Source organism: Mesocricetus auratus, unplaced genomic scaffold, assembly GCF_017639785.1.
Source record: "Mesocricetus auratus isolate SY011 unplaced genomic scaffold, BCM_Maur_2.0 Super-Scaffold_100006, whole genome shotgun sequence".
NCBI lineage: Eukaryota > Metazoa > Chordata > Mammalia > Rodentia > Cricetidae > Mesocricetus > Mesocricetus auratus.
The window spans coordinates 104,511,523-104,633,418 of record NW_024429190.1 but is presented as its reverse complement, the minus strand read 5'-3'; the positions used below and the strand labels follow the sequence as shown (position 1 = coordinate 104,633,418).

The window sequence follows — 121,896 nt, the reverse complement described above, 5'->3', positions numbered from 1 at the left end:
TTTGTAATCTAAATGGTTGCTTCAATCCACCCACTTTCACTTCATAGAGAATACAGTTGAGTTTAAATGAAGAGTTCATTGCACAGGTCCCCGCCTTGTTCACTTATGAGGTATAACTACAAACTGAATTTTTGTTGTTTGAGATAGGGTCTGGAACTTGTTATGTAGATCAGGATCTGTCCTGCCTCTGCCTCAAGGCACATGTCATCACATACACCCAGCCTGATTTCATTTTATAAAAAATGCTAAAGGTGGGTATTTGCTGATCTCCAATATACCAGTGTGCTGACAGAGTGCATTTAACTCTTACTACACCAGCTCCTAGACTGCTCTGGTGTCTCTCTGACTCACGCCTGTTGGTGCCCCAGAGCCCTGACTTTCCTGCTGCTTGTCAATGGACATGTGTGTGGTACAGGTTCAAGTGACACTGAGCTCCATTTGTTGAACAAGTAATATCTCAAAAGAAATTTCCCCACAAAGTTCTTTTTTTTTTTTTTTTTGGTTTTTCGAGACAGGGTTTCTCTGTGGCTTTGGAGGCTGTCCTGGAACTCACTTTGTAGACCAGGCTGGCCTGGAACTCACAGAGATCCGCCTGCCTCTGCCTCCCCGGTGCTGGGATTAAAGGCGTGCACCACCAACGCCCGGCCCCCATGAAGTTCTAATTATCAAAGAGGGATAAATGCTATCCAAAGTTTTCCTGGTTAGCAGGAATATTAATTCTGTAATTCTGGAAAAAGTGCTCTTCTGCAGCCTCTCACAATCTACTCATATGGCATTCTAATTGTGTGGGTGCTGCTCCCTACCCCTTCCTGCCCAACAAGCTGCTGCACAAGCTTCCAGCCCGCCTGACCTGCCCCCCACTGTGCTCGTAGGCTGCTCTGCCCACCCATGAGGTTCAAACTGTTAGATCACACAGTCACCTCCTACCTCTGAGTATGAGCTTCCGGAAGACAGAACTAGTCTTGATTCACTCTTGAATCCAATAGATCTAGCACACTACAAATGTAAATTTAACTACATTTTAACTTATAAATCTGAAAATGCTCCATAAATTTACTGGCCATGGGGGAAATATTAATAAATGGATAAGGCAAACTTAAAATTGCATTATTCCCTTTAAGTACGAGAAGGATCTTATATAAAAAACACTAAACAGTTACCACAGTTCATGTTCAGGGAGGACCAAAGAGGTGTCTTAAAGCAGAAGAGACTGTGACTGAGCATACGATTATTAGTTACAGCGGGGGGGTGGGGGGGTTGGGGGGTGTATGCCACTCATGGATCTCTGAGTTTGAGGCCAGCATGATCTACAGAGTGAGTTTCAGGACAGACAGGGCTAGAGAGAGAAACCTTGTCTTGAAAAACAAAAAAACAAAACAAAAAAGGACGCCGGGCGTTGGTGGCGCACGCCTTTAATCCCAGCACTCGGGAGGCAGAGGCAGGTGGATCTCTGTGAGTTCGAGGCCAGGCTGGACCGACAGCCTCCAAAACAGAGAAACCCTGTCTCATAAAACCAAAAAAAAAAAAAAAAGATTATGATACTTGAAGACACAGTTAAAAAAAAATTGCACACAGAGCTAGCTGAAAAATGAAGTTTTAGGACAAACACTGCTTTGCACCTTTAGGTGTGGATGGTTCTAAGGTCCACAGAGAACAAAAGACAAGATGCTGCTTATCCTATGTCTTCTTAGTAAATTAAAAAAAAAAAAGTATCTAAATCCAGGAGGGACAGGAAAAGACAGAGGCTTCTAGAATTTTATTTAAGTAGGAAGGGCCTCTCTTACTCATTTCAGAAGTGACTCTCTGAGGCCCCACTAGAAAGAGTTTGAAAGAATGTATGCTAGTCAAAAGCTTTTCTTACTATAAAGTTGCACAAAAGTTAAATACAGAGTAATACCTGTTTAATTTTCTCACAACCACTTAAAACTGTCATATCACAAATTTACTATAAATTTGTTTGCCAAAAAGAAAGAAAAGCACACATATATTGATTCAAAATAGTTTTGTTTTGTTTTTAATCGTTTAAAATTATAACCATCAAACTTGATGGGAGTTATTTTAATTGGTATTCTAGTGCATACTTCTCCTAAAGTGTACTTGGTCTTCAATGCATACTTTTTTAAATTAAGAGGAAAAACAGCAAGCAGGAAGGATACAATGCCAAAAGCATCTCAATTTGTTCCAAACAAGCAACTTGTTTTTGTTTTGTTTTTAAAGCAAAATACATAAAACAAAGTGCATTCCTTCCAGGGGCTGGAAGCAGCCTGGAGTCCCTCCCATCCTGGCAGACCTCTGATTGTCACTAGAGAAAACTCAACTAGAAGAGGAGGGGTGAGAGAAAAACAAGTAAGCACTAAAGTCTCAAGAGAAACATCCAAACTGTCTTCCCCAGAGTCTTGCAAAGGGACTAGAGACCACCTGCTTCACCCTGGCCTACACTCTATAAACTTCTGTATCCTCCACTAATCGTCTGCTTTGAGATCTGAGTTGCCCTTAAAGTCTGTAACCGTCAGCATTCTGTGACCGTGTCTATTCTGCCAAGCCAGACACAGTTGGACAGAATAAAGCATACAGGAGCCCTTGGGCCTGAGCCTCCACACCGTCCCTCTCAGGCTCATCAGCAATGGTGACGTGACACGGTCTTACTGTTGGCAGGGTCCTCCCTCCTCCCCACGGCTCGGCTCGGTGCTGCGCTTCACTGCTGGTGGTGACAACTGTCTGGTGGATCTGCTGCCTGTCGCCCTTTCTCAACACCTCATTGTGCTGTAATGCCAGATGGGTCACAAAGAGCAGGAAGGGAGTTGTAGACCCACTATCCCCTGCCTCCCTACAGACTTTCAGCTCTGTGTTTGCAGGCTCCTGTGAAATTCTGACTTCTTAAACACAGTAGCAAGAAAATCAACATGCACTGCATTTAGTACCCACTACACCTTTACGTTCATTCTCAGGGCGGCTCCCAGAGCAAAGGTGCCCGTGTGGCTAAGACAAGCACTGAGGAAAACAGCCCCCGAGTGAGCACCTGGAGCCAGATCCATTTGGACTAGACTTTGGGTTTAGAATTCTTGCAACCAAACTCCAGGTTAATAGGTAGATTATTAGGATAAATTCAGATTCCCCAAGTATATACATTCTCATACAAAGCAATCATCAAAATTCATGAGTAAAACATTTAAAATGGATAAAGCCAATGCTAAGAAAGTGGCTGTTACTTCTTGGTTGCACAGGAGACTCTGTTCTTACGGAGTTTCTAAGCCAACACCATGGCCACAAGACACAGCAACTTACAAAGGTCCTAAGACTAGAAACATCCGAATTTACAAAAGGAGTATCTTGTTAGCCCAAGTTTTCTAGTTCACTTCTTAGTGATTTGCCTTCTTCACTTCACAAGGTCAACATACGTCCTATTGATAAAAGAGACTACTTAGGGATTTGTATGAGTTTGCACACATGGAGTATATCCAGGAGGTAGACAGTTCAAACTCAATGTGTGTTTCCACAGTCAAGACTCTCTCAGCACTTCTGGCAATCAATGAAACTGGAACAGAATCTCTTCATTGCAAGTTTTTGATAAGATGTACCAAGTAAGAATAAGCATCAGTGACAGTTTCTACAACGATTTTATATTTAGATCCAGTCCCTGATGTTGTGTGCCTCTTGGAAACAATGTTGGCTTGATAGGGGGGGTGTGTTTTGAGTCCCACCTGCCTTAAGCTGCTGTATTTAGGCATCACATTAATAACTACAGCGGTTCTAGAGAGCATGTAAAATGTACTTTAGTCTTCAAGTCGTCAGGAAGCTTTGGTCTAATGCCCTTTCCCTCAGAGTGAAAATAATTTTACTTCTAGGAGAAAAGATTTACAAAGGTCAAACTCTGAAGTGGTTTTCTATGCCTGCCTCTATCATAATTCAATAAATATTTACCATGATCATCATTTCCAGAGGTTGGCTAGCACCCTTCCTGGACCCATATTATAAACACAGGGAGCCAAGTACATTGCTAAAGAAAGGCTAAAGATAGAATCCAAAGGCTCCATTAATACATCCCTGTATTTGAAAAGGATCAAGATAGCGCACAAAGGGAAACAGAAGTCACAAGAAACCCACGAAATATAATCAAAACATCGGGGCCCATCCCACCGGTCAAGATCTCCCTAGAAGACCAACATAGCTGTAAAGTCCAGCTTAAGTCAGGTAACTTTTCATGTCTACAAGGGTAACAGAACAGAGTCCATTCATGTGTTTCTAAGTTTTCCAATTCAGGTTAAAGATGGATCACAAAAAACTTGACTGTAGACGAGCTTTGAGAACAGCTGCAGGGGAACTCCAGACAACATACCTCTAATAAATTTATGAGGCTGGCTTTCTCAGAAACAGACCACACACACATGTGAAACATATAAACCTCTTACCCCAATAATGCAAACAAAGCAAAACAAAACAGGACCTCATATAGCCCAGGCTAGCCCAGAACTCACTATGTAGCTTAGGATGGCCTCAAACTTCTGATCCTCATTTCCACCCCCAAGTGCTGGGATTGGAGGTGTGCATCACCATACTCAATTTGATATTAGAATTGTATACTTGAAGTCCTCTACAAAATTCTCACACAATTGTCCTCTTATGTGTGACACCGGGGAGGAGGGGTGGGGGTGTATAATTCTTCTTTAATGTGTCTCCCAATCAGGGTGCAAGGAATTTTTAGGGACACCCTCCTCACTTGTCTAATTTATGACTAGCCTTTCTACAGGAAAAGAGAGACTGAATAATTGTGTGCAGTCAGACAAGACTATTGTGTTCCAACCCTCCCCACCTCAGGACTACGTAAGGTCATGTGCTCCCCCTTTCAGGTCCAATACCTATCATCTCTGATAGTTCTACATTCTGTGATCTCTGAGGTCAAGAAGAGAGACATAATCAAATAGGCGTTGCTGTCACCCTTCCTTTTACTAAGACAACAATGTGAGATCCTATGGACTAGGTATTATGCCCTCATGAGACCCCTTTTGCATGGTCTCGGGAAATTCTATGAAGACAGCCATTCCAAATGAGCCTGTCAATACTAGGTGTTTCCTAGTGTCAAGTATGCTTCTCTCCCAAGGGTATGACACACTCAAGCTTTTAAAAACTGATCTCTAAGTTAGCTCACAGATAATGAGCTGTCACTTAGATGATGCTCCTTCCAGACACACGTGTTGGTGACTTTTAAGACTTGGTTGGAGGGCTTGAGTTAAGGTGGTTCAAGAGTTATTCAAATGAAGAACAGGATCCAGACTACAGACTTTCCCAGTGTCCATAAAAACAAGCTGGGGTTGAGATGAGAAAAGAAAAAAATCACAATTTAAATTTGTAGTAATATTGCCTTATATTTGTATAGTTGTTCAGAATGTACTCAGCTTGCAGTTTTAAAACACTTTCAATTATTGAGGAAAAATGCTTATCGTATAAATCTGTAGGGATTAGGGCAACCCAAAAATAAATAAATAAACAAACAAACAAATAAATAAATAATCAACAAGGAAACCATTTAAAGGAGGCAACCTGTGTATGTATGTCTTTCCTTACCCATGGCTACAGTATAGCAAGTGCTATTCTTCTATAATAGCTAACAATGTCATTATAAGTGAAAATTCACCTGTAGTTTCATGTCAACTTGAGTTTAATTGGAAAAAAAGCCAAAAGAATGAGCTACTGAATGGGAATCTTCAGGCTGTAAATTACATTCAGTTTAAATTGGTTTAACTGAAGACAAGCATAAACATGGCTAGACTAAGGTTTCCAAACTCCTTAACCACCTCTCTCATTAAAATGCCAACCAGCTCTGACTGGCTTTCCAGATGAGACAAAATCTGGGACATTTGGGGAGGCATGGTCATACACTCCATAGCTACTTGTCAATACTTATCACCGAGGACACCACTAAGAAACTCCACACTTTGTGCCATCCCCAAATCCACATTTTCTCTGCTGTGCCGAATTCTACCTGGACACATCTAGAAAACTGGGCTTCACAGAGGATCCAAAGGACACCTACTGATTTTCACTGAGAGCAGAGACTCCAGAAATGAAACAGAGGTAGTCAAACAACTCTAGAGAAAAACAAACAGAATAAAAGCCAATGACACATCTTTCAAAACAAATAGGGAGAGAGAGTAATTAAACTGGAATACCAAACATTGGTCTTTGAGAGGCCACTTAGAAACGGTGACCCAAATTGGGTCAAGATGAAGGACGTAACAGTAGAATTCTTAGGACAAACTGGTTAAGGACTGGTGCGAGTGCCAACATGACATCTTTAAGAAAGCAGGCAGGGCCTTCTAACTTCTGTTATAGTTTTAGCATTCAGTTTAAAAATGGCATCATACAAAAAATGTCACTCATGGCTATAAGCGCAGTCATCAACAGAGGTAGTAAACAAAGAAACTCCTAAGGATAGATTTTTTAAAATGGATCTATACATTCAAAACCCCAGAGCCACATAATTATCCCCAAAATTAACTGCTTTAATTTAAAAAAGAAAACGCTTGAAGACACAACGACAACGAAGCACTGATGCCCAAAACCAGTGCTGACTTAAAGCTGCGCTCTCTCCAGGAAGAGCAGAGAACAAGGTCCAACTACCGTGGAAGGGACAGAGTGAGGGCAACCACCCGTGCTGTCCCGCTGTCCACATCATTCTTCCTTTGCCCATCGATGGGAACTCCTATTTGTAAGGTTTTCCTCCTGACAATTTTTAACTGAAATCTCCTGAATACAAGTCCACATTTCCACTATAGGAGAGCCATTTTTGTGCTGTTTTTGCTTCCTCAGTGAGGGTCCTCCTTCCTGAAAGTGCAAAGAAAGCGAGCCAACATTTGCAGGGCTGACAGCCCCAGGACCACAGCAGCCACCTGTAGAGCAGGGCAAAGGGTCTGCTGAGCTGTGCTCCACAGACCCAGCTCACTCTGCTTGTCCTTCTCAGTTGGCAAACTGCTCATAAAAAGCAAACTTGATCCTCTCTATGTGATGGCAAAGCTTGATAGCAGGGCCCAGCTTTAAGTCCATGCACTCTTGAACAGTGGGAAGGGTTAGGAGCAAGAGGGCCTGCCCATCGATTTCCTGTTGAGGTAAAGAACAAAGTGTCTGTGATATGCACACAAACGCAGCCCTCACGACAGCCCCTGCTTGCACTATCACAACTACAGTTCGCTGCCTCCCTGTTTAATGCCCCCCCCCCCTTCTTTTCCTTTTTGTGAGACAGGGTTTCTCTGTGGCTTTGGAGGCTGTCCTGGAACTCACTCTTGTAGACCAGGCTGGTCTCGAACTCACAGAGATCGTCTGCCTCTGCCTCCCAAGTGCTGGGATCAAAGGCGTGCACCACCAGTGCCCGGCTAAAACATGCCAGAGTCGGTCACCCTGAGAAGCTTTCAGAGTTAGTAATAACATTTTACCAACCTTGAGACTCTAATCTACAGATTCTGTGCAACAGAAATTCAGTATCTGTAAAGCCCTGTAAAATAACTAATTGTAAAAAAGAAACATACTTTTAAAGGACTTTTTCTTTCTTACATTTAAAAAAAAAAAGATTTATTGGTTTATTATGTATACAGCATTTGCCTGCATGTATTCCTGCACACCAGAAGAGAGGGCACCAGATCTCATTATAGATGGTTGGAAACCACCATGTGGTTGCTGTGAGTTGAACTCAGGACCCTCTCTGAGCCATTCTCCAGCCCCATTTTTTTTTTTCCATTTTTCAAGACAGGGTTTCTCTGTGTAACAGCCCTGGCCATGCTGGAACTCTTTTATAGACCAGGTTGGCCTCGAACTCAAGAGATCCACCTGGCTCTGTCTCCTGAGTGCTAGGATTTTGTGTACCATCACTCTTGGCTAAAGGACGCTTTCTAAATCTAAAACTACCTGAAAATACTAACTATAACTAATGTTCTCCTACCTTGTAAAATTCATAAAACCTCCAAAGATGATAAGGCCTTTGTTTGATTTTTGAGACATGGTCTCACTGTATAGCCTAGACTGGCCTCAAACTCACTATGTAGCCCAGACTGGCGTCCAACTTGTGACCCTCCCACCCTAACTACCCAAACACTGAGATAACAGTCAGAGACGTTGTTTTCAATATGGCTACATAACTAGTTGTGTTTCACCATACCTGCATTTAAACTGGTTACCATTCTAGAGCCTGGCATATTAGAAATGCTAACTTAGGAAAAAAAAAAAAAAGGCATTGCCGGGCAGTGGTGGCGCACGCCTTTAATCCCAGCACTCGGGAGGCAGAGGCAGGCAGATCTCTGCGAGTTTGAGGCCGGGCTGGACCGACAGCCTCCAAAACAATACAGAGAAACCCTGTCTCATAAAACAAACAAAAAAAAAAACAACAAAAAAAGGCATCAAATTGTTATTTTTAAGAAGATGAGGTTAATTAAGACATGCCTGATTTTATTTAAATATTAAATTTCAAGGGAAGACAAAGCAACCATCTGCTGCAACTGTGGTACAAGTCCCTCAAGTAAGGAACAGGACTACAACAATCTTTTGTACCAAACCCTGCCTTCCACATCTTGTAAGTTTTGCCCAGACAGTTCTTTGCCACACACATTATTGCTGCTGCCTTATGCTATCCTGATTACCTGATCCAGGAATATTCTTGCCAGCGGCGCACAGTCAGTGGATCTGATGAACCGCACGACGTCCGCCACAGTCCACTTCAGCGGGTTACTGTCCAGGTGGAGTCTCTCGCCAACCTCAATCCTTATTTCCTTCATTCCCAACAACAAGACAAACCAAGTGGTATAAATAATGACCTATTTTTAAAACGTCTCCCCAAAGAAAGTCAATAACCCTTCAAGGCAGGATCTAAAGTAGGCTTGGGACGAACATCCCCACTCCCCTTATCCTCACTCTCTCAGACTGATTTCTTCCAGTACAGATGACAAGAGGCTCCCATGCATTAGTTATTTGAGAAACTCATAATATGAATTTTATCATATTTATTTACATTTCCAGTGTGTTTCTGGACTGTTTTAGCTGCTTTCTGGTACGATGCTAGAGCAAATGGTATTTCAAATGAGAGCAAGAAGAAGAAATCATTTGTTGCTCCTGTTAATGGGACATTTAAAAAGTCCAGTTTAAAATGGTAATTTTGTTTTAGAGGGTTTCATGCCGTCCAGGCTGGCTCTGAACTGGGATTACAGGAGAATGTCACCACACCTAGTTTTACACTGTGCTGGGGACTGACCTAGGACTTCATGCATGCTAGGCAAGCACTCTACCAGCTCCAAAATCTAAGTTAATTGTAGCCTTTAGTATAATATAGGTCATGTAATGTGTATTTATGTACATAGCAAGTGTGCTACACAAGACAGTGGAATGAGAATTAAATGAGTAAGTAATTTGTTTCTAGAAAACTGTACATATTATAAAAAAAATTATTTAAACTTTCCCTTAAACCAAATGGCAGGTTACAAATAAGCGAACAATGAGACCTTTTCTTCTTCTTCTTTTTTTTTTTTTTTTTTTTTTTGGCTTTTTACAAGACAGGGTTTCTCTGTATTGTTTTGGAGGCTATCAGTCCAGCCCAGCCTCGAACTCACAGGGATCCGCCTGCCTCTGCCTCCCGAGTGCTGGGATTAAAGGCGTGCGCCACCACCGCCCGGCCCTTTTCTTCTTATTTAAAACCAGCAACTTCTCTGAGAATGTCCCTTCACAAGTGATCTCCATACAATCCTTGAAGCACATGAAAACCACAGCTTTGAGGATCACTTAAATATTCTTTTTAAAGATTTCTTTGCATTTGTATTTGTGTGCATGCATACAATACCCAAAGGGGCCAGAAGAGGGCATCAGAACTGGGATTCCAGGCAACTCTGTGGGACACACTGCCATGGGTGCCAGGATCCCACCTTGAGTCTTCCAGAACAGCAGGATGTGCCCTCAACTGCGGAACCATCTCTCCAACCCCGGGGATCAATGTAAAGTGACCCTAGAAATCCTTCCTCAGTTTATATGGGAAGAAGTGGAATGCTGGCATCTTAGAAATCAAAGACAGATTTTTTTCCCACAGGTACCTTTGGTGAAGGCGGCTTATTTTCACCATCTGAGACTGAAGCAGCGCTGGGTTCTTCTTTACTCTTCTGTGTGTCAGGGGGCAGAGGGGTGGACACCTCGCTCTGGGTGGGAGAAGAGGAGCCTGACTTTTTCTCTGACACTTCAGATTCTTCCTGTACCTCGTCCTGCTGCTCAGATGTGCTGCCTTCACTTAAGGAATCATCATCTCCATCTTCTGCATCTCCCTCATCTTCCCCCCCACTTACCTAGAGGAGAAGGAGAGAAATCTCACTGAGACTCAAGTCAAACCAGTACTCACTGCACCACAAAAGTATTCACTAGCCAGAGACTGGAATTACAAACATGTGTGGTGCTGTGTGCACAGACTGTGAGCAGGGGTCGTCTGGCCCTGCAGAAGACAGGTGTGTCACAGATTTCATACCTGGGGTGAGCCCACTGGGGTGTTGTCAACAGATGCGGAAGCACGTTTCTTCTTATGAACAAAAATGTTTTTCCGCCGTTTTCTCTTCTTACTGGCTTTTTTCAGGGCACAAGATAAATTACTGTGACCACCAGGTGGCCTCCCAATTCTTTTATTTTTCTTCTTTCCATAATAATGTGCTAAATATAAATGACCAAAAAGAAGAAGAAAAAGAAAAAAAAGTAGCTTCATTATTGTTGTGTACCTCAAAACCACAGGATTCCATTAGCATGGCAGAAAATGGGTATGCGACATTTGTAGTTTAAATTCTGTAACTGGAATAGGCAGAGGAATACATAACTTGATCTGTACTGATGTGTAAAAATCTCATCCTCACTTTATCAAGGCAGAGAGTTCTCAGCCCATCACTCGCTCACAGGGCAACCGCTGTCTGACTCCCTTCGCTGCAGATGAACCTGCTCTGGGCAGCGCCATGCAGCGGGCACTGCCCCGTCTACTGCTTGTCTCGCCCAGTGGGGTTCGTCTTCATGTCATCTGTGCTGTATAGAAAACATTTCCGTAGCTCAGGCTTCACGCTGGTGAGTAGGGTTCCATTGCATACATGCACCCACTCATCGGTTTTATTGTTCATGTGCACTCGGGCCACACCCAGGGTTTGAGCATAATTAATAAAGGTGTAATAACAGCCTAGGTTCTTTTCAGGAACAGTGAGTACTCTTAGCCACAGACCTTTTCATTAGCCCCTCGAGCAAGACTCAAACAGGTGCGTTTTCATTGCTTTACACACATGCCTAATATCCTGCTGACCTTAGGACAGATGTTTTAAACAACTTAGTGTGTACACACAGAAATTCAGAATTGTAGATTTAAAAAACAGTTACACAGATTTATGGGGTACATCATGACATTCCAATATATGTATAATATGTAACTATAAGATAAACAACATACATGTCACTTTAAACATTTATATATTTTTTGTATTAGGATCATTTGGAGTCCTCTCTACTAAGTATTTTAAACATATAATTAAATGTTGCCAAAGGTTAGCCTTCCATATGATTAGTCTAAGAGCTATCTCCAATAGTAACAAGAGCCTTTGTCTTAAAGAGGCAGATGGCATCACCGAGCACGGTCAGGCCTGTCCTGGGCCTCGCACAGGTGTACACACAACGGTGCACACGAACATAAAACGTCATCCCTCCAATCTTCCTGATTATTGTACCCAAACAACCACTCTCCACCCCACCTCCTGCATACTTTCCCCAGGCTCTGGTAGGTGAGAACTATTCTATCATTAGCCCTAGCTTCCACATAGAAATGGGAATATTTAGTATTTTTCTTTGTGTGTGTGTGACGTTTCTCTTATAACACCCCTAAGTTCTATCCATATTACTACAAATCTCAAACTTCCATTTCCCAAGTAACAAGTTATACTGAGCCATTTTCATGTGTTTACTACACATTTCTATAATACCTTCTTCCGTGGCGTTTGTGCAAGCCTTTTATCATTTAAAATTGTTTTCTATGTTACTTAAAAAAAGTAACACTGTAGATTGCACTCAAGATGACACAAGTTCCCCACCGCAGAGTTGTAACTCGCTTTTTGTTTTTGGAATTAAAAAAAATTACTGAGATAAATTCATATATAAAACTCACCTGGTGATCTACTGTTAACTGGCTTCAGTGCCGTAAGTGCTATGTGAAATCATCAACACTAATTCTAGACATGTTTCTGTATTTTTTAATTTTAATTAACTAAAACTCATGTAGCATACAATTAACTATTTTAAGTATACAACTCAACATTCGTATATTCAAAATAGCGTGCAGCTATTATCTCTACATGATCTCATAACTTCCCTTTTTATTGCTGAGTTGTGGAAATTCATGAAGTTTTCTGGAAAAAAATTTTTGGCTGGACACACATATTAAAAATATTTCCCCAGCCAGGCGGTGGTAGCGCACGCCTTTAATCCCAGCACTTGGGAGGCAGAGGCAGGCGGATCTCTGTGAGTTCGAGGCTGGGCTGGACCGACAGCCTCCAAAACAATACAGAGAAACCCTGTCTTGTAAAAACCAAAAAAAAAAAAAAAAAAAAAAGAATATTTCCCCAATATAAGTATTTGGCTTTCTCTTTTTTAAATGGTATTATTCAGAAAACAAATTTTTCCATTTTGGTGTTTCCTTTATGTCATCAGCATTTCTGGGTTCTCACTAAGAAATCTTTGCTTGCCCTAAGGTTTTGAGACTACTGCTGCTTTTTTCTAGAAGCTTTGTAGTTTTAATTTTTACATAAGGCATCTATAATAGGTGTGACGTTGATTTTTGCATACAAAATGAGAGAAGCGCCAGAGAGTCTGGTTTTGTTTCTCTGTTTGGATAGCACTGTTACTGGTGCCATGTTAAACTTAGTTCTTTCTTCACTGTTGGTCACCCTTGTTAAAATCGTTTGATCATGCCAATTTCACTTCATTTCTAGATCCTCTATTTCAAAACTCACTATTTTATTCTACTATTCTTTAATACTTCTATGTCTGAATAACTACAATTGTCTTTTATGGTTAAAAAAGAAGAGTAAGTCCTTCAACTTTATTTCTGTTCTTTTTCCCAGGATGAAAAGTTTGGGTATTCTAAAATACTTCTTATTCTTTCTCAAAGTTTAGAATATAGAGACAAAAACATGCAGCATCTGGCATGGTGGCACACGCCTATAATCTCAGTTACTGGGAGGCTGAGTTTGAGGGAACCAAATCTACACAGTGAGTTCTCGGTCAATCAGGGCTACACAGAAAGAATGTTTCAAGACAACAGCTGGGCATGGCACTGCAAACCTGGGCTACATAATAAGACCTTGTCCAAAAAACCAAACTAAGCCAACAAAGCCCCTACACACACACAAAGAAAAGGGGGGCTTGGGATGGAGCTTAGACACAGGGCACTCGCCTACAATGCATGAAGTTTTGGGTTCAATACCTAATACCACACATGGGGGGGAGGGAAGGAGGAAGCAAGGAAACAAGTGGGGAAATAATTTTGATTATGTAGTAAAGTAATGTAAAAATCCAATATAATTTTCTCAAAAATGAATTCCTCCTTGGTTCTTCCATTTTTTAAAGATTAAAAAAACACAGCAAAACAACAAAAACAGAATAAATGAGATCCCTTGACCCCTGGTAAATATATCATTCTGGTCCTTTACAGAAGCTTATGTTTCTGATAACATGAATATCTCTACAAGATGGCAAATGTTATGGCTAACACATCTGAAAGCTGTACTCACTGTATTTAGTCTTTGTAAGAACAGAGCAATTCTCAGAACATGTATCCAGAACCATCCGTGGACCAAAGAGGTTAGGGCAACATTCCAGTTTGATACATGTTTGCCGGCAGAATTCAGTCACTCGATCTGCTGTCTTCACTATCTCAACAGTAGCTCGATAACTCTTTCCTTTATATCTACAATTAGAAAACATCAGGAGCCAAATTTATTCGACCAGTGATTACCCTAAGAAAAATGTAACGAAGTGTTCTGAAAACACTTTTACTTATCTTTCATAGTTGAAAGTTCTTTTTTTTCATGGTTTATTTTCATTCTATGTGCATTTATGTTCTGCCTGCAGGTGTATCTCTGTGAAGGTTTTGCAGATACCCTGGAACTCTACTCACAGACAGCTGTGAGCAGCAGTGTGGGTGCTGGGAATTGAACCTGGGTCCTTTGAAAGAGCAGCCAGTGCTCTTAATCACTGAGACATCCCTCTAGTCCCCATAATTTGAGAATGCTTAAAATAAAAAAGAAGTTCTACAGTCTGTACTCAAGTGTGGTACACTACAATTTGAAAATTAGGTTGCTTAAACACGAAAGACAAAGTCTTTGCTTTCTGTTCTTAGGTGAAAATATGTATTATGTATGTATGTGTGCATGCATTCATTTATTTATTAATTCATTTGAAGGATCAAACCAAGAGGCCTCAAACATGCTCTGTTCCCCAGCCTTGAAGAATTTTAAATACTACTTACACTAACTACTAAAAGAGCGCCTTTTATTAAATCCCCCTTTATCCTCAGAGTGTGGCTCAAGGATAATATGACATGCCAGCTGCCATCCAGCCACAAAAAAAGCTCAGGTCAGAAAGCAACAGTATATGTTTACAAATTTTCACATAAGTTTTAAATAATTATTTTCTATATTGTCACTCTAATAAAAAACGTTCTAGTGTTTATGTCTCTTAGAGTTTGTATGTCTTCTAAATCATTGTTTTCATAGGGTCCTTTACTAGGAACAGCTGGAGCAGCTTGGCTCTGCCAGCGTCAGGGAAGAGGAAAGGGTGAGGGCTCCACTCACTTGGCCTTTAGGACCTCCCCACATCCGTGCCACACAGACTCTTTGTCCAGCTGGAGCTCACGAAGGACGCGGCTGGGCTTGTAGGCTGCATTGATGAGTAAAGTGAGGACCTGAGATGGGTGAAGGCAGAAAGAAATGTAGGGTCAGGCGGAAGGAGAAAACTCAGACCATTAGAGTTTTAACACACTTGCTAGCTGTAAGACTTTTAAGAGCATTCTGGAGATTATTTCCAGTTAATATAAGAATGTTGCCGGGCGTTGGTGGCGCACGCCTTTAATCCCAGCACTCGGGAGGCAGAGGCAGGCGGATCTCTGTGAGTTCGAGGCCGGGCTGGACCGATAGCCTCCGAAACAATACAGAGAAACCTTGTCTCGAAAAAAACCAAAAAAAAAAAAAAAAAAAAAAAAAAAGAATGTTGACAAAATAATAAAATGCTAACTGGCTTGTTCTCAAGATTGCACAGCCTGCCAGGATCACGTGCCCAGAGGCAGCACTGCCCAGAGTACACTAGGCCCTCCCTTATCCATCATTAATCAATAAAATGCCCTAGAGACTTGCTGGTGGAAGCATTTTCTCAACTGAAGCTCTTCTTCCCAGATTACTCTAGCTTATGTCAAGTTGACAGAAAAACCAACTAGGACACTGTGCAGACATCAGCCTTCTGATGGCTAGAAGAGTCTGGTCTAGAAACTAGCCTCCTCAGGCTCTGCCTTGCCCTTCTGAAGACTGACAGGTTCAAGTTCTCAAATTTGTTACTGGAAGCCTGAGAAACAGCGTAATCATGAACTCTAGTTAATGCCACACAATCTCTTAAATTGAAAAACAGTCTCGCCTCAGCCTCCCAAGTGTTAGGATTACAGGCACGTGCCCCTATCACTCCCTTCAGTCATCCCATCACTGAGCTGACCCGGGACTGCTTTAAGTCTGAGCGTGAGTTCCAAGCACAACTCCCAGCAAGGCACCCTGCAGCCAGCCTGCTTGCTCCCGCATAGACAGTCTCGTCTCCTGCTGGCGCTTGGGCCATGTGAAGATGAGCCCTGATGCAACTTCACAGACTCCTGCTCCTACCTCATCCACGTGGGGTGGTGTCACAGAGCTTCCCAGCCCAAACCCTCCCAAGTCTAGTCTCCATGCAGCTGCTAGCCAGGGACCCCTCTAGTCAGTCGTGTGGTATAAAGACAAAAGTAACTTACTTATAACCTCTGGCACAGACCGTTCTAACTCTGCAGCTACTTGTGACAGATGTGTCAGCCAGGCCCACACATCCTGCCCTGTGGCTCAGTCTGGTGGGTCCACCTGACCCTATCTCTGCCTGATTCCTCCCCCAATCACAGACAACACATGAAACCACAATTTCTGAAACACAAAATACAAACAGAACACAAATAGCAAAATGAAATCCCCAAAATTACCCTTTCAATAATAACTTTAAATATTAATGGACTCAACTCTCAAAAGACACAAGCTGACGAATGGGTTATGAAACAGAGATCCAGATTGGGCACCACATTAAAGTAAAGACAGAAAAAGTATTCTAAGCATTGGGAGCAGGAAGCAAGCAGGCATTGCTATCCTAATATCTGACAAAATAGATTTTAAACTAAAACTAGTAAAAGAGAAAGACATTACTGCTGATCAAGAGTCAAGAGGGCAATCAACTCAAACACATATGTGCCAAAGTCTATGGAGTGCTCAATTTCATAAAATGCCTATTACTAGAATTAAAGACACCAATGAACACCAATCCAGTAATAGCAGGTGTTTTTCATACCTCACTGTCTCTGTGAGTCAGAACATATGGACAAAATATTAACAAAGAAACATCAGAACTAAATGACATCATACATCAAATTTGACCTAACTACTCTCTACAGAATATTACACCCAAACACTAAATAGGACACATTTTACTCAGCAGCCTACATCGTGAGACACAAAATAAATCTTAACAAAAATCAGAAGAACTGAAATACTTGTATGTCCTATCTGACCATAATGCAATAAAACTTAAACTTGACAACAAAGAAATATCTCCTAAGTAGATAAGCTCTCAAAGATTAAACTACTCATTACTAAATGATGAATGGATCAAAGAAGAAATGAAAAATTCCTGGAACTAAGTAACAAAATCCGTGGGACACATAAAAAGCAGCCCTATGAAGAAAACTTATAGATCTAAATGCCTACATTTAAAAAAAAATCATAAAAGGCACAAACAAGTTAGTTAGTGATGCAATTCAAGGATTTGTAAAAACAAGAAAAACAGTAGATGACAAGAAATAATAAAAAAAAATCTGAGCAGAAATGAATGAAACTGAAAGAGCACAAAGAATCAATGACTCCAAGAGCTGGTTCAAAGGTAAACAAGACTGATGGCCCTGCAGAGTCACGGGCACACATCACAATACCTAGCTATGCCAGCCTCCTCTACAGTCTTTAGAAAGAGGTGAACCCATCTGAAGACTTGCTTGGGTGAATGCTCCCTGAGGAGCAGAGACAATCATGTTACAATTTACCATGTAGGACAGTAGTGCCCAGCCTCAACTGTGATTTTGTGTTCTGAGTTGCAGCCACATATGATCCACAGTAGTCCAAAACCTATGTTAAGCTGCACACCATTTTGAGTGTGCTGATGAAGTATTGTACCATCCTACTCATGTATGGGAATTATCTCCGCCTACTGTGTCAATGCTATGCACATCATCTACAGCCTCTTAGTAGCTATGCCAATTAGCAGATTAGCCTTGAGATTTCACAGTGCATGTCATGGCTCAACAATCCTTAACATAGTCTAATGTCACAGCACCCATCGTGTGACACTGATCTGATCTTACTATAACAAGTACAAGGTACATCTCAGTAAGAGCATATGAAAGACGACTTTCATACAACATTTAAATTATTAAATTTGTTATTGTTGTTAATCACTTACCATGTCTAACTTACTAAATAAATTTTATCATAAGTGTGATGGTTTGGACACAGCTTGAATATGCCGCCCCCCCCAAAAGCTCATGTCCACAGTATGATGGATATAAAAAGTGACAGAATTCTTATGAGGTGAGCATGTCTGTGAGGGAATATTGTGATTATGTTGACCAGCCTAAAAGTGAGTAGCACCACTCCCTGGGGTTGGGTCCTGGGTGTGCAAGGAGGAGGAAGCCAGCCGAGCACAAGCATGTACACATCCATCCATTCGCCTGCTCTTGACTGTGGCGCATGGGAGCAACTGTCCCAAGTTGCTGCTGCCTTGACTTCCTCTCAGTGATGACTTGCAATCTACATTGTGTGTTTTGTCCCATTTTTTTCTTTTTTTTTCCCTGGGGGGATTACAGCAAGAGCAAATGAAATTAGAGGTCCTCAGAAAAATTGGAGACAAGACCTCAGAGGGGACAGTAGGTCTCCAGTCTCTCTCAAGCTGCTGCTGCTTCTTCTGCCTTTTTTTTTGTTTTGTTTTGTTTTTTCGAGACAGGGTTTCTCTGTATTGTTTTGGAGGCTGTCCCGGAACTCACTCTGTAGACCAGGCTGGTCTCGAACTCACAGAGATCCGCCTGCCTCTGCCTCCAGAGTGCTGGTATTTAAGGTGTGCGCCACCTCTCAAGCCTATCTGTCAACATGATTCTTCCTCTCATATATAGTTCTCATTAGGATTTGAGAGGCGAGAGGAACTTCACCATAAGCCAAACTGATAGGGGAACTTGGTCTTAAACTTTTTAGCCTCTAAAACTATGTATTAAATAAACCTCTTTTTCTTTATAACTAACCTCCCTCAGGTATCCTGTTACAAGAACAAAAAAGTATTAGTACATATAGGAAGAAAAACACAGAATCTATAGTGTTTGGTAGTTTTCACATTTCTAGGTACTACCTGAAGTCTTAGAATACATGAGAAATTAGCTATATTTGATTAAGCCTATAGCTGTTATATCAATGGCACATGGTTCTCTGCATATATGAACCTAGGAGACTACTCTTCAATTTCCAAGCTCTGCCCTAGGTCATGACCTTACCTCTCTAAGTACCAGAACACAGTTCCCAGGTCCTACACATCGAGGCAGCTCAGCAATTCTTCCCTTGTTAAGATATGGCCCTGAGAAGCAACGGTGGTTGAAGTATATCTTTGGACAGCAATATTTCCCATTGATCATCACTGGAAATGAAGAAATAAGGACTCAAGGTAGTCATTCTCACTCTATTCCATGGGGTAGCAACCAGCATACACAGCATCATATTCATGTGTGTGTATACATGCTATGCAGGTTTGAGTGACATTCCCAACCATGGAAATACATCTTTTGAAGCTCAACATACTGTCTGACAATTCTCTTAAATATCTTACTTTATACTAGATTACAGAGCTTATCATTACCCTGAACTACATATGTTGTTTAACTCCTGGGTTATGTGACACAAATCTAGAGCCCCACACTTCGGGTAAAGGAAGTGGAGGACCAACTCCATGAACCCACTAGTCTTGATGGTCAGTCCTTCCTTTTCTAGTCCTTCAAATATCAACTATTCAGTAATCTGTTCTATAGTATTCCTAGATATAAATGTTGATCATTACCCAGACTTGCAGCTTGTCTTCCAAGCCCTACCTTAATTAATACTACAAATGTACAGGGGCTTTTGGTTTATTTTATTTCAAGATAAGAGTTTCACTATGTAGCTCTAGTTGGCCTAGAGTCTTATGTATAGACCATTCTGACCTTGAATTTGAGGTTATCCTCCTGAGTTTTATCTCCCAAATGGTGGGAACACAGACATGTGCTACCAACACTTGGCTCAAATGCATTCTTTATTTCCAAGTACAGGCCATTAAAAGGTAACCAAGGATCTCTTTTCCACAATGTCATAAATACTGTACCTGAGTGTGTGGAGTTCAGCTGATTCTTCAGGCCCCCATGGACAGTTCTTGAAGACAGTATTCTGGGTCAAGAAAAACAAAGGGAAAAATTAGTGAAATTACCTTTAATACCAGGAAAGTCTACAGGTTAGTTTCCTTCAAAAAAGCAAATGGGGCAAGCTGTAAATCTAAAATAGAAGAATGCTCTTAACTCATAAACTCATAAACATTATTTTTAAAGTAGAAATTGTTTTTAAAACCATGGAGAGGACACATGAGCCAACAATCTATAGACATGATATTAAATGTTCAGAAATTATAAAAATATATTAGAGAATCTGTAATTTCATGGGGGGTTTTGATTGTTCTTTGAGACAGGTGCTGGCATATATCTCTAGCTGATCTGGTACTCAAACTCATGGCAACCATTGTACCTCAGCCTCTGGTTTCCTGAACTGCAAGCATGCCCCACTATGCCTGCTTTTGTTGTCTTTAAAGCATTGTGCCCAATCTTTCAGCTGTGTAACTGCAAGCAGTTGACATTAGTGCTTTGAGGACAGGATGTGTCTGACTCGATATAGTTAAGACTGCAAAACTGCTCAAGTCTATGACTAGAATAAGGCTGTGTACAGGGTGGGAGGGTGGATTTGGGGAAGTATAAAGGGGACCAGTGGGGGCTTTCATAATGATCACAATGCATTCATTAAATTGTGATGTATTTCTTAAAGTCAAAATCAGAAACCAGTAATGAGGCTGCTCATGTAATCCTGGTAAGAAAAACTCTGTTTAAGTATAAATAAAGATGGCTTGAGCTATTTTGGGGCCACTTGAGTGAGATCTACTTGGTGGTCAGAAATTTTCCTTGTACCAACCCCCCTTCCCACTCTTAGGACCTGAACGAGAGCCGAGGCTGGACCCTGGGTACTCAAGTAAATTATTCAGTTTTTCAGTCACATAACAAAAATGTTTCCTGTGTATGTTTATGTATATTGATGTATTCATGGGTAAAGAGGCCAGAGGTCCACTCAGGGACCACATTTTTTGAGACAGGGTCCCTTACTAGAGCCTGGGATGACCAATTCAGCTAGACTGACTGGGTAGCAAGCTCTAGAGTCTGCTGCTTGTCTCTGCCTCCCTATCAGTGGCATTCCAAGGGCACCATCATGCTCAGTTTTTATTTGGGTCTGAGGATCAAACTCAGGTCTTCATGATTGGCCAGCCAAGCACTTTACAAAGTAAGCCATCTCCTCAACCACCCAGAAACATTTCTCATATAGTGTCTGTCTGTCTGTCTGTCTGTCTGTCTGTCTGTCTGTCTGTCTCTCTCTCTCTCGTATGCGTGCGTGCGTGCGTGCATGCATGCGTGCGTATGTGTGTGTGTGTGTAAATTTAAAACACCAGAGATGCATTCTACTTGAAGAAATCCTGAAAATATTTTCGAGCCTTTTAAAATGCTTCAGGACTGACACTTTGACTTGACCTTATCAAAATCCAAGGCTTTTTTTTTTTTTTTTGTTACTGCTATCTCACTTATGTACCAGGGATAAAATTCTATGGCCTCTCTCTTTACTTCTATTGTCAGTTTTATTACCTACATAGGTACAAAGGTATAGATTATTTACTAGGTCATTACAAAAGTTGCTAGAGATGGAACTGTGCCCCTCAAAATTCATTTATTCAAACCCTAACCAACAATGTAACTAATTGCCTATGAAGGCCAAGCTTTTAGGAGATAATGAAGAGTTCCTTAGAACTTATTAGATCCTACAGTGGGATCATGAATAGCCTTATAAGAAAGGGTAAGACAAGGAGCGATCTTCACTGTGGGAAGTCCTACATACAAGGTGTCCGTCAGTATGCCAGGAAGCAAGGCCCTGAATGGAATCAAATCAACTGCCATTTTGATCTGATGATTACCTAGCTTCTAGAATATGAGAAAATTAGCTTCTGTGGTTCAATTCACCCAGTCTATGGTAATTTTGTATGGCAGCTTATTAGATGGGTTCAAAGGAGGAATGTAGCTTTTCTTTTCCAGTTGCTGTTTTGTACATCAAGATACTATGACTTACAATTCTTGTTCTTCTCTTACAAATATCTCCCTTCTTTTATTCAAATGGGGAACATCTTGAGGATATAGTTGCCCTTTTGTATATAGTAAGAATTTGGTTTTGAGACAGGGTTTTATTCATAACCCTTGCTAGCCTGGTACTCACTATATAACCCAGGCCTACCTTAAATGATCCTGCTGAGTCAGCCTTTAAAGTAGCTAAGATGACAGACATACACCACCATGATTCATTTTATAATTCAATTTTAGGAAAGGAGTACACTGAGAGAAATATATAAGCTATCAAATTTGACTTACAAGTTTATGCTTTCATGTGAGAAAATAACACAAAGGACATATGTTCTCCTCTATCAGTTATTCCCCAAGATATTCTAAGTTTAAAACCTGAACTGTTTAGACAGCTATTACATTACTTACTGTTTTTCTGGTTGAACCACTGCGATTTTCCTCTGTTTATGCACTGTATTAGGGGAAAAAATGCCAAAAAATTTAAAGACAAAGGCAAAGACTTAAGCTTGTAATCATCTTATTTGATACCTGGTCGTATATAAATAATGAGCAAGTACTTTTAAATTAGTCTTTAAGTGTCAAATTCTTTGGGTTTTTTGTTGTTGTTGTTGTTGTTGTTGTTTGAGACAGAATTTCTCTGTACTGGCTGCCCTAGAACTCAAACTCACTCTGTAGACTAGGCTGGCCTCAAACTCACTAAGATCTACCTGCCACTGCTGGGATTAAAGGCGTGAACCACCACTGCCTGGCTAAATATCAACATTCTTTTTTTTGGGGGGCGGTTCTGAGACAGGGTTTCTCTGTGGCTTCAGAGGCTGTCCTGGAACTCGCTCTGTACACCAGGCTGGTCTCGAACTCACAGAGATCTGCCTGCCTCTGCCTCCCGAGTGCTGGGATTAAAGGCGTGTGCCACCACTGCCTGGCTTTAAATATCAACATTCTAACTAAGGAACATTTTTCTTGGTTGGAATCTTCTTAGAAAAAAACAAAAAGAATACTTTCAAGTATCACTAGGCTAATCAACACCTACAAATACTTCAACAGAATAAACATACTGACCGAAAAGAAAGGCTCGTCTGATGAGGACCCTAGGACCAGTTAATGGTACAAAGCTAGACTCTTACTTACATCATATATAAAAATGAAAGCAAATTACTAAACACAGAGATAAAACTTCAAAACTCTCACATATGACAAAAAGTTCACAGTACTGAATTTGTAGAACCATTCTTGAATATGACAGTTAAGAGCAGAGGTGATAAAGGAGTCAATGAATTACACTGGAACACATTAAAACTAAAAACGCGTGTGTAAAAAGAGAAATAAAGGGTGGATAAGATGGCACTGTGGAGCCGGGCGTTGGTGGCGCACCCCTGTAATCCCAGCACTCAGGAGGCAGAGGCAGGCGGATCACTGTGAGTTCGAGACCAGCCTGGTCTACCGAGCGAGTTCCAGGACAGCCTCCAAAGCCACAGAGAAACCCTGTCTCGAAAAACCAAAAAAAAAAAAAAAAAAAAAAAAAAAAAAGATGGCACTGTGGTAAGGGCCTTGCCACGAAGTCTGACAACCTGAGTTTGATTCCAGCAGTCACTTGGAGGAAAAAGAGAATCAATTCCCAGAAGTTACCCTCTGACTTCCATGTTTATGCAGTGCATGCACACATAATTGTTGGGGAAGTCTTATGCTAATAAAGCACTGTCTGGCCAATAGGAATCTAGATAGGTGGGGCTAGGAGTCCAGGAGGACTCTGGGTAGGAGAAACACGAGGGGTTCGAGATGTAACCGCCATTGGGGTAGGAAGCCTGGAACTATTCTCCAGTAAGAGACATACTTAGATTAACAATTATGGGGTAATTACTTAAGTCAGAGCTAGCCAGTTAGAAACAAGGAAGGCCAACAGCTTCATAATTAATATAGCCTCCTGTGTGTTTATTTGGGACTCATGCGGATCTAGAACCAGGCTGGCGCGGCAGAGCCCAGGCGACTGGCGGGGGATAAACCAAAGCGGCTAGCAAAAGAAAAAGCTTCCCGTAACACATAATAAATGTAGAAAAAAACAACCTCCACATAACCAAGAGAGTGACGGGGCTGGAGAGATGGCTCAGCAACTAAGAACACTTGTTCTTACATAAAACTTGGTAGGCAGAGATAGGCAAATCTGAATTCAGGGTCACCTTGGTCTACATCATGAGTTCTAGCCAAGTAAGAGTCATCTACATAGTGAGTCCTTGTCTCCAATTTAAAAAAAAAAAGGGGGGGGGGGGCTACCTCATTCCAATAAAAGCCAAATGCCAGTTTCTGAGCTGTTCTATGAAGAGATCCATTTGGCAAAGAATTTTAGCCAATGGTCAGCAAAGAACTAAGTTCCTTGGCTCAAAAGCCTATGGAAATGAATTCCTGCTGCTGCTGTCTGACTGTACTCTCAAATTTATTCTGACACCTGCTCACCACATTGGTGAGGCATTCGATAGGTGACTAGATGGTAAAGACAGACCTTTCATGAGTGGGATTAGTACACCCACAGAGGATGCCCCAGGGAGTAGCAGTCTGTTTCAGCAATGTGTAGACACAGCAAGAACATCTCTGAGCTGGAGACAAGGCTCAGAGGTTACGAGTACTTGCTGCTCTTGCACAAGACCCTGGTTTATTCCCAGCCCCAACATGGTAGTTCACAACCATCAAGAACTCCAGTTCCAGGGACTCTGATATGTTCTTTTGAACCCAGAGGACAACAGGTACCCACATGATACACATACATGCAGGAAAAACACTCATTTATGTATGATAAAAATTTTTAAATCTAAAACAGATTTTTAAAAAGAGGCCTCATCTAGGAAACAGAAAACAAATCCTAGTATCTGCTAACAGCCTCTCGCTTGAGTTTCCTAGCCCAGTGACAATAGGTGTGTTACTTTACAGAATTTTGCTATCGAACCCAGATGGAGTAAGACACTTGCCAATAATCATCTAAATAACCATGGGGAGAGGCTCTCCAGTTCAAGCCCTAAGACAATACCTGCCCTGGTAGAAACCTCTATTACAGTTTGTGAGAAATCAAAATTACCTAATAAAAGGCTGTTGCAATAAATAACTGCCTACACAAAAAGATAGTATCTTTTGATTTTTCCCTCAAATGTCTACATTCATCCTAATTGTTGCACCTGTGCAAGAGATCGTTTCTGGATTAGATCACCCGCTAATCCAGAAATAGACAAATACCTCGTGCCCGGCGAGGAGTACTGAGAGGATGGCCGTTGGATTCACACCAGCCCAAAGGAAATATATCCATTGACTCCACACTTACAATAAATTCGGGTATAGGTTTCTTAGAACCTGTTAGATTAAGAAAACAAAATTTGAACTATTAGACAGCTTCCTTTATAAGTTTCTTTATGTTGTTTGTTTCTTTAGTTTTTGAGACGGGGGTCTCACTAGGTAACATAGACTACCTTTGAAATAGTGATCCCCCTGCCTCAGCCTTCTAAGTGTTGTGACTATAGGCATTGTATAACCATGCCCAGTCCTACACATTACTTTTTAAACAACACTGTAATAATATAGACACAATTCTCTTAAGCAATAATTTCTCTTATGGGAGCCATATAGTTTATGTTAGGTAAATGCTCTGAAAAAAAAAATAAGTTGCCTTCCATATGTAACTTGTAAGAATCAAGAAAGAAGTAAATACACAGAGTAACTTTGGCAAAGGAGCCGAAAAGCAGCAACCGTGGCTGTGACTGGTGTCATTTGGGAGGGCAGCAAGTGTCACAGGCCATTTCCTTGAGCAAAACATCAAATATACTTTTAACTACCAGGACTAATGTCTTGCATTCTTGGACTAACCCTGAATGTGGAATGATGAATTTAACCAGGGAAAGATCTGCCAAGTAAACACTGTCCTTAACATCCGCACTACAGGCCAGTTCTACACATCAGAGACAGAAGGCATCTTTTTAGAGATTATTTGGCAACGGGATAAAAAAAGCAAGCCAGGTACAACTGCTGCAGCACTGAGCATTTACTTAGCTTCATCAACAAATCTGCCCAATCACTTAAGTATTACTCTGAGAAAGACAAATCACATCTGTCTACATTCTATTTGGTTCTATTGAGGCAACCAAAATATATCTTATTTTGACTTGCCATTATGAAAATAAAGGACTTTAAAGAGCTTTTATTGACTTTCATTTCCTAAAATTTAAAAGCCAAGAACAAAAAAGTGTGCTTAAAATCTTGGATTTCAAATTCTATCACTGTTTAGCAAGCCACACTACAGGAATGAGCAGGAAGAGCGCAGGAATGGCCACAGGAAACGTGTCAGGGGCGCTGGTCCTGACCTTCCAGCTGGAGCCACAGGTAGGAGCCTCTCACTGCAGTGACGCTGGCAATGCACACTTCTTCAGGGAGAAGAGGGTTCACGGCCTCCAGCTTCATGTTCTTCTTAAACTGGTGCTCAGAAACTGACTACAATAAAACCAATGAATCAAATTCATTAATTAGATTAATACCTAGTATTAACACGTGCTCTACTGGAATGTTTTGTAAGTGGTATTTAATCCCTAGATTTATAGTAAAGCAATGAGTACATTTTGTTCTGTTTTGCTTTCAAGGAAGCAAAAGGAAAATAGGAGGAAACAATTTTTAAGATATAATTGCTTTCCTTCCTGATAACTCATTAAAAATTACTGTTGATTTTTGGGAACATAAACATAGGGCTGTCTAGATGAGCTCAGTAGATAAAGATACTTGTCTGGTTCTCAGAACCAACAGGGTAAAAGGTAAAAAAAAATCAGCTCCCACAAATTCATCTCTCCATGTGTGCCATGACTTGTGCACATGCACACACAAAATAAAAACGTAAATTGAGAAACAAAACAACGACCTGTAGGATGCACATAACAAGAGGTAAACACAAGTTGGCAGTGAACAGAGTCAGCAGCTGTCAGAACAGGACTGATGTAAGTGGGGCAGAAGAGAAGAGGCCTAAACCAGGTATGGAGGATCTCATGTCTCAGACGGGTCTCATGTAGCCCAGGCTGACCCCTAACTCTTGCTACATGCAAAGATGTGACCTTCACACTGATCCTCCTACTATGCCTCCCAGAGCTGGGATTTCGGGGGTGTACCACCACACCTGGTTTGTAACTCTGAAGACTAACTCAGGGTTTCACAGGCACTAAGCAAGCGCTCTAGAAAGGTACTGAGCTACATTCCCAGCCCCTCGTTTGTTTAGAGTTAAGAACAAGATGCTTTTTGAGATGGGGGGGTGGTCTTAGGTCTTACTATTTAGAATGGCTGGCTTCCCATTTACATCAATCCTCCTGCCTCAGCCTCCTAGAGCACTGGAATTACAGATGTGTCCCTTCATGCTTGGAGGACCTTTTTCTTTCCTTTCTTCTTTTTTTTTCCAGAAACATTTAAAAAGCATTTACATTATGCCATTATGTATTATTACATACCTCAGGGCAACTGTGTCTTTCCCTTCCCTACAGAAAGTGAGATTTATTCTCTGGAAAAGATAAAATACAAGATCTTTGGGCAGGAGGACACAAACAAGTGGTAAGGGTGTGTGTGGTGAAGGCCCAGCCGTAGCCTCTGTAATATCAGATGGGGACAGGAAAAGAGCTTTCACAGTAACAGGACAACACATAAAGATACAATTTAACTTTTCTCAATAAATGGTCAGCCAGATCCCACTCTGTAGGAAAAATCAAGGTTGACAAACCCCATCTAAACATGCTCAAAGTTTCTAATCAATTTTTTTGTTTTACTTTCCCATTCTTAAATGTAAACAGTAACGTAGAAAAATCAGATGTTTCAGAATATAAAAGTTACAGACAAAACCAGCAATTGGAGAAAGCGGAGAGCACACAAGGAAACATTCAAACTAGTAGTGTTAATTAACATCTACTGGGAGACAAGAAAAACTATTTCATACTTAAAGAATAGTGCACCATTAAAAACTATAGAGCTTTGATGGTGCATGTCTTTAATCACAGCACCTAGGAGGGAGAAGCAGATACAGCTCTCTGTGAGTTCAAAGCCTATCCTGTCTACATAGTGAGTTTCAGGCCAGAAAGAACTATAGAGACCCTGTCAAGTGATACTCTGCTTCAAAACACTAAACAAAATAAAGAACTACTCAAAGATAAGTAGTTCTGAAAAACAAAAAATAAAGTTTAACAAATTAAAGACTTGGGGCTGGAGACATGGGTTAGGGACAAAAGCAATTGCTACTTTAGCAGAGGGTCTGGGTTTGGTGCGGAGCCCACACGGTGGTCACCTCCAAGGGATCTAAAGCCCTCTTCTAGCCTCTGAGGGCACCAGATGCACATAAACACAAAACACACAGACATAAAACAAATGCATTTTAAAATAATTTAAAAACAGAACTCATAATCCCAACACTTGGTAAACTGAGGCAAGAGGATTACCATGAGCCTTGGGCCTCCTAGTGAGTCTGAGGTCAACCTGGACCACACAGTGAGAGTAAATCTCAAAAAAAAAAAAAATCTGTAAACTTGTTTGTTTTTTTCTTTTCTTTTTTTCTTTTTTTTTTTTTGAAGCAGGGTCTGAAAAAAAAAATGAAGCCCTAGTTAGTCTGGAACTCACTATGTAAACCAGGCTGGCCTTGAACTCACAGAGATCCATCTGCTTCTGCCTCACAGCTACCAGGACTAAAGGCGTGCGCCACCAGGCTCTGCTGAGATTCTATATTTTCTATGAGAGGAAAAAAGGCAGGCTACCTGCAACTTTACACAAGGGGGAGAAAAAAGGCAAGTTCATTTACAAAAAGTTAAGAATAACCTGTCTCAAACAACAACAACAAAAAGCCAAGAGTAAAATTGTCATTTGACTTAAAAAAAAAACACACTAAAAGACAAATGAATAATGTTTTTTAAATTCTGAAGTAACGTTCAACCTAGCTTTCATATTAAAGCGAAACTGTGAGTATGTCGGTAGGATGAAACTTTCAATATATAGAATTTATTAAAATTTACATAGTCTTTACAACTGTGTTTTAAGAAGCAATAGCAGGCTCCATCGAAACAGCCAAGCACGGGGCTGGAGAGAATGAATAGCACTTGCTGTGAAAGCAAGAGGACCCGAGTTCACACCCTCAGTACTCGGAAAAAGCTGCACATGACGGTGGTGCCTGCAATGCCTAAGCTGCAGTGCAGAGGGCAGTGGATGCCACGGGCTCTCTGGAAATGGGCAGCCTGTCAGAAACAGAACTTCATGCGCAGTGACAGGCCTGCCTTTTAAAACCTGGACAGAAACAAGACGACACCCAACATCCCCTTTCTGGCATTTGCATGTGCACATATGTCTGTCTGTCTGTCTGTCTCTGTCTCTCTCTCTCTCTCTCTCTCTCACACACACACACACAACCAAGAAAACCAAGAAGAGAGGAAAGAGGTCATGAATTATATATACATAATAGAAGCTCCAAGTCATAAGAAGGGAGAGGGAAATTCCCTGTTGTGATAGTGACAAAACTATTCAGCAAGTCTCAAGAGAGCAGCCTTTCCAGGGAGGAAAAACCATTAGGAACAATGATCTCCGGGTGGACTGCCTTTGTGGAATTAGTAACAAGAAGCTACTACGAGGTGTGGGAAGAAATAGTAATAAACACAAAGAACATGAACCAAGTAACAACAAAACAGCAATTATTAACATGGCAAATGTTTTAAAAAGGAAAACAGTCACAAAATACCGCAGCAGTAAGCTAGTAGAGTTTAAATGTAAAACTTTAACTGAAACTTCATCAAAACTAATAGTGATGATTAAGACAGAAACATTTAATGTCACCAACGTCAAGTGTTTAAAATTAATACCTCAAAAGAGTACAGCGTATCATTTTGAAAATAATGAGGTATAAATATAAGAATTACAATGAAAGAAAAACAATGGGTCACTGTATAAACTAAGTTCATGGTCTCTCCAAGGTAAGGCTGAGGGGTCTCACCGGAGGGAAGCACTTCTGGGGAGCAGCTTCAGCGCCACACTGTTTGAGGTAGTCAGCCCAGTCAAAATCCTGGCTCCGGAAGCCTACAGACAGAGAAGCGCAGCGGTTCACTCCCAATGCACTTCCTGACTAGCATCTGCCAACGTGTCCATTCACAACTCCTCATGCTGCTAATTTATGTACTTTTACCAGTGTAGAGGGGACCTCTATAATATAAGCCATAATTAATTACTATTTTTCATACTAGGTAACTGAACCCAGAATTGTACACAGCTTATTTTCTAAACCAGAATAACTCTGGGAAAATTATAATTATGTAATAAAATTAAATAAGTATTGAAACTTCCAAATTTCAAACTAGGTACTTTTTCTTTATTTAAAAATTTCTTTCTTCCTGTTACATACTAACCCCGGCCAGTTGCCCCTCCTTTTCCTTCTCTCGCCTCACCACCGCTCCCTCTTCCTACCTCCCCTCCCCATCCACTCCTCAGAGGGGGTAAGACCTTCTTTGGGGAGGCAACAATGTCTGGCATACCAAATTGAGGCAGAGCCAAGGCCCTTCCCCTGTATCAAAGCTGAGCAAGGTATCCCACAATAGAGAATGGGCTTCAACAAGCCAGTTCATGTACCCGGAATAGGTCTTGGTCTCACTGCCGGGGTCTCCCCACCCCCACACCAAAGATCAAGCATCATAACTGTCACCCTAGTACAGTCCCATGCAGGTCTCCTAGCTGTCAGTCCGTAGTCCGTGAATTCCCACTAGCTCAGGTGGGACTAGTTACTGACAATTTGCCAAGACTTTAAAAGAAAAAAAAAGCCTGGAATTGATTTTGTATATAAAAATTTAGTCTTAATGATTTTATTAGTACTTTTTAATCAGTGGGGACTTTTTGTTGATAAGGCTATTTGTTTTCCCTAACATATCTTAGCTAATACCAATATAATGTGTGTGTGTGTGTGTGTGTGTGTGTGTGTGTATGTGTGTTTTTAAAGACAGGGTCTTAAGTAGTTCAGGGTATCTTGGAATTCATGTAGCCAAGGCTGACCTTGAACTCTTGACCCTTCTGCCTCTACTACCTTGCAAGTTCTAGGATTACAGGAACACACCACCACACCTGGCTCTGCTGCAATACTCATCACATTGTTTTCAGATCCATGGACTAGAGAATCTAATATTCTCAGGGACACAGCTGGACAGGAGGGATAATTTTTAATGTCCCTGATTTACGTCTGACAAGATTACCTGAACATCTCCAACTTCTAAGAGACAATTTTCACTGTCCACAACACAAGGAAGTATTATATCTGACAGATATGTCCACTATGCCAACCTGATCATTATTCATTAAATATATGTATTATAATACTACCCTGTACTCCATAAATGCATATAGTATGTGTCAATTAAGAAAACATTTGAAAAATCTAAATGTTCTCCTATGATCTGAATCATAAATTCAACTCAGACTAAAATAAACAACTCTCTAGTTTCAATCTATCAAGGTTCTTGGCAAAAACACCTCCAAACTAGTGTCTTATTCCACTCCATCTGTGTGGGAGGAGCTACATGGTTGCTGTCCACTTTTGTCTAAATTTTGCTGTCTCAGAGTTTAATCAGGCTCAAAGCTGTGTCCTCCTACAGGCAACAGTCCATGCTATCCTCTTTCTTGCCCAAACAAAACAGGCCTCAGCTCTCCTTCATATATGTGTAAGTGTGTGCATACGTTGTGTGACTGGGAATTGGACTCTGGACTTGTGCAGAAGCAGCTGATGCTTTCAGCCACGGCCCCACTGCTTCAGTTACATAGGTCACTACCTGCCCTCTTTACAAGTTCAGCTGACTTGTCCACACTATGCCCAAGGCTCCTATGTCTTTAACACTGTCTTCTCCTTTTCACACAAAGGTGGCAAGCAGTATAAAGAACCTGGAACACCTGCACCTCCTGCAACACATCAAGTTCCCAGCATCAGGGTTCAAGGCTACACTCCCCACCAGTGCTCCTTGTGTTCTGCTCACTGAGGGTGGAGAGCCAGGGAAATTCTGTGGATGCTTTCTCCCATATGCCTCTTGAAAGACTAGATTATACTCATTTCTGCTTTCTCAGTGATGAAATTCAACACAAGTTCACAACAAACATTGCATAAATTTTTTTTTGGATGAATGAAGGCTGGGTAGAGGACAGAGGTTCTGAGTTTATGATCCTTGCTAATATGAGTGCTTCCAATACAAAGTCTTCAGCAGTCAGCATTCAGGAGAAGCCTTGCTTACCAAAGCCTACCAAGTCAAAACAATCTGGTTTGCTAGTATAAGCAAAACTACCATCTAACATTTTCCAGATATTTCAAATTTTAATACTAAAAATTCCAGTCAAATTCAGTGAAATCTTATTTCAGTCCTTTGGTTAGAAGGTCAAATGTCACATTTGACAAAGTCACAAGAAGTAAAATGAGCTGTTACTACTCATTTTAGATCCTTTGTTTGTTTGTTTGTTTGTTTCTTTTTAATTTTTTGAGACAGGGTTTTTCTGTGTAACAGTCCTGGAACTCACTTTGTAGATCAGGCTGGCCTCAAATTCACTGAGATCCACCCCTTCTGCCTCCTGAGCTGAGTACTGGGATTAAGGTGAGCAGGAAAAACCTCTGAGGAAGCCAGGTCTACATAGCTCAGGGTTTGTCAAGCCTACTGTGATAACCAGTTTCTGTCAACCTCAACATAAACATGGACATATCTAGGAAGAGAGAATCTCAATTAAGGGATAGCTTCCATCAGACTGTTCTGTGGAAGAGTCTATAAGGCATTTTCTTGACTAATGATTAATGTGGGAACTGCCACCCCTGGACAGGTAGTTCTAGATTGTATATGAAAAGCACTCTGAGCAAGTGATAAGGAGCAAAGCATTAAGAATTCCTACATAGTCTAATTCCGTCTCTGCCATGAGTTCCAGCCTGAACTTCCTTCAGTGATGGGTTTCAAGTATAAAATGAAATAAACCTTTTCTTCTCCAAAGTTGCTTTTGGTCCATGTCTTACCACAGCAACAGAGAGGCAAACTAGACACCCACCCCTCTGACACCTCCCAACAGATTCCAAATGGAACAGACTAGGGAGCAAGAACAGAATCCAGACCTGAGACTGTTCTTCTAGCTGGCTATAAAAATACATGTCAAAGTATGAGAAAACAACACTTTAGCTTGTGACTTCAAATATCACAGTAAGACCCTTCATCCTTCCTCAATAAATAAATAAATAAAATTATGGAAACTATATCTCATTCACCTTATCTTAGACCTCCATCATACTCAAGACATGAGGTATGAAAGATCTTAGCAATGCCTTCCAACACACATTTCAAGGGCTAAAGTTTGTAAATGAGGAACCTAAAATTAACATGGGTCATAAAGTGAGTGTGAGGACACACTCAGCTACATAGTGAGACCCTACATAATTAATTATGGTAATAATAATTTTGAGAAACAACACAGAAGAATTCAAATCCACACCTGGAGGAGGGTTGATGTGTAAGCCATTCTTGAGACTCCACTGCACAGGAAAAATGCCAGGACTGTTAGCATGGCAAACAAATGATCGTCTTGTATGGTCCTCTGGTCGAAGGTCGTCCATTTCCACCAGAAAGTACTTATCATCAAAAACCTGTATAATTAACAGGTAAAATTGACACACGGCCTATGCATATTATATATAATATATATTAGGTATGTATATGCACAAACATATATCTATCACAGATTTTTTTCCTTAGCACAAACATGTTACTTAAGTTTATTTATAGTCACACTAGGTTATTAAAATACTCAATAAATGTTAGTTCTATGTCATGTACTATTTTAGTTACGTATCTTTCACATATTTACTCAGTTTTACTCTTTGTAACAATCTAATGAGGCAGGTACCATTTTCAATTACATTTTTCAAGTAAGAAAAATGGATTCAAAGAAAAGTAAAGTAATTTAACTTAAACTGCAAACCTGAACTCAAACCAAGTATTTGGGTTCAAATCAAAATTTAGTTTAAGCTTAGTAAGGGGTCAACTACATTACTATACTATCTTCAAATGACAAAGTAAGAAGTTAAGGAGTGTCGTCTGGGTCCTAAGCAGACCATTATCTCTTAGACTCCAGAGAAGATTGGTAGGTCTTGGTCTCAGTCTCTATCTCTCTTTCTCTGTGTGTGTCTCACATGTGTGTCTATATATGCCACACAGGTGTAGGTGCCCAGGAGACCCTGACACAGTAATTACAAATGGTTATAAGCCACATGACGTGGATGCTGGGAGTTAAACTGGTCTCCTGTTAAGAGCTTGTAGCCACTGAGTCATTTCTTTAGCTTCCAGAGAAGATCTTAAGACGACTTACAGGCTCAAAAATCTCTTAGTGCTCTGAAAATAATCTTGCACAAACACAAAGAAAATGTAAATCTCATCAAGTCGGAAAATTAAATGTCCTAGTAATTACCCCATAGTTATAATCCACCTTGAGCTCGACGTCCAGAAAATGGCTTCTTCTTTCATCCTAACCCAAATACTCTCTATTCCACAGTAACCGCACCTTGAAAATATGTTCAGATCCTATGCTTACTATTAATAAGGGCCTTAATTTTGTCAGATGTTGCAGAGATTAAAGCCTGGTTCCAGAACACACAGCTGTAGCTACTCTAGTGGTGATGCTAACTCTGTGATTCCACATTTCTCCTATGCCCCCAAACCCTTTCCCTGGTTAGGTAAGTGATAGCACCGCCTAAATTTATACTTTATAAACACCACTGTGGCCCAAATACTAGTCAAGTCCTTCCAGCCATACAAAGGAAGGCTTGCCTCTGAAGAGCGCTCCCTCCCTTCTACTACTTTGGTGCCCTGAGTCTGTTCTGCTCTGGTCACACAGGACTGAGCTGGCAAGAAGAAATGGCACACACAATACAAATATACAGAAAAGATTCTGGCTTCACAATGAACTGTATAATAAAGATTAAACCACTATGATTTCCTCAACTTGTCACCCTGATGGCAATTATTTCCAGAAGAAATTACTCTCATTTCACCTTGGCAATTGTAGCAGGAGAAATCCCAAAAGGAGACCATGGGTCCACAGCTTCCAATTTCATATTTACAGAAAATTCATGGGTTCCAATAAGTTGCTTATCCTGAAATGTATACAACAAAAAGCAAAAATATAGTGTTTTTGAATTAATGTCTAGTCTTACGTAGCTGAATATTTGTAATGGTTAATCTTCATTGTCAACCAGACTGAATTTGGAATCATCTATGTGACAGGCTTCTGCGCGTGTCTCTAGAGCATTTCCAGAGAGATTTAACTAGGTAGGAAGAACTGTGCTCTGAACTATGGTCCTGGGCTGGCTGAAAAAGCAGGAAGAGAACTGAGCCCCACGCTCATTTCTCTTCATTTGCTGACTGCATGTTTACTGTGACCAGGCATCTCAACTCCTGTCTCCAAGCCTCTCAGCCTGGTGGCCTACATCCCTTGAAACAAGGAGTCAAAATAAACTCTCATCCCTTAGGCAGCTTTTGTCACAGATGTTTCATTACAGCAACAAGAAAGGTAATTGAGTTAACTCAAATAAAATAAGCTTCTGGTAAAGTCGGTAATTTTTCTTCCTGGGAAAATCTATTCAGGACAAAAGCAACAACTCACATAAAATATTCCCCTCTACATTTGGAATACAATGGACATCTGGAAGAATTTATTTCCTAACTAGTTTTAAGGTTATGTAGTTAAGACTGGAAAAGAAGACATTCAAATGGCTTCTTTAAAATTTTGTTTGTTTTTTTGAGACAGGGTTTCTCTGTGTAGCTTTTTGGAGGTTGCCCTGCAACTCACTCTGTAGACCAGGCTGGCCTCAAACCCACAGAGATCCACCTGCCTCTGCCTCCCAAGTGCTGGGATTAAAGGCGTACGCCACACCCATCAGACACTCAGACAGCCTTAAGAGAACTGCTGGAAAACAGAGTGATCACCATCCCTCCACTCTGACCCCTCCTTCCCACACACAGGCACAGCACTCTCCTGCCTCCAACAATTAGTGTTCATTCTTTACCTCCCCCAATTGCCATTCTTTACTATAAAGAGAAAACTGTATTTATCGTGAGTTTCTGTTTTTACCTTAAACAAGTAAGAGGGTAATGGCTCTTCCTCCTCCTCTCTTACTCTGGCCAAAATCTCTTGCCAGTCAGCTTCACCTTTCAGATGCCGGATGGCTTCAGTGAAACAAAACAGCATGTTTAGAGGAGAAAGCCTATAGACGTCCTAAGTCCTTAAAGCACTCACATAAGCACAAGTCCTTTCTGCTACACTAGGAAAAGATTCAGGCTTGCTCCCCCACCACAGCCAGGGTTCTCTGTGTAGTCCTGGCTGTCCCGGCACTTGCTCTGTAGACCAGGCTGAGATCCGCCTGCCCCTGCCTCCTGAGTGCTGGGATTAAAGGCAGACACCACAATGTCTGTTTTGTTTTTGTTTTGTTTTTTTTGGGGGGGTAGGGTGGGGTTCAAGCCCACCTTCATACAAAAGAACTTATACCCTAATCTTGGCACTGAACTCTATTTAGGAGACCAGAAAATTAAAGTTTGTAAAATGTCTACAGTAAGAGTAGACATAACGCTGCAGCACATGAGATAATGCAATGGACACCTAACCTGGGCTACAGAGTAACAAATGCAAGAAAGGGCGAAACACTGGTTAGGGAAAAGTCTGAGGTATAATCAGTGATGTCCGCTAAACTACAAGTGTAATAACAAAATCAAAGAGAAATATACACTTAATGGAACTACTCTGTATAAATATGAAATACTTTTTATGCGAATTAAGAAAGGTTTTCATGGGCTGGAGAGATGGCTCAGCGGTTAAGAGCACTGCTTGCTCTTTCAAAGGTCCTGAGTTCAAATTCCAGCAACCACATGGTGGCTCACAACCATCTATAATGAAATCTGGTTCCCTCTTCTGGCATGCAGACATACATGCAAGCAGAATACCGTGTATGTAATAAATAAATAATTAAAAAAAGAAAGGTTTTCATAACATGTAGAGTATGTTTTCAGTCTCACAAATATTAATAGCAAAACAATAATACAAGTTTATAGAAAAGTGCTGTTGCTCTTTACCTAATGGGGGCTGGAGTGCATACCCTTGCTGAGCAGCCCAACCAATGTGATGAAGAAACGGATCTAAGTAATACAACCAGTGGTCAAAACTGTCAGAACTCTCAAGTCCTTCATAACGCAGCTTCAGCCGTCCCCCAATGTTCTCCACAACAGTAACAATCCAAGTGCTTAGAGAGTCCCGAAAAGCCTGGCACTCTAGTCTGGATCCCGGGGCGATAAGATCTAAAGGGTTCCTTCCATTACGGAGCTGTAGGTGAAAAATGTGAAATTAGAGGGTTAATACTTCTTTTTAAAAGTGAGTTCTAGATTTTCCCAAACGATAGTCTTCATATTATTTCCCTCATCCCACAACAGTGCATTAAGTTACACTGTCTCCAGACAGCCTCCCACAATGCCACTTTCGGGTGATATGAAAATGTTTACCATGAAGAAAACCTTCCCTATAAGACAATAAAACTATTTTAACAAACATCTCTAAATTATCATTTTATTTAATATAATTTTAAAAATAGAATCTTGTCTCTGATTATGAAAGCAAATGTGATCATCATTAAACAGAAAAGTCAAACATGCCTACCCTCTTCTATAAAGATCTAAAAAGACCACAGAGAACAGTTGGTATAGACACTATTCACAGTCAATATCTACTTTTGCTTTTCTTTGCATTGGTTTTTTTTCTCTTTTCCAAATATATACTGTTTTTCACTTATTAAATCACAGGTATCTTTTTATTAGAGAAGATGTCAGCTTCCCCTACCTTTTCAAGCGTTCTTAGTATTTTTGCATTTAAGTGAGCAACAATGCATCCACTTCTGATGAGCTTTTACTTGTCTGATTTTTCTTACCCATTCCACATGTTCTTATGATCACAGTAAGAACTTTTGGTTACAGTGAAAGGAAGGAACAATTTATCTAATTTTTTTTTTTACTAAGAAAAATAAGAAGCTTCATGACAAGTAGAGCTTTTGTAGAGGACATGAGTCTGATTTCCAGTATCCATGTCAAGTGGCTCAAAACTCCACACATACTCATGTGTACAAACCATATACATGAAATACACAAATATACATCACTAAAAATAAAATTAAAAGCTAGGCTTGGTGGTACACATCTTTACTACTAGAATTCAGGAAGCAGAGGAAGATTTTTTTTTTTGAGTTCAAGGTCAGTCTGGTCTACATAGGGAATATGAGGTTAGACAGGGCTACTGAGTGACTCTGACTCTCTTTCTCTCTCTCTCAGACCCCACCCCACACACACCATGAAAATTAAAAGAGGTGGGCAGTGGTGGCAAACACCTTTAATCCCAGCACTCAGAAGGCAGAGCCAGGATCTCCTGAGGTCGAGGCCAGCCTGGTCTACAAGAGTGAGTTCCAGGACAGCCAGGGCTACACAGAGAAGCGCTATCTTAAAAATACCAAAAAAAAAAAAAAATTTACTATCTAGATATGTATTAAAAACTACAATAAAGAATAGAGGGGCTTCACAGAGATGACTCAGGGTTAAGATCACTGGCTGCTCTTCCAGAGGACCTGGTTCAATTCCCAGCACCTATGTGGCAGCTCAGAGCCATCAGGGAAATCAACACCTTTACACAATCAAAACACCAACACACGTTAAAACTAACTAAATAAATAAAGCCATGTACGGTGGTGCACTCCTTTAATCCCAGCACTTGAGAGGCAGAGACAGTGGATCTCTGTGAGTTCCAGGCCAACCTGGTCTACATAGCAAGTTCCAGGACATCCAGAGCTGTTACACACAGAAACCTTGTCTCCAAAAAAAAAAAAAAAAAAAGGAAAGAAGGAATCCAGAGTCGATACCCAGCACCCATGTATAGTTGGGTGTGAAGGAAGTATATAATCCCAGCACAGGGAAGACAGCTAGGGGTATCCTGAAAGGCTTACTGGATAGTCAACCTAGCCAAATGGTGAACTCCAGGACAAGAGAGAAACTCTGTCTCAAGAAATAAAGTGGAGAGCAACTGATGAGGACACCAGTGTCAGCCTCTGACCTGCACATGCACTCCATACGCATATAAACACGCACACACAAACAGAAAAGACTGGAGGAAACTTCATTCATTCAAGTCTCAGGACATAAAAGTGGGGAGGGGATAAACAACAAAAGCATTAGAGAGCTCATCCCAAAGCCATCACCTAACCCTGCCTCTAACCTCCACAGTCTCGGGTGTCCTAAAGATTTGCCTGTCTCTGCCTTCTGAGTGCTGGAACCTCCCAGGCTACTCAACTATTCTTAATATTCACTGTAACATTTGTTCCTAGTGTAAACTGCTGTGTGAAGCTTTCATGTTTAGGTGTATAAAAGAACAGACAAACAAATGAAGGGCTGCACTAATAGCTGTAAGTTTTAAGATGGCAGAATCATGATCACTGCAGGACAGGATATTTTATCTGCTCAATGTTCACAGCCTCATGCATGCATCCATCCATTTGAACATCCAAGTGTTCAAAGTGTGCCAGGCCCTGGGTAAAGATAACAAAATTAATCTGAGTACAAAAAATGTTAAAGTTGTTTGAAACGGTGTTCACAAATGGGCATGGAAGCATCTATCAACAGAACCTTAAAAAGTGACTGACTGAGCAGGTTCTCAGGTACCAACAAGCCATCAGAGTGCAAGTCCTGACACTGATTTAAATGCTCCAATACTTATGCTTACGACTCCAAAAACAGTGTTTCTTTTTCCTCTCAGCAGTAAATTAGCAATCAATCTTGGAACCCTTGCAAAGGTTTTCCATACTCGTTTAAGAAGCCATGATACTCACGCCCTCTAGTAGAGACACAGGAGGACCACAGGCTCCTCTCAGGGTCTGCTGTAGAAACGCACCCCAATCAGACACTTTATCTCTGATGCCTAAACAAAGGAAGAAATAATTATTGTTCACATCAGTCACAGAACACAAAGAAATGTGACATACAGAAATGGCTTAAGGGTATGTTTATCACTTAAAAGTCAGTGTATTGCTTCATTTGAGAGCTTAAAATGAGAAAACAAAAACAGTTACAAAACTTCCCTACTCTGAGTTGAGCCATGTGCTGGTTAGTTTCTGTCACCGTGATAAAACCTAGGGTCATCTGGGAAGAAACTACAATTGAGAAAATGTTTCCATTACACTGGCTTGTGGTACATTTTCTTGATTAGTGACTGATGTGGGAGGGCTCAGCCCACTGTGGGCGGTGACATCCCTGGGCAGGTGGTCCTGAGGTGTATAAGCCAGCTGAGCAAGCCACAGGGAGTAAGACAGTGCCAGTGCTCCCCCATGGCCTCTGCTTCAGTTCCTGCCTGATGACTTTAGCTTGTGTCAAGCTGACACTCAACACCAGCCAGTACATTCTGTAACATTAATGGCTTTGTTAACAATTGTGTGTGCATGATATAACTGTGAGCACTCCTGTGACCACACATAGGAGGCCAACAGAGAATGCCAGGCATCCTGCTATATCATTTCCCAACTTATTCCACTAAGATAACTTGTATTCTCTTTGCTCTACATACAACTCTTAATTAACCAGAGAGAAATGTCTCACTTTGGCTTCTATTGCTATTTTTTAAATAGACCAGCTAGCTAGCAAGCCATAGGGATTCACCCACGTCTGCTTTCCATTGTGCTGTGGCTACAAGCACATGTGGCCATGTCCAGCTTTTATGGGGGTACTGGACTCTGAACTCAGGTCCCTCAAGTTTGTACAGCAAGCACTCTTACCCACTGTGACATCTTCAGTCCCCAACAGCTTTCAACAGATACACTGGTTCATTGGAGGCTAAAAATAGCGAAATTCTATCATTTCCTGTTCATCAATTAATCAAAATATTTCTATAAAGAGAAACTTGTGTTTATAAACCATTTGATGGGCCAGGAGTTAGTGGCACATGCCTTTAATCCCAGCACTCGGGAGGCAGAGGCAGGCGGATCTCTGTGAATTTGAGGCCATCCTGGTCTATAGAGCAAGTGCCAGGACAGCCTCCAAAACTACACAGAGAAACCCTGTCTCGAAAAACCAAAATAAATAAATAAAATAATGGGTTGATGCCCTGGCATCTTCCAAAGGCCACCAATGAACTTTTCGTTTACAAATTTTACTATGAAGTCCTAAACAAATGCATGTTCACAGTCACTGAAACTATTGTCCTTATTAATGCTCAAATTGTCTCTTTAATCAAAGGATGTCTCTTCAAGTTGGGTCTTGAGTCTTTTTGATATGACAGTGTAGTAAGATATTTCTGACTCATTTGTCATTTCCTGACCTGAACCAGATCCCCTACTACTTCTCTAAGGAACTCCAATTTGTTTCAATAAAAATAGTATTTAAAGTCAGATTTGGTAGCTCACAAATGTAATTCCAGAAACCGAGAGTTAGAGACAGAAGGACTAAGAATTTAAGATGCACCCAGCTGGTGGTGGCACACACCTTTACTCATAGCACTCAGCAGGCAGAGGCAGGCGGATCTCTTGAGTCTGAGGCCAGCCTGGTCTACAGAGTCAGAGCTACACAGAGAAACCCTGTCTCATAAATCAGAAACACACACACACACACACACACACACACACACACACACACACACACACACACACAGAGTGAGTTTTAGGCCATCCTGTGTCAAACAATAACAGATGGTATTTGGAGATCCTAAGTCAGGTGTTGTGGGGACCACTGCCACTGCCACTGCCACTGGGTTGTTTCTAGGCCTTCTCAGTGTCTACAAATGAATCTCATTTGCTGCTGCTGCTGCTGCTGTACTTTCTATGTGGGGGGGGGGGGTCAAGATCATGACAGGGGAACCCACAGAGACAGCTGACCGGAGTTCCTGGGAGCTCATGGACTACAGACTGACCGCTGGGGAGCCTGCATGAGACCAACCTAGGCTCTCTGCATGTGGGTGACAGCTGTGCAGCTTGGTCCGTTTGTGGGGCCCCTGGCAGTGGGACCAGGATCTGTCCCTGGTACATCCCTATGGTGGGATGCCTTATTCAGCCTTGAATCAGGGGAAGGGGCTTGGTCCTGCCTCAACCTGATGTGGCAGGCTTTGGTGACTCCCATGGGAGGACTTACCCTTTCTGAGCAGTGGATGTAGGGAGTGGAGGGGGAACATCACAGACAGGAGATTGGGAGAGGGAGCAGGAGGTGAGGAAGATGGGGAAACTAGAGTTGGTTATGTAAAATAAATAAAAATATTTAACAAAAAATTGCATACATGTTAGTAGGTACTTTTTCTCTTGTTTTTTATTCCTCTGTTTATTTGTAATCTAGAAGAAAAATTTGCTTTGGGGACTTAGTTTTATCTCTAGTGTTCTCTGATACCTTGTATTAATTAAGGAAATGTTTAGAAATTTTAGAAAATATTTATAATTCACTAATTGACAGGATATGAAAATATAGCTGAAAGATCTTTATTGTTTGTGATTATATGAAATGTTGCACAAACATTAATGGAGGTCTATTCAAAATGAAAATAAAATATAAGATCATGCACATATGTAGCCTCTTCTACATAGATTATATCCCACCCCCCTCAAGCCAAAGACCCTAGGTTTCAATTTGACATTATCATTTTGTTTTATTTCAAAATACACAAATAACTATTTCAAGTATCATCAGTTCTACAACCAACATAATGATCACTGAAAACAAAAGGTTCTTGTTATGGCCCCTAAAATACACTTCTATTAAGAATGGACATGTAAATCATTCTGTGGCCACCCCTCAAGCTCTATCTACACACAGAAATTTTATTTTGCTTCATAAAAGTTGCTTTTTAAATTTTAATTTTGGTACATAGTTACATTCAGAAAATCTATCATCTTCATTGTATTCCTTTCAGGTAACTTTTCTATTGATGCTTTTTATTTCTAAGAAAACAAATACAGTTCACAAACACATTCATATGCTTTCATTCTCTGCTAGTGTATTTCCATTGTCTTACTTTCTGTTTTTCTTTAACATTTAAATTTTATATAGCGTGTGTGTGTGTGTGTGTGTTGGTAAGGAATCACCCTCATCATCTTTCACATTATTAAATGAGGCAAAGTCTCTCAATCTAATTCACAGCTGGTCAATAGGGCTAGTCTTGCTAGCCAGCTTATTCTACGGATCCCGTCTCTGCCTTCCAAGGCTTGAATTACAGGCAGATGGCCATGTACACCTGACATTTATATGGGTCCTGGAAATACAAATTCCACTTTTCATGATTGAGCTGCAAGCGCCTAATCATTAAACATAACCCCCCCGCCTTAAATATATGTGTGTGCACATATATGCATACACACACATATACACACACCCCTCAACATATTCTGAGTAGTCTGAGTTGGTAGGCCAAAAGGCAGGTCACTCCTTGACTATATTATATATACAAAAGATGATTCTCCTTATTGCTGATTGTACCATTCAGCATAAAATACCCTTTTTATCCTACTGTTTTCTCACCTAGATTTTATGTCACATATTAAGACTGAAATGCCTGGCTTGTCTGCTTTTGCACTTGTCTCTACAGCTCTGCCCATCCCTTTTTATTTGTCTGACTCTTCAGAATTACTCCTGCCTGTGAGACAAATGTGAATTGTGCTTCCTAAGTCAGTATGATTTTGTTGTTTCTGTTGGAAGAGTAAGTCCATTTGTTGTACTTATTGATGCAAGCCCCCTGGTTTTGTCATAATACTACATGTTAAATCAATTACTTGTTATGTATGTCATGTTTATTATGTGATTTCTATTTGAATATATAATTTTAAGCCAATGTTTTGATATTTAGATAGGTTTGTATTCTCTACTGCTTACATTTATCTATATAATTCAATGTGTGTGGTGTGTGCACATGCGTGTGGGGCACACCCCCACAAGTGTGCATACAGATACCAGAGTACATGAGATAGCATTAAACATTTCTTTTCTTTTTTTTTTTGAAACAAGATCTCTCACCAAACCTGAAACTCTATTTTGGCCAGGCTGACTGGTTATCAAGCTCACAGGACCTGCTTGTCTCTGCCCCAAAACTCTGGAGTTACAAACCTGGTTTTAACATGGATGATTGGAATTTGAATTCAGGTCCTTTCACTTTCACAAGTAATCTTACCAGCTAAGCTGTCTCCCCCCATCCTATACAAATAGCTTAAAAGTTTTTGAGCTTTCGTACAAAGTCTTATTATATACCCCAAACTGGTCGCACTTTCACATCCCTCTTGCCTCTGCTAACTAGCTGTAGAGACTACAGGCATATGCTACCATATTTAGCTCACAATACTTTTATACAATAATATTAGACCTTTCTAGTTGGGGACTAGCTTCTTATGTTGTGAAATAAATAAATAAATAAATAAATGTGTTAAAGTATGTAAAGATGTGTGCATTTGTGTTGCAAATTGTTTAACTGTGTAAAGATGTGTTGCATGTGTTTATGCTGCATTTGTTTAACTGTTGTTTTTTGATATTCTGCATTTGTTTAAGTGTGTAAAGATGTGTGGCTTTTGTTTTATGCTGCATTTATTTAACTATGTAAAGATGTGTTGCTGTTCACATTGCCTGCCTAAGGCACCTGATGGGTCTAACAAAAAGCTGAATGGCCAATAGCCAGGCAGAGGAGGGACAGGCAGAGTTGGGAGGCAGAGAGAAAAGGGGGGGCAGCCAGCCAGACACGAAGGAAGCAGGAAAGCAGGATGGACAGTGCGTAGATGAGGTAAATGAGCCTCGGGGCAGCACACAGACTATTAGAAATGGGCTAATTTAAGCTAATGAAAAAAAGTTAGCTAGAAACAAGCCTAAGCTAAGAGCTGAGCTTTCATAATTAAGCCATGTCATGATTTGGGGGCTTTCTATTCAAGAAAGTCTGCTGCATATTTATTTCCTTTTTCTCTCTAAACAGCATTGAACTTGGATATGTTTAAACTCTGTTTTTTCTTCTCTCTTTCAATATCTCAGGTAATACTCTTTTACTTCCAGTCGACAACTTAAAAGTAACTGATGAACTACATGGGAGTAAAGAGGGAAAGAGAGAGACAGTGCGGCAGGGAAGAGCTCTCACTACTGTTGCAGAGGACCTCAGCATGGTTCTTAGCACCACACAGTGGCTCATCACTCACAACTCCAGTCCCACGGCAACCCCCAACGCCTTCTTCTAACCTATGAGGGTGCCAGGGACACACATGGTACAGAGTCATACTTACAGACAAAAACACTCATGCACATAAACATATCAAAAAATATAAATAAACCTCAAAATACTGAGTTCAATACCACTATACACACGCTCTCGTCCTCTGCTCCTATTTGGTTTTTAGCAGTGATATTCTGCCTACATTGTATTCTTACCAGGAGTCTCTTTGTAATAATAAAAATCATTCATTTGGTTTTCTGAACCTCATTGTTTTTGGGGAGGACGACAGTTTTAAGACAGGGTTTCTCTGTGTAGCTCTGGCTGTGCTGGAACTCACTGTGTAGACCAGGCTGGCCTAGAACTCAGATCTGCTTGCCTTTTCCTCCCAAGTTCTGGGGTTAAAGGTGTGGAACCCCCACTGTATGGCCTGAACATCATTGTTTGGCAGACTCTTATGAAAGACTCCTGGGAACAATATTCCTCAAATGTTTTCTACTTTCCTATCGGTCTGTATAGGGTTGTTTTTTGTTTTGTTTTGGCCAGAAGTCCATCTTGGATAGCTATAAAATTCTCTCATGCTCTTTCACTGAATGTATTACTCAAGTGATGAAAGTTAGCAGCAGCCACAGCAATACAAGACAGATCAGAAACATGGGTCTGTGACAGAGTTCACACTAAATGGAAAGAATTTCTTCATTTGTCCTACAAAAAGCACACAATCTCAATCAGGGGAAGCATAAGCCAGACCCAAATCCAGAGAGATCCCACACAGTACTTTTCAAAAATGTCAAAATAAAGAAAGACTAAGAAAGCTAAAGAGATACAACAGCGAAATGTCAGCTAATCCTGGCCTGGCTCCTAGACCAGAAACAGAAATAGAGAATTGCAAATATTCCTGAAACTAGAACACAGTGAGCACTATTGGAAAAATCTAGCCTATCTATATCCTCCAAGATATGTCTCTGCTCTGGCAGTTCAGAGTTCAAGGTGATCCATGGCAACATAACAAATTCAAGGCAAACTAGAGCTACCTACATGAGACAATGTCTCAAAAATAAATAATAAAACAGAGGCTGGAGAGATGGCTCAGCAGTTCTCTCCCAGAAGACCCAGGTTCAATTCCCAGCACTCACATGGCTGCTCACAACAAGCTATAACTCCAATCCCAGGGGATCTGACCCCCTTTTAGGGTCTCCTCTGATTACAGTAGAACAAGGGTCCTGGTTCCACTCAGATGCGCTGGCCTCTGAGGAAGCCTTAGTCACAGGAAGACCCAGAAAGACTAGGCCTTGGGGCACAACCCTCAACAGAGCAGAGACACACAGGTCAGTGGGGAACCATGAGAGTCGTGGCCAAATGAAAAACTGGTAACATGCCTATAAGCCCAGCTACTTAGGGAGGAGAGGCAGGAAGATAGCAAGTCGAAGGCCAGCCTGGGCTACAAAGTGAAAGAAAGCATCGCTTAGCTATATCCTGTCTCAAGACAAAAACAAAGCAAAACAACAAAAAAAAAAAAAAACACATTAATTGGGGGTAGGGAGGAGCTGGAGAGATGGCTCAGCAGTTAAGAGTACTGGCTGTTCTTTTAGAAGACCTGAGTTTGATTCGCAACACTTACATGGCAGCTCCAAATTGTAACTCCAATTCCAAGAGACCTGACACCACCTTCTGGCTTCAGTGGGAGCCCCTATGTACATGCACGCGCGTGCGCACACACACGTATACACACACACAGTAAAAGAACCAAAAAGAAAAAAACTAAAGTGTTAAGATAAATTACAGGTAATATGATTTCAGTTTAAAAACAGGTACATTACTCCTTATAAAATTTTTCATCAAAAATGTTTGCCTAAGCTGGGTGGTGATGTGGTATGTCTTTAATGCCAGCACTTGGGAAACAGAGGCAGGCAAATCTCAGTGAGTTCAAGGACAGCCAGGATATTACACAGAGAAACCCTGTCTTGAAGAACAAAAAACAAACAAAAAGAGCCTAAAAAGCTGTGTAAATCTATGTAGGAGTAGCCTGACAAGCCTCAAGGCTGTGACCAATCTAAACTTTCTTACAGCGATTCCCATCACACTCTGAAAGGAAGTGTTCTACTACCTTCTGGGGCTTCAAGGGTCTTCCTATTCTGCTGACACCAGCCAATGGGGTAGAGGCCAGCCTTTCTGATGTCACACCAGAAGTCCGCTTTCCGATCCTCCCCATAGCCTTCATAACGCAGCAGGAGCAACTGCTCACAGGCAGTGATGACAGTGGCAACCCAGTAGGTTTCAGGGTCTTTTTTCACAGCTACCTCCAGCTTCATCCCAGGAGCAAACCCATTTTGCAGACGTATGTCCACCTGAAGAAACAAATGTTATTAAGCACCAGGCAAACAAATTACATGAGTGGTTCTCTGTCCAAATTATTTCTTAAGATCTGACATTTCTGAAGTACTAAATGCCAATAAAATCTTCTCAAAGGAAACCCGAGAAATTCCAATTCTAACTCATAACAGTGATCTAAACAAAACAGAAGTAGCTACAGGACTTTGTCCCACAAAACAGTGATGGAACTAGATATTTTCAATGTGGTCTATATGATTATAGAAAGTATCTTCTAGAAAGCATATATATATTACTCAACATTCATATTTTCATATCCTTCAACATGTCTCCAAAAGTGATCTCTACATCACTCAACAACAACAAAAATTTTTAGGAAACCTTAACAGGGAAATGGAAAAAAAGGCATAAATAAATCAGCAGTGTTAGTAATATTATATACAATATGCAGGAAGCCATACTTCCTCTGTCAAAGTCCACACTTCTGTCAGCTATTATAATAAAGTGTTCCAATTTAGATGACAAGCTACATGGTGACAAAGGTATGGATTAACAATTCTTAAGTACAATAAAATAAGTACTTAAACACACTGTAGACAATGACAATCATTGTGGGAGAAGTCACAGACATGCTGGTGCACAAGGGAGGCAGGGGCAGACGGATCTCTGAAAGTTCAAGGCCAGCCTGGTCGACAGAGCGAGTCCCAGGACAGCTAGGGCTGTTAAACAGAGAATGATAACTGATAGGAAAGCTGTATAGATGTGGACATTAAGTACATGTATATTTCTTAACAGATCTAGAAGTAAACAAATTGGGTGCCCAAATCTTGGTTTTTAACATATCTCCCAATAAACAAGAACAAGCGATCATGGAGAAACTATGGGTTACAATTCTGGAAAACTAAAAATAAAGTAGGAGCCTGAAATGTCTTGTGATGGCAAACAGAAATAATCAAAAAAGCATGGGAGCATGTTAAAAGGAAGCAAAAGATAGCTGCAAGGCTCTCCCAATGGTCACAGTTGCAAACCAGATGATATAGAAAAAACTGATGGAAAAATATGGGCAGGTGGCTCCCAACTACAGTTCCAGGCAGAGGACCATGAGCTCCAGGCAAAAACATATCTAAAAAAACAAACAGAAAATGGGAGAAAAACAACTGTCATCAGACAAACATCATATAAATAAGCACAGCAAGCAAGACTCATTCAGGGGCTGGAGAGATGGCTCCGCAGTTAAGAGCAGTGACTACTCTTCTAGAGGACCGGGGTTCAATTCCCAGCACCCACATGGTGGCTCACAACTGTCTATAACTCTAGTTCTAGGGGACCTGACACTCTCACACAGACGTACATGCAGGCAAAACACGAAATGCACATAAAGAAAAATAAATTTTAAAAAGAATTATTCATAGATGCTAAAACTACTATGATGAAAAACAGTATTTGCAGAATCTCAAAGGATCATGCTATGAGCCTCTAATCCACTGTAAAAGACAAAACAGTAACAATACAATGAAGAAAACTGGCAATACCACTTTAAATTTATCAAAATTAATACAGCTCCTAAAACATCAATATTCCAATTGCATACACTTGCCTGACACCATACAACAAAAGGACTTTATTTCCTTTGGCATGCTTGACATATCTGTATATACTCAGTTTAATCATGAAGCAGGGAAATCCAAATTGAGAAATACTACACAAAATAACTGACATATAATATATATTCTTTAAAAGAGTCAAGTTAGCCGGGCGGTGGTGGCGCACGCCTTTAATCCCAGCACTCGGGATGCAGAGGCAGTCGATCTTTGTGAGTTCGAGGCCGGGCTGGTCCGACAGCCTCCAAAACAATACAGAGAAACTCTGCCTCATAAAAAAAAAAAAAAAAAAACTCAAGAATTTTGGACATCGGCAGAAGAGAGTTCAAGACAGCCTAATACTAACTCTGTCATTTGTTACTTGTAACCACTCATAAAAGATCAAACAAGGCAAAAAGAAATACAAAAATGTATAGTTTGAGGAGAAAATTTAATATTGGAGTCATGGTTTGTGCTGAAAGAAACAGGAGAAATGGAATAAAGGGAGAGGTGTCCTCAGGGCAAGCACCTCATCCAGCTAACCCTGAAATTAGTGAAAATCAAAGGCCTAAGGCAGCAGCTCTCAACCTGTGGATCACAACCTTTTGGGGGTTAAACAATCCTCCCACAGGGGTCGCATATCAGCTATCCTACATATCAGACATTTATATTACGAGTCATTACACTTATGAAGCAGCAGCAAAAATAACCTTATGGCTGGGGGTCACCACAACATGAGGAACTGAATTATAGGGTTGCAGCATTTAGAAGGTTGAGAACCACTGGCCTAAGAACTTATCTATTCCTAAAAGTCAACTGCAAATTAAAGTTTATGAAAATGTAACTCAAGAAGGGGCCAAGGGGTCAGGTTCTATCCCAAGGGGCAGCAGAACTTAGAAGCATCTGCCACATAGTTCTAGCTTTAGAGTCAAGAAGGATAGAGGAGTAAAGAGGTCATGGAAACACCATCCCCAGAGATTAAGTAAAGCCACTGAGGTCAGGTGTATGACAGGCCCAGAGAGAACACTGCCATGAAAGTGAAGCCTATGTTGGAGAGCCTAAGAAGCGGAAGACGCCAGAACCATGAACTATCTTCCAAGGAGAACTACAGAGAGTGAAGCCAGCCCAAGAGAGGGGTGTCGAGTCAGCAAAGCTGGACGGGCAGAGCCATCTAGGTCCTTTAACATCCGACACAGAACTACAGGGTCTGGAATTTGCCCTACTAGGTTTTGGTCTTGTATTTGGCTCAGTATTTCCTCCCTGCACCCTTTCCTCCCTTTTAGAATGGTACTGTGTATGTATATTCCTTGTCATTGTACAGTACAAGTATATAATTTGCTTTTTCATTTATTGGAACTTACAAATTAAGAGACTGATTTGGACTCAGAAGAGACTCTGAACTCGTAAAAAGTCTTGAGACTCAAAGCCTATGGGGACTTCTGAAGTTGGACTAAATGCATTTTGCATTATGATACGGCTATAAGCCTATGGGGGCCAGGGAGGGAAATGTGGTAGTTTGAGTGAGAATGGCCCCTAAAGGTCCACACTGGAAGTGTTTGGAAAGGATGAGGAGGTGTGGCCTTGTTGAAGAAGGTGTGTCACTGGGGATAGGGTTTAAGGTTTCAAAAGCCTACACTTTTCCCTTAAGTTAGTTCTCCCTGTCTCATGGCTGTTGTCTAAACAAAATGAGCTCTCAGCCTGACAGCCTGCTGCCCCACAAAACGCCAAGTCCCCAACAAAGTATTTCTTCTGTAAGTTGCCTTGGTCATGGTGCTTTGTCACAGCAGTAGAAAAGTAACTAAGACACAATAACTAAGATTATGAGAAAAGGGATAAGTCAGGCATGGTGGCAAACATCTTTATTCCCAGCACTAGGGGAAAACAGATTGATCTCTCTTAACTTGAGGCCACACTAGTCTATACAGCAAGTTCCAAGATAGCCAGGCTTACATAGTGAGACCTTGCCTCGAGAGAAAAAAAAATAAAAGAGGCATTGCCTACATGTTTAAACGATGCATAGGGAACTGTGGTAGAGCCTGTCTCTTCTAGATAATCCTCCCAGTTGAATTCAACTTCTTCTACACCAGGCCCAGAATCTGCAAAAGAAAACAACAAGAAGTTGTATCTCCAAGAAAACACAAGGTATATCAATAAACTTACTGTAGGACAAATTCATTGATTTACCCAAAAACATTAAGCAATTTTTGTTTTAATGGCAAGTTTCCTAAGTACACTGACTGCCAATTAAATTCAACGTAACAGTCATTTGATACATTATCTCTTGCTGGTATGGTGTTTGCATAGGAATGGATTCCACAGGCTCATATACTGGATGCTTGGTCATTAGGGAGTAGTACTACTTGGCAGGAATTAGGAGGTTAGAGTAGGTGTGGTCTTGTTGGAGGAAGTTTGTCACTGGAGATGGGCTTTGGGGCTTCAAAGGCTCAAGGCAGGCCTAGTGCCCCTCTCTCTTTTCCTGCTGCATGTCGACTGGACGTAGAACTCTCAGCTGCCTCTCTAGCACCACGTCTGCCTGCATGATGTCTTGCGTCCTAGCACGATAATAATGGACTAAACTGTAAGCCAGCCCCATTTAAATGTTTTCCTTTATAAGAGTTGCCATGGTAATGGTGTCTCTTCACAGCAACAGTACACTGAATAAGACACTAGAGAAACAACAAATCTGAAGTTTACACAAATGGATCATATGAAACTATTGTAAATAAGAAACTATTCAAATTACTTTGGACTCAAATATAATATCTAATACCAACATTTAGGATTCTTAATAGACATTCAAATTTAAACTATGAACCTGATTCTGAGTACTCCTCAACTGAGTAAAAATACTACTAGCCAATATTTCACTCAATCCAGAAAGTGTGAACTTACTTTTATTCAACCCTTAAATACAATCCAATAAGCATATCCTATATCTATTTCTCATGATGTCCACTGCTATCTCTATATTCACACATCGTTTACTTTTCATTCATATAAGACATCAAAGGCTCTACAGGATCCGACCTATCCTTCCACTTATTATGAACAAGCTCATAATTCCCCATAAATTCATCTCTAGGGGACTTGATGCCCTCTGGCTTTTCTGGGCACTGCACTAACATGTGCAAATTCATATACGATCACACACATATACATAATTTAAGAATAAACCAAAAATCTTTTTTAAAAAGGGGAGGGCTAGAAGCTTCATCCTTGATGACTACTTTTCACATTACTAGAAGGTACTATGTAGGTTGCCGAGGAGAAAACTTATCAGTAATTTTACTCAGTCATGGACCCAATAGGATTCACTACCAACCTATTGGTTAAGAAGTGCCCACTAGAGTGGTCTACCCATGACTAATCCAACTTGAAGCCCATGCCATGACACTGTCTGGATGGCCAGGAACCATAGGTAGGACAGCCCAGAGACCCAAGATAGAACCAATTATGACTGGCAAAAAAAAAGAAAAATCAATGAAATGATTCCTAACAATATTCTGCTATTCCCCTAGATTAGTGTCTAGCCCAACTGTCATCAGAGGGGCATCATCTAGTATAACTGATGGGAGCAGATGCAGAAACCCACAGCCAAACACTAGGCAGAGTCAGGGGAACCCTGCAGAACAGGAGGAAGGATTGTAGGAGCCAGAGGGGCCATGAAAATACGACCTATAGAATCAACTTAGCAGGGATCATAGGGGCTCACAGAGACTCAAGTGAAAACTCAGACCCATGTCTGAACTAAGTCCTTTGCATATGCCGATGGTTCTGTAGCTTAGTATGCTTGTGGGACTCCTAACAGTAGGAGTGTGCATGTGTGTATGTGGGGGTGCGGGGTGTCTGACTCTTTTGCCTGTGCGTGGAGCCCTCTTCCTCCTACTGAGTTGCCTCATCCAGCCTTGATCTGAAGATCTGTGCCCAGTCTTACTGCATCTTGTTAGGCCATGTTCAGTAGGTATCTCTGGGAGACCTGCTCTTTAAAAAAAGAAATGAGGGAAATAGAGAAGGAACTGTTCTGGGAGGAAACTTAAGTCAGGAAGTAATGTATAAGGGAAGAAGGAAAGTTTTAAAAAACATACACTAATGGCATGAATGTTATAATGATAACCAATTGCTTTCTGATTGGACGTAAGGCCTGCTCCACAGGAAGAAAATTCATACCTGGTACTGTAATTTGGTCAAAAGCCCACGGCTGGGGAGGTCATAGGCCCTAGTAGGAAAACCCTCCAACAAGACCATACCTACTCTAACCTCCTAATTCCTGCCAAGTAGTACTACTCCCTAATGACCAAGCATCCAGTATATGAGCCTGTGGGATCCATTCCTAAGCAAACACCACACCAGCAAGAGAGAATGTATCAAATGACTGTTACGTTGAATTTAATTGACAGTCAGTGCACTTAGGAAACTTGCCATTAAAACAAAACATAGAACTAAGCAGTTTATGCTCATTTTTGTATTTTAGATGTACAATTTTTATACTTTTATTTTACATTACACTGACATGAGAGAAGACAAACTGCATGAAGGGAACATGGACCCTGTTGACCGTCTTTGGAACTTCCTATGAACTCATAAAGTATTTGAAAACAATTGTAAAGTCATCTGCAAAAGCCAATTATTAAGAAAACGAGGCCTGTTCATAAAAACAGTAATTGTCCCAGGTTCTCTGTCAGGCCCAAGAGACAGCAATGGAAAACGTATGACTACAAGAGCTTCCAGTCTAGTAGTAGGAAGACAAGTTATTCCAACTAACAGGCAAACAAGCTGCACCGGCACCCTGGAGAGGCCTCAGCAAAACCAGTACCTGCATCTGGATGCTCCCCGTTCATCTCCACAGCGCATGCGCTATCCCTTCCACAAGTAACGGAAACGCTGGCGCTCTGCTATGATACGAAGATGATCGGAAGTTCAAAGTTTCTGTCCAGTGGACATCCAAGGAGCTAAACAAAAGTGTTAAAAAAAAGTCACAAACATGGCCAAAATTCAATGTGTTTACTTATTTATAAAACAGCATTCGATGGGTTGAGAGGTAAGAGAAAAGTCACTTAGAAGATACAGGATTACGGGGGCAGGGAGGTGACCGCTTTTCCAAATTTGATGTTTGTCTAGTGAGTATGGGTACACAGATGTGTAACAAAAGGACAACAGAAGTCTGGATAGCTAAGGGTTACAATAAAGTGTGGCAGTCAAGAGCACGGGCTGCTGACTACAGGACCCGGGTTCAAGTCCCAGCAGGCAAACACTGTTTATGACCATCTGTAACTCCAGTTCCAGGGGTCTGGGTTCATTCTGGCCTCCTTAGGCATGCATCACAAAGGTGGTATAGGACATACATTCAGGCAAAACACTCATACACATAAAATAAATGATTTAATGATGATTATAATAACTTGGCATATGTATGAGTCCTAACCTTTAAACTTCACATCAACAGATTATATCCACAAAAAATGCTAGTTCTTCCATCCATAAAAACTTCAATACCTAAGAGAATCACTCCAAAATAAGTTCCAAACCCATTTATATATTAAAACAGCTTTACTGGCCAAGCCTTTAATTCCAGCACTCGGGAGGCAGGTGGATCTCTGTGAGTTCGAGACCAGCCTGGACTACCAAGCGAGTTCCAGGACAGCCTCCAAAACCAGAGAAACCCTGTCTCGAAAAACCAAAAAAAAAAAAAAAAGAAAGAAAGAAAGAAAAAAACAGAAGAGAAGAAAAATAAAGTGCCAAGAAGTGTTGGTGGCATGCCCAGTCACAAATGGACCATCTACATTGTCTGCATGTATGTGCTCGAGGAGGCTAGAAGAAAACACCACAACCCTGAAACTGGGTCTTCCTTTAAGAGCAGCAAGTGCTCCTAACTCTGACCCTGATCTCCAGCCCAAATGATATATTATTCCACATAGACCCTTACCCCAAGGCTCAGGGCCCATGAAAGAAGGAGAGAACAAAAAGATTGTAAGAACAAGAGGTCAAGAGAAGATCAAAGTGAAAATACCTTCTGAACATAGTAAGTGTCGGTATTGTCATGAACTCACAATAGCGGTGCCTACACAAGATCAAGCCAGGCAGCATCCTAGCATGGACGGGGAAGGGAAGGGGTTCATGCGCCCCCATCCCTGATGAGCTATGGACAGTTGATGATTCTCAGAGGAACGGTCAGTTTTCTTTAAAGACATGGCTCCTGGTAGGTCAACCATGCTCCAGTGGACAGCCATACCCAGAAACATACAGTCAACACAAACTAGAAACTATGGTTTCTTTGTTTTTTTTCTTAAGAGGAAGTTGAAATGGGTATGGAGGGACAGGGGTGGATTGGTAAGAGTTAGGGATAAAAGGAGAGGGAAATATGATTAAAATTATATTGTATAAAATTCTCAAAGAATAAAAGTATTTTTATAAAACTATCTTGTGTTCCTGAGTGTTTACAGCAACATTATTCATAAAAGATAAAAATTATTCATGTTTACCAATCAATTAATGGATAAATAAAATGTAGGGTATCTAAGACAATGGAATCTAAATCCACAAAAAGAAATGTAATACTATTACATTTTATGACCTGGTATGGTTGTGTAAATAGGTGTGGTCCCCACAAATTCAAGTGTTTGAATGCTTAGGCCACAGAGAGTGGCACTGTTAGGAGGTGTGACCTTGCTGAGGAAGTGTGTCACTGTGGCGGCAGGCTTTGAGGTCTCATATGGTCAAGGTAAGCCTAGGATAGTACACAGTCTCCTTCTGCTGCCTGCAGATCTCATTGGGCGGTGGTGGCACATGCCTTTAATCCCAGCCCTCAGGAGACAGAGGCAGGTGGATCTCTCTGTGAGGCAAGCTTGGTCTAGGTAACAAGTCCCTGAGCAGCCAGACCTACATAGTGAGACCCTATCTTTAAAAAAGAAATGAAAAAAAAAAAGGACTTTATGTTTAAAAACAAACAAAAAAGAATCCTTCATCCAACATCCTTCCCTTTACAAAAAGGAAACTGAACCTCTAATTTGGAGACACCAGACTGCATTGAGCAAAGGCAAAACTCTTTCAGTCACAGAGAAACCAGCACAGGATTAGGTTCTAAACACTTAGACAGGTTCTCATTTCATTTTCACAAGTCTAAAGCAAGCATCATAACAAAGTTAGTAACGAGCACAATAACAAAGTTTACAACTCGAAAGCCAAGACTCCAGCAAAACCAAGAATACCTCAGTATTCAATTCTAACTCCAAAACTCAAGCATCTCCCATAGGCTATTTCAGAATATTTCTAACCATGACTAAGAATAACACAGTACATGTGTATATCCTATGCACCCAAATGACTTCCTTACTCCAACAGTTCTCAGAACATTATCAAAACTGTCTAACCTCTAGGTCTGTCCCCATCATTATCTCCTGCAATTTACAATAAACTCACCCATTTCCCTTATCTCACACACTGTTGATTAAATATCACCAACTCAAAATAAGGCCAATTTACTAAAATGCATTTATACCTTAAGCAATTTATTTTATTCCTATTGCCTATAGAAAGGTTGATAACTTGGGCTTCTAAGGCCCACAAAGAGAATTCAAGAGTTGAGTATGGATGAAGAAAAGGTTTTATATTTTTTACTAACCTGTAGAAAATAAACATTTTCTTCCAGTGTAGGCAACAAATTATAGTAACATTAGCCATAATTACAACTTACCACCACAGAGCACAGACATTTATATTAAACCAGTACAGATAATAAGTAACTGATTTCTTTTTAAATTTTGCATTTTAATTTTATATGTTTACACACATGATTCAGTGAACAACTCATGAGCTGGTTCCTATTATCATTCCCAAATCCTAAGCCATGGTTTTGTAAGTAAAGCATATGAAAGCCCAATCATCTAGAAGCCTGCTGTGAATTGCTGTATAATGGTCTTTTATTGTAACAGTGGGAAAACATATTTGGTAGCCTTAAATGGAGACAGAACAACCCACTCATAAAACTTGCTAAGTTAAAACACTTACATTACAATGATTTGTGCTCAAAGTGATAAAGGTGGCCATTATTCTACCCTCTAAATATAAAAAAAAAACTTCTATACAGAGCATTAAAAAACAACAAAACCATATAAACCTAAAATGAGCTAAAACAGCTCCTTGGGGACAACTAATGATATGAGTAGCAGAGCTGTCCAAACCTGATCAGAGAAAAGCTTTCCGCTCAATTTACTTTTCTAGCAAAAAAGAAAAAATTCACATTAAATATAATACAAGAACTATAGCACCAAATTAAAAATAATATAAATACAATTTATATTCAATGAAATATAAATCCTTAAATGTATGATCTGCTGTATATTAGCGTCCTCACAAACTACTGGTGCAAAAAAACAAAACAAAACAAAAATAGTAATTGGCTGGGCATTGGTGGCACACGCCTTTAATCCCAGCGCTCAGGAGGCAGAAGCAGGTGGATCTCTGAGTTCCAGACCAGCCTGGTCTCAGAAGCGAGACAGCCAGAGCTACACAAAGGAACTCTTGTCTCAGAAAAACGGGGGGGGGTGTAACTGATTTTAGAGTACAAGTAAAGATCTCTTCCTGTAAATAATTTGTACTTGACAGACTGGGTATGTACCTTAGTTGTTAGTGTCTTTGCCTAGCATACACAAAGCCCTGGTCTGAATCCCTAGCACTATAAGCAGGGTGGATGTCTATAATCTTAGCACTAGGGAAAAGGAGGCAAAAAGTAGAAACTGGGGGTCACTGTGACTACAAGACTCTGCCCCCAAAAGGGAGGGGAAAAAGCAGTTTTCACTAATACTATATTTTGAAATAATAAGAGTGTAGCCAGGTGTATTAGTTCATTCCTTTAATCCTAGTACTTTGAGAGGCAGAGGCAGGTAGGTATTTATGAGTTTGAGGCAAGCTTGGTCTACAAAGTGAGTTCCAGGACAGCCAGGGCTACATAGTGAGACTCTGTCTCAAAAGAGGGAGGGAGGAAGGGAGGGAGGGGAGGGGAGGGGAGGGGGGGAGGGGAGGGGAGGGAGGGAGGGGAGGGGAGGGAGGGAGGGGAGGGGAGGGAGGGAGGGAGGGAGGGGAGGGGAGGGGAGGGAGGGAGAAATCGTCTAATTTTTTTTAAACTATAAAGTCTAATAATAGTGGTTTTAAATTACGTCAACTTTACATATTCTAAGAAACTAATTAAAGGTTGAGCGTCTTTCATCCAATGCCTGTCGTCAGCAGTGTTTTAAATTTCAGACTCTAGAGTATTTGCACTGACTTTGCCAGTGAGCATCCTAATGAACAATTCAAATGAGAGCTGCTGCTCAGTGTGTATACCTAAGTACATTACTATATTTACTCCTGCCAAAATGGTCTCATCATCTTGTTACTTTTATATAACAACCAGTTTAATTACTTCAGGAAGGAACACTATTTATTTATAAAGGATCTTCTTCCTTAAATAAACTGAGGTGAGGGAGAAAGACGGCTGGCATTTGAGTGATTGCTGTACCAAGCACAACGCAATATGGCCATTTCACCCATCCCATCAACATCTGAAATACTCCCATTTTAGAGGCCAAAGAATGGAGATCCAAAGAAATTATGTTATTTAATTTACACACAACACAAATTCAAAACCTAAGTTCTTTCTCCATCACACTAATCTACTAGTTATCAAAAAAAGACAGAGAGAAAACCACTTTATGTCAAAGCCCCGCCCAATGGATTTCTTCATCTTCTCTCGTTTCCTCTCATTTTATGTATGTCCTGAAGTCTCGATACAGGAAAGAAGTCTTTAGAACCACAACCTAATAAATCAAAAACCAAAACATACCTAAGCACTGCTCCTGGTAATAGGTCTTCCCTTGTAAAAAAGCTCTAGAGAACAATAGCACATCTAGTGTATTTTAACCTATGTTGAGCTATGCTACATTCTTTACACCCATATCACAAAATCAAATGTCATGAGTGTATGCTCTTATTCTCTTGGCACTGAACTCTTTTTTTTTTTAAAGATTTATTTATCATGTATGCAATATTCTGCCTGCGTGTATCCCTGCGGGCCAAAAGAGGGCACCAGACCTCATTACAGGTGGTTGTGAGCCATCATGTGGTTGCTGGGAACTGAACTCAACCTCTGGAAGACCCCACTAGAGCTCTTAACCTCTGAGCCATCTCTCCAGGCCCTAGATACTTTTTATTTATCTGTGGGTGTGTCTGCGTGTACATACATACATGCGCACTTGTGCACTATAGCACACGTGTGGAGGTCAGAGGATGACTTGTGGGAGTTGGTTCTCTTCTTCTACCATGCGAGGTCATCAGGCTTGAGATGGAGTGAGTACCTTTACCCATTGAGCAATCCCAACAGCCCAGGACTGGACTCAAAGACAGGGCAGGCATGGGGTTACATTTACATCAGCAATCTGGAGACGGAGGCAGGAGGACTGCAAATTCGAGGCCAGATTGGGCAAGATTCTTTTTTTTTAAGGGGTGGGAACAGCGCTCAACATTTGTTAACAGGGTGAACAGATGAATAAATATATAGTCAGAACTAAGAAGGAGGTTAGTTCAGGGGTAGCAGCACTTGCCTGGCATGCTCAAGGCCCTGAGTGTCATTCCAACCATGGTGAAGAGAAGGGGAACACAACCAATATACATGTGAATACAGTCTAGATTAATTTTAAAATGGGAAGGCTATCCAAAATGAGAACATAAAAGCAGCCCCATCTCAGCTAGAGTCAATTAAAAAGCTAAAACAATCTTGAAGTCATACAAAAAAATAACATACCTCTACATAGTCACTTCCTATAGCCAAACTTTTTAATATTTACGACTTTAGTGAACATATAATGGCATTTTGCTATATTTTAATGTCTTCTATTTCCAATTAAACCCACAAGGATAAGTATAACAATAATATTTTTTAAAAGAGAGAATAACAACTTGGTGAGGCTTCAAAGAAACAAATACCTTCAGAGAGTACTCCTAAGAATATAAAATAGTATGCACCAAGCCAGGGGAGTTAGTGGCTCAGGCAGGTACATCTCTGAGTCTAAGACCAGCCTGGTCTATAGAGCGAGTTCCAGGACAGCCAGGGATACACAGAGAAACCCTGACTCAAAAAACAAACAAACAAACAAAAATTACTGTTATAAAAATAGTATGGACTTGCTGGGAAGTGATGGCGCTGCCTTTAACCCCGGCACTCGGGAGGCAGAGGCAGGCGGATCTCTGTGAGTTCGAGACCAGCCTGGTCTACAGAGCGAGTTCCAGGACAGGCTCCAAAGCCACAGAGAAACCCTGTCTCGGGAAAAATACAAAAAACAAAAACTTCAAAACAGTAGTAACAACTCAAATGTTCATCCATGAGAATGGATCAATAAATGTGATGATACATAAATACACACACACTCAAAAATTTTATGCTAAAGAAGCCTATCACCAGAAATCACATATTATAAAATATCACTTAACACAATAATCCAACATAGAAGATTCTACAGACAAAGTACATTAGTGATTGCCTTGAGCTAAAGTAGGGAGATGGGTAGAGAATAACTGCTAATGTATATAAGGTTTTTGGAATAATAAGATATTCTAAGATTAAACTATGGGTATGATCGTACAACTCTACAGGTATACTAAAAACATTTGACTGTATGTATATTTTAAAGTTGATGAGCCTTTTCTCTGATGCAGGACTCCTTCCATGGGGTGCATATACGTGTTGCTTTTATTGGCTGATGAATAAAGCTGTTTCAGCCAATGGCCAGGCAGAATATACCTAGGCAGGGATTTCAGATAAAGATAGAGAGGAAGGTAGGGTCAGGAGATGCCATGTAGCCACAGGGGAACCAAAATGCCACGGCATCCCCGGTAAGCTACAACCATGGGGTGATATACAGATTAATAGTCATGGGTTAATTTATAAGAAAGAGCTAGCCAGTAAGAAACCTAAACCACTAGCCAAACAATTGTAGCTGATACTAACTCAGAGCGGTTATTTCATAAGCAGCTGCGGGGACCCTGTGGGACTGAAAAAGACAGAGAAAAGTCTCCCTCTACATTTCTCCTTATTTCAAACAAACAAACAAAACAACTTTTTAAAATAATGGAAAAATAAATCTTACAACTGACTATTTTTCTTGTTTAGATGGCAAGAGATTTAGTTCATCAAAAACAACAAGGTTAGGTTGATAGTGTGTGCCTTTATCCCAGCACTCAGGAGGCAGAGGCAGGTGTATCTTTGTGAGCTCAAGACCAGGCTGGTCTACAGAGGGAGTTCCAGAACAGCCAGAATTATTACATAGTTAGACCTTGTCTCAACCAAAAAAAAAAAAAAAAAAAAAGCCTGCGAGCGTGTGCGCGCACACACACACACACAAACTCTCTCTCTCTCTCTCTCTCTCTCTCTCTCTCTCTCTCTCTCTCTCTCTCTCTCTCTCTCTCTCTCTCTCCCTCCCTCCCTCTCCCTCTCCCTCTCCCTCTCCCTCTCCCTCTTTCCCTCCCTCTACAGTTAGGATGAGAAATGCAGCTAAGTGGTACAGCAACTGTCTGGCATGTGTGATGTTTAATTTCCAGCCCCACAATCATGAACAAAAGTTGCTTTTCATTGTGTTTCTGGTACTCGCCATGCAATGTAAAAGGAAAGCAACTAAGATACTATCTTAACACTTCGGACACAGTCATTTGTAAACTGAAAGAACTAAGTACAAAAAAATACTAGACTTTGAAGCTCACACACCTAAGTTCAAAGCAGGCACAGTTGGGTGGTTCTGAACTCAGCGGCCCCTGAAACGCCCCAACAGCCTCTGGTGTACAGCTACACTCTTCGATCACAGCAGCACCAACCTCACAGATGGCCTCAGCACCCCAGCAACCCAACCCCGCTCTGCCTGCAGGAAGCAGCAATAAACCTTTGCTCTTTGCTTCTTTAAGACAAAGTGGAAGTCTACGCATACTTAGAAAATGGAGATACAAGAAGTAGGAGATTTTTTAAAGTTAATTTTGCAGTCGTGTAAATGCCAAGAAAATAATCTTTATTTTCCCACCACCTGCTGCAACTGCTCATTCTCTAGACCAACGTTTCTCAACCCGTGGGTCATGACCCTTTGGGGTTAAACAATCTTTTCACAGGAGTCATACATCAGATATTACATCACAAGTCATAACAGTAGCAAAATGACAGTTATGCAGTAGCAATGAAAATAATTTTATGGTTGGGGTCACCACAACATGAGGAACTGTGTTCAAGGGTCACAGTATTAAGACTGAGAATGCTCACTCTAAACAAAACTCTGACTCCCAAATGACATCCTGGTCTCCGTCTTCAGTTATCCCAAGCTCTACTGGATTGCTTCAAAAGAGCAACAAAAACAAGCTCCAATGCTGCCATTTCAACTAAAAAAACAGGCAACACTGCCCCCGGAAAGAGTTACTTCTCCTTCGCGATGCTTCACTTTTACAGTGAGATGTTTCTATTCAGCCTTGTCTCCATACGCCATTTCCCGCTGTCCTCTTCAATGTCCACTCAGTTTCCTCCACTTCACTGGCACTGCTTTTGTCCACATCACAAACAGCCTGTCACCAAATTCAAGGTCTTCCCTCTACCTTATAAGCTATTTTTGCTCTGTTCTACACGGCAATATAAACAGTAAACTTCAAGTCTCGTATCCTCTCTGCTACAATGGCTACTCTCCTTGCTTCCTCTCTTTCTCTGTAGCTAATCCTAGACGACTCTGATGTTTCTTCTAAGATCTACAGGGTTTGGTATTGAGTTCACTTTTTTCCCCATTCACATTTGGTATTCTCTTCTCAGCCAATGTCATGTAAACTCATGGCTATAAATATTATTAATGATTATCTGGGCTTACTCTCTGAACCCCAGACACATATATCCAACTAATTCATTTGGAATCTTCATTTAATGTTTTCTGTGCAACCAAAACTGAATTCTATTTCCAAACACAATTCTCAGATTTTCTTGTCTCGATACTATGTAGCCAACCAAGCTTTGCCTTCCCTCCATCTACTAGAGAATCTTACTAAGTCTGCCTTACCATATCATGTTTAAATCTACTAGAAAACCCTACTAAGTCTGTATTACCATATCATATTAAAATCTACTAGAAAACCCTACTAAGTCTGCATTACCATATCATATTAAAATCTACTAGAAAATCCTACTAAGTCTACATTACCATATCATGTTAAAATTGGTCACTTCTATTTTCAGTGCCATCATACTAGTTCACCTTGACAAATCTGGTTGACACCTCAACTGAACTTCCAAATCATCTCCTCACTCTTGAAGGAAGTCCATTTTCCACATAGCATATAGATGCCTTTTAAAAGAAAAGTGAGTTGGACATGGGGCTCACAGCTGTAATCCCACCATTGAGGGAGGATAGCTGCTTTGAGTTTGAGGCCAGTCTAGGTTACACAGTTCGTTCTAGGACAGCCTGGAACATATAGTGGCCTGAATTCATAAAAACTAAGCAGCCATCTTAGTTATCCTTGTCAACTTGGCACTGCCAAGAGTCAACTGAAGAACTGCCTAGATGAGATTGGCCAGCAACCACCACCAGCAACCATGGGTTAATGAGCAGGGCCTAACCCACTGTGGGTGGGTACAATTCCTAGGCAGGTGGTTCTTGTGTGATATTTTGTGTTCTGACAAAGTTTGCCTGGTGAACTGGCCACTAGTTAACCACAGAAGCTGGGCCCTTGGGAGGTGGAGATAGGAAGTGAGGAGGTGGGGTGGAGACAGGATCTCAGTCCTTTTGGACAGAGGAAGGAGACAGGGAGGAAGCCACTGGCAGCTGCTCCCAGTTCTCTCATGTCCCAGATTTTTACCCGGCTACCCAGCCCTTAGATTTCACTGGTGAGATTAACTAGATTAACACTTCAGGTTCTGGGTTGTATAAGAAAGCAGGTTAAGCAGGTTAAGCATGAGCTGGGAATGAGCCAGCAAGCAGCCTTCCTGCATGTTCCTGCCTTCAGACTCGAGCCTCAAGTTCCTGTGCTGCCTTGGCTCCATGATGGGTTGTGGCCTGGATGCGTGACCTGACAAACCCTTTTCTCCCCAAGCTGCTTTTGCTCAGAGCGTTTTTAACCGACGACAGAATGAACTGGAACATAACCTGGTATCGGGGGTGGGGTGCTGGCCCTCTGGCTTTTTATGCTCTTCCACTCCTTTGTTGTGCAGCTGTGGAAGATTTTAGAACTTTGGGCTGGGAAAGCATTTAAAAGTTCTCAGAGCGTCATGAGCTACTGTTCTGGGAGTCTGGAAGACCGGAGAAAAATGTAAACAATGGAGGACTGGCTTGTGAGGTTTCAAAGAAAAACACAGGCCCTGTCAGGGCCATCTGTGTGATGTTTTGGGATGAAGAATCTATGGTTGCCAGGCAGCTGAGATTGAAGAATCAGCTGTGATTAACACAATATGAGCACCAGTAAAGTAAAACCCTGCTGAGAAAACATGATGCTGGTAAACTGAGACTGAAAATAAAAAACCACCTGCTTGTTTCTAACCTAAATAAAAAAAAAAAAAACCTGCTTTGTTTTTCTGTTGAGACACGGTCTCGCTGTGTAGCGTGTCTGTCCTGGAACCTGGAACTCACTAACTAGACTAGACTAGACTGGCTGGGTTTGTAAGAGATCAACACCAGTGAGGAGACATCTCCTGGGAAGACTTTCCTCATCATGCAGAAACTGCATATGCGTGGGGGAGGGGAGGGGTGCAAGGCTACTTTCAAAGTGGCAGCAGAATTTGGCACTGTGTAAAAGTCCCCATGAGGCACTATGTGGCAGGGTTAGAGTCCCTGCAGAGAGCAGAAGAGGCCACCTGTAAAGGTGCAGCTTCAGTCACAATGGGAACCGCAGGATACAGGAGGTGTCAGGGCGGTGGGATGTCCACCAAGGACAATAAAAGGAGCCGGAATGAAGTCAGCCTCAGCCTGTGAGGCCAGGGGTGTGTGCTTCAGGGGTGGAGCGGGAGGGCAGGGCTGCTGGGCACTGAGCTGCAGCGTCTTGAGCTGTATGCTGCCTTTGCTCTCATCTGATTGTTACCACAGGATAATTCTCCCCTTTGAGCAAGCGCATAGCCTAACTTTTATTTTACAGGGCCCCACTATTAAGAGATTTAGGATTTTTAAAAAGAGCTTGGACTTTTAGAGTGTTGAAAAATGTAAAGGCTATGGTACTTTAAAAAGTTGTTCTAAGGAACAAGAAACTGAAATGTTACAGATTAAAGTAACAGTTTGCTCATCAAGTTGACAAGCAGTAAAGTGTCCTCATTAGTTTTAATTGTCAACATCACACAGCCTGGAGTCATCTGAAAAGAAAGCCTTGATCGACAGTTTCTTTAGATCAAATTAGCCAGCAGGCATGTCTATAGTGTGTTGTTTTATTAATTGAGGCAGGAGAGCCCAGCCTACTCTGGGCAACACCATCCCTAGGTAGGTGACCATACTGTTTAAGAAAGGTAGCTAAGCCTGAGCCTGAGTGAGTCACCAAGCATCATCTTCCATGTTTTGTAGCATGAGTTCTAATTGGTCTTAGTAATAAAAACCTGGAGTCAGATATTAAGGGGTGAAAGCTGAAAGATCAGAGAAGCAGAGCAGCCAGCCACTAGCTCTTACCTGCATGAAATCCTCTGACTGAAAAGAGACCGACTTCCTGTCTCCTCCCACCTACATTCATTCCTCTTTAAGCCCAGTCACCTCTCTTCCTGTTTTTCTGTGCAGACCCCCAAAGCTCTATCATTCTAGTGGCTAACTCTGCCCTCTGATATTCAGACCAGCTTTACTTGTTAGAATATAAACAAGGAATCACATGTTCTAGCTCCAGATGTCTGCCTTGAGTTTCTGCCCTGACTCCCCTCAATGAGAGACTGTGATACAGAAACGTAAGTCAAACAAATCCTTTCCTCACCACATTATTTTTGGTCAAACTACTTTTATCACAGCAACAAAATGAACTAGGACAGTCAACCAATACATAAATCAATGACAAACCAAATCATGTCACAATCTTAAAAGTGTTGAATAATTACCTAAGTAGTGAAATCCAAACTCCTTATCAGGATCTACAGTCCCTGTGAGATCTGGTTCCTGTTTACCTCTCTATCATCTCCCCATTCAAACTCCCTCTTTTCCTTTCTGTGATGGTTAACCTTGTTTCAACTTGATTATATCTAAGATCAGCTAAATGACAAATCTTTGGACAGAACTACAACAGTTTCCCCAGAAGGATTAACCAAAGGGGGAAGACACTCTCTCCAAGTGGGCAGCAACTTCTTGCCACAGCCCAATACAAACTTAATGAGACGTGGTGGCTCACCTTTAGTCTAGCATTCAGAAGGCAGCAAATAAATCTGAGTCTGAGGCCAGTCTGGTGTACAAAGTGAGTCTGAGAACACAAACAAAAACAAAGCGTAGCAAGGGAAGATCAGGGCTGCTTTGCCTGCCTGCCTTCATGCCCTGCTAGTCTGTGCATCTACCTTGCGGCCACAACTGCGGCTGCCATCCTTCTGTCTTGACATCAGAACCCAGACTCTTCACGCTTCCAACATGAACTGAAGATTGCCAGCTCTCCAGGAATCTTTCAGGTTTTCAGTACACGACTGGGACTGCTGAGGCATCTAACCTTATTGGCTGAACAACTTACCAAGTTCTAGGCCTGTCTGGCATACAGACACCATCTTTAGTTAAACTGCTCAGCCTGTATCCTGTAATAAACTCTTGCTGGAATATGATCCCAAAATGGAACAATGTGAGGAGAATGCTGAATTTTTATGAGAAAACTCCAAGAAAACAAGATGAGGGTCTTGTGATCTCAGTTTCTTCAAAAACACAGAATTGTTTTGGGGATGTGTTTTTGTGCTCCTCCCGGGTGTGGTGACAGGAGCTGTTACTCGGATGCCTCTGTGGAAAACATGCTTGTGCCTGGTGTGGCTTGTCCTTGTGGCTGTACACTTCACTCAGGTGACTCCTCCTACCCTCACAGCATACACTGTCGGATGCTTGAGACTTCAGCCTCTCATTTTTAGGTGCGGCTCTCCCAGGTGCACTCCACACCGAGAGCAGCACATAAACTAGAAGACACACTCATTCCACTGCTTGTTTCTGTAGAGAACCATGAGTAGAAGAATATCGCATTCACCAGACTCCAACCTCGGGGCTTTTGCTAGTACCAGCTCCTCACCCTGAGAGCTCTCCACAGAATTTCTTCTTGCTCTTCACCTCTCAGTCTAAAAGTCACCAGAACATTAAAGTTTCTTGTACTATATTAAGTACAAACATCCCTATCCTATCTCTACCATATCACTTAGATTTGCTATGAAGCAGTTATCACAATAACCAGATTTCACGTATTTCCTTGTGTTTGTTTCTCTGCCTTTTTGTCTCTATGGGGTAATATACAGCAACAATGGATATTTATAGAATGAATGACAGACATAAAGAATGAATCAAAGATGGAAAAGAGGAGCAAGGAAAAGAACACATTTCCAACCAATACCTCAGTTTTGTAATAGTAATTCCTAAAGAAGTCTCCATAAGACACCAGCCTTCTTCACTACTGAGAGTCACAGACTTCTACCTTAGCACCTTCTTCACTACTGAGAGTCACAGACTTCTACCTTAGCACCTTCCTACAAGAGTCTCCAGTCACACTCACAACACAGAACTTCAATGAAAAAATGAGACCATCTAAAGAGGAGAAAAGAACCTTTTATCTTCACGTCGTTCCTCCCAGGATTTTGAAGAGCTATAGTTCTAGAGTGGCACTTCAAATTGAGGGATGGGTTTACAGAACACTACACCCAAACACAGCAGAAGTTACAGTCTACAAAGACAGTCTTCCTCTCCAGTCCATATGCTGTACTCCAGACCCTTTCCACAATAAAAACAATAAGTTATGATTGTCAGAGATTAAGAGGTGAAAACGTAGGCCCTCATTTACTAGGTGAGACAAAGAACAAAGAATTCAAAAATAATATAACAGGTTTAGCTGGTGAGCTGGCTTGGCCAGTGGTTGTTCTTGTTTTTCTCTTAAAGCATTTACTGCATGTGATCAGGGAGTTAGATCCCTTCAACACACTAGAAAAGGGGAGAACTAACTCACTAATGTCCTTGACCTCTGTTATACATATATGCTTGCTTATACAAATACAAGTCACACAGGTCACAATACACAATAGTAATAATCTTTAAAAATACTACTGCAAATGTTTGGATTTGTTTGTTTTGGTTTGATCTGGCTACTGTAATTTTTGCTATGGAAATAATCTCATCTATGGTAAACAAAGTAATACAAGTTTATTTTTAGTTTATTTGGCTTAAGTAATTTTTAAATTCCTATTATAAAATCAGAGAATTGCTACTAGCTACAGGTTTTTTGTTTTGTTTTGTTTTGTCTGTTTGTTTTTCAAGATAGGGTTTCTCTGTGTAGCCCTGGCTATCCTGGGGCTGTCCTGACTAGACAGTTTTAAGAAATCTATTATATCCTCATAAATAAGTCTATGAAGATAGAACAAGTAGCACAAGGACAGAAATGAAAACCCATGTGAATGATGACTTAAGCTGGAACTTGGCAATAAATTACTCAGCTCTTCAATACGATAAACTACTCTCTCAAGATATTATTCTACTGAGACGGAGTCTTGCTTTGTATACCAGGCTGACCTCCAACTTGCAATCCTGCTCAGCCTCCAGAATTCTGGTATTACAGACATGCACCACCATGCTCAGTTTAAAGATACTTTTTAAACATCAAAATCCCTTAGATTTTTTGGCTTCCAAGAAAAGAAGAAAGAATATAAATTTCAGGAAAGTAACTTAGGGCAGAATCCTAAATCTATAACTGTGGTCACCAGCATAGGCTACCTCTCTGCCCCGCCCCCTCTCCTGTTTTGTCCTAAGATGGGGGTCTCATTATATTGCCCAGGTTGGCCTCTAACTTCTAAGCTCAAGCAGTTTTTAGGTGAAGCTAGAGTAAAGACGTTTCTTGACCTATCAATAACAAACCTCATGTAACTTAAGAAATATTCTGTGGGCCATTCTTAACTGTTCTAGAGAAAAAGGAAAGGGCAGAGGGCACAGAGGCACCAATTCCTGTCATCCTACTATTTTCTGCCTTTAGAGAAGAAAAACATTGTGATCCACAGTGGATTCACAAAGCCAAATAGAGACCATGAAATATTATTCAGTCTCAAAAGAAATTCTGACACATCAAAGTGTGTTAAGCGCCGGGCATTGGTGGCACACACTTTTAATCCCAGCACTGGGGAGGCAGAGGCAGGCGGATCTCTGTGAGTTTGAAACCACCCTGGTCTACAGAGCAGGTCCCAGGACAGGCTTCAAAACAACACAGAGAAATCAAGAAAAATAAGACAAATAAAAAAGAAGTGTGTTAAGCAAAGTTATAGCATGGATAAACTAAATGAATTAAGTCAGTCACAGAGAGAACCTATGGCTTGGCAAATACACACATTATCTAGAGGAGTCAGTTTCAGAGACAGAAGACAGAAGTCGCTCACCTGGAGCTAGAAGGGCAGAATGAGCTTACTACTTCATGGGTATGTACAGCTTTTCAGCTTTACAAAACTGAGGAGTTATAGCAATGGATGGTTACAAAACAATATGGACATATTTAATTTCACTAAACTGTACTTTTAAAGAGATCAGGATAGATTTTATTTCATAATAAAACAGTTAAAAGAAGTTGCCATTTCCAATTTTTAAAAGCTAATTAATAAACAGATTCATGTCATAAATCATGATGGCACAGAGAAACCCCATCTCACAAAAAAAATAAAAATAAATCATGATGGGCACCAGACATAAATGTGGCTGGCAATCAAATACATTTAGATGTTAGTGTTCTTAGTCATAAAGTGAAAAAAGAAGAGAACTCAATCCTGGCTGTAAGTCCTGGAGTCGTGAAGAGCTAGCACTGACGGGTTGGGAGGCATTAAATAAAAACTACCACACAACCCTGTAGCATCTACCCATGCTCTAGAGAGAGGCTGGTTTGATACCCGAGGTAACATGTAATCTGGGATATCACTGGACCTAAACACACATTTACTGAACTCAAGGACATAAGCACTTAATCACACCGCGATCATAACCACAGTGAAAACGTGTCTGCTGCTAAGTCCATTCCAGAGGCTCAGCTCAGCTTTGTGGTGAAGACACAGAAGATAGACGTGACTGACGAAATGAAGACTATTCTTTCTTGCTTTAGGTACCATCTGAGACATTACCCTATGCTAGTATTTGGTTTCAACAGTCCACACTCAGCTTAATCTATCCTGTATCTAAGCTTTTTCTACATAGGAATATTTTCTGCTGTGATACTGTCTTAGTTAGGGTTTTATTGCTGTGAAGAGACAACTCTTACAAAGGAAAACATTTAACTGGGGCTGGCTTACAGTTCAGAGGCTTAGTCCATTATCATCATGGCAGGAAGAATGGTGGCATGCAGGCAGACATGGTGCTGGGGAGAGGTAGCTGAGAGTTCTACATCTGGATCCACATGCAGTAAGAAGAGAAAGTGAGTCACACTAGGCCTGACTTGAGCTCAATGACGCACTTCCTCCAACAAGGCCACACCTCCAATCATGCCAATCCCTGAGACTCTATGGGGGCCATGTTCATCTAGACCACCACAGCTTTGTAATATATGTTGGCAAGCAGCCTCACATCCATCCCTAAGACTCTCTTCCCTGAAGCATCAGGTCTCAAATCTGCATTTCTAACCCATCAGCAGTGCTCCCATCAGTCTCCAGGTGTAACAGTAGCAAAAGCACAGGTTCCTACTTGTCAAAGTTCCCAAAGCATTGGTGGAAAAAGGTTTTGTGGGCTCTGGTTTATAGACTTTTTTTTTCCTTGTTGCTCCTTCAACACTTCATTTTATGACAAATTCCTAGAATTACATATTCCCTTTAGATCACAGCATCTGAAGTTGTTCTCTGGCTATATGTCAACTTATACTTGTAGAGATTAATTTTTGTCATCTTGACACAAACCTAGACACACCTGGGAAAAGGAAATCTCAATTGAGAATTATCTTTATCAGACTGGCCTGTGTCTATAAGGCATTTTCTTAACTGCCAAATGATACAAGAAAGTCCACCACAAGCAATGCTATCTCCAGGCAGATGTGTAAGGAAGATGCCTCAAAGGCCAGAGAAGGCAAACCAATAAGCCACGCTCATCCAAGCTTTCTTTGTCAAGGTCCTGCCTTGTGGTCAGACTTTCCTTCGGGCTGCCAGCTCACTCCCAAATAATGACATGGAGACTTCTTACTAATTAAGCTTGCTTGCTCCTAACTAGCTCTTACAACTTGAATCAATTCATTTCTATTTATCTACGCCCTGCGACATGGCTTATGGCTGTTACCTTCCTCTTGCACCTTCTGCTTCTTCAGAGTCTCCCTGACATCCCTGGCGGATGATCTCCTCTTCCTCTCTCTGCCCGGAGGTCCAGCCTATCCCTCCTGCCTAGCTGTTGACCATTTATCTTTGTCTTACACCAATACATCTTCACAGTATGCAAATATCCCACATCCCCCTCTTCTGTCTAAATGAAAAGGGAAGGTTTAACTCTAACACAATAAAACTATATAAAATAAGAACAATTATAAAGTAAGAAACACATTCACAGCCAGTCTGTTAGTACTGGCAAATAAAAACAAACAAACAAAAAAAAAAAAAAAACACTCCATTATCTATCCAGAGTCCAAAAGTTTTGTAACCTGAACCATTTTATACCGTAAGTTGTATTACCATCCTAAAAATATCTTTTTAGACCTAAAAACATCTTCTTAGATAAACAACTTAAGCTTCTATGTTTCTCAGTCTTATACACTTCACATCTCTTATGTAAGGTTTCTCTTCTGAATTTGGTACCAAGAAAAAATGTAACTACAACTACCTAATCTCTAACCCCATCAAAAACCCAAGAGGATACACTATTAGCTGAGTAAAAAGAGTAATAAAAAGTGTAGAGCAAACAACTTCCAAAACTATAGAAATGACAGAGACAACTGCCTGCCTGGTAGTCACCTCAGGGTTCCTCTGTAATGTGGGGCATCCAGCTTTGGTCTATAGACCTAGACTATCTGCCAGACTTTTCTGTGAAGCAGGAATTTTGAAGGACTGTCCCTACCGTGTGTTGGCAAAGTTTAGCAGTCACCTTCCTTTGTGTCCTGCTTGACCAATTCTGACAGCATTCTGTCAGCAGCTGAGGCAAGGGCAGTTTCTTGCCCAGTGGCCAACTCTGACACAATGAAAGCAAACTCCATCTGAGGTTTTTTGGTGCCCATCATCCTTTTTTAAAGTAAACTGGGACTGCCAGGAGCAGATGTGTCTCACTGTCATGAAAAGCTTTAGGTTATTAAAACATCTTGAATGTCATATTTTATAGGTCTCTGAAGTATTTGGGGACCATATATCTAAAATATATTTGTTTGGCCTAATATACCCAATATGGTCACAAATTTGATTGTTAGATGACTAATTACTAACCTGTATATTCTAATTATCTTAAATAGTTTGTAACAGTAACTTTCAAGGGCTAGAAATTTATATTACATTGTAAATGAGCTGCACAGGTACAATACCTTAAACAAAAATAGCCTTAAATTTATACCAATATACAAAATATCTTAAACAAGAATAGAAACACATACGAGAGAGAGAGAGAGAGACAGGCAGAGAGAGAGAGACAGACAGACAGAGAGAGACAGACAGAGAGAGAGATAGACAGAGAGAGAGAGAGACAGACAGAGAGAGACAGAGAAACATAGTCTAGCAAGGGAAAAATAATACACAAGATAAATAAGTAAATGAAATATTGGAAAAGGGTGAAATTTTAGTTGTACTAAGATGATTTCTGGAAAAGACCCACAGCAACAAGGGATCAATCGCACTCACCGCTACAGGAATACCATTCCAACAGAGGGTAAAGCATGTGTAAAGGCCCTAAGGAAGGAGCCTCTAAGCAGGCTAGATACAGCAGACGTCTTCTGTGGTGACAGCAGTTAAAGGTAAACGACAGAGAGAGAAGGGAGGCAGATTCTAAACAGAGGAGCAGCATGACGTAACTCACCTATCACAGAAGTCCTGCTGTGTCAGCAATAGACAGTACTGGACAAGCGCAGAAAACAAGAACCCACCAAAGAAGCTTGAATGGCAGCTGAAACCCAAGTGGTAACAGTGAGGATGTGAGAAAATTCTGATCCTTAGAAATCCAAGAGCTGGCCCCAGAATCTTCCTGGAATTAAAACATGAGAAATTTCTATATAAGGCTAAAGATGGCTGAGTAGGTAAGGATTCTTGCTACCAAACCTAGTAACCTGAGTCAATCAGGGGAATCATATAGAAGGACAAAGCCAACCCCCAAAAAGTATCCCCTGACTTCCAAATGGGTACCATGGAACATATATATACACACAAAAACAAACAAGCCGGACATTGGTGGCGCACGCCTTTAATCCCAGCACTCGGGAGTCAGAGGCAGGCGGATCTCTGTGAGTTCGAGGCCGGGCTGGACCGATAGCCTCCAAAACAATACAGAGAAACCCTGTCTTGTAAAAACCAAAAAAAGAAAAAAAGAATAGCTCACTCCTCAGGCCGGGTGCTTGTGGTGCATGCCTTTAATCCCAGCACTCTGGAGTCAGAGGCAGGCGGATCTCTATGAGTTTGAGGCTAGCCTGGTCTACAAGAGCAAGTTCCAAAGCCACAGAGAAACCATCTCGAAAAACCAAAACAAGATACACAAAATATAAATAAGGATCTGGAGAGATGGCTCAGTGGTTAAAAGCATTTTCTGCTCTTGCAGAGGATCCAAATTTAGTTTCAAAACACATGCTCTGAATGCCAGCACTGCTAGAGGCAGAGGCAGAGGTAGAGACAGGCAGATCTCTGAGTTCAAGCCTGCCTGTTCTACACAGCAAGTTCCAGGCCAGCCAGCGGAGGCTTTAAAAAAAAAAAGTCATAGCTTGCCTCTCTGTTGTGATAAAACACTAACCAAAACCAAGTTGGGAAAGAAAGTTTATCTCAGCTTACAACATTCAGCTCACACCTCCGTCACTGAGGAAACCAGGCAAGAACCCTGGAGGTGAGGCAAAGGCCATGGGAGAGTTTCATACTGTCTTGCCCTCTATGCCTTGCTCTTTACATTTATTTACTGGTGAGGGGCGCACATGTCATGGCATGCATTGGAAGGTCAGGACAAACTGTTGACAACCAGTTTTTTTCTACCATCTGGGTCCTGGAAACAGAACTCAGATCATCATGTTTAGTGGCAAGCACCTTTACCTACGAAACCATCTCTCTATGCCTCAGCTAGAATTTTTTATGCAACAAAGTACTACACCAAAGACAGACAGCTAGACATTCTCACATGAATAATTAATCAAAATAAATGTCCTCTGACCTACCTACAGGCCAGTCTTACACATTTTCTCAGATGAGTTTCCTTCTTCCAGATGACCCACGTTTATGTCAAGTTGACAAAAAAATTAACCAGCACAGAAAACAAGTTATTTCCCCCTGAGTCTGAATCCCAAGACCTACATAATATAGAAAGAGAGAGCTGACTCCCAAGGGCTGTTTTCTAACGTAGCAGGTGTGCCACAGCATCTGCGCACTCACCTGCACACACATACAAATAAACAAATACCCAGGCTTGGTGGTGCATGCCTATAAAATCCCAGCAAAGGCAGAGACAGGCGGATCTCTGTGAGATCCAGCTTGGTCTACAGAGCAAGTTCCAGGATGGCCAGGGCTGTTATACAGAGAAACCCTGTCTCAAACAAAATAAAAATCAAAATAAATAAATGTAATTCTAAAGTTACATTAAAAGCATTTAAGTTTTTGCCGGGCATTGGTGGCGCACACCTTTAATCCCAGCACTCGGGAGGCAGAGGCAGGTGGATCTCTTTGAGTTTGAGGCCAGCCTGGTCTACAGAGCAAGTTCCAGGACAGCCTCCAAAACAATACAGAGAAGTCCTGTCTCAAAAAACCGAAAAAAAAAAGCACTTAAGTTTTTAATTAAAGCAAAATTAAATTTCTAGCAAAATATTAACACTATAAACACTCTACCTGAAAAACCAAATTGCCAAGATAATGCTTACATTTAAAATAAGTACTTTGAAAGTACAAACAGCAAAATGGTATACTGTTAATAAAGAGCACGTCATCTCTTCTAAAACTTGCAACCCTGCCAGGATTCTCCAGCAACAGACAGGAATTACATTTCTTGGCCCTTTTCCTTCCATTCTACTCTAATCAACTTCATTTTAAAAATTAATAAAAATATCCTATTATTCCAGAAAGGAAAATGCTTAAAAAACACACAGAACATTAATCAAAACAACAAATGACTAATACATAAGCACCCCATACAACTCTCCCTCAGCAATGAGAGAGAAGTAGGGAGTTTTACAGATAACGAAGTTTAAAAGCTGGGGCCTACTCATCATGCAGTGTAATCTTACAGTGCTGCTATGTCCACAGCCCCATGCTAACACTTTACCCAGGCAGTCACTGTGGACCCTCCCACAGCTCTGGGTCTAACTGCCAAGGGAAGGCTCTAGTTGCTGCTACTTTCAAAGAGGAAGAACTGGTAGGGACCTCACAAAAATTAATAATTACATTAACGAGGAGGCAGCTCAAAAGCTCAAAGCTTAGTAAGTTATAAGAATTGTCACATTATTCCCTGGCACTGTGGACTTCTCAGGGAAACACAACTTACTCAACTGTGCGTTTGTAAACCTCACAGACCAGGGCTTCATCGGAGCTCCTTGGCATTTGTCACATGGACTTCTGTATTAGATCAAGGTGCTTAACGAATCTCCAATGTCTAGTCCTCGTGTGCCCCAGCCCAGCTGTAGAGGCGCAGGAGTCATTAAAGAAGAGGACCCTGTGAATTGCTCAGACGGCATCCACCTCCAATGTACTGGGATCACACACACACACACGCATGCACGCATGCACGCACACACACACACTCGTGTGAACACTGCATAGCACGACTTGTCAGGCTGCCCTGTTGTTTACAGTCTTTCACAGCACAAAGAACCAGACTAACCCTAAGCAGTTGCTGGTGGTGGTTAATCTCAACTGTCAACTTGGTAAGTCCTCAATCAACCGAAAAAACAAGCTTCTGAGCTTACCCATGAGGGATTATCTTGATTAGGTTAATTGAGGTGGGAGAACCTACCCACCGAGGGTAACAACATCCCCTCGGGTGAACTGTATACAAGGAGGGGGCTGAGCATCAGCATTCACCAGGCTCTGCTTCCTGGCACTGGATGCAATGTGACCAGTTCCCTCAACCACCCACGGCCATGACCTACCCCCCAAGACTGACCAAACCTATAAACCGTGAACCAAAACAAACCACTTTCTCCTTAAACTGCTTTTATCAGGATATTTGGTGACAACAGAAAAAGTACACTGTTGAGATCCACATTTCTTTTGCTCAAAACACTTCTAGAAATTCCATAAATCTCAAGTTTTGACTATAGTTGAGACTTTGTCACAAATTCAACTCTCTAGCATCCCTTTGTCTACCTTCATGCATTTAAACAAACAAACTTGCTAGAACACAAAATAAATGTCAGAAAGACAGCTATGGGAGAAAAAGAACACTTAGAATGAGGACTCTCACAGGAGAAAGCACCAATGCTCCCAGAATTACCTATCCATAACAACCATGGGCTAGGAATGTACACCAGGGGGAAGAATAGAAATACACTAGCAAGGATTGCTGTAGTTTGGATCTTTTAACATATGTATTACTTTTAATGATGTGTAGGTGTGTCTGCATGTGGACGTGTGGGTTTGAATGCAGGTCCCACAGAGGTTAAGAGGGGTTGGATGCCCTGAAGCTGGGGTTACAGACAGCACACGTGGGTCCTGTGAAAGAGCAGCAAATGCTCTTAACTACCGAGCCCGAGCCATCCTCCAAGACCTGAAGTGCACCTCCACAAAGGCCCATGGAGTTGGAAGATTTGGCCCCTAGTCTTTGGCATTTCTGGAAGTAATGTAACTTTAAGAGATGGAGCATAATCTAAAGAAGTTAGGCCATAGAGGTGGGCTCTCAAAAACGACTGTGGGACCCAAGTCTCTGTCTCTGCTTCCCAGCTACTATGATGCAAACCACTTCTTCTGCCATAGCTGTCCCTAAATCACAAAGTCAGGTGATCACAGACCAAAGCAACATGCCAAAGTAAAGTTCTTCTCTTTAGATGTTGATTATGTCGGGGCTGGAGAGATGGCTCAGTGGTTAAGAACACTAGTTGGAGCCGGGCATCAGTGGCACACGCCTTTAATCCCAGCAGAGGCAGGTGGATATCTGTGAGTTTGAGGCCATCCTGGTCTACAGAGCGAGTTCCAGGACAGCCTCCAAAACAATACAGAGAAACCCTGTCTTGAAAAAACAAACAAACAAACAAAAAAAAGAACACTAGTTGGTCTTCTAGAGGTCCCTAGTTCAATTCCCAGCGACCACATGATGGCTCACAACCATCTGTAATGACATCTGGTGCTCCCTTCTGGCCTGCAGAGATACATGCAGTCAGAACCTGTATACATAAGAAATAAATCTTTAACAACAACAAAAAAATAAGTTGATTATGTCAGGTATTTCTTAGTGACAGAAAGCTAGCAAACACAGGGTTTTGAGACTGGGTCTCATGTATTTGAAGTTAGCCTGAAACTCAGTAAGCAGCCAAAACTGACTTTGGACTTCTGGTCCCCCTTGCCTCCGTCTCCCAAGCTCTGGTACTGTAAGTGTACGCCACACGCTCCATTTATGTGCTCTAGGTATCAGACTCAGGGTTTTAGCCATGCTAGGCAAGAACTCTATCAATAAGTAATGTCCCCAGCAAGCCCCCCAAAAAACAAACCTTTTAGGAAAGCACTTCATTTTTGCTTTTTAACTTAACATTTATATAATCTGATCATGGTTTCTTCTCCCCACTTCCCAACCCTCCTGCCCCCACCCCTCAAAACCCATAAACACAAAATCAGAAGCCATGCTCTACAAGCAAAAGACCAGTAAGACAAAATGCCCAAGCAGAGCTGTATGTGAGAAAGTCTACCAATAATATCATTGAGTTCATTTTGTTTGGGCCATCTACCGCTGGGCATGGGGCCTACCTTTAGTGTGCTTAATATACCCATGAGACTCCCTTGGATGTCAGCTGGAGATGGGTTATTGATTTGTGATGGGGGCACATGTCCACTCCTCCCCCAGCACTGGGATTCACCCGACTGTGAGCCTGTACAGGCTGTGTATGCACACAGTCTCTGTGAACTGGGATGTGGGACAGACTTCTTTCCTTGGAGTCATCCATCCTCTGCTCCTACAGCTTCCTGCCTCCTCTTTCACATAGCTCCCTGAACGCTGAGAGGAGGGATTTGATCAAAGACATCCCGTTTAGGACTGGGTGTTTCAAAATCTCTAGCTCTCTGAACACTGTCTGATTGTGGGTCTCTGTTAGTTCCTGTATACTGCAGGAGGAAACTTCTCTCATGATGGCTGAGAGAGGCACTAATCTATGGGTATAGCAGACTGCCATTAGCAGTCATTTTATTGCTATGTTCCGTTAGCAGAATAGTATTTTGTTTTCCCCTAGGCCCATGACCCATCCAGTTTCAGCTTCTCCACTACCTGAGCAGTGTCAGAGATGGGTTCTATCTCGAAAAGTGGGCCTTAAATCCAAGCAGAGCAGTTGGTCACTCCTACCTACAATGTTTGTACCACTCCTGCCCCAGCATATCATATGTGCAGTCACGGTTACAGATCACGGTTTTGCAGCTGGGCTGTAGTTACCGTTCTCCTTGGGTATCGTGCAGAATACCTCCCAGTACTGTATAAGCAGTCATTAAGGATGAAGGCTCTGGTTACACACCAGCTCATCTTTTCTGCGTTCAATGAGATATGTAAGTGCTATCTTCAGCAATAGGGCTTCACCAACAATTTGCAGGGAGCAACTGTCTTAGGGTTTCTAGTGCCACAACAAAACACCATGACCAAAAGGCAAGTTAGGGAGAAAAGGATTTATTTGACTAATACTTCCGGATCACAGTCCATCGTTGGACAAAGTCAGAATAGGAACTCAAAGCAGAGCGGGAACCTGGAGGCAGGAGCTGGTGCAGAGGCCATGGGGGGAGCTGCTTACTGGCTTGCTCAGCCCACCACCTTCCTAAGAGAACCCAGAACCAACAGTCCAGGACTGGCACCACCCACCATGGGCTCCACCTCCACTGACCACTGCCTGAGAATATGCCTTACAGCTGGATCTCACGGAGGCTCCTACCTCTCTGATGACTCTAAGCTTGTGTCAAGTTGACACACAAACCAATAGCCTTGGCAATAACTGAGATGTTTAGGGCTTTCCATGAGTCCCTTTGGTCAATGACTCAACTAGATGTAATCCATTCCTGGTACTGGACATTTCACTTGGTGGTAAAAGACGTCTAGTTGTTATCAGTGACTCCATTTAGATTTCTTTCATATATATGTATGTTCTAAGAAACTTCTACAGTGGGTTAGGAAAGCACTTTAATGGAAACAATACACAGAGAAGTGTGAACTTAAACTGAGGAATATTCTAAAGTTCTTCCAATAAAGAATAGTAATTACAAAGTTTGACTGTTAAGATAAATAATACTTGTTTCTCCAAGCTAAACAGTCGCCATCTTCATAAGATCAGCGGAGCCTACTTGTATGAACCTGTGAACTGTTCACTTTCCTATGGAAGGGAAGGTGTGGCAAAGCACTGTGACCTCACCTCAACTCTCCCAACCTCTAGCTGTTCCTTGTAGCCTTCTGCGTGCAGCCGTGCCCTAACTGCAGAAGATCATGGAGAGGCTGCTCATGCTCATCCACACTGTGAATGAATGAAGGCAATGAGCTCACTGATTCCCATGGCGAATCCAACTTCAGTTTGTCACTGGGGCTTTATGAGGAAGTAGGCACTGTCTGTCACCTCAAAGGGAAAAAAATTTCTCACAATGTTGTAAAGTTTAACCACAGAATATCTTAAGATATTCTACAACAGAACTGGAGTACCATGTTTTATATTCCTAACTCCCCCAGATAAAAACCAATTTTGGGGGCCAACAAGATGTCTCATCAGGTAAAAGTCGCTTGCTACACAAGCCTGGCCACCCTATACTTGACCCCGGAACTCGGGTAAAGGATGCATGATTACACTTGCAGTCCCAGCACTCCTGTGGGGAGAAGGGAGTCAGAGTCAGAGAAATGACCCTGAGGCTCACGAGCCAGCCAGCCTTCTGTACAAAACACAGCAGAACCAATAATAAAGACCTGCAATGACAAGGTAGAAAAGAACCAACTCCCAAAAGCTGTCCCGTGACTTCCATAAACACGCAGTATATGTATGCATGTGCCCACAAACACATTTACATACTCTATACATACACACATACAAACATATAATAGAAATTCTTGATGCCAAATTTTAAAACTGTGGCTATATTTCTGTCGATGAACAAAAGAATATTTACAAACTTAGAAGTCAATATGTTAGCCAATGCTGTATAATGCTGCCAAAACAGCCATTAAATTACCATTTTAATCAGAACAGCTGTCATTCACAAGACACTCTCAAAATTTGGGTCTTGTGAAGTTCCCTCAGAAAGCGAGAGAAAAGTCAGGAAGTATGAGGAGAGTAACATTCTCACCTAAGATTCCAGCTATTTACTCTTTGTTCTCCACCTAACCCCCTGCATGCAATCCTGTCCCAGGTCTAGGAGGAGCTACAGTGTACAGAGACTTGAAGGTTAAGGGGGAGGGAGTCCATCTCCCATGCTAGCATGAGACATTTCAGCGTTGTCTCTCTGGGGTCACTGACTCACCACAAACGGTTAGTAGAGTCAGTCCTTCAGTCCCTGGTGGTGGTAATACCTAGAGTAAGCAGTCAGTCCTCCAGTCTACCTAGGGTAAGTAGGTGTTTGTTCACATCTCCACTGCCAAAGCTCACCTAACAGCTAATTAAAATGAACAAATTCACTAAATTCCTAACAAGCAACACATACACAAGCCTTGAACTTTAGAAACTTGGTAGTCTACTGGCATCTCCAGAGGCTCCTTTCTACTAAGACTCAGAAGAAAGAGTAGTGCCTGTAAGAGTACTCTTTCTGAATTGACACCAGCGAGGTGCCACCAGACAGCATTCTGTTACTGATCAATCTTCTAGAGAAGCTGTAGCCATCAGATGCCTTAGCTTGTGTTTAAGGACACACTATGTCCTCACTAAGATGAAACTGCCTAGTAACACATTTCTCAGAACAGGTCCCGCATGCCCACCTTTGTGGCACAACCTAAATTCAGTAATACAGGTGGGTGAAGGCCTAGGCGTATGAAGCAATCCCTTCTACTCTCCTGCCTGATAACTACAGTAACTTTCAACTTGTGCCATGGTGCTAAAAATAGTCTATTCACTTTTTAAAGCATATCCCAATTTGTACATATCCCAATTTAGTACACATTCTATGATAACCAGTTTAAAATACTCAAATTATCTAGTAAGTCTGCAACTCAAATCCAGTTACATTTCATGTTAATTTGAAATCTTTATCATTATGAGCAAATGATTTTTTTTCTTTGTAAGCTAAGAATTATAAAATTACTGGAGTCTAAGTTTCTTTAATTTGCCCCCAATCAACCCCATTCAGTAATACACTAAAGCTCACTGCGCAGACACACGCACGCACGCACGCACGCACGCACGCGGGCGCGCGCACACACACACTTCAGAATTTTCCTTACTTCCCCCTATTCAAGGAAAATCACCCCCCCCCAAAAAAAAACCGACAAAGCCTATGCCTGTGAGGTCCTCTTCCACCCCTGTAGATGTCTCCCTGCCTAAGGGATACAGGTTCTCCCCAGATGCAGACAGCATCAGTGTCCTCCAGTAAGAGCATGCATTTATTAACAATGGTGGGAGGCAGTACATCAACAGGCTTGTTTCTGAAGTTGCAATCCTGCTCCTGCAAGGGACAGGCTTCCATCAGTCACCCCAGGGCAACAGGAGTTGGGCGTTATTCCACCCCCCTCCCACACAAAGCCTGAGAACTGGCTGCTTCTTTGAAACTACTACCATAAAAACTAAGTAACGCAAATGACTGGTGCTAAAGTCCCAAGAGTTTTTGCCAAAGCATGAGAAAGCAAAGTGTACTGCCAAACACCTAAAGATGCTCAGCTCTCTCGGGAAAAGGAGTATTCAGTTACCGTGAGTTTTAGTATTTTTACTCTTATTATATTAAACATGTAGGTGTGTTTTGCCTCCATGTATGCCTGCGCACCATATGCATGCATGCCTGGTGTCTGCAGATGCTAGCATCGGATCCCCTAGTGATGGGGATGCTCTTCTGTGTGTGTGCTTGTCTTATTGGTGGATGAATAAAGCACTGTTGACCAATAGGGAAGCAAGATAGGTGGGACTAGGAGAGGTGGAGGATTCTGGGAAACTGAGGCACAGTCAGTCACCATGTAGGACGCAGGAGAAGAGGTCTGGACCCTTTCTCCAGTAAGAGAAGATCACATGGAAATACTCAATTAGCAGTTATGGGTTAATAACTAGCCAACAAGAAACCATAGAAAATGGCCAACAGCTTCATAAGTAATATAGCACCCTGTGTGTTCATTTGGAACTGACACGGCTCTGGGACCAGGCTGGAGGAATAAATGCTCGTTATATCCTAGAACTGGAGTTACAGTTGGTTGAACCTGGGTCCTTTGAGAAGAGCAACCAGTGCTTTTAATCAGTCATCTCCCCAGCCCAAACTACTATAATTTTTTAACGTATGAAGCTGAAGAAAGTAACCTTGCTAACCTAAAACGTTAATCAAAATAAGTACTGTTCATCAAGTGTGGTAGGACATGCTGTAATCCCAGAACTTAGAAGGATAATGGAGGATCATAAATTCACTGCTAGAGTCAGACTATCTTGAAAGAAAGAGGGGAAGAGAATAGAGGGAGGGAGGGGAGGAGGGAGGGGAGGAGGGAGGGAAGAAGGGGAGGAGGGAGGGAAGGAGGGGAGGAGGGAGGGAAAACTGTAAGCAACAAAACATGACAAAATACTTGCTTTTCACTTTTAAAACTGAGATAAGTCTCCAAATTACTTATTGTACACAAACCGTCACTTAACACATATATATATGTCCAGACACTGTTCTCAGTACCGGAAAGGCCATGACGATTGAAAGTATTGTAGAATTCTGTCCTCCAAACAGCCTTTACCATCTTCACCATAGCAGCCATGACTAACTGCAAAAGACGCTTAAGATTAAGCTGTTCCCTCCATAGAGAAAGGTGTAGGGAGGTTCATTACACCCTCAACTTGAGACGGCACATAGTCTTGGGAGGCCATAGAGCATATAGTATATAGAGTATAGAGAGCTTAGAACACGCAGCTACGATGAAGTCATCACACTGGGGTGAGATTCGGTGAAGCTGCTGTTTTGTAGTTACCTACAGACCTATAAGTAACCCTCACCCACACTGCTTTAAAAAAAAAAAAAAGGAAGAAAGCAATAAACATTAGTTCCCCAAGCTGGGCTTTGGTGGAATGGTTACTTTGGTTTGTCCTTGGTGCCTAACCTAAGGGCAGGTAAAGCTAATGCAAGAAGACAAACACAGTTCTTGCCTCCATGGAGTTCCCAATAGTAAATACAAGCAGCAATGCATTAGAAAAAGTACCTTTTTTCTCCAACAAGGTATATAGAAATATTCTTAAGTAGGTGAATGCTAATATTTACTAAGTATAGTTTAAATTCTTACAATGAATTCATTAAAATTAGCTAAAAACAAGAACATCTCATATAGTATCAGGAATCACAAAGAAACCAGTGACAAGAAAAGAGCACCTAGAATGAAGGTAAAAACGGTCAGGGACGAGTTCCCTGAGCTGAACCCTCACAATGAGAGGAAGCCAGGTCCAGCACATTTGAGAGCACGTACACCTGGGAATGGTGGACATGGGCAAGGAACAGTCACAAAGGGCAGGCGGGCGGGCCACACAGATTATCATCATGGCGTGACGAGGACAAAGAGATCTGATGAAACAATCATTTCTCCTTTAGAGGAAATTTACATTTATACATTTACATTTATACATGGTGCTCTGGCCTATTGTTTCTGTGCCTTCAGTTGTAATGTATCTAGTACCTACTCTATGTCGTTTCTGTGTATGGTAATGCAAAGGAATAAAACAGGGTTTCTACCTTGAACTCACAGCTTAACAGAGACAGGAGACACAAATATTTAGTATTGTAATGTAGCAATAGAATAAGGCAGGGCTGGAGAGATAGCTCAGTGGTTAAGAGCACTGGCTGCTCTTCCAGAGGTCCTGAGTTCCATTCCCAGCAACTACTTGGTGGCTCACATACATTCATAATGAGATCTGGTGTCCTCTTCTGGCTTGTAGGCATACATGCAGGTGGAACACTATACATAATCAATCAATATATAAATCTTAAAAAAAAAAAAAGACTAGGATATGGTTAGGCGGTAATGGGTGTCACACACCTTTAATCCAGGGACATAGGAGGCAGAGGCAGGTGATTCTCTGAGTTCGATATCAGTCTGGTCAACAAAGTGAGCTCCAGTCAGGGTTACATAGAGAAACCCTGTTTCAAAAAACAAATGAATAAACAAAAAGAATAGAATATACAGAATGCTGTTTGAGCCCAGGGGAAACGACGATTAATAAAGCCTCAGAGCCCAGAAAGGAAGCTCTGGCCTTACAAAGCCAGTAGGAGCTTATTTGATGGAACATTCTTCTTCAAGTGCTACCCTCAAACCACTGGTGAAATAAAAGAAAATCCAGACACTACTGAAAAACCTTCCTTTGAAGTATTTACACACAAATGGGGAAAAAGAGTTAATAAAACTTGCAATTGTGAGTGAATAGGTATTTTTGTCTAAAAAAAATGAACTCTAATAATATGGTAGGGTTTCTGTTTGTTCTGTTTTTAAGACAGGGTCTCACCTATCTCAGACTGGCCTCAAATTCTCTAGGTGGCAGAGAACGACTGAATTTTTCATCCTCCTGCTTTTCCCTTTCCAAGTGCTAGAATTATAGGTAAGGAGCACCACGTCTGACTTACTCAGTACTCACTTAGCACGACCCATAGTACTCTCACCAGCTGAGCTGTATCCCAGGCCAGATGATCTGGTTTGCTTGTTCTTTCTCTAACACTGAAGATATGACAATCTACATATCAACAAGTGGATCTATGTTCCTCTTCAGAAGTGCAAAGTGCATGCATGGGCTATATCCACTGTGATATTCATTAAAAAGTAGTGCTTTCAAATAATCTAGTAATGTATCTCAAAATCTAAAACAAGAATAAGCCAGGCCCGAAATTAGACAGAAATAATAAATTTCAGAAATGAAACTGAGGCAAAAAGGAAGATACCTCTCCCAAATATCAGTAAAACAAGGACTTGGTTCTTTGAAAACAATAATGAGGTAATTAAATCCTTAGCCAAAGGAAAGAGCAGATCCAAATTAATAAAGTAGGAGGTAGATATGAGAATGGATACCACTGAAATCCAGATCAATAGAGAATATTTTGAAAAGGGAACTGCAATAAACTGGAAATAAGAAAGAGACTAATTTCCATATATACAAGACCTAACAAAACTGAACCCGGAGGTTATAAAAAACACTAATCAGATCTATAATGAGCAGTAATATTGAAGTAGTAATTAAGGATAAAAGAACATCAATGAGCCTCAAACTAGTCTATGAAATAAACAGGAAAGGAATAGCTCATATTGGCTGTCAACTTAAGTACATCTGAAACAACCGAAACCCAAGAGATAATATTTTGCTTATGATCTAAGAAATAAAGCATGCCACACTAGTTAGCCAGAGAGGCCAGGCAGTGGTGGTACATACCTTTAATCCCCTGCACTTGGAAGACAGAGGCAGATGGATCTCTGTGAGTTAAGGTCACTCTGGGCTACATGAAATTGATTCAGTCTAAAAGAGAAACAGAGCTCACACAAAGGTGGTCCCAGCACTTGGAGTGATGCCTTTAACCCCAGCACTAAGGATGTGGGAGACAGGACGAATTATGGCTGCTTAGAGAGAGATATGAGTATCAGGCGGGAGGAGACAGGAGCTCACGGTGTCTAGGGAGCCAGTCTGAGCACTCATAGAGACAGGATCACCCACTCCTTTTCAGGCACAAGTAAGAGCTGGTGGCTGGTCGCTCTGCTTCTCTCATCTTTCAGCTCCCTCCCCCCTCAATATCTGACTCTAGGATTTTATTACTAAGAACAATTAGAACTCACGCAACACCCAAGCATCTAGGCATGCCTGTGAGGGGCTTTCCTTAACTGGATCATTTGAGGTGGGAAGACCCAGCCTAAGTCTGGGCCACATTTTCTGTGGCTGCCGCATAAAAGGAAAACAATGCTTTTGCTTCTTGCCTGCTTGTCCTAACTCTCACGGCAAGTTCATCTGTCCTCCTACTGAGGCGTGAGTGATACAAAAACCCACTTTTGGATTCCAACACAGACTGAGGACCAGCTGAGACATCCAGATTCTTAGCCTTCCTGTGAGAAAACAGCCATTGTTGGATTAGCAGGACCACAGCCTATACATACATATAGATTCTATCAGCCCTGTTCAACATACACAGATCAGTGTATAGAACAAGGACAAATACAGCACGCTCAGATGCAGAACAGATTCTTCACAAAGTTCAACATCCCTTTATGATGACTCCAAAGAAACTAAGAACTAAAGAAACATATCTCCACAAAATACAGACTAAAGTCAACTACCCACAGCTAACATGAATGAGGCAAAACTCAAAGAGCTCCTAGTCTAAAACAAGAAGAGGCCAACTCTCACCACTCTTAGTCAGTACAATGATTGAAGTCTCGGCCAACGCCAGATTAAAAAAAAAAACTAGATAAATTAAGAAAGCAAGAATTATCCCTCTTTACAGATGATATGATTCTACACTCAGGAGGACTAAAGTCTCCACTGTAACACTCCCAGCTTACAATTTTAGTGAAGCAGTAATGTTAAATCAGTGGTTTTTCTATCCACTGATAATAAACTTGCTGAGAAAATTTAACAATCTTACTCACAATAGCTTTTTTTAAAAGTACCTTAAAGTAAATATAACCAAAAGGTGAAACATCTACAATGAAAGCTTTTTTATTTTTAACTTTTCATAAGTTACATTCACTTTCTGTGCACTGGTGTTTTTGCCTGCACGTATGTCTGTGAGAGGGTGTCAGACTCCCTAGAACTGGAGTTACAGACAGTTGTGAGCTGCCACATAAGTGCTGGGAATTGAACCCAAGGCCTCTGGAAGAGCAGCCAGTGCTCTTAACTGCTAAGCCTTCTCTCCAGCCCCCATAAAAGCTTTTTTTTTAAAGAAAAAAATGAGTTCATTAAAACATGAAAGAACCTCTCATGTTCATGGATCAGGAGAATTGCTAAAATGGTCATACCACCAAAAATAATCTACAGATTCAATGCAGTCAACATCCAAAGTCCAATGGCATTCTTCACAGAACTTGAAAGAAAATCTAAAATTCATGCAGAAATCCAAGTCTCAGAAAAGCCAAAGTGACCCTGAACAAAACAGCAGTGCCAGAAGCATCACATTCAAAACAGCCTACAGAGCCATGCTAAGAAAGACAGCACGGCACTGGGACCCTGAAGCAGAAGACTCAGAAATAGACCTCCACACAACTATGGCCACCTGATCCAACCAAGAGAGGTGCCAAAAACACGGGAAAAAGCCTCTTTAGCAAAGGGGACATTTCCACACTCAAAAGATCTAAACTAGATCCCTCTCACCACCACCCCCAAAACATCAGCTCAAAATGTATCAGAAATCTTAATGTGGCACCTGCGACCGTAAAGCTGCTAGAGGGAAGTGGGAAAATGCTTCGAAACGCAGGCACAGGCGAGGGCTTTCTGAATACAGCTTCATTAGCCCTGGACATGATAGCAAACTAACAAATGGGGTTGTGTCAAATGTGAGAGTCCTATACAGAACACAAAGCAATCTCCAGAGTAAACTAATAACCTACAGAATGTGTCTTTTTCTAACTATTCATTCCATAGGGAATTAAAGATTTATTTTTAATCATGTGTGTGTGCACGTGTGAGTACACACGCAGGTGTCCACAAACGCCAGAGGTGCCGGGCCTCCCCAGAACTGAATTACTGGTGGTTGTAAACCGTCAACATGGATTCTGGGAACCAAAGTGGGATCCTCTGGAAGAGCAGTTTGTGCTCCTAACAACTTAGCTACTTCTCCAGCCTTTCAATGGGGAATTGAATATCTAGACTATATAAAGAATTCAAAAATTAAACAAAAAAGAATAATCTAGTCATTTAATGGGCAAATAAGGAAGTACAAATATCAATAAATATTGGAAAAATGGTAAAGCTTCTTAGCCATCAAGAAAATACAAATCAAAACCATATTGAAGCTGGGTGTGGTGGAAAACACCAGCCTTGTTACACAAACACTTCAAGGTCAACTTGGGCTACCTGAGAGACAGTCTCAAAGAAAGGAAGGAAAGGAAGGAGAGGAGAGGAGGGAAGAGAGAATAAAAGGAAAGGAAAAACGCCATTGAAATCCTATCTCAACTCAGATAGCTATCACCAGGAAAACAACAACAAATGTTAGTAAGGGTCCCCCACTAACCCTGCGTCTATACATTCCTCCAGGCATGATATGACCCTTGCAATCTAACCCTGTAATAACCCACGCAAGCCTTTATGAGGTTGGGCCCACCCATTCCCTCTTGGAGAACTGCTCACTGAGATTGAGACATCACCCTCCCTGGGGTTACAGAAGTAGTTAATACAACACTTGCTGGGAAAAAATACTTTTCTTCTCTGGTATAGTCACCCTGAAAGTTGCTCATGCTAATGTATGTAATTGCTCACCTATACTCCTGTAAGTAACCACAATGTTTTAGACTGGTTCACCAACCTAGATGTGAGTAGAATCATTTCTTTATCACTGGTACCCAATCTGGGGTCAACAGATGTTTGTAAAATTCTCTCTATCAAATTAATATGACAACATTGTTGAAGGGAATGTAAATTAATGCAGTCAATATGAAATAGTTTGGATGTTTGTCAAAAACCTAAAACCAAAAAACATCTGTTCCAACAATACCCTCCACCACTCCTAGATCTACACCCAAGAGAATCAAAGTCAGTATGCTACAGAGATCACAGCACTATTCACAATTGCCAAGTTATGAAATCAAATTAGATGTTCATCAATAGACCTATGAAGAAAATGTGATACACATACACACACACACACACACACACACACACTATTTAAACAAAAACAAAATAAAAACTTAAATAGCCATTGTTTTCTGTAGTTGGCATTTTCTCTGGGATGCCAACCAGCTCCCAAATAATGGCACTTATCATGAATGCCCAGCCTTGGCTTAGCTTGTCCCACCAGCCCTTATAACTTAAGTTAACCTGTTTCTCTTCACCTGTGTTTTGCCTCAGAGCTTTTTACCTTTCTTTCCTTCTGTGTGTCCTACTCTGTGTCTGTCTGTCTGGCCCCTGGTGTCTCCCTGTCATCTCCTTTTCTTTCTTCCTTTCTTTCCAGCCTAACTTTCCTCCTCCTCCTTATTCTCGCTGTCCACAAGTCCTATACCTCCTCCCTTGCCATTGGTTGTTCAGCTTTTCATTAGACCAATCAGGTACCTTGGGCAGGCAAGGTAAAACAGCAACACATCTTTACACAATTAAACAAATACTCTGCAACATAAACAAATGCAACACTTCTTTACATAGTTAAGTATTCCACAACAGTTTTCACCATCTGCTGCCCCACTAAGATCCCATCTTCTTTAACAAAATTCTAGAGCAAAAGAGTTTTAAAAATTCTACCTTTGACTAAAATGTTAAAATTCTGTTTTAAATGTCTCATTATGTGGCCCTAGCTGTCATGGAACTATGTATATCAAGCTGGCCTTAAACCAGAAGAAATCCTCCTGCCTCTGTCTTTGAGTACTGGGATTAAAGGTATTACCACCACACTAGGCCCAATTTTCTTGATACATATATTCAAGCATGTAAGTACATTTTATGAAGCACTTGAAAAATATGAAAACATCATACCCCACTCCTGAACCCTTCAGTTTGTATTCCCAATAAGCACATTCTCCTATATTACTACAATGCTATTGTTACATCTTAATTTTGTTTGGACCACAGTCTCACTATGCAGCTTTAGCTGACTTGTCTGAAACTTGCTACATCAACCAAGCTGGTCTGGAATTTATAGAGATCTGCTGCCTTTGCCTCCCAAGTGCTGAGATTAAAGAAATACTTTTTTAAAAAAAAGTCTTACTAGCCCAGCCCTGAAATCCAGGACCCTCATGTCTATCCCTTGTATAGGATATGGATTTTTGTATCAGCTATTACCAGATGTTATTAAAGTTCTAAGTACAAAGACTTACTTAAGGAATGCATTTCAGTAAAACAATTATTACCTGCACTACATTCAAGGATTATGCCTGCTCTTCTGAGAAGTCTGGACTCTAGCTGTGGAATTTTTGCATGGTAAAATCCAACTTACAGAACTCTACTTGCCACAGTATGTTGGACAGCTAAAGAGGGCAGAAGATAGTAGCATGGTTTGTAGGCAACAGAACTACAAATACTTAATATTTTAGTTTTATCACATGTTGAGTAAACCTGCACTAAGAGTAAATAAAATGAAACTAAATCGGATTTATCTTAAACGTTCATGTTGGTATAAATGTGCCTTTAATGAGGGGGGAAGAGCCAGGTGTGGTGGTCTATACCTATAATGTCAGTGCTCAGGAGGCTAAGGGAGGAGGGCTACAAATTCAAGCCTCACACACAGTGGTCCCCTGACCAAAAACAGGGTGGTGCAAAATGAAGAAACCGTGGACAGTTTTGAAGGTTTTAGCATTAAATGAAACTTTTAAGATGTATTTACTTTTATTTATGCACATGTGCATGTATGCCTATATGAGTTCCCATGTACACATCCATGTAGGTACCCATGGAGGCCAAAAGAGGGTGTCAAATTCACTGGGGCTCTAAGTCACTGAGGTGGGTGCTAAGAACCAAAGTCAGGTCCTCCGCAAGAGCTCTTTAATGGCTGAGCCCTTTCTCCACATCTCTCCACATCTCTCCCGCCCCCTGGAAGTTTGGTGGTGGTGGTTGTTTTCTTTGTTTTGTTTTTTTTGTATGAGTGCCTACATGTATATAGGCATCACACACATACATTATAAATAAAATTTAATAACAAAAGAAAACATATACAACTCTTTAGCATTCTGAAAACATGTAATTTCTCAACTCCTAAAATCCTTAATTGTGTAACCAGACATCGAAGGTGAATCACTATGCCCTTCAGATAGCTGAGGGGCATATGTACAACTTCTAACATACTATAGTTTATAGTTCTGGACAGCATGCTTTCACTCAGGAAAACACTGCGGACCATCTGTGCCAACTCAATGAAACCCCTAGCCTCTGGACCCCTGCTTCTTTAGCAATTCCATCTACTACCTTGACGTCACAACTAAATATGTCTCAACTGCTTCTAAAGAAAAAGCAGCTGGCTCTCACACAAGTCCCAGTGCACAAGAGTCTAAGACCTCTATTTACATTCCTGCCGTGAAAGTGTTTGTAAGATTTCACTTCCTCAAAAGAAAATTCTGATACATCACACCGTGGATAGACCTTGAGAACACTATGGTAAATGAAATGCAGTAATCACAAAAGAACAAATACTGTATGATTCTGCTTAAAAGAGGTACCTAGAGTAGTCAAAATCATAAGCAGAAAGTTCAGAGGTGGTACCATAGCAGAGAGGAGAGGGAAAGGGAGTCACTACTGACTAATTATTTCACTCTTAGTTCATGTCTAAGAGATGAAGAGACAGGCGGGGCAAGGGCAGCATAAAATTATGAACGTATTTAAGGTAGCACTAACCTATAAACATTTAGAATGGTTAAGATAGTAAACTTGCAGACATAGTTTACCTCTAATTTTTTTAGTTTAAAGAATAATAAAAATGCAGTTGGGACTGGAAAGATGGCTCAGGCAATTAAAAGCCCTTGCTGCCCTTGCACAGGAACCAGCTTGGCTCCCAGCATCCACATGGCAGCCCGGATCTGCCTGCAACTATAGATCTGGGGAACCCAACGCCCTCTTCCGACCTCTGAGGGCTCTTGCATGTATATGGTATATATACACACACTCAGGCACAAAACATACACAGAAAAATGATCAATTTTTAATTCATCTCTTAATTTCTATGCTCTAGACAGAGATATAGTAGGTGCACCTGTGTGGTTATCTAATCACTCTAAGGTTATTTTACAATGACACAAGTAAAAAACAACCAAAATGATAGCTCGAAATGACATCCCTAACTGCTATACACTATTAACAAGAGAGGTGTGTGTGTGCACATGTGTGTTTGTGTTTTGTAGGGTGACACTTATGTGAGTATGCCTGTGCAGGCAAGAGGACCTCTTGTTTCTCAGACGCTGCGCAAATTGTTAAGTCAGGATTACTTACTGGCCTGGATCACCAAGTAAACCAGGCTACCTAGCCAGTCACCTTCAGGGATCTATCTACCTGTGTTAGCATCTCCGGTGCTGACCTACCACATCCAGCTTTTAAACGGATTCCAGGAACCAAACTCTGGTCCTTATTCTTGCAAGGCAAGCACCTAATTGACTAGCTACCAAGTAGTAAGTACTAAAAAAAAATATGGTTTATAAGAACTAATCACTAAGAACAGTGGCAAAAACTGAGACCAAGAGCACTATATGGGGGGCTGGAGATGGCTGCTCTTCCAGAAGTCCTGAGTTCAGTTCCCAGCCACCGCATGGTAGCTCACAGCCATCTGTAATGAGACCTGGTGCTCTCCTTTGGAGTGCAGGCAGACATGCAGACAGACATTGTATACATACATACATACATACATACATACATACATACATACATACATACCACTATATGTAAGTACTAAACTAATGTGAAAAGACATTAAAACCAAACAGCAATTCATGGACAGCTTTACCACCATGGCCATCACAAATACATTTCAAAAACTCTGGGGGTGGGAGGAGGCGCTGGAGAGATGCTCAGGAGTTAAGAGCACTGGTTGCTCTTACAGAGGACCAGGGTTCTATTCCTAGCACCCACATGGTGGCTTACAACCACCTATAATTACAGCTCCAGGAGCTCTGAAACCCTCTTCTGAGTTTCTCCAGCACCAGGCAGGCATGCGGTGCATATACATTCATGCAGGCAAAACATTCACACTCATACAATAAATAAATCTTAAAAACAAGTTTTTACTATTCAGGGTATAAAAATATTAATTTCAACCAGAAGCAAAATATTTGTTAAGTAGCTTTAAACTGAACATCAAAAAGTAAAATAAAAAATAAACTGCACATCAGCAGGCAAAAACTTTGAGCTATTTAAATAATTGCTAAATTTCTTATTTTACCGTACGTTGTCATTCCAAGTGTGTAACACCGACTGCTATGATGGCTAATCTTGGCTGTCCGCTTGACTACAACTTGAGTCAACTAAAACCCAAGCATCTGGGCAAGTCTGTGAGGGGTTTCCTCAATTGGATCATTTAGGTAGGAAGACCCACCCTACGTCTGGGCCACACCTTCTGGTATCAGCCCACATAAAAGGAAATACATTAAGAAAGCTTTAGCTTTTTGCCTGTTCATTCTCACTGGCAAATTCAGTGACTTGACTGCTAAGGCATTCTTTTGATGGTATTAGAACCTACTTTTTTGGGACTCCAACACAGACTCAAAGCCATCAACTCTTTAGGAATCCTCTGGGACTCCAGCATCAGACTGGAACTTCTGAGATAGCCAGTCTCACGGACTGAAAAATGACCAGATGCTTGGCCTGTCAGTTGGGGGATCATAGCTTATAAGCTACCTGGATCATAGCCTATAAGCAACTCTAATAAATCTCTCTCACATATGAGAGATGTGTTACTATAAATATACACACACACACATTTTTCTCATTCTTACCAGTTCTGTTCCTTTAGGAAATACTAATACAACTTCTAACAAGCCATGTTCCATCTTTCACCTAAGATCCTCTCTAAGTACTGTAGAGATGGCTGAGTGGTTAAGACGGTTCTTCTAGAGGACCTGAGTTCAGTTCCCAACACCTACACAGTTCAGCTTACAATTGCCTATAATTCCAGCTCCAAGAGAACCCAAAGTCTCTGGATTCAGAGGGCACTGACACAAATGTGCACATACTCACATGCACATGCATGCACGCGCACGCACGCACACACACACACACACACACACACACACAATTTAAGATAATAAAAATAAGCTTGCTTGGTGGTGCACGCCTTTAATGCCAGTACTCGGGAGGCAGAGGCAGAGGCAGGTGAATCTCTGTGAGTTCAAGGCCAGCCTGGTCTACAGAACAAGCTCCAGGACAGCCTCCAAAACAATACAGGGAAACCATGTCTCAAAAAAACAAACAAAAAAAAAGATAATAAAAATAGATCTTAAAAAAGATGCTAAATATTACCTCATCCCAAAATCCAATTCTCCCCACAAAGCAAATACTCTTTAACTGCTCTATCTACTCTAAATATGTTCAGTAATTAACCTCTTTCTATACTAAGTAAAGCATTAAAAAAGGAAACAACGCACTCAGTACTGTACACCATGTTAGAAATGCTACTCCCTGCACAGAGTTTAGTTCACTCAAGTTATCTAACAATCTACAAAGTTCAAGAAGTATTTCACATACAGAATATGGATGGGGGCTGGAAAGATGGCTCACTGGTCAAGAGGGAGTAAAGGTTCCAGACTTGTATGAGGAGGCTCACTCTCACCTGTAATTCAAGCTGCACAGAACTAACACTCTAACCGCCTGGGGCACCGTATTCATGTATGTACACACACACACACACACACACACACCAAAGTTTTTGCTGTAAAAGAAGTTCTGCTGGGAGGTGGTGGTGCAGGCCTTTGATCCCAGCCTAGACAGCCAAGGCTACAGAGAAACCGTCTCAAAAACCAAACAAAAAAGTTCGAAAGAACACCCTAAAGACAAAGAGAGCTTAATAAAGTTTGAGGGTTTTTTGTTGTAGTGTTTTTTAGTGAACTGTATCTTTATTCAGTTAATTTGATATTATATTGAATTTGTGCTTATTCTGTAGCCCTGGCTATCCTGGAACTCACACTGTAGACCAGACAGGCCTTCAAACTCACAGAGATCCACCTGCCTGTGCCTCCTGAATGCTGGGACTAAGGGAGTGCACCACCACACCCAGCCTCTGAGCCTGGATTTATTTTGGTTAAATTATAATTACTAAATACATTTATTCCTTCTATAATATCTTGACTTTCCATTTACATATTTTATATCTCTTAAAATGTAACTATAATTTTCACATCTGATTTGGTAAATTTTAACAATAACATGTTCCATTGCATGTTTGTGCCTGTAAATACAACTGTTAGATCTCATTAAGGCAGAATAGAAACCTGGGGAAACTGGAAATGAAAAGAGAAAGAAAGGAGTCCCTCATCCAAGAGTCTGGTCACAGCTGCTTGCAAATTGAGAAGCAAGAATTTCAACGTAACTATCAACATATGTTGTGAACCTGCTAACATAGAAATAATATTCCTTTCATATACAGATGCACTATGTTAAAATAGAAATAAACTTGGCTTACGGCCTAAATGTATATGACTAAGGATAGGGCTTCATCCCTTTCCCCTGGCTGGTTGGCTGGCCGTTTGCTACGACAGGGTCACACTACATAGCCTAGGGTTAACCCGGTGCTTGTAGTTTAAGTTTGTTCACTTGAGGCAGTCTAGTCTACAAAGCAAGTTCCAGGGCAGCCAGAACTGTTACAGAGAGAAACCCTATCTTTAAAAAAAATTATTTTGAAAACTCTTAAAAGGGTACTCTGGAACCCTGCTATTCCTATAGTGAAATCGGTAGAGACAAAAAATCAGTATGAAGAGCAGCAGCAGAGATAACAAAAGACCCTGCTGCCCCGCCTCAAAAACAAGGCAGAAAGGACTGAAGAGATGGCTCAGCAGTTAATTACTTGTTATTTTGCTATTCTTGACAGAGGGCAGGGGTTCAGTTCCCAGAACTTAAACAGTGACTCACAACCATCTGTAACTTCTGTCCTAGGGAATCTGACACCCCTTTCTGTCCTCCACAGGCACCAGGCAATCAGTATACATACATATATGCAAGCAAAACACTCATTCTTGTAAAATCAAATAAATACACTTAAAATCAAGCAAAAGCCAAAATGGAACAAATGAACAAACTTAAAAATAGTCATATGACCTCCAAACATGCACCATGTCATGTCCACAATCATACAAAAAGGAATAAACAAAAATCTTTACAAAAAGTAACGGCCCTGGCTGTCCTGGAACTCACTTGTAAACTAGGCTGGCCTTGAACTCGGAGATCTGCCTGCCTCTGCCTCCTGAGTGCTGGGATAAATGGCGTGTCCCATCACCGTGCAGTCATGTAATATTGTTATACAATTCTAAATATGTGTTTAAAGTCTCCTGTCTCTGTTAAGCTGTCTCTTCACCACCATAACAGAACCTACACAGAAAGGCCTATGCTACCGTCGTCATCATCATCATCCTCCTCCTCCTCCTCCTTTTTTGTTTTTTCAACACAGGGTTTCTCTGTGTAGGCTTGGCTGTCCTGGAACTCACAACTCGGTAGACGAGGCTGTCCTGGAACTCAGAGATCCGCTTGCCTCTGCTTCCCAGGTGCTGGGATTAAAGATGTGTGCCACCACCACGTGGCAGAAAACGTTTATAGTAAAATCTACATTTTTTTCATCAATAACTTTTTTTTCTTATCCTTATTCTCACTTTTGAAAACTTTAAACATGAATTTTCAGCAACCTAACTAAATCTTTTCTATTTTTAAACCATTTTCCAGTGGGGCTAGTATCACTTGAAGAATGGCAGCAGCCTAACAAACTCCACTCCCTAAAGTCTAATGGCTCAAAGCCTCCTGGGTAACCAAAATCCCCAGATACTTGCAACCAACTTAGCAACTACATACGTAGAAAAGCTGCTTGAAAATACAAAAATACACAAGTTGGATAAAAATGGTATTCACTGAAAGAAAATTCTCTGCCATAGCAAATCTGCACCATTTACCTTTTTTAAATTTCACTGAAATTGTTGTAAAATGTTATCAGCCAAATAATGGCATAAAGTATTTAAATTTTTTAAATGGAAATGTTTACTTTAACAGTATTTAGCATTCAGAAATAAGTAGTATTTTGTACTTGTCACTTCATGTGAATATAACATAAGGCCATAATAAAAGGTCAATGGTGTTTGGTTCATTCCTCTTTTCTACAGTATTGTAGTCAAATGACACCTGCTATTACATTACATTTCTAACACTAAGCCCAGTCTAGTTATCACTATGAAAGCAAAGGTCACCCTACAAATGTGTGGGCAGGCAGATTTTTGCACTTCAGTGGTTGTTTGGTTTAGCACAGTAAAGGTTCAGGTTTGGCGTTTTGAGACAGAGTTTCATGGTCCATGATGGCCTAAAACTCACTGAGTACCAAAGGATGACTTTGAATTTTTAAGCCTTCTGCTCCCCAAATACTGGAACTGCAGGAGCATGTCACCACGCCCTGCTGGCAAAGCATTGCTTTTTCATCTATTTGTTTAAAATCTGTGTTCTTGTGAGCACATACATGGCAATGCATTTTTAAAGGGGAAAACCATGGTTCCCAAAGAAGCAAATATTAAAGAGAAGAAACCCACCCCCTTTTGTAGTTTCTGTTTCTCATACATGCCTTCAGTTTCATCCCAAAGATTCAGCAGTTTTTACAAGGAAAAGTCATTTAAAAAAAAAAGCTTCAGAAAAAAGCAAGTAGTTCACTAATGATGGCTAAATCATCATGTACTCTAGTTCATGAGGCTGTTAACTTTGAATGAAATGACCAAATTCAAGTCACTGTTGGCCCATCAACTAGCTGATTAAACAGAATTATTCAGAGACTCAATCTCTCTCTCATAGTCACACTGAACTTTGTGGAGTATTCCACATATATCTCTAACATGGGAAGAAAACCACATCCCCTTTATTTTTTTTTTTTTTTTTTGAGACAGGGTTTTTCTGCGTAACAGCCCTGGCTGTCCTGGAACTCCCAGTGCTGGGATTAAAGGTGTGCGCCACTCCCACTTTCTATCACACAGATGTCTTGGGTGGAAGGGACCCAGCATTGGCCTTTACATGAAGCTAACAAGAGCATTCACTTAGAACCTAACTCCAGTAGAAACAAAGAGCACAAAGACACATTAAAAGACACTTGGGAGACACAGGCAAATTACTGCAGCACTTACTTCCAGTGAGTATCTAAAACTCAACCTTTTGGGCAGGGCTCTAATACAAAAAGTGGCTTTAATCAAAGGGACTTAAAAAACTGCACAGACATTTTAATTTACGTTTTGTTCTTACTTTTACTATTGGACTTTTAATCATTTGATAAACCAGGCATTCATCTTACAAGCATAGATCAAGTTGGCTGCTGTCATTTAAAAGGTTGCTAAAGCTTTATACGCATACCATTAATTCACTGGACTTTAAAATCAATCTTCACTCAATTTTCCTTAAAATTTTATGTTTTAACTCACCTACTGACTGATACTGTTAACTTCTTGGGGAAATTCGTGGTTCTTCCTTCAAACCTATTCTCTACAAATGCATCTGTATCCCCAAATTGGCAGTGATATAAGAACGTAACTGCGAACTGAAAGACTCCCAGAAACCGCAATCCAAACACACCAAATACTACTCAGCTAAAAATGTCCTTATGACCACAAAGATCAAAGGTCAGAATATCAAGACATTGTCAAAACCAGAAAAGCTTTACACCATTACAAAAACAAAGTACCATGACAAAAAAAGCCCACAACTCCAAGTCCACCTACTTGCTATTCTTCAGTTATTAACTATTGCCCCTTTCACATTCTAAAAGGTCCCGGCTCTGAGGAAAAATTCACAGGTTGTGATGGAAGGCGGAATGGTAGTTACCTTGAGGGAAGAAGAAACCAAACCGAATTCCAGGAATCCCTTTGGGGTGGGGACCGAAATTTTTCTATTTCTTAATGTTTTGTACATCAGGACATGCATGTCTGCAAAACAACGCTCGAGTGTCTGTGTGCTCAAGTGTCTGTGTGAAGGCAGTGGGTCCCCCTGGAACTGGAGTTACAGACAGTTGCGAGCTGCCTTGTGGGTGCTAGGAATTGAACCCGGGTCCTCTGGAAGAGCCACTAATGCTCTTAACCGCTGAGCCATCTCTCCAGCCCCAAAAAGGCATAATTTCTTAAGTGGACTGAACTGCCTTCTCTAAATACCTGTGTTCAAATAAAGCTCACAAAATTATCCTGGATATAGCCAGCACGACGGTTTTTCCAACCTATTTTTATAAAGACACATTATTGTCAGTGCTTTTATGCACAACCCTTAAATCTCGTTTTAAGAAGTCTCCATAATCTCAGAACCACAAGGACGGTGGTGATCTACCGTTTACCCTTCTCTTGCAAATAAGGAAAATCAAATCTACATTGGGTGGATACCTATCCCAAGATAAGGTGGCAATAACACAACTGGGTCCTTATCTCAGGCCTCTCTCGTGGGCCAACGGGGGCCGTTCTGTCCCTGACGCTGCAAACAAATCCGCACTGTGCATCTATCTACCTGTGGCCTGGGAGAGCTCAGCATCCGCCACGAGGTAGCAGGCCCCAGTGCGTGCTTAGGAAAACACATTCACCTTCGTCTTCCATGCTATCGAGACAGCTGCCAAATCTACAGTCACCTGCACAGGCATTCTGCTTCCGACGAAATTAAGTCTGACACCTTGAAACCGGGTCTCGGGAGAGGACACACGCAGACATTGACCAAAATCCACCTTACTTCCTTCGGATTTTTTTCTTTTTCTTTTTTTTTTTTTTTTGGATGAATACCGGACTCACCAGACAGACACCACCTGGGTCCATTAACCGCCGTGAGCGGCCCGCGAGGAAGAGCTCCCACCAAGTAAAAAATAAATAAATAAATAAATAAACCAGCCCCACTTGAGACAGGAGCGTCCCAGCCGACTCCAGGCGCGCACTGCGAGCTCTGGGGGGTGGGGGACACCTGGGGTTGACAGCTGAGTTTCAGACCCCACGCCAGCAGCTGGCATCGTGGGGAAGGGGGGAGAAAAAAACTTAACGCGACCCACATCCTGTCCGCGGGGATCTTATTCCCGGTCTCGCCGGGCTTTTCTGCCCCGCAGAGCGCAGGCCTTGCTTCCCAGGACACTCGGGCTCGTCCCTCCGGCCCTTTCCACGGGGAACAAAAACCCAGACTCGGGAACAGAAACCCGAAGGGTCACGGACCTGCCCAGTGGCCTCGGGACGCTGACCGGGTCCGCGCAGGGGAGGATCGGGCGGGCGGCGGCGGCTCACGAGCCGAGGAGGCCGGGGAGGCCGGAGCCACCGGTTGCGGCGGCGGAGGAGACGGCGGCGGCGGCGGCTGGACGTTCGGCCAGCGCGCGACGGCCGCCTGGGGCCCTGCGAAGTTGAGAGGCCGCGCGGGCTGCGGGTTCGCGCCCCGCCCGGAGCGAGCCCGGGGTTGTCGGGAGGGGGACCGAGGGGGGGCGGGTCCGCGGGGGCTCGGCGGGAGGAAGCTCGGTGGCGGGGGCCCGGAGCCCCGCAACTTGGGCGCCAGCGGTGCGGGCGCGCGCCGCTCGCCCGTTCCCTCGCCCCCGGGCCCGCCAGCCGTGGCCGCGAGGTGTCCGGGCGCGGCCCCGCCGGGCCCCGCCAGCCCCGCCAGCCGGCGCGCCGAGCCTCGGGACCGCGCCAGGCCGCGCGCCGGCGCCGCGTTACCCCCCGCCGGCCCCCTCCACCTCACCCCCGCGCCCAACGCGCCGCCGCCGCCCGTTGGCGCCGCCACCCGCCGGCTCCCCGCGGTTCCCGCCCGCAAAGTTGCCCGGCCTCGTCGGGAGGGCGCCGCGCCGCCCCCATCAGGCCGCCGCGCGGGAAGGGCCCAAGCCGGCCGCCCCGCTCTTTTACCTGACGGAGTTTTCGCGCGCCGCGCCGCGCCGCGCGCGCGCGCGCTCTCGCTCGCTCGCTCGCTCTCCCCTCTCGCTCGCCCGCTCGTTTTCTTTCTTTCTTTTCCTTTTTTTTCTTCTTCTTCTTTTTCTTTGGCGCTCGCCCGCCCGCGCGGGGCGCCTTTTCCGCTCGCGCCGCCCGCCCGCTCGCGCCCTCCTTCCTGCTGGGCCCGGCAGAGCGGGGCGGCCGGCAGCTCTCCCCGCCCCCCTGCACCCGCGCTCCGGCGGAGGCGGCGGCGGCGGCAGCGGCGGCGCCGCTCCGCGCTCCGGCTCATTCCAATATGGCACGGACGCAGGGCGCATGCGCCCGCGCCCCCCCCTCCCGCTCCCTCCCCTCCCCTCCCCCGGGCTCCGCCGCGGTCCTCGCCTTGCGCGTGTGGCGCCCACGGCCGCAGCCTCCCCGCTGCCAGCGGCGGCTCGCGCGGGGCTCCCGGGAGAGGAGGCGTCCGTGGGCCCCAGGCCCGGTGCCCGCCGCGTCCCCAGTCGGCGCCTCGCCGAGGACGCCCCCGAGGCCGGGGGGTGGCGGGGCCGGGGGTGGAAGGGGGAGAAGCGGAGGCGGGGGCCTCGGATCCCCGACGGCGCCGTGGACTGCAGCGCGCTCCTGGCCCTGCGTGGGTTCCGGAGAGAAAGACCTCACCTCGGCTTCTGGACAGAGCGGTTCGGGACCCGGCCGAGCCCCGGATCCGTCCCATCCCGGGGGAAGCGCTGCCACGGTAGCCCGCACGTAACCGCCCCGAGCGAGCGAGCTGGCATTAGCAGAGCGGCCGCGGCTCGGCGGGGCCCTGACGGTGGGCGCGCCAGCCCGGCCACGGCGGGGATCCGCGCGGGTCGCCGGAGACCCTCAGCAGGGCGCTCCGGTGCCCGGCTCCGCCGGGGCCGACTCGGGCGACCTCGGCCTGCCCGACGCGCTCCGGACGCGCTTTGTAGATCATTCTCCCTCCCCGCAGCGAAGCGGGTGCACGGTGAACCGAGATCTCCGGGAGGGTGAGAAGCTCCGGAAAAGCTGCGAATCAGTCTCGAAGAATCCCGGGGTGCCCACGGGCGGTTAGTTAGGCTCGGCGACTCACCCCTGATCCCCCGAAAGCGCAGGTGTCAGCAGGAGGCACACACCTGCTCCAGAAAGTTCCCTCAGAAGGGAGTCCCAGCGAGATCAGACTCTCCAGCCCTCGAGGGTCTCCTGCCTTTGAGAGAAGAGGAGGCGCCCACGCAGAGAGGCACCCGCCACACACTGTCTGGGGATCTTCACACTAGGCATCTTTCTGTTTTGGCAACCTTAGGAAATAACCCACATCACAAACTTGATGATTTTTTTTTGTAAGTACCACTGAAAAGGTAACAGGTGAAAGGAATGTGTTAAAAAAAAAAAAAACCATGGCCGCACAATTTGACTACCCAAACAAAACCTTCTTACATAGCTATTTTTACGTGCTTGCAAACACCCGTTTTATTTTCTACTTTGACTGGAATGTTGTGTTTGCATGATCACTTTTAAGGTATGCAGTTCCTACTTTTTTTTTTTTTGTATTTTGCTTCCTTGCTAACAGATCCTTGAGATCTACACGTGGGATTAATTTCTAGGAGTGGAAGGGTTTTCAGGTGGAAAGCTGTGAATGGCCCTATATCGCCCCCAACCCCTTGTCCTTTCAGCAGCGAGGAACAGCATCAGGAATCCAATGCACATTTCTAAACACCGAGTGACATCTCCCCCCCCCCTTAATAATGCCTACACTAATCATCTTGAACGATCAAGATTACCTTACTCAGCATCTTTTGGATGACTAAACACAAAATTTCCCCATTTGCTGTCTGTATTTCCCCTTCTTTGACCTGTTGTTCATATCCATTGTCTTCAGGAGTTGAATCTCCTCTAACTTTAAACAAGCCCCCCTTTTTTTCTGTTATTGATGCAAATATTGCCCAGTGGGATGTTCCTTTTTGTTTTAGTTTACAGTTTATTTGTCATCCTAGTCCTCTGCTTTTTTTTCATTGTTTGAATGCTAACAGTGAACTTTCATGTACCCCATCTGCTAGCTTGTATAATTTCTTTGCATATTTTATTATCTTATAATCACCTATCCAACTTTATTTTTGCTGTATTTGGAAGTAAAATGTAGATTTAAGCCGGGCTGTGGTGGCAAATGCCTTTAATCCCAGCACAGGTGGATCTCTGTGAGTTCGAGGCCAGCCTGGTCTACAGAGCTAGTTCCAGAACAGCCTCCAAAGCCACAGAGAAACCCTGTCTCGAAAAACAAAGCAAATGTAGATTTAATCCCCCTCCTCTGTCACAATGGTTATTGTTTATGCAGTCACCATTTATTAAATAATTCTCTCCTTAGCTTAGCAAAACCTACCATTTTGCTACACTTTGCTTTCAGCTTGCGTATTTCAGAATCCTCCTTTTTCCTCCTCCCCTCACCAGCCCCATAGACCCCGGTTTCAGCAAACACTGTATAGTTATAAACATCGGTTTCCCCATCTGCCAAGGGTGAGTTCCCACCATGAAACTCTTTCTGAATAGCACTGGTTGACACGCCCACACACATTCCAGGATAACTATATTAGGAAGGGTGAAGAGCATTGGTTTCCGAGGGCCAGAGATGGCTCAGCGGTTAACAGTGTATATGGCAGGAGACCAGCGCCCAGCTCCCAGCGCCCACATGGAGTTCACAGCTGCCTGCAATCGAGCTCCAAGCGATCCCGTGCATCGCGCACCAGGACTCCACGTGCTCGCGCCCACACAGAGGCACGTGATTAAAAGAATAAACAGATGATGAACTTTAAAGATAAATGAGGTGCAACACTGAGCAGCCCTGTGACCCTGGCGAGTTACTGCTCCAGGCCTTACCATATGGGGACCCGGGTAACACCACCCCACGAGCCCAATGGCGGGCACTCAGTAAGTCCTTAATGTTGGCTCCTGCTGTGAATCATGTTTTCTGTTCCAAAGAAATATATATACGGGAGAAATATATATACGAAGAATGTCACAATGAAACCCGTTTCACTAATAATGATGATGATAATAGCCAAAGGTTGTAGTAGCAAGGTTGGAGCTGGGAGTAGTGGAATATGGCCTGCGGTCCCAGCACCCAGGAGGTTCCAGAAAAGTGGACCAGTCACGGTAGCACAGGCCTTTAATTCTAGCACTCAGGAGTTAGAGGCAGGCAGATCTCTGTTTGAAGCCAACCTGGTCTACATAGCAAGTTCCAGAACAACCAGTGCTAGCTACATAGAGAGGTCTCATCACGTACACGCAAGCACACGCACTCACGCACACGGCACGCATGCACGGTTGCAACTGACGTGGAAGTGCATTAATCTAGAAACTGATTTCAACAGATCAAATACTCTATAAACATTTTGTTTTCTGACCCAGGACCTAGGCGTTTGATGTATTTAAATTCTCAGAAGCCAAGTCCCTTGTCAGTATTTCGCCACTGCTCACCTCTTGGCCCCTAGTGACGAAGGGCAAGGGAGCACATGGAACTGCTGAAACAACCCTTCGGATGCTTGTCTGTTGTTGCGCCTGTGTGGGTGTGGGTGCCGGCCCCTCCCAGGGCCCCTCCAAGTAGCCCGTGAATGCATTCCCTAGAACAGACCAGGAGATTTCGAATGATCCACGATGTGAGACAAAGCACCACCTGGCCAGCTCCAGCTCTTCAACCTTCCGCCACTGGGAGACGTGGATTGGGGGTGATTGACAGAAGAGGCACTTGAGGACAAGCAACCCGATTTATGGCCATAATAACCCCCCCATAAAGGCTCTCCAAGGTTTCCTGATGTACCTTGTATAATTCAGAGACCTTTATTTGGAGCTGCTGTTGAGATTAGCCCCGCCCACCTCCCCATAGTTACCGCCATCTCATTGTTCCAATGTCTCTTTAACGAGGCAATTTCCTTAGGTCTCTGACTGCTCCACCTGCATATGTGAGTCAGGCTTCCCCCTCTCGTGTCCTCCTTCCCTTCCTTCCTTCTTCCTTCTCTCCCTCTCTGCCAGTTCCCCAGACAGTTTATACCCGCATTTGCCATTTGCCTCCCTCCCTTTCCCTGACCTCTGACAAAGACATGCTTAACTCATCACTGAGCCTGGCCCAGAAGATGCAGTAAGACAGGACAGCTAGCCTGTCAGATGTCAGCACTTAGAGCAGAAGCCGGTTCCTGTCGGTGATGGCGCTCACCTTTATTCCCAGCACTCGGGAGGCAGAGGCAGTCAGACCTCCAACTACAGAGTGAATCCCAGAATAGCCAGGGCTACACAGACAACCCAGCCTCGAAAAGCTGCAACCAAACAAAAGAGCAGAGGTTGGCATTCCCCTGAGGAACCTTGACAATGCCCTGCTTAGTCTCCACTCCTCGCTGGCTCTGTCAGGGGACCTGCAATACCACGGACCCTCAATGACCAATGGGTCTAGACTTCCCCACCACCCTCCTCCTCCCTCCCCCCCTCCCATGCAAGCCTCTCTTCCCAAAGCCACCCCTACTCACAGACAGTAGATACTGACTTGGGGCTTCGGTTCAATTGAGGATGTGAGGTCTGGACCCAGAGAACTGAAAGGCACCCTGGTCCATCAGATTCTTCCAACCCAAAACTGAAGTTCCTCAAACCTGCTAGGATCTGCTGTCGATAACCGGCGGTTCGCCACCACCACTGGCCAGTCAACTCCCTACAATCACCCCCAAGAGAGGCAGGTCACATAGTGACTCCCCGGTGTCCAGTCACCCAAGTGAGAAGGTGCCGGCTACCAAAAAGCCCCACTTACTGCCTGCGCTCTCTGCGGATGCTCAGATGGCCTGGATTGTCCTGCAGCCCTGGAATCCACGGGCCACGGCTAAACGACCTCAGGCGCCACAGCCTAGTGTTGGCGCCTGCCAACACACTACCACCCCCAACTGCCTGCACCGTGTAAACAAAAAGGTAATAGATTTGGAGGTAGAAAGAACAGGGTCAAGTTCAGATCTACTCCGTTTTTCTCAGACCTTCTATGGGACTCTTGTTGTGGGAGCTCAGTTCCCTCGTCTCTGCAACCAAGGACGAGAAAAGTTCGCCTTCACAGTACCTACCTATAATAATTTCCGACCGGTACAAAGACTCCAGTGGAAAGTGCTGCCCAAGGTAGCGCAACTTTGGTCAATATTTTGTGCATAAACCTCTAGAAATAATTCATAAAAAATTTCCACATTCGTTAATATATCATTATATGGATGACATATTACTGTCTGATTCAAATAAGGATACTTTGGAGAAGACGTTTGAAGCAGTAAAGGAAATTTTGCCTCGCTGGGGATTACAAATTGCTCCAGAAAAAATACAAAGAGGAGATTCTATTAACTATTTAGTTTGTAAAATAGACTCTCAGAAAATTAGACTGCAGAAAGTACAGATCAGAAGAGATGATTACCGGACTCTTAATGATCTTCACAAACTATTGGGAGAAATCTCTCAATTACAGACAATTATCGGTGTAGAAGGGCATGATTTAAAACACCTGAAAATGGCTTTAAAAGGAGATAAAGACCTAAACAGCCCACGAGTACCATCAGCTGAGGCTGAAAAAGAATTAGAATGGAGCCGGGCGTTGGTGGTGCACGCCTTTAATCCCAGCACTTGGGAGGCAGAGGCAGGCGGATCTCTGTGAGTTCGAGGCCAGCCTGGTCTACAAGAGCTAGTTCCAGGACAGCCTCCAAAGCCACAGAGAAACCCTGTCTCGAAAAAAGCCAAAAAAAAAATAATAATTAGAATGGGTAAAAAAAGAGAATATTAGAAGCACATGTGGACCGTGTGGATCCAAAGCTGGACTGTATTCTTGTTATTTTACCATCTAGAGAATACCCCTCAGGAATATTAATGCAGAGGGAAGACATCATACTAGAATGGGTATTTCTGCCACATAAACAGAATAAAAAATTGAAAACATATATAGAAAAGATCTCGATTTGATATTAAAAGGTAAGTTAAGGCTTCGTCAACTGACTGAGAAAGACCCAGCTGAAATTATTGTACCTTTAACTAATGAGGAAATTTCCTCCTTATGGAAGGATAATGAGTATTGGCAAATAGCTTGCAGTGACTTTTTGGGAACTATTAGTAATAACTATCCCAAAATAGAGAGAATCATAAAGAAAACAATTTAGGGCTGGAGAGATGGCTCAGCCGTTAAAGACTAGGCTCACAACCAAAAATATAAGGAAACAATTTGGATTCTTCAGCGTATCGTGAGACAAAAACCTATTTCTGGAGTTCTTACCTTCTACACAGATGCAAACAAATCAGGTAAGGCAGGGTATAAATCAGGAAATATAAGTAAAATAGTTCAAAGCCCTTACAACTCTGTACAAAAGGCAGAGTTATATGCCATTTTCATGGTACTTAAAAACTTTACAGAGCCTCTCAATATAGTTACGGATTCTCAGTATGCAGAGAGAGTTGTCTTGCACATTGAGACTGCAGAATTTGTTCCTGATAGTACAGAATTAACCTCATTGTTTTTACAATTACAGGAAACCATCAGAAACAGGACTCATCCTATATATATAACACACATCAGATTCCATACAGGTCTGCCAGGTCCTCTGGCACAAGGCAATGATGAAATTGATCATTTATTAATAGGTAATGTGTTGGAAGCTTCAGAATTTCATAAGAAACACCATGTTAACAGCCAAGGTTTAAAGAAGGATTTTTCTATCACCTGGCAACAAGCCAAAGAAATAGTAAGAAATTGTCCCACTTGCTCATTCTACAATCAAACTCCGTTACCAGCAGGTTGTAATCCTAAAGCATATGTCTCCAGTAAATTGGAACAATTTTTTAAATATTATAATATAAAACATGTAACTGGTATACCTTACAATCCCACAGGACAAGCAGTGATTGAAAGATCTAACCGAACCTTAAAAGAGATGCTTCATAAACAGCCAGGGGGGAACAAAGAGCCCCAAACACAGGTTACATAATGCTTTACCAATGTTGAATTTTCTTAATGCTGATGAAAAAGGACAAACTGCAGCAGAAAGACACTGGACTACAGAGAAGACTTCTGAACTGATGTTATGACCTCAGTCTGGAAACGAGGATATGTGTTACATTGGGGAAGGGGTTATGCTTTTTTTTTCCACAGGAGAAGAAAAACTTTGGGTTCCATCGAAATTAATTAATATTTGATCAGAACAGAAGACATCTCAGGAGGAGGAAAGATAACAGCTCATCTACAAAATCATATTCTACCATGGGTAAAGTGACCTCATAAAAGGAAAGAGAAGTGTTTTGGTTTTTGTCTTCACAGGTAAACTCAGCAAAGAATACTGGACGTATGGATTCCTGAAGAAGAATGAATAGCTACCCTGAGGACCATCAAACAAACAGTAACTCACTGTGTGGTATCAAAGTCTAAATCTCTCTATATTGTTTTTTATAGTACCCTTTTATCTTTGTTTCTTCATATACTTCAGTCCCCATTCATTTAACTGAAGCTGGCTTTGGAGTTGGATTGGCTCTCCTACTCTAAATTCAAGCATATTATTTAAACAAAATTCAGAATTTCTGTATTATATCAAAGAGCCATTGATTTAAGACAGAAGAATATAAAATTAGGGACTGTTATCTGTGGATTTCTTTTTCTGAAAAGTTTAATTTCCTTCATGTTTACCATCTTCCCTATTGTCACCTCTTCCAGTATGCATACATATAAAAGTTAAAATATTTCTTTGTTAGCATTAATGTTTGAGTTTTCCAGAGAACAAAGGATTTCATGACAGAAATCTTAACTGCTTCAGAAAGAGAATGAGGATCCACTTCCTTGACTCTGCCTGATTCGACTGGAGGCATCTGAACTGCCCCACATCATCGACTCCACCTGACAAGCACTATCCTGAAACTGGCTTGGAACTACATCACGCGATACAACTCCAGACCAAGGAACTGAAACAGCACACCTTCTACAATCTGGCCAGAGCTTCAGACGAGAGCTTCAATCAACACCAGAACCCCAGTCAGGAACTTCAATCAAGCATCTCCTGCCATACAGAGACTGTCTGATCTACTGAGGTTTTGTTACACTAACATTTTTCTTCTCACAGGTCCCCATGAGATTATCATCGTCCCATCTCAGCAGGAAGTAGTTTTGAGAATTCCACGCCCCCTCTCCCTACTATTGATATTATTGGATAGTTTACACCTGTTAGTGTTAGTTTTCAATTATTTTAGAGTTGGGATTGGAAAGAGGTGTTCAGACTTGGGTGTTTCTTTCAGATAAATTTAGATTTAGATGGGATAGGTGTTTGATACATTTTGTTCATTGACACAAGTTAGTTGTTTTAAGTTTAAATATCCTTTTTAGACTAAAAGGGGAATTGTAGGAGGAAACAGTGTTCCGCCATTAACCATGTGACTTACTAGAGGCGCACACAGATGAGGTAATAAAAGAGCGGTTTACCACACCGCTAACCACACCCACTTTGGTAATGACTAAAGATGTATACGGACGTAGGCGGTGAACTACGTCACTAGCCAGGCCCACTTTTGGGCATGGATAGGGGGCGGTACGGAGAAAGGTATAAAAGACTGAACAACGGAAGTCTTGCTCTCTTCTGGCTTTCCAGCTTCCAGTTCGGCGGCGGAAAACTACTGGGCTCATCTGGGTTACTTGTTTGTCTCTTGTGAGTAATTTCTACAATACTTGTACTTTCAGTAAGTGTGCCGTTTATCGCTGCAGCATCTCATGTCCATACATGTGAGCATGCCATGTTGTTCAGAGAAGGCAGGTACTAAAGAGCTGACTTCCCTTAGGGGAAAACTTGGGACGACAAAGCTGGCCTTTGGGGGTAGAGACAACACGGAGTGTACTTCCGGGGTCAAGGATAGTGACGGTGAAAAGACACAAAGGAGAGTCCCCAGAGTGGCAGACCCTGCTCAGGTCAACGGTTACGTAGCATGGGTATAGTCAGTCACCCAGACATCTATTGATGGGGTGATGCATTTTAGCAGGTATAAGTTATTCCTCAGTAAAATGGGAGAAAGAGAAGGAGGGAGGGAGAGAGAGAAGGAGGGAGAGAGGGAGGGAAAGAGGGAGGCAGGCCTTCCGGCTGGCCGGCCTCCGGGGCATGCTCCCAGAGGAGCCTTCTGCACCCTCCTACCCTTCAGGACTCTGGAGGAGAACTGCACCTCCAGGTGTAGCGTTAGGACTCCAGAATGTATAAGGCACTGGCTGGTGAGTGAGGTCATAAACATACAAATAGCAGGTTTATAGCGATTTGAGAGGCTATTATCACCAGCGCCTTTTATGGCAACTCATAAATAAACCTCCTATTAGAGTTGTAGCAGATTACAGCCAGAGGAACCAAAACTGACCTGCTGGCTACGAGCAAACCATGAGAGGCGCCACCCAGCACTGCCGGATGCCAGGACTCTTTTTTTTTTTTTTCTTTTTGAGCCATGTACCACAGGCTGTCCTCAGATTCTCTGTGTAGCTAAAAAACAACTTTGAATTCCTGATCCTGCTGCCTTAATCTACTAAGCGCTGAGATTACAGGCAGCCCTGACCATGCGGTGCTGGGGACCAAACCTGGGACTTAACTCGTACTAGACAAACACTCTATATGCGCAGTTCCGAGCCTGGGCTTTTCTGAAGTTTGGGGACTCCGCGTCTGGGGTGGGGCGTGATTGCCAGCTGGAGCCAACCTTGCTCGGGACACTTAGCTCAACACTTTCTTGTGTGGCACCTGAGTACAGGAGGGAGATCTCAGCAGGCCTTAGCAGCAGGACCCGTTTGCCCTAAGCTAGTCCCCTCGTCTCTTCTCTGTTTCCTTTTTCCTCCTTCCAAACACTGCAAGCTTCGGACTCCACATACTTGCTGCTTTCTGAGTACGAGCTCTGCAAGGAGCAACCACCCAAGGGCACACGTACACCTATGCTGCCATGGTGCTCCGAGTGTGAAATCGTCACTCTCGGAGCAACGAGCACGAGCATGCAGATGGACACAAGTGTCCACAGACACGAGCACACACTTGAATAGGCGCTGGGACAACAGTCTCCATTCTTTGGGCTCCTGCTAAACACTTAGGTTTCCTGAGTAAGAGGCACTTGTGAGCTGAGCACAGTGGCATATGCCACCTTTAATCCCGGCGCCCGGGGAAACTGAGGCAGGCAGATCTCTGTAAACTCTAGGCCAGCCTGGTATATGTAGAGTGAGTTCCAGGACAGTCAGTACTACACAGTGAGATCCTATCTCAGAAACAGATGAACAATAAGTTGTTGAATACTTAGCAATGAGCTTAATACTATGTTGTATTAAATGTTATGTCCTCAATGGACTCTTTTGTTTTTGGAGACGGGGTTTCTCTGTGTAGCCCTGGCTGTCCTGGATCTTGCTCCGTAGACCAGGCTGGCCTTGAACTCACAGAGAGCCACCTGCCTCTGTCTCCTGAATTAAAGGATTAAAGGCACGCGCCGCTACCACCCGGCTCTCTGTAGACTTAGATGGTAGGCAGTGTCTTGTCCGTTTTACAGATGCCAGAAGAGACTCAAAAGCCACCTGCCTACGATCCATCTACCCGCTGAGGCCTGGACATTCTCCAATACAACTCGCAAGAGCTACAGCAAACAGAAAGCCTGCTCCCTTCCCTTCCCCCTGCATGCCGCTCTGGTCACCCTCTCCCAGACAGGCCCTTCTTCTCTGGTCACGGCGAAGTGCGCTCAGGACCTCCCGAGAGGCCATCCCCATCTTCGGCCGTTTGCCCTTATTTCCCTGGAGGCCTTCCTTGGTGGCTTCTAGCCAGGGAGTCCCTGGTACTCAGTGAGGGGGCAGGAGATGAAACAGTGGTGAGTTTAGGGGTTGCTGGGAGAGATGTCTGAGATAGCCCTAAAGGTCCTGACGCCTCTCCCGGAACCTGGCCATACTGAGATCCAAGGCTCTGGGCTCCACTCGACAGCAGCCGCCCATCCTCTCTCTGCTTTGGCCTAAGATTCTGTCTGCCCAGCTTCTGAAGAGAAGGGGTGAGACTTTTTTCTCACAAAGTCAGACAGACGTCAGGAAAAGCCATCTTTTCAAGTGGGCTGCTTTCGGACCCGAACCACTAATTTGGTTTAGCCCATGCAGAGGCCATGCCTGCCGCAACTTCAGCCAGACAGACAAGGAGGTTTTTTAGGCAGGTTTTTGGGCAGAGGCAGGCGGCCCAGGCTCAAGGAGGAATCCAGAAAGACAGCTGACTGGAATCTTCAGGATTTCAGTCTGGAGCTAGTTTCAGGAAAGGCTGCCCAGGCAGCTCCAGCATTAATGCGTGCAGACACGCCGGCTGGCGCAGGACCTGGTGTCTGGGTGCCGCCTGTCCCTAACGGGAGAGCCGATGTTGGCCTCCGGCCCAGTGAGATTCTGGGCCTGGGCTGGTGTGGTGGGGCTCAGAGGACAGCAGTAGTAGTGGTGGTGGTAAGAATAGACCCAGATTCCAGGAGAACAGACAGGAAGGCCAGCCAGCCCCCCCCCCATCACAGCAGCCAGGGGCCAAAGAGGGAAACCTCAGAGAGGGAGGCGGGCATGAGATGGGAGTGGGGTCCTCGGCCAATAGGATGAGGGGACACTCCAGACTTCTGAAACCACTTAGGAAAACGAGGGGGACTGGAGAGGAGGGAAGGGACTTCCAGGAGAAAGTGGAGTGTACAGAGGCCTATATGTGGGAATGAGGAGCTTAGGGATGGAGGGGCAGAACCTTCAGGCTGGGGTGGGAGACACCCTGAAGGCCCATCCTGCTGGCACTGCCATTAGCTAGCTCACTGCATTACTCAATACTGCCTGGGCACCTCTGATCTCCACGGCAACTCAATAGGTAGCAACTGCCCCACCCCAAATCCCCTTACAGCCATGAAGACCGAAGCCCACACAGGGTTGGTGCTGTGAGGTTTTGGCAAGCACATGCCTTTAGCCCCTATCCTGACTCCGCCACAGGCTGCAAGCCTGGAATTGATCTGTTAGATAACATCAAAGAGCTTCAGCAAGGCCCTCCCAAGACAGAAAGAAAGTAGATGTCTGTAAGACTAGTGACATAAACATAAAGAAACATAAAGTCACACTACAAGCAAAGACAGGGGTGCAGGGGAAGAGTTTGGGGGAGGGGTTTGGGGGATGCAACACATATAACAAAGGTGTGATACCCAGGATACATAAAGGCCCCCAAATCAACAGGAAAGACATAAAAATATGGTAAACACACAGGCAAAGACTACAACAGACTCTTCACAGAAAAGGAAATAAGGGTCTGGAGAGATGGCTTGGTAGCTAAGCGCACTCACTGCTCCTTCACAGGACCTAGGCTTGCTTCCCAGAACCCACACTGGGGGGCTCATGACCACTAAGGAACTCCAGTCCCAAGAGTCTGACCTCCAAGGGTGGCAGGCACACACACACACACACACACCTGCGGGTGAACACTCATACACATAAAATAGAAAGAAATAAACTTTAAAATTAGTTTAATAAAGGCAAAAGAAAACGAAACAAGGGCTGGAGAGACGGCTCAGAGGTTAAGGGCAATGGCTGCTCTTCCAGAGGTCCTGAGTTCAATTCCCAGCATGATGGCTCACAACCATCTGTAATGAGATCTGGTGCCCTCTTCTGGCCTGTGGGGACACATGCAGACAGAACACTGTATGCTAAATAAATAAATCTTAAAGAAAAGAAAACATACATAATCATCCAGGACCAGAGGCAAAACGGTTCAGCAGGTAAAAGCATCTGCTACCAACGCTGATGACCTAAGTCCCCGTCCCCAGGAGCTGCATGGTAGAAGGAGAGAACCAACTTCTACAAGTTGTCCTCTGACCTCATGTGCACCCTGGCACCCCCCCACCAAATAAATAAATAGTCAAATAATAAGTGAATGCAACTACAATGTTCAAATGATCACTAAGTCCCCGTCCCCAGGAGCTGCATGGTAGAAGGAGAGAACCAACTTCTACAAGTTGTCCTCTGACCTCATGTGCACCCTGGCACCCCCCACACCAAATAAATAAATAGTCAAATAATAAGTGAATGCAACTACAATGTTCAAATGATCACTAAGCAATTTTACTGTTCAAGAGTTTCTAACCTACCTACGCGTTGTAATCAAACCCATTTGTCATTCTATCCCTTCCAATACCTTGACTGTCTGTTTCACCACTATTTTTATTTCCCAACTTCATTTAATAACACAGAACTCCAGAGTCCACTTGCTACTGACTGCGCGTTCATGAGAGCAGGGCAGTGGTTCTCAACCTTCCTAACACCCGAACTCTTTTTAATACAGTTCTTCACGTGGGGGTGACCCCTCCCCAACCATAAAATCATTTCATTGCTACTTCATGACTGATTTATGTATTTACTTATTTATTTTGGGACAGGGTCTCACTAGGTACCTCTGGCTAGTCTGATACTTTCTATGTAAACCAAACTGATCTCAAACTCACGGAGATCTGCCTGCCTCTGCCTTCCAAATCCTGGGATTAAAGGCTTGCGCCACCACACCCAGATAGAAGTTTCTTTTCTTCCTTCCTTCCTTTCTTTTTTGAAACAGGGTTTCTCTGTGTAGCTTTGTACACCAAGCTGGCCTCGAACTCACAGAAATCCGCCTGCCTCTGCCTCCTGAGTGCTAGGATTAAAGGCATATGCCGCCAGTACCCAACAGAAGCATATTTCTTGAAAATTCTAACTGAGCTGAGCCGTGGTGATACTTGGGAAGCAGAGGCAGTTGGATCTCTGTGAATTCCAGGCCAGCCGGGTCTACAGAGAATTCCAGGCCAGCCAAAGTTGCATAGTGACAATCTGTCTCAATATACCAAAAGCAAAACTATACCAAACCAAACAAACAACAACAAAAACTTGTAACAGAGACACTCACATTAAAAGGCAATATTTTGAGAAAAATGCAGCATCACCATAAGAAAGCGTAAGAAGTCCCTTCGCTGGGCTGGAGAGATGGCTCAGGGGTTAAGTGCACTGGCTGCTCTTCCAGAGATCCTGAGTTCAATTCCCAGCTACTATATGGTGGCTCACAACCATCTATAATGAGATCTGGTGCCCTCTTCTGGCCTGCAGGCAGACACACAGGCAGAATACTGTATGCATAATAAATTAAAAAATCTTTAAAAAAAAAAGTCCCTTCGCTTGGGGGTGGACACAGGTTCTTTAGAGCACGATGTAGTAACTGCCACACAACTCAGCAATTGTACATCCTGGGACCTCGGGACAGCCTCAGGGAGGGGCCTGCACCTGGGGATCCCTAGCCAGTCTGTAACATCATTCCACTGGAAACAGCCCAGATGTCCAGGGACAGAGACTGCTGCATCACACAGAAGTGATGAGTCAGTTAAAAAGACGGAAGAGGAGGGAAAAGGAAATGGCTGGTTTGGGAAGCTGTGTCTATGGAGAAGGAGCATACCCCATGTTCTCCACAGGAAGAGTAGACTCTTCTGGAAACACCCTAGAGCTGAGGTCTGAGCTATGGGGTTGGAAACCTGTTTCCCCCATCTCCCATCTCCCCTCATCCCAATTGAAGCCCAACCATGGTCAGTGGGAAGAAAGGAGAAAGTAAGTTCTGAAAATTGAAGTTTAAGGGGTCTTTTTATTCCAGACAGGATCTCACTCTAGCCCAAAAACCCTAGAATCCATCATGAGGTCAGGCTATCCCTGAATTTGCAGTAATCCTCTTGCCTCAGTTCTGTTTCCTGAGTATGGGAATTGGAGGCATGAGTCATCATGCCTGAAGGGGTTTGTTCTTGTAATTATTTGTGTGTGTGTGTGTGTGTGTGTGTGTGTGTATGGAGATTGGAGGACAATTCACAGAGGAGAACTTGGTTCTCTTCTCGCCTGTCCAACTTAACAATATGTGTGTTTGTTGCTGATTATCTCACTGGCCTGAGGTTTAAGGTTTTAAGGAGCGGCACTGAGCTTTGAATACCAAAATGAGAGGACAGAGGTGGAAGTCTGGGATCTCAGTGACGTCACCGACTTTGCTGCCTGCAGGGTCTTCCACAGAGACAGGAACAGCTTCGGGAAGACAAACCAAGCTTCATTCACCCGGTATTTGATGAGCCAGTTATATGTCTTTGAATTTCTCAAAAATTTTTTTCCATTATTGCATGTCTGTTGGTTCTGGGTAACGGGGCTCACGCCTGGGGGTTCATAGAGGTCAGAGGACGCGCTGTGGAGTTCAGGGCTCTCCTCCTGCCCTTGCGTGGGGTTTGGTAGTCAGGGTTTTCCACAAGCGCTTTCAGGCTGAGCCATCTTGCCAGCCCTAATCTAGTTATGTCTTAGCTACACAAACGCCACCAAAACGCTTTCTTAGGAACACAACAATTTGTTTTGTAGTACAACTAGTATTATTCTCTCTCTGTAGAGGAAAAACACCAAAAACCAAATCGCTAACCCTCCTGAGGTCTGAGCCCGTGGAGGGCAGACCAAAGGGATCTTTCGGGTTTTGTTTTTTTTTTTTTTTTGTTCTGTTTTGTTTTGTTTTGTTTTTTGTTTTTCGAGACAGGGTTTCTCTGTATTGTTTTGGAGCCTATCCTGGAACTCCCTCTGTAGACCAGGCTGGCTGCGAACTCACAGAGATCTACCTGCCTCTGCCTCCTGAGTGCTGGGATCAAAGGCTCGAGCCACCACTGTGGGGCTTAAAATAAAATTTAAATCAAATAACTAAGTAATTTCCTTTTCTGGAAAACACTACATGGCAGAGGACCCTAGTGCAGCAGGCAGATGTCTTGTGGGACTTCAGACCTGGGAGGTCATGGAAGCTCTGTCGGAGCTTGGCAGCCTTGTCGGTGGCTCTGGTCACTTTTTTGATGACAGAGACTGTAAGAGGGCACTCAGAGTCTAAGGCCCCCCATCCCAGCCTGGACAGAGATGCACCTCTGTCTCTCATTAACTCTGTGCCCATCACTGTTCGTGGATGCCCTGGCCCTCGGAACGCTTGAGCATCCCTCTTAGTGGCCTGAGACCCCGTGGTCCAGCCTAGGACTACTCAGGACCTCTAACTGGGGGGTCACCTCTAGAAACAGGGATCTCGGGACTCAAGGGTGCTCACAGATCAGGAAGCCTGGGTCACATTTCTTGGCACTCTGCCCTCGTGCCAGTCACCGGGGAAAGCAGAGGGAGGGGCCTTGGGATCGGGGAGAGGAGAGGCCCCGCAGGGCAGCCGCTAGGGGGCAGGGCTTTCCGTCGGTTTCCTCTGAAGGCTGTGAGCAGATGAGGGCGGACAGCCTCTTGCTGCAATTGCAGAGAGGCGGTAACCGTGCAGTGGCAGAGAGGCGGTAACCCGGGTCCAGCAGAGGTTGTAATGTTAGCCAGAAGTCCATGTGGAGCCTAGGCCTCGAACAAACAAACAAACAACAACAAAACCACCTCCTGCGAGGCCCGCAAGATGGCTCAGAGGGAAAAGATGGTCGCCGCCAGCCAAGCCTTCCGGGAGGGACACCACAGTATCTGGAGAACTGACCTAGGCTGGACACAAAAGATGCGTTGCCTGTGGGTGGGCACCCCATCTCAGAAGCAGAAACACGGGTTGTAGGGGATGGGAAGCAAGGTGGAAAACTCCTCTTCTCTAAGGAAGGGCCCCAGGACTGCTGCTCCCCGAGGTGTACACCAACCGGGAACAGGAAGGCTTGCCTTCCTTTACCAAGCTGCTGGCCAGGCTGAACTGAGGGGTAAGAGGGGGGTGGGCATCCAGGAAACCCCAATACCTCCGTGCCTCCCTCAATGGGCCCTGAACATGGGCCTTCAGCCTTAGAACATGGGAACAGTGAAGAACCTTGGCTCTGGCCAGGCCAGGAAGACCCTCAGAGACCAAAGTGAGCCTGCCCTGCCTGTCCTGGGGACGCTGGAATGGGCTGTAGATGTTTGGTGTGGTCTGAGCCCTCTGGGCACAGGAAGGGGGAGGCGCCTCCCTGAACAACACTAACAGCCCCAAGGGATCTCTGTTCCTGTGGGGAATAGCCTGTCCCAGGAAGCTCGACATCTCCAAGTTCTGACAGACATCAGAGCTCCAGATCTGTGCACCTGTCTCGTGTGAACGCTAGCTGATTCCAGTCAGCACTAATTGGACGTGTGGGAAACCCACGGCCGTGCAGCAAAAGCAGGAACGTTGGCTGGAGGCAGTACCTTTACGGCCAGATGAGAGGGACTTGGTGGGGGGGTGGGGAGGGATGGGCCCTCAGGTGTGTCTCTCTGAGGGACCCCTGTGGTCCCTCTGGAAAAGGGGAGTCGTTCTAGGGATGAGAAGCCAACACCCTTTTCTCAACCTGGCATTTAAAACTTCCAGAACTCTGCCCTACCAGGCTCCTCGCCTCAGATCGGGGACTGTTTCATTTCTTGTATTCTGACTCCTGAATGCCCAAGTCAACCATCAGCTCCTGCTTTAGATGTCTGCCGAGTCCCTTCCTGAGTCGTCCCTGCTCTGCAGACCCGGACCGTAGAAACAGACTCTCCAGATGTGGCTGGTTAGGAGGCCTGAGAGGCATGCTGAGTCGCTAGGTCGCTGTTCTAAGGGACCAACGGCGTTGACGGGTCAGAAACAGGACAGAGGAAGCTTCGGATGCCTAACCGCTTCCCCACTTGGGCAGCCTTGCCCTCTGACCGCTGCTGTCTAGGCCTGGGCCCGGGCATAGACCAAGGGGTTGCCCAGCCGTCTCTCTCTCCCGGGCTCAGTGGAGAGGAAGAGGCCAGGCTGGCGGGCTAGGCGCTTGTAAATGGGGCGTGGGGTGTGGGCATGAGCTGTAGGTTTTCTGACCCTTCAGACAACACTCTAGGGATGTGCCGTGCTTACACACCAGGCAACAAACAGGTGGGAGCCGAACACTAGGTTCTAAAGGCAGGAGGGGTTTAAAAAAAGAAAAAAAAAAAAAAGCTCCAAATATAAGCTCTCAGGAGAAGGGCACAGCCTGAGATGTTGTCTGGTCCTTAAGAACAGCAAGCATTCCCTGAGCAAAGGGTTGCCTCTGGAACTTGGTATGGGCAGCCTGGGTGCTCTGCTTCAGAGTGAGGAGCCTGGCCCAGCCTGGTCCATCTGTCCTACACCAGCAGCTCAGACACTTAACCCTGAGCTCGGGCAGTGGGAAGAATGCTTTCTGTTCTACAACAGTCTCTACCAAGGAGACGACGGAGGCTTGACTCTGCACACCCCACCCCCCTTAGAGACCAACCAGGTCCTGGGCAATTTGGTGTTGCCATGACAACCACACACTTCTTTCTTACTTAACCGATTGAATCCGAGTTGCAGATTAAATCCTGGTGAGTTGTCTTCAGACATACGAAGAGACCTGGGCATCTTCCGTCTCACACATGCCTCTGATACGCGCCCCGGCCCCCTTGCTGCGGGAGGCAAGGGAGGTGCATCTTACACACTCTGATGCCCCCGGGGTAGACGTGGTGGCGGGGATCACTTGAGATGCGGCTTGTGGGGGCACAGGCATGGCAGTACTGTAAGCGGCTGTGAAGGCACGCAGGCCTTGTCGCTAGACAGCGGTCCTTAGATCTCTCAGTTCAGGGGTCCCCTCAAGGCAGTGGCTCTCACCCTGTGAGTCAAGACCCCTTTGGGGGGTCACATGACGGTTTCACAGGGGTCGCCTGAGGCCACTGGAAAACACAGATGTTTACACCGTGATTCATAACAGCAGCACAGTTACAGTTATGAAGTAGCAGTGAGAATAATTTCATGGTCGGGGGTGATCACCACAGCACGAGGAGCTGTGTTAAAGGGTCACAGCGTTAGGGAGGTTGAGGGCCGCTGACCTTAAGGACTTGGTTCCACAAGTCTGGGACTTGCCTAGGTGTGAACTAACTGACTGGGCCCTGGGCCCTAGGGCTCCCAGACTAAGTCTTTATAAGTTCCCCACAATTGACCTCAGCCTCCTTTGACCAGACATAGAGGAGAATCACCTGCAGGGTGCAACTTGTTGACAATGGTCTCATGGCTTAGCCCTGCAGGATAGAAGAGATGCAGGCAAGCTGGGCATGGTGGCAAATGCCTCTGGTCCCAGCACTCGGGAGGCAAAGGTAGGCAGATCTCTGAGTTTAAGGCCAGCCTGGTCTACAGAGCCAGTCCAGGACAGCCAAGGCTACACAGAGAAGCCCTGTCTTGAAAACTAAAAGAAAAAGAAAAGAGGAGGAGGAGGAGGAGGAGGAGGAGGAGGAGGAGGAGGAGGAGGAGGAGGAGGAGGAGGGCGGCAGTAACAGAGACTAGCTCTGCTCTGTCGACAATGAGCCGGGAGCAGGTGGCCTGGGAAGAGGCCTCCGCCTGGCAGCAAGGATGGTTTAGCACATTTTAACAGAAGGCAGCTATGTGGTCGTTTTAGAAAAGCAAGACCCTCCCCGTCAAGTCAAAGTTAAGGTCTAGCCTGCTCTCTCAGATCTGTCTGGGACAGGTCTCAGATGCACTAGAGTCACTTAGGATGGACACGAAGCCTGCCTCTGCCCTCTACACAGGAAGCAGAGGCCAGCTGGGCTTCACGGTGCCAAGACTGCCCTGCCTACAGAGTGAGACCCTGTTTACACACACGCATGCACACACCAAACAAGCACACAAACACTATAGTATGGACCTGTAAGCCCGACACTCAGGAAAATTGAGGAGGGGGAGCGCTATGAACTTTAGGCTAGCCTGGTTTATATATAGCAAGAATCAATCCTGTCAGGGCTACACACTGAAATCATGTTTTAACAAATAAAATTCCAGTGTAAGGATAAACAGAGGATTGTAACAGAGAAGAAACGGAAGCCCACTTTTGGTTTAGCAGAGAATGATGTTCACATACAACAGCTTTTTTTTTTTTTTTTTTTTCAAGACAGGGATTCTCTGTGGCTTTGACCGCTGTTGTCCTGGAACTAGCTTTAGTAGACCAGACTGGTCTCAAACTCACAGAGATCCACCTACCTCTGCCTCCCAAGTGCTGGGATCAAGGGAGTGCACCACCAATGCGCGGCCATACAGCAGCTTCTAACACATAAACGCTGAACATCAATTTACCCCATATCATGACATGGAAAGCATGACGAGGGCTTGCCTGAAGTGGCTATCAGAGTCCCTTTTCACAAAAGAAAGGCTGGGTCCCGAAGGTGAAAAACAGCAAGAAATGACATCACAGGAGGACTTGGCCAAGGGGGTTGAAAGCATCGGGGAGCCGGGGCGCTGGCCAGAATCTGCTATTTTTTGCATTACCAACCTTGCAGTAAGTTTCCCTTTCAAAGCCGAGGAAAGAGCTTTCTGTTTCTTTTGTCCACCAGGTAACCCCCCCTCACATTCGCCATCCAGCACCACATCCTCTGAGCTGAGCATTGGGCTGCTAACGATTTTACTGACACCCAATGGAGTTGCTCATGGAGAAGCAATGCACCCGCAGTGGCTGAGCCTGCCGGTGACATCTCTACCCTTCTGGGGCTGAGAAGTCAGTGAGTCTACAAACCCAGGTCTGGGCTGCTAACTTTTGTACAGTAAGAGACACAAGACTCCATTGTCTCTCCGGGACTTCCTGGTTCTTCTGCAGTAGGAGAGATTATTAGTTGGCGGCCAAAAGATAGGCTACATGATGTCCCCCGTAATACTGAAAATGGTCTGGCATTGTGTGAAGCCCTCTTCAGACTTGGAAGCCAGGAGACGGGAGCAATCTGCCCCCTGATCTGTGGGTCTTAAGGCCTGAGAGTTCCATGCAGGCTAATCACTCACTTAAATTAATCTCAGCAGCCTCCCTTCCATCCCACGCACCCTGAGGGTGAAACTGGAAGGGAGGGGTGGTGAGATTTACTCCAAGAGTTCAAAGGCAGAAAAATGCATTCGTTGGC

The 121,896-nt window shown here is 43.0% G+C and overlaps 1 protein-coding gene across 6 annotated transcripts; it reads right to left on the bottom strand.

Moving 5' to 3' along the window:
- Positions 1-1,987: 1,987 nt before the first annotated feature.
- Positions 1,988-102,307, bottom strand: Sfmbt1 (Scm like with four mbt domains 1). Of its 6 annotated transcripts, none has more exons than XM_040747796.1 (22): positions 100,386-100,529; positions 72,972-73,136; positions 53,681-53,816; positions 50,869-50,963; positions 47,064-47,304; positions 39,636-39,724; positions 36,850-37,096; positions 35,855-35,949; positions 34,776-34,877; positions 33,221-33,371; positions 29,721-29,803; positions 26,089-26,215; positions 24,971-25,084; positions 22,160-22,202; positions 19,696-19,763; positions 18,839-18,978; positions 14,829-14,938; positions 13,767-13,942; positions 10,484-10,662; positions 10,062-10,307; positions 8,625-8,753; positions 1,988-7,095 (listed from the first exon to the last, which is right to left on the bottom strand). In XM_040747796.1, exons 3-22 carry the CDS (start codon positions 53,703-53,705, stop codon positions 6,955-6,957), a joined length of 2,601 nt encoding a protein of 866 aa, XP_040603730.1. In that variant the 5' UTR covers positions 53,706-53,816; positions 72,972-73,136; positions 100,386-100,529; the 3' UTR covers positions 1,988-6,954. The 6 variants fall into 6 exon arrangements, with proteins under 6 accessions (XP_040603730.1, XP_040603736.1, XP_040603732.1 ...); XM_040747802.1 differs by having other exon boundaries at positions 19,696-19,757; positions 100,386-100,528; XM_040747798.1 differs by lacking the exons at positions 72,972-73,136; positions 100,386-100,529 and adding an exon at positions 102,209-102,307.
- Positions 102,308-121,896: the final 19,589 nt, after the last annotated feature.

Coding starts and splice junctions, on each gene's coding strand:
- Sfmbt1 (XM_040747798.1), bottom strand. CDS start 53,705: ATGAACGGGGAGCATCCAGATGCAG. Junction 35,950..36,849: donor TGCACTCCAGCCCCCATTAG/GTAAAGAGCAAC, acceptor GTTTCACTGAAG/CCATCCGGCATCTGAAAGGT. Junction 18,979..19,695: donor GCTGAACTCCACACACTCAG/GTACAGTATTTA, acceptor CTTCATTTCCAG/TGATGATCAATGGGAAATAT.